Source organism: Erythrolamprus reginae, chromosome 10, assembly GCF_031021105.1.
Source record: "Erythrolamprus reginae isolate rEryReg1 chromosome 10, rEryReg1.hap1, whole genome shotgun sequence".
In the NCBI taxonomy this organism is placed as follows: domain Eukaryota; kingdom Metazoa; phylum Chordata; class Lepidosauria; order Squamata; family Dipsadidae; genus Erythrolamprus; species Erythrolamprus reginae.
In genome coordinates this window covers 36214680-36345509 of record NC_091959.1, presented here as the reverse complement: position 1 = coordinate 36345509, position 130830 = coordinate 36214680, and the positions used below count along the sequence as shown (strand labels likewise).

General features: G+C 46.8%; 5 protein-coding genes across 12 annotated transcripts; 4 read left to right on the top strand and 1 right to left on the bottom strand.

Annotated features, from left to right (window-relative positions):
* Positions 1 to 9493: 9493 nt before the first annotated feature.
* SMARCB1 (SWI/SNF related BAF chromatin remodeling complex subunit B1) lies at positions 9494 to 25691 on the top strand. The gene is made up of 10 exons (XM_070762522.1): positions 9494 to 9947; positions 10069 to 10180; positions 10271 to 10300; positions 13410 to 13539; positions 14131 to 14268; positions 16670 to 16797; positions 17956 to 18122; positions 23221 to 23411; positions 24417 to 24548; positions 25440 to 25691. The coding sequence occupies exons 1-10, from the start codon at positions 9855 to 9857 to the stop codon at positions 25477 to 25479; spliced, it is 1161 nt and encodes a 386-aa protein (XP_070618623.1). The 5' UTR covers positions 9494 to 9854; the 3' UTR covers positions 25480 to 25691.
* A 2166-nt stretch (positions 25692 to 27857) lies between these two features.
* SMPD4 (sphingomyelin phosphodiesterase 4) lies at positions 27858 to 63122 on the top strand. Of its 2 annotated transcripts, XM_070762523.1 has the most exons (19): positions 27891 to 28014; positions 32522 to 32608; positions 35818 to 35960; positions 36727 to 36802; positions 37907 to 38015; positions 39639 to 39691; positions 41069 to 41217; positions 43138 to 43270; positions 44686 to 44757; positions 47055 to 47135; positions 49606 to 49751; positions 50615 to 50705; positions 52796 to 52896; positions 54062 to 54225; positions 54314 to 54519; positions 55192 to 55425; positions 56471 to 56602; positions 58871 to 58999; positions 62648 to 63122. In XM_070762523.1, exons 1-19 carry the CDS (start codon positions 27940 to 27942, stop codon positions 62966 to 62968), a joined length of 2502 nt encoding a protein of 833 aa, XP_070618624.1. In that variant the 5' UTR covers positions 27891 to 27939; the 3' UTR covers positions 62969 to 63122. The 2 variants fall into 2 exon arrangements, with proteins under 2 accessions (XP_070618625.1, XP_070618624.1); XM_070762524.1 differs by lacking the exon at positions 47055 to 47135 and having other exon boundaries at positions 27858 to 28014.
* Positions 63123 to 68556: 5434 nt separating this feature from the next.
* Positions 68557 to 78716, top strand: LOC139173053 (coiled-coil domain-containing protein 74B-like). Its single transcript, XM_070762520.1, is given in 8 exon segments — positions 68557 to 68890; positions 68977 to 69021; positions 69356 to 69522; positions 75309 to 75465; positions 75468 to 75529; positions 75620 to 75702; positions 76646 to 76696; positions 78193 to 78716. Coding segments are annotated over 8 exon segments (945 nt in total). The 5' UTR covers positions 68557 to 68649; the 3' UTR covers positions 78332 to 78716.
* Positions 78652 to 109897, bottom strand: MED15 (mediator complex subunit 15). Of its 6 annotated transcripts, XM_070762515.1 has the most exons (19): positions 109715 to 109832; positions 107237 to 107324; positions 106407 to 106543; positions 105916 to 105967; positions 105169 to 105198; positions 104643 to 104855; positions 98154 to 98392; positions 97771 to 98040; positions 94484 to 94603; positions 90238 to 90357; positions 88212 to 88354; positions 87996 to 88123; positions 86449 to 86583; positions 83777 to 83840; positions 83397 to 83463; positions 82244 to 82404; positions 80845 to 81011; positions 80552 to 80650; positions 78652 to 79380 (listed from the first exon to the last, which is right to left on the bottom strand). In XM_070762515.1, exons 6-19 carry the CDS (start codon positions 104848 to 104850, stop codon positions 79244 to 79246), a joined length of 2058 nt encoding a protein of 685 aa, XP_070618616.1. In that variant the 5' UTR covers positions 104851 to 104855; positions 105169 to 105198; positions 105916 to 105967; positions 106407 to 106543; positions 107237 to 107324; positions 109715 to 109832; the 3' UTR covers positions 78652 to 79243. The 6 variants fall into 6 exon arrangements, with proteins under 6 accessions (XP_070618616.1, XP_070618612.1, XP_070618613.1 ...); XM_070762511.1 differs by lacking the exon at positions 106407 to 106543 and having other exon boundaries at positions 109715 to 109897; XM_070762512.1 differs by lacking the exon at positions 106407 to 106543 and having other exon boundaries at positions 98253 to 98392; positions 109715 to 109864.
* KLHL22 (kelch like family member 22) lies at positions 109823 to 130371 on the top strand. Of its 2 annotated transcripts, none has more exons than XM_070762517.1 (7): positions 109823 to 109973; positions 111792 to 112155; positions 115058 to 115223; positions 118708 to 119426; positions 122182 to 122374; positions 127282 to 127515; positions 129050 to 130371. In XM_070762517.1, exons 2-7 carry the CDS (start codon positions 111929 to 111931, stop codon positions 129425 to 129427), a joined length of 1917 nt encoding a protein of 638 aa, XP_070618618.1. In that variant the 5' UTR covers positions 109823 to 109973; positions 111792 to 111928; the 3' UTR covers positions 129428 to 130371. The 2 variants fall into 2 exon arrangements, with proteins under 2 accessions (XP_070618618.1, XP_070618619.1); XM_070762518.1 differs by having other exon boundaries at positions 109927 to 110340.
* Positions 130372 to 130830: the final 459 nt, after the last annotated feature.

The following is a 130830-nucleotide window of genomic DNA, read 5'->3' as shown; positions in this document are numbered from 1 at the left end:
TTTTAGACATGGAATTCCACCCCAAATCATGTTCTAGCATCTGCTCTTTTTTTTGAAACAAAAATTTTTTTCGGGTTCCAACAACTTTTTTTCTGACCGCAGCATCAAGTGTGTTTAGAATGGTGCTGCCAAAGAAAGTTAGTGAGGGATGCCAGGAGAAGGGCACTAAGAAAGTCGGCTGTGCTTAGAAGGGCGCTGCAAAAGGAAGTTGGTGAAGGATGCCAGGAGAAGGGCATAAAGGAAGTTGGACATGCTTAGAAGGGCGCTGCGAAAGGAAGTTGGTGAGGGATGCCAGGAGAAGGGCACTTCTGCCCCTTCAGTGATAGAATTGAGGCCATCGGAAAGGCCTGATGGCCTCATTGTTAATAGAAAACGGCCATCCTGTGGTCAAAGCCGGCACTGCAGCCACAAAAAGAAATCGATTTTTTAAATTGGATTTTAAGGTTATTATCCTGTATCTTTATTATTAAAACCTTATTAATATTAACAAGGCGACGGGAGGCACATTTGCTGCAACACAGGAACAGAAAAAGAAATCCTGTTTCAAAAGCCTTAAAATTGAGTGAAAGTCTATTATGATCTATTAATAATAACAATATAAGTTATTGGGATATAAGTCCAATAAATAAATAAGATTTTAATAATAATAATAACCTTTGGCTGCCGCTACACTAACCCTAACCCCTAACCCTAACCCAAGAAACTTGGATTGATTAAAAACAAAGTTTTAATTGGAAAGAAATAATAGCTGTTTAAAAAGTGATGGATTTTTTAGCTTGACTTTAAATTCAAATTTGAACCAAAAGCCATTAATGAAAGCCTTGTTCGTCAATATGTTTCCATTATTGCTCATAAAATATTGATCTGGTGTAGTCCTTTCTTATCTCTATTACCTTGCCATTAAGGAATGCCCCTTTTGGTTGGACCCCTTTCTAACTAACAAAATAATCTCTGTCCGGCATGTATTTTCTCCAACCATCTTAAAGTGACTAATGTTTAACGAGTTCAAGCTGCAAGGGACCCTGCGGGTCATCTGGTCCAACACCCTGCCCAACCAGAATTAAATCTTCTACCTTGACATAAATTTCTATATTTTATTTTTTAATTTTCTTATATCCTAAGTGTTGTGGTTAGCTCTGGCCTGGCTCCTGCCCCAAGGAATGTGCAGGTGGATGTGGGGGAAACATCCACATGCTGCAGGCCTGTTTTGCTCCCGATGGAATCTGCCGACGAAGCTCCTCTGACCAAGGAAGCGTGAGTGACAGGGAAGAGGGGAGTTTGGCAGACAGCCCAGGAGGAGATCAATCATCTGTATCATCCCTGGATTCTGAACAAGAATTAATGACACATCCACGCATGCGTAGAGTGATGCATAGGAGACAACAACTGAAGGATTATTACAAGAGAAAATGAGGCCACCTGTGGTTGGGTGGGGCTGCTGCATTTAGTGCTACAGATAAAAGTGCAGCCTGGTGTTTTAGCCTCATGGCAGTTTATCTGATTCATTGTTTCATCAAGATTGTGGTTTTTGTGCTGTTCAAGATTGTGTGTGGACTCTCTGGACTTTAGAATTGGACTCAATTTCCCAGTTATTGGGTGAGCAATTGGATTGCATTTAACCTGTGCCTTGTGTGTACCAGAAAATCCCGTTGACATTTAAAAAGGGAGCTGTTTCTGGTTTTCTGTTTATAAAAACTTTTGGGTTTTCCTTTTATCGTGTGGTGTGTGTCTTCCTGGACTAATTACCCTGTAATTACGGGCGGTTGAAACACGCCGGCAGAACACTAAGTAGCCAAGAAATTCGGGCTGAGCTAAAGGTGTTTGTTGTGGGTGAGTGGAATTTTTATAGTGTAAAGAAACAAATGATACATGCATCAATAAGCAAAGAATCAAACGATATGCTGCGTGAAATTTAACCTACAAATTATTCCTTCTAAATAACATTCCGCAAGTGACAAAGTTATTAAGCTACTCACTGCCGGTTAGGTTTGCGTCTTTCTTGAAAGGTGCAAGGACATTTGTTATATGCTTTCCATAATGTACTTGTATAACAGGAGGATTCTCGACTTATATGGATTTTTTTTTTAAAAGGGGTTTCAATTGGGGTTCAACCGATGTCGGACCCATTGCCTAGGTGTTCTTAAAAAGCCACATTTAAACTATTTTCTCCTTCAACCTGAGTATGACTGGAAGATGCTTATTTCAGCATTGGGATGTACATTGCATTACAATCGCAGGATCTGGATATTAGCGGTGAACGTTAACGCGGGAATTTCAGGAAAACTGAAAGTGGCAGTGACATCATTTCTTCCATATGTGTCTCTCAGGGTTCATTGCTGGGTAGGTGAGGGGGTAAGAAAAACTGCAGAGGCCATTGGCTGCCTTGGTCGATGGGTGAGAAAGCCAGAAGGGAATGATTACTCAGGTCTATTGGCGCATTACGCTGGTGGTGGTGGTGCCGGAAATGAGGCGTGCGGGTGCTGCAAAAATGAGAGAGGATGCTGCAGGTAAAGCTGGAATAAAGGAAAAGCATCAAAGTCAAGGAAGAGAAACAAAAGACAGGCTGCCATTAATGGACGGAGCGGCAAGATCGGTCAATGAGCAGTGGCGGTACAGGCGGAACCTTAAAACTTTATGGTCACTTTCAATGTATGTTAATCGGCACATGTTAAAATATAATTTCATTATGGCTCTCAAAGGGTCATTCCCTCCAATATACACTATATATGCGTGACAAATACAAACGTAACAATACTAAAGTTTCCATACCAAACTTCAAACAAATCCCTGAAAGATCGTGGGTTAGGATCTGGACAAAATAAACAACACAAGATTCAAGGCTGACCTGAATTCACTGAATTTAGCATTTGATTTCTGTTCAGTTGGAAATTCTTTTTTGAAAGAAAAAAAAACCCAACTCACTTGCTCACTGAAAAAAATATTCCAATAAATAATTCCTGCTTTCTATTTTCCTTTCCTGAAGCAGCGTATCATATTTGTGACACTCCAAATATATTTAAAATGGCTTAGAAAAGCATCTCCTTCAGTATCTGAGTAAAATGTCTATGAAAAGGGAGTATTTCTTTAGATGAAAGTGGATGAACAAAATACACTCAAAGGAAGGAGATATTTAGAAGAGTAAGTCTGAATCCGATCGAACACTTGTAAGAGCTCACATTAAGACTTACAAAGTGGCGCTCAAGGCGGCAAGATGCGTGCATCATGCCGCCTTCATTGCATCAGCGGAATCCCGCCCGGCCGCTCTGTTTAGGGTGACCCGCTCCCTTCTTAACCAGGGTGGAGTTGGGGAACCCTTGCAGAGTAGTGCCGAGGGTTTTAACACGTTTTTCGCTGATAAAATCGCTCAGATCCGGGCGGACCTCGACTCCAATTGGGAAACAGAGTCAACTGATAACGATTCAGTCGAGGTGACTGGGGCCCGTACTTGTCCACCTGTCTGGGAAGAGTTTGATCTGGTGACACCTGATGAAGTGGACAAGGCCATTGGAGCTGTGAGTTCTGCCACCTGTTTGCTGGATCCGTGTCCCTCCTGGCTGGTTTCGGCCAGCAGGGAGGTGACACGGAGCTGGGTCCAGGAGATTGTCAACGCTTCTCTGGGGAGGGGGTCCTTTTCTGGATCCCTACAAGGAGGCACTTGTGCGCCCATTCCTCAAGAAGCCTTCCCTGGACCCAGCCATTCTTAACAACTACCGTCCAGTCTCCAACCTTCCCTTTATGGGGAAGGTTGTTGAGAAGGTGGTGGCGCTCCAACTCCAACGGTCCTTGGAAGAAGCTGATTATCTAGGTCCTCAGCAGTCAGGATTCAGGCCCGGCTACAGCACGGAAACTGCTCTGGTCGCTCTGATGGATGATCTCTGGCGGGCCCGGGACAGGGGTTTATCCTCTGTCCTGGTGCTCCTTGACCTCTCAGCGGCTTTCGATACCATCGACCATGTTATTCTTCTGCGCCGGCTGGAGGGGTTGGGGGTGGGAGGCACTGTTCTTCAGTGGTTCTCCTCCTACCTCTCCGGTCGGTCGCAGTCGGTGTTAGTGGGGGGTCAGAGGTCGACCTCTAGGTTACTCCCTTGTGGGGTGCCTCAGGGGTCGGTCCTCTCCCCCCTGCTATTTAATATCTACATGAAACCGCTGGGCGAGATCATCCAAGGGCATGGGGTGAGGTATCATCAATACGCAGATGATACCCAGCTTTACATCTCCACCCCCTGCCCAGTCAGTGAAGCAGTGGAAGTGATGTGCCGGTGCCTGGAGGCTGTTGGGGCCTGGATGGGTGTCAACAGACTCAAACTCAACCCTGATAAGACAGAGTGGCTGTGGGTTTTGCCTCCCAAGGACAATTCCATCTGTCCATCCATTACCCTGGGGGGGGAATTATTAACCCCCTCAGAGAGGGTCCGCAACTTGGGCGTCCTCCTCGATCCACAGCTCACATTAGAGAAACATCTTTCAGCTGTGGCGAGGGGGGTGTTTGCCCAGGTTCGCCTGGTGCACCAGTTGCAGCCCTATTTGGATCGGGAGTCACTGCTCACAGTCACTCATGCCCTCATCACCTCGAGGCTCGACTACTGTAATGCTCTCTACATGGGGCTACCTTTGAAAAGTGTTCGGAAACTTCAGATCGTGCAGAATGCAGCTGCGAGAGCAATCATGGGCTTTCCTAAATATGTCCATGTCACACCAATACTCCGCAGTCTGCATTGGTTGCCGATCAGTTTCCGGTCCCAATTCAAAGTGTTGGTTATGACCTATAAAGCCCTTCATGGCATCGGACCAGGTTATCTCCGGGACCGCCTTCTGCCGCACGAATCCCAGCGACCAATTAGGTCCCACAGAGTTGGCCTTCTCCGGGTCCCGTCAACTAAACAATGTCGTTTGGCGGGACCCAGGGGAAGAGCCTTCTCTGTGGCGGCCCCGGCCCTCTGGAATCAACTCCCCCCAGAGATTAGAATAGCTCCCACCCTTCTTGCCTTTCGCAAGCTTCTTAAAACCCACCTGTGTCGTCAGGCATGGGGGAATTAAGATATTCTTTCCCCCTCGGCTTCCACAATTTATGTATGGTACGTTTGTATGTATGATTGGTTTTAAAATAAGGGTTTTTAGTTTTTAGTATTGGATTGTCGCACGTTGTTTTTATTACTGTTGTTAGCCGCCCCGAGTCTACGGAGAGGGGCGGCATACAAATCCAATAAAATAAATAAATAATAAACAAATATCCAGGTATATTGTAGAACGCAGACAACGTAAGTTAGTTCAGATTTATTTATTTATTTATTATTTGACTTCTATGCTGTCCAATCCCAATGGGATTCAGGGTGGCTTACAGCAATAAAAACAAACAAACAAACCACAGTAAGATAACGAAAAGAAGTTAAATATTAAACATTAAACAATAAAATCTCCCAGGAGAAGGCCGGCATAGAAATTCCAGGCTTTTCTTTCTTTCCTAATGGGTTTGCACGCATTATTTGCTTTTACATTGATTCCTATGGGAAAAATTGATTCTACTTAAGAACTTTTCTACTTAAAAACTTGGTCACGGAACGAAGTAGAGGTACCACTGTATTATGTTTCACCTTTTAAGTTGCATTACTGAAATAAATGAACTTTTGCATGATTTTTAAAGTTTCACTTGTATATTAAAAATGGAATAAAAAAGGTCTCTAATTATAGGTCATTCTCTAAAAGGTATTGTGGCTGAAATATATTACGGTGCTACCTCTACTTAAGAATTCATTCCGTGACCAGGTTCTTAAGTAGAAAAGTTTATAAGTAGAAACAATTTTTTCCCATAGGAATTAATGTAAAAGCAAATAATGCGTGCAAAGCCATTAGGAAACAAATAAAAGCTCAGAATTTAGGTGGAAGGAGGAGGAAGAAGAGGACAGTCAATGCTGAAGGAAGAAGGTGAGGTGAGGAGAATTTTAAAAAATCCAAAACTTTAAGGCTTAAAAAACAACAAAGAGGGACTCTGAGACTGCCCAGCACAAAGGGAGCGTTTCTTTTCTTTGGGTGCTGGAAGAGGTTTATTCCCTCTCAAAGTGCCCAGAGAAAGGAAAATGCTTCATTTGCTTTGGACTGCCAAAGCCTCCTTAAGCGCCACCGAAAGCTCCTCTGGCAGCGCAGAAAAGCCAGCGGTGGCCAGGATTAAAGGGGGAATGGCAGGAAACTGGCCAGGCCTTTGTGCTGCTCTCAAATTTCCTGGGAAATTTTTCAGGGCTCAGGTTCTTAAGTAGAAAATGGTTCTTAAGAAGAGGCAAAAAAATCTTGAACACCCGGTTCTTATCTAGAAAAGTTCTTAAGTAGAGCCTTCTTAGGTAGAAGTACCACTGTACTTGTTCTTAAGTAAACTTGAGGCTGAGTAGAAAAAAAACTGCATCAAAAAGAACAAAAAGGTTTTAAGTAGAGGAAAAAGTCTCATACAGTTGTACAATAATTAATAAATTGATAATCTAATATTGACAACAGATTTGTTTTGAAAGGTCTAATTACATAATGTCAGTTGGATCAGCCACATTTTTTTGGCTGTATAGTTATCAGTGCAGCATTTGACACAGAATGCACAGAAATATGATGGAGAAAATTGATATCTCTTAAAATGGAGCTCAGACTGTTGGCCCTGGTCCAAGCCCTTTCGCCATGCCTTGTTTGAGAGGAAGATTTAGGCTCCGTGGACCCTTGAGAAGAAGGATAGATACTTACCAAGGAGCAACACAGGCTGCATATTTGAATCCTTGTTATTCAGTCTAGATATTGACTTACCTGGACTAAGGAGGGATTCTCATGTTCTCATGCTAAGTTTAGCATACAGCAAATGAATAATTAGCCAGGCGACTACAATGTTAGAACACAGAATTTATTTCACCACCGAAGAGTGTTGGTTTGTGCTCATGAGCTTATCCAGGGTACACCACAGGGTACTAGCTCTGCACCAAAAAGATGAGAGGCATCTTGTGACATCATCCGGGCCTTCTCTCACCACGGATACGGCCTCACTTTAGGTGTTACATTGGAGCAAGTCCAGCACTGGCAAGGGCCAGGCCATCTGCACAAAGCACACATTTCCCACCAAAGTGGTACCTACTAGCATTGTCACGTTTTCAGACTGCTAGGTGGACAGAGGCTGAGGCAAGTGAAAAAAGATCACCCCGCCATACAGTGACAGAACTTGATCCATCATCTTTAAGCCACTGAGCCTTTTATTTATTTATTTATTTATTTATTTATTTATTTATTTATTTACTTACTTACTTACTTACTTACTTACTTACTTACTTACTTATTTATTTATTTATATTTGTATGCCGCCCCTCTCCGCAGACTCGGGGCGGCTCACAACAAGTGAAAAAACAATTTAACAAATCTAAATTTCTACTAAAAACATTTTAAAAAACCCATTTCTAAACACACATACATACACACATACCATTCATAAATTGTATATGCCCGGGGGAGATGTCTCAGTTCCTCCATGCCTGATGACACAGGTGGGTCTTAAGGAGCTTACGAAAGGCAAGGAGAGTAGGGGCAGTTCTAATCTCCGGGGGGAGTTGGTTCCAGAGGGTCGGGGCCGCCACAGAGAAGGCTCTTCCCCTGGGGCCCGCCAACCGACATTGTTTAGTTGACGGGATCCGGAGAAGGCCCATTCTGTGGGACCTAATCGGTCGCTGGGATTCGTGCGGCAGCAGGCGGTCTCGGAGATATTCTGGTCCAGTGCCATGAAGGGCTTTAAAGGTCATAACCAACACTTTGAATTGTGACCGGAAGTTGATCGGCAACCAATGCAGACTGCGGAGTGTTGGTGAAACATGGGCATACCTAGGTAGGCCCATGACTGCTCTCGCAGCTGCATTCTTTTACTTGCTTTAGCATGTTGGTTTAAACTGGTAATTCAGTACTATTATCATATGGGTTAGATTGTATACTCTTTGGGGGGGGGGGGGGAAGGCTCCTAATGACATAATTCTCTGATTATTGATAAATCAAAGTCAAACATTGTGGTCTTTGGAAAACAAACATAGCCAATACAGCAGGTAACACCTTTCCTTATCCAGCATCACTTTTCTCTGAGACTTAATCTTGGATCTGCCATCATCAAAGGAGCCACTTAGAGCAATTGCAGGATTAAATTTACGGCTTAAACTTTTATTTATTACTTAGATTTGTATGCCGCCCCTCTCCGAAGACTTTTAAAAAATCCATAGCTGTCCTGTTTTCTTCCCAGTTATTAGAGTACATGAAGTTAGCCCACGCCCTTGTATTGAACTGATGTTTGAGGCTTAATATATATATATATACCTCTACTGGAACAAACCCAATCAGAGCATCTGAGGAGTATTTTGGAGATGGATAAAAGGACTTCAGCTGCTGACTCAAACCTGAATTAAGAATTTACTCAATGAAGAGATTTTTGCGTAACCTCACATTGGACGTGATTGGTCTTTCTGGGCTGGAGGGCGGGGGGAATTTGAGGTGACCTTCAATGTGTAACTTTCATGAAGATTTCTCCCCAGACCTTTTGCTGCTATCAGCAAAATCATTCTCAGTTAAAAGTGCCTCTTGCTTTTCTTTCTTCTTTCCTCCTCGATCCATAGCTAACTTTAGAACACCATCTTTCGGCTGTGGCGAGGAGGGCATTTGCCCAGGTTCGCCTGGTGCACCAGTTGCAGCCCTATTTGGACAGGGAGTCTCTGCTCAGTCACTCATGCCCTCATCACCTCGAGGTTCGACTACTGCAACACTCTCTACATGGGGCTACCTCTGAAGAGTGTTTGGAAACTCCAGATCGTGCAGAATGCAACCACAATAGCAATCGTGGGCCTTCCCAGATATGCCCATGTTTCGTCAACACTCCGCAGCCTGCACTGGTTGCTCATTAGTTTCCGGACACAATTCAAAGTGTGGTAGTGATCTAAAAAGCCCTACATGGCATCGGACCAGAATACCTATGGGACCACCTTCTGCTGCATGAATCCCACCAGCCGATTAGGCCCCACAGAGTTGGCCTTCTCTGGGTCCTGTCAACTAAACAATGTCATCTGGCAGGACCTAGGGGAAGAGCCTTCTCTGTGGCAGCCCCGGCCCTCTGGAATCAACTCCCCCTGGAGATTCGAACTGCCCCCACCCTCCTCACCTTCCACAAGACTCTGAAGACCTATTTTTGTCACCAGGCATGGGGTAATTAATGTATTCCCTTTTTGGCTAGTAAGATGTATGTGTGGTTATGATTGGGTAGCATTGACTGTTTTTTAATAATGGGTTTTTAGCTATAGTTTTAATTATTGGAGTTATACTACATTGTTTATTGTCGTTGTGAGCCACCCCGAGTCTTTGGAGAGGGGCGGCATACAAATCTAAATTATTATTATTATTATTACTATTATTATTCTTACGAGCAGCTCGGCCAATCAGGAACCTATCCGATTTTGCCCTTGTGGCAGAGCTGGTCTCCCAATTGCATTCCCCCATTACTATTGCGGGGCGCTTTCTTCCCAGTCCCAGCCACAGACAGTCCCTCCCTTTCCTCGGCGCTGCTGGATGCTCTTGCAGGAGACGACGCCATTTCGCTCTCCTTTCCCACTTCTCCAGAGGAGGAGGCTCTTTCGTCTCCTCTTTCCTCGGGCCTACTGTATTTCGCTTTGAGGCGCGCGTCCATCTCTTGTTCGGCCCAACGCGGAGGGGCATCCCAGCCGGCCGCTTAGCTACACCGCCGAAGTGACTCCCAACGCCTCAGCGCGCCCCGCCCCAGCGACCGGCCCGGTCTCCAAGGCGACCGCCTCATCCGGGTCCCGAAGGGCCGCGCGTGCGCACTGGCGTCGTGCGGTAGGCCGTGCCCAGCCATGATGATGATGGCGCTGAGCAAGACCTTCGGGCAGAAGCCCGTCAAGTTCCAGCTGGAGGAGGACGGCGACTTCTACATGATCGGCTCCGAGGTGGGTGGCTCCGCGGCCTTGTGGCGGGCAGGTCCGCCGCCGCCCTCCTCCTCCCTTCCCCTCCGCTCGACACCCTCCCCCGGCCTGACCCCCCGGCGGCGCCCCTTGTGTTGCCCTGCAGGTGGGCAACTACCTGCGGATGTTCCGCGGCTCCCTCTACAAGCGCTACCCGTCGCTCTGGAGGCGCCTGGCGACGGTGGAGGAGCGCAAGAAGATCGTCGCCTCGTCCCACGGTGAGCCCCGAGGGAAGGGGGCGCGGCGCGGGAGGGGGGGGCGGCGGCGGCGGGCCCGGCCTGACGCTCTCTTTGCTCTCCTCCCCGCAGAGTCGCAGCGGAGCCACAGCCCGAGGAGATGTGAGTGTCCCGCGCGGGAGGGGGGCGGGGCTGGGCATCAGGGTCTCGCGTGGGGGGGGGGTATGCCTGGCAGAAAGGAACCCCCACACCCATTGAGGCCCCAAGGGGGAGAAGACGTGGGGGGGGGGGGGCAGTGACCGAGTGCCGGGGTGGTGGTGGGGGAGGCAACAGCTCGTTTTCCGGGACCCGCGCAGCCTGTTTAGTTGAAGAAAAGCCATGAAGGCAGGCGCCCCTTCCCCCTGGCCGTTTTTGGAGGTTGCCCCTCTTCGGCAGGAATAATAATAATAATTATTGTTGTTGTTGTTGTTGTGAGCCGCTCCGAGTCTTCGGAGAGGGGTGGCATACAAATCTAATAAATAATAATAATAATAATTATTATTATTATTATTATTATTATCATTATTATTAATTAGAAGACTCAGAGCGGCTCACAACAATAATAATGACAGTATACAATGTAACAAATCTAATATTAAAAATTATCTAAAAACCCATCATTTAAAAATCATACAACAGTGTTTCCCAACCTGGCGACTTGAAGATGTTTGGACTTCAACTCCCAGAATTCTGGGAGTTGAAGTCCAGATATCTTCAAGTTGCCATGGTTGGGAAACACTGTCATACAACACAAACATACCATACATAAACTATATAAGCCCCGGGAGAGATGTCTCAATTCCCCCATTCCTGGCGCTGATATAGGTGGGTCTTGAGCAATTTACGAAAGACAAGGAGGGTGGGGGCAGTTCTGATCTCTGGGGGGAGTTTGTTCCAGAGGGCCAGGGTCGCCACAGAGAAGGCTCTTCCCCTGGGGCCTGCCAGACGACATTGTTTAGTCGACGGGACCTGGAGAAGGCCAACTCTGTGGGACCTAATAGGGCGCTGGGATAGAACTCGGAAGGTGAGGTAAGGCGGCTCCGCCAGAAGGGAATGCAAAGTAGTAGTAGTAGTAGTAGTAATAATAATAATAATCATAATAATAATAATTTATTAGATTTGTATGCCGCCCCTCTCCGAAGATTCAGGGCAGCGCACAACAATAATAAACAAAATACAAATCCAATATTTAAAAACCCAATTTAAAAAACCCTTATAATAAAATAATCACACAACCCAATCATACAGATAAGACTATACATATTGAGTTCATGAAGTCTTTCCTGATAAGTTTTATGCTTAAGACCTTCCACCATTTTTGTGAGCCGTCTTTGGACCCGTTCAATTTTATCCATACCTTTTCGTAGGTGAGGTCTCCAGAACTGAACACAGTATTCCAAATGTGGTCTTATCAGTGCTCTATAGAGCGGGATCACAATTTCCCTCTTCCTGCTTGTTCTACCTCTAGCTATGCAACCAAGCATCCTACTCGCTTTCCCCACTGCCTGACCAAACTGTCCACCCATTTCGAGACTGCCAGAAATCACTATCCCTAAATCCTTCTCTTCTGAAGTTTTTGCTAACACAGAACTGCCAATGCAATACTCAGATTAAGGATTCCTTTTCCTAAAGTGCATTATTGATATATAAGAATCTTGCACAGTGATGCTATGGCTACAACAGCCCATCCTCCCATCACCTTCCCTGACCAGAAGCACTGTGGGATACAGGCAGTGGTGAAATCCAGTTTGTTTTTTACTAATGGTACTGTGGGTATGGCTTGGTGGGCGTGCAATCCACTGAACTATCCAGGGATTAAGTCCAATCTTCACTAACTTATCTATCAGCTCTTTATGTGGAACCGTATCAAAGGTTTTGCTGAAGTCCAGATAGGCAATATCCACGGCACCATCTTCATCCAACACCTTTGTGACATAGTCAAAAAAATCAATGAAATTAGTCTGACATGATTTGCCTTCAGTAAAGCCATGCTGGCTTGGGTCCAATAAGTCATTGGTTTTTAGGTGCTGATTTATCCTCTTTTTGAGTAGAGTCTCCATCATTTTAACTATAACTGGCCTGTAGTTACCAGCTTCTTCTCTACTGCCCTTCTTGTGGATAGGCACAACACTGGCCATTCTCCAATCATCAGGAACATCTCCTGTTAAAAGGATTGGTTAAACAAATCAGTCAGGGGGGTAGCAATGACAGATCTGAGTTCTTTAAGAACTCTGGGGTGGATGCAATCTGGACCCATTGCCTTATTTATCAAGTTCTTCGAAGAGATCAACCTCTGGGATCACTGGAGCTGAATCCCTAAAGCTGGAAGCAGTGCTATACAGTATCTATCCATAGTATTATATTGTAAGCTGTCTTCTGAGAAAACTGAACAGAAGTAGCTATTCAAATGGTCAGCGACCTCCTTATTCCCATCCATGTATGTATTATCCCCAGTACTAAGCTTTGTGATGCTGTTTGGAAAATCTTATTGTAAAGACTTGGCCATTCTGCAGAGCAGGGGTCCCCAAACTTGGCAAGTTTAAGACTTGTGGACTTCAACTCCCAGAATTCTCTAACCAGCTATACTGGCTGGAGAATTCTGGGAGTTGAAGTCCACAAGTCTTAAAATTGCCAAGTTTGAAGACTTCTGCTGCAGAGTATTGGGGTGCAGGTGGTTTGTGGGCTGCCAGTTAATTACTCCTTGTTAATTATTATTTTTATTATTATTTATTGGATTTGTATGCCGCCCCTCTCCGTAGACTCGGGGCGGCTAACAACAGTGATAAAAAAACAGCATGTAACAACCCAATACTAAAACAACTTAAAAAACCAAAAAAAACCCAAACCCTTATTATGGAATAATTTAATGCTTTTGTTATTGATGGAAATAGGCAATTTATACAACTATCTTAATGAATAATGCTCTTGCTGAAACAGTAGTTTGGCGGAACATCTGTGAAAGTATTCTATTTTGTGAAAGGGGTGAGTTAGAACCTGAGATGATTAGGTTAGATTAGATTAGATTTATTGGATTTATATGCCGCCCCTCTCCGCAGACTCGGGGTGGCTCACAACAATGAGGGAATGGGAGCCCACTTTTGGCTAGCTTTGCTTTCCTGGCCAGTCAGCCCAGGTGCCGGCCTTGATTTTTTTGATCTTTTAGTTGTCTGAGAGGTTGGTGCTTCTCAAAGTCCACAACCCACAGATTCTGGGTCTCCCTTTCCTGTTCCAGATCATGGATATACCACCCTGGCCACCAGCGTGACTCTCTTGAAAGCTTCTGAAGTTGAAGAAATCCTGGATGGAAATGATGAGAAATACAAAGCCGTCTCCATCAGCACCGAACCTCCCACCTATCTTAGGTAACCGGCTGATTTATTTCCCTCTTGCTACATGCAAAGAAGGGCCATGTGCATCTTCTGGGTCTGGTGGTGCAACTGTCTTCCTTGCAAAATTTACTTTGCTGAATATATACAGCGTTCCCTCGCTTTTCGTGGGGGATGCGTTCCGAGACCGCCCGCGAAAGTTGAATTTCTGTGAAGTAGAGATGCGGAAGTAAATACACTATTTTTGGCTATGAACAGTATCACAAGCCTTCCCTTAACACTTTAAACCCCTAAATTGTAAGTTTCCATTGCCTTAGCAACCATTCACCATGTTTATTTATTAAAGTTTATTTTTAAAAAATTATTAAAGGCAGACGAAAGTTTGGCGATGATGTCATCGGGTGGGAAAAACTGTGGTACAGGGAAAAAACCCGCAAAGTATTTTTTAATTAATATTTTTGAAAAACCGTGGTATAGACTTTCCGCTAAGTTCGAACCCGCGAAAATCGAAGGAACACTCTATAGCAAAATCCACATAAAACCTACAGCAGGTGTCAGTGTTGCATGTGAATTCTCATCCAGGAAAGCATAATGTTCGTCTTCTTCATGAGCACTTTTATCTTCAAGGGAACAGAAGGCCAAAAGAAACAGCCAGTGGGTGCCAACTCTTCCCAATAGCTCCCATCATCTGGATGCTGTGCCTTGCTCAACCACCATTAACAGAAACCGCCTGGGCCGAGACAAAAAGAGAACATTCCCACTCTGGTGAGCGTAACAATTTATTTGGGGCAAATTGGTTAGGAGTGGAATTCTGGATTGCAGTAGCCGAGTGCTCCCACAAATGGGTTTTTACCTGAAAAAGAAGTGTAGTTATGTAGAAAAAAGGAGAGATGTTGGTATAGAAACCATATGGTTCCAGATTTCTTGGTGTGCAAAGTTTTTGCATCAACTAGAGACTTAAGCTTTTTAAATGCAAAAATCTTTAGCTTTCTAACTAATAATAACATGTAATAGTCAGATTTCATATACAAATGATTATTTGTCTTTTAAGGGATAGTACGTTTTCCTGAATCACTGATGTTGCTTGCAAAAGTTTTGAAAGAATTAAGACTACATGATCTAAGTCACTTGCTCTTTAGTCTTAGAAAAGACTTAAGAGCAGGTGGCAGTGTGACCACGAAGACCTTTGTGCACCTCTGGGGCTCCAGTTGCTCCCATCCACGGACTGAGAACCAGTGCTCATGGTCACATATGCCTTGGTCATCTCCCATTTGGACTATTGCAACACACTGTACATAGGGTTGGCCTTGAAACTTGTTTGCAACTGCACTGACTCCCAGTTGATGTAGATCCAATTTCAAGTACTGGTAATCATATAATGAAGATCAATGTTGAATTGGGCTGGTTTATTTGCAGGATTGGCCATCTTCCCAGAGATCTAACTGAATAAACATAGTCTAGGTCAATTGTGTGGAGTATATTATGTGATGGGATATGCTTTCTCTGTTGGACTGCCTATTCTTTGGAACAGCATACTATCCGAGAGTATTACGTGGTCACCCATTTTCATGGGGTGCTGAAATCTTGGTTTTTCTCTGGACCAAAGCACTTGATCACTTTTACTTTAATCACACGCCATTTACCTCTATTAGTTTTGGAGGTTTCTAAATGACTTATTTATATAGATAATGGCTTGAGAAAATTGGAATTATTAATACTACCAACAAAGAAAGCTTCCTAAAGGAAAAAAAATCTGCAATATATTTAAATGGGATGAAGCAAAAGCCCATGTGTACCCACAGCAACCTTAGAACTAAGAGGAAGAATATTACTCTTTCTAATTAAGAGAATAACCTGTTACTAATAAAGCGTCTTTCAATCTATAAATGTTGATTTTTAAAACCATCAATACTTGTCAGTAAAGCACAAAATATTATCAGTATATAATAATTTATGGTAATTGACGTTCCATCTTCTTTTCTTAGTCAATAACCATTCAAAGTAAAAAATGAGAGGAAGGGAGACATTTATGACAAATTTCTTATGGCACCATAACAGGAGAAGCACTGTATATAATATCATATTTTAATCCAGTGAACAAGATTGAAAGCATAGCTGGTTAGTGTTGTGTTTGGGCCTGGGCCAGTCGTTGCTCCCACAGATGGGAGAGACGTGGCGCAAAGTGAATGCGAAAGCCTGGCTGATAGCCAGGAAGATGTGGCAAACAGCCAGGAGGACGAGGCCACTGGTACGCAGGATTCAGCAGACAGCCCAGGGGATTTGGCATACAGTCCCTCAGACAGTCTTTCGTCCTTGGATTCTTCTGCAGATCAATATATTGATCTGCGTAGCCAAAGAGCTATGCAAAGAAGGGATCGCTTTAAGGAATATTACAAGTCATCAGAGTAGCACCTGGGCTGGGTGTGGTTCTTATACTGAGGGCTGGGTGTGGTTCCCTTAATGAGGGCTAAAGGGATAAAAGGGAACAAAGGCCAAGGCAAACTGTGGCTGTTTGTGTTATTTTGTGGTTCCTGCTCTGAAGTTTCTGTTCCGTGCCGTTGGAGTTTTCAACCCAGCTTTTTCAGACAAGTGGGAGGAGAAAACTCTGGGACTTGCTGTTTGCTCCAAAGATTCGAAAGGACTCCTGAAACGTCTTTGCTCATTCCAGGTTGTCTTTGTTTGTTTTTTTCTGTGTTTTTGTATGCGGCTGAAGTAAGCCTTGCACTATCATTGTTTTTGGACACTAAGAACTGTTTTTGAGTAACCCTTTTTTGTTTATCTAATACAAGTTTGCTGATTAGCAGAGCACGTGTGTGTTTGATTTCTTTTCCTTGGACTATTACGCATTGCCTGAGCCCAGTCAGGCAGAACAGTTAGTTATTGAAAAAAAATTACCAAATTTTTAAATGGAGTTTAACAGCTTGTTCGGTGAGGGTTTGAATATATCTGATGAAAAATACTCTTAATCATATGTGTTGTAACTGCACTTATGGTGTTTTACCTCCAGTGGTTTCACAAACCAGAAAGGATGAGCGTGCTGTTCCTTCTCCTGCGAGGGTAGAATGTTCCCCAGAGCCCTCCTGATTCCTGTTCCTTGAATCTGCCCTCCCTTGCCCCTGGTGTCTGTTGTGTCTAATTCAGTGGTGGTCCTGTCATTTTTTCTCAGCTTTGATGACCATGACCCAGCAGTGATCCACGAAAATGCCTCACAACCAGAGGTGCTGGTCCCAATCCGGCTGGACATGGAAATTGATGGGCAGAAACTGAGAGACGCTTTTACGTGGAATATGAATGGTTTGTAAAAGAAGACAGGCAAATGATCTAACCATCCTGATTCCAAGCATTGGGAACAAACATGAGCAAATACGGCTTTTCCCTACTCTTCACTTCAGATTGGATAGTGTACACACTTGAGTTTTTTGAACTATAAACAGAAAATGCAGCAGTTTTATAAAGGGTTTTGACGTTTTCAGGAAAATTAGTAAACCAGAAAATATTTTCTTTTTAGCTATGCACCAATATAGTAATTAAAACTAATTTAAAAACCAAAAAAAGCTATGCACCAATCATCACACTCAGAAACGGTTTTGGAGTTAAAACCATTAGCATAAATTGGCCACATCCAAAGCAGCACAAATCTTAGGGCCCTCAATAAGGCAACTGCAGCAGGGGCTTGAACTCACCACACTTAGATGTTGCCTTTTATACTCCTGCGTATAATCTTGATTTTGTTAGTGTCAGAAACGAAAGCTTCATAGAGCTTTGTTTTAAAAGTCTCCTTTTGCCTGTGAATATATTTTGTGTACTGTATTTTAAGTCATTCCGTTAACTGATCACAAAGAACTGATTGGTTTTTGTTGTAACCTGACAAAAGTGCTTTAGAGCAGTGTTTTTCAACCAGTATGACGCAGCACACTAGTGTGTCACGAGACATGGTCAGGTGTGCCGTGAAGCTCAGAGAGAGAAAGAAAGCAAGAGAGAGAGAGAGAAAGAAAGCAAGAGAGAGAAAGAGCAAGAGAGAGAGAAAGAAAGAAAGAGAAAGAGAACAAGAAAAAGAAAGAAAGAGAGAGCAAGAGAGAAAGAAAGAGAGAGCAAGAGGGAGGGAAGGAGAGAGAGAGAAAGAAAGACATGGAGTGAGGGAGAGAAAGAGCAAAAAAGAGGAAGGAAGGAAGAGAAAGAAAGAGGGAGAGAGAGAAAGAAAGATGAAGGGAGAGAAATGGAGGGAGAGAGAAATAGAGCGAAAGGGAGGAAGAGAGAGAGAGAATTTTTTTGTCCAAACTTTTTTTAGCCCCCCCCCCCCCTCTGCTCAATGTGCCGCAGAGTTTCGTAAATGTAAAAAATGTGCCGCGGCTCAAGAAAGGTTGAAAATTACTGCTTTAGAGTATTTGTAGCTCAGAGGCAAATGTTGCTGTGGTGTTTTGCCTAATAACACAGGTCTCTCATTTCTAACAGAAAAACTGATGACTCCAGAAATGTTTTCAGAGATTCTCTGTGATGACTTGGATTTGAATCCCCTCACTTTTGTTCCTGCCATCGCATCTGCAATCCGACAGCAAATTGAGTCCTACCCTACCGACAGCATCCTGGAGGACCAATCAGATCAGCGGGTCATCATTAAGGCAAGGAGAGGGGAGGCAGCTGGTAAAGTCCCACAAAGCTTGTAAAGACAGCTCAGCTTTAACAAAGTTATGCACAGCATAGGAAAAAGCAAAACAAAGGCTGGAAACCAGAGGAGATGTAGCAAGTTGTTTTCCTTACCATTGATTAAATCTTTTTCTGATTTCCTGTCATTGAAAGCCATTCTTGCCTCCAGCATGTTTGCACACCAATTACCGTGTCTTTTTAAAATTATTTTTATTTACAAGGCTAAATACAGTAAATACATTTAAGTACAAATAACAATATAAACATGTAGAGATAAAGAAGAGAAAAAAGGGGGGGAAGAAACAAAAATTGTACAACAAAATACAGTGAACCCTCGATCATCGCGAGGGTTCCGTTCCAGGACCCCAAGCGATGATCGATTTTTCGCGAAGTAGCGGTGCGGAAGTAAAAACACCATCTGCGCGTGCGCAGATGGTGTTTTTACTTCCACTGCCGCCCGCCCTTCGCCCGCCCACCCCGTTGCTCGCGCCTGGGGTGCGCGCGCGCTTGGGGACACCCTAGCTCCGCTTCCCAGCTGGGAAGCGGAGCTAGGCTGCCCAAAGCTCGCGCGCACCGCCCGCCCGCCCACGCTGTTGCCGGCTCCGCTTCCCAGCTGGGAAGCGGAGCTAGGCTGCCCCAAAGCTCGCGCGCGCCGCCCGCCCGCCCACGCTGTTGCCGGCTCCGCTTCCCAGCTGGGAAGCGGAGCTAGGCTGCCCAAAGCTCGCGCGCGCCGCCCGCCCGCCCACGGTGTTGCCGGCTCCGCTTCCCAGCTGGGAGCTAGGCTGCCCCAAAGCTCGCGCGCGCCGCCCGCCCGCCCACGCTGTTGCCGGCTCCGCTTCCCAGCTGGGAGCTAGGCTGCCCCAAAGCTCGCGCGCGCCGCCCGCCCGCCCACGCTGTTGCCGGCTCCGCTTCCCAGCTGGGAGCTAGGCTGCCCAAAGCTCGCGCGCGCCGCCCGCCCGCCCACGCTGTTGCCGGCTCCGCTTCCCAGCTGGGAAGCGGAGCTAGGCTGCCCCAAGCTCGCGCGCGCCGCCCGCCCGCCCACGCTGTTGCCGGCTCCGCTTCCCAGCTGGGAAGCGGAGCTAGGCTGCCCCAAGCTCGCGCGCGCCGCCCGCCCGCCCACCGCCGCTGGGGTCTTACCGGGGCAAGAGGGGGAAGACCCAGGGAAGCCTCTGCCCGGCGGGGAAACTCCACCATCTACGCATGCGTGGAAGGGCACGCATGCGCAGATGGTGGAGTTTACTTCCGGGTTGAAAACTAGCGAAATAGCCCTTTCGCGATGCTCGAGGACGCGAAACTCGAGGGTTCACTGTATAACATAGACAGCTAAAGATATATGTTAAAAATTAAATTGATCTATTCAAAATCTCTTTGCTTTGCTATACTCAACACTTCTCTTATTTATTTATAATTCAGATTATTAGCTATATTGTAATGAGCTACTGAGAATATTTTTAGTTTATATTTTCAGTACAGATTTATCGTACACTCGCCCGCCTTTTTTTTATTGTTTCTTGTTTACTGTTAAATGTATATTGACCAATTACTGTATCTTGTGTTCCTTTTCCTAAACACTTCCCTCCTGAACCTTATTTAACCCTTTAACACAGGGATCCCCAAACTTGGCAATTTTAAGACTTGTGGACTTCAACTCCCAGATTCAGCCAGCTATTCTGTGCTACGCTATTTTATGCTATGCTTGCTGAAGAATTCTGGGAGTTGAAGTCCACAAGTCTTAAAGTTGCCAAGTTTGAAGATCTCTGCTTTAACATATTGAAATGTTTCGATCATGTCCCCCTTTCCCTTCTATCCTCCAGACTATACAGATTGAGTTCATTAAGTCTTTCCTGATACGTTTTATGCTTAAGGCCTTCCACCATTTTTGTAGCCTGTCTTTGCACCTGTTCAATTTTGTCAATATCTTTTTGTAGGTGAGGTCTCCAGAACTAAGCACAGTATTCCAAATGTGGTCTCACCAGTGCTCTATATAGCGGGATCACAATCTCCTTCTTCCTGCTCAGGGAAGCCAAGCATTCTACTTGCTTTCCCTACCACCTGACCGCACTGTTCACCCATTTTGAGACTGTCAGAAATCACTACCTCTAAATCCTTCTCTTCTGAAGTTTTTGCTAACACAGAACTGCCAATGCAATACTCAGATTGAGGATTCCTTTTCCCCAAGTGCATTATTTTACATTAGGAAACATGAAACTGCAGTTTCCATTGCTTTGATCATTTATCTAGTAAAGCTAAATCATTTACAATATTACAGACACCTCCAGGAATATCAACCCTATTGCACACTTTAGAGTCATCGGCAAATAGGCAAACCTTCCCTACCAAACCTTCCCCTATGTCACTCACAAACAGATTAAAAAGAATAGGACCCAGAACAGACCCTTGTGGCACACCGCTTGTAACCAGTCTGCTCAGAATACTCGCCATTAACAACAACTCTCTTAACAACAAATCTTGAGATCTCGTCACCTCGGGGGAAATGGTTTATGGGGAGGGGGGAAATAATAATGATGATGATAATAATAATAATAATAATTTATTAGATTTGTATGCCACCCCTCTCCGAGGACTCAGAGCGGCTCACAACAATAAAACATCATATACAAGTCCAATGTTAAAACAGTCTTTAAAAAACCCCTACAGCCCAAACACGCCATCCATAAAATCAAAGGCAGCTAAGGATATATCAATTCCTCCATGCCTAGCGACATAGATGAGTTTTCAAAAGTTTGCGAAAGGCAAGAAGGGTGGGGGCAGTCCTAATTTCCGGGGGGAGGTGATTCCAGAGGGCCAGGGCTGCCACAGAGAAGGCTCTTCCCCTGGGTCCCGCCAGACAGCATTGTTTTGTAGACGGGACCCGGAGAAGGCCAACTCTGTGGAACTTAATCGGTTGCTGGGATTTGTGCGGCAGCAGGCGGTCTGGTCCAATGCCATGTAGGGCTTTATATGTCATAACTAATACTTTGAATTGTGACCAGAAACTGATCGGCAGCCAGTGCAAGCTGTGGAGTGATGACAAAACATCCAAGGGCATGGGGTGAGGTATCATCAGTATGCGGATGATACCCAGTTGTACATCTCCACCCCATGTCCAGTCAACGAAGCAGTGGAAGTGATGTGCCGGTGTCTGGAGGCTGTTAGGGTCTGGATGGGTGTCAATAGACTCAAACTGAACCCTGATAAGACGGAGTGGGTGTGGGTTTTGCCTCCCAGGGACAATTCTATCTGTCTATCCATCACCCTGGGGGGGAGTCATTGACCCCCTCAGAGAGGGTCCGCAACCTGGGCATCCTCCTGGATCCACAGCTCACATTAGAGAAATATCTTTCAGCTGTGGCGAGGAGGGCGTTTGCCCAGGTTCGCCTGGTGCACCAGTTGTGGCCCTATCTGGACCGGGAGTCACTGCTCACAGTCACTCATGCCCTCATCACTTCGAGGCTCGACTAGTGTAATGCTCTCTACATGGGGCTACCTTTGAAAAGTGTTCGGAAACTTCAGATCGTGCAGAATGCAGCTGCGAGAGCAATCATGGGCTTCCCCAAATATGCCCATGTTATACCAACACTCCGCAGTCTGCATTGGTTGCCAATCAGTTTCCAGTCACAATTCAAAGTGTTGGTTATGACCTATAAAGCCCTTCATAGCACCGGACCAGATTATCTCCGGAACCGCCTTCTGCCGCACGAATCCCAGCGACCAGTTAGGTCTCACAGAGTGGGTCTTCTCCGGGTCCCATCAACTAAACAATGTCGTTTCGCAGGACCCAGGGGAAGAGCCTTCTCTGTGGCGACCCCGGCCCTCTGGAACCAGCTCCCCCCAGAGATTAGAATTGCCCCCCACCCTCCTTGCCTTTCGTAAGCTCCTTAAAACCCACCTCTGCTGTCAGGCGTGGGGGAACTGAGATATTCCTTCCCCCTAGGCCTTTACAATTTATGCATGGTATGTTTGCGTGTATGTTTGTTTTTATAATAAGGTTTTTTTTAGTTGTTTTAGTATTGGATTGTTACATGCTGTTTTTATCATTGTTGTTAGCCGCCCCGTTGCTGTTTTACATTAAGGGTTTAAACTGTTTTTTAATCATTAGATTTGTACTGTTTTGCTGTTGTGAGCCGCTCCGAGTCTACGGAGAGGGGCGGCATACAAATCCAATAAATAATAAAAAAATAATAATGGGCATATCTGTGAATGCCCATGATAGCTCTCACAGCCGCACTCTGCACAATCTGAAGTTTCCAAATACTTTTCAAAGGTAGCCCCAGGTAGAGAGCATTGCAGTAGTCAAACCTCGAGGTGATGAGGGCATGAGTGACTGTGAGCAATGACTCCCAGTCCAAATAGGGCCGCAACCAGTGTTCCCTCTAATTTTTTGGGGGGGTGGGCGGAAAAGTATAGTGTCTGAGCGGCAGTCCCTTTGGGACTGGGCGGCACAGAAATAATAAATAAATAAATAAATAAATAAATAGGGCAACTCTATCAATATCAAAATGCCACTTAAATAGTTGAGCTAGTTTCAAACTAGATTTTTATTTTCTTTCTCTCTTCCTTACTCCCATTCTTTTTCTTTCTCTTTTCCTTCCTCTCTTTTTTCTATCTGTTTCTCTCTCTTCCTCTCTCTCTCCTTCCCTCTCACTCTTTCCCTCTCGGCTTCTGGGCAGGTTTGGAAAACTCTGAATTGATGATGATTTTTAAGTGAGCGATTGCTCACTGCTCAGCTTAGAGGGAACTATGGCTGCAACTGTAGGATATGTAGGATATGTCATATGTTCTTCTAGTTCTCAGGGTTGTGGATTAAAGGGAATTTTTCACACTTGGGTATTGCTGGTTTCTCCATTCTGGCTAATGGAGAGGGGCCTCTACTCCTTTAAATCCACTTGTTTTGCCTAAGGGCATCCAGACCTTGCTTTGAAGGGAATGCTTTCACATCTGCTTAATCAAAGATCCTTTTGAACTACTTGGCTCAGAATTTCTTCCTTTCTTAAGTTAGATTAGAGGCAATCCTTATTCAAGTTTGCTTGACATACACAAAATGAAGACCTCACCTGTGTCTTCTGCTTCTAGCTCAACATTCATGTGGGGAACATCTCCTTGGTGGACCAGTTTGAGTGGGACATGTCTGAGAAGGAGAATTCTCCTGAGAAGTTTGCCCTGAAGCTATGCTCAGAGCTTGGACTGGGTGGTGAGTTCGTCACCACCATCGCTTACAGCATCCGTGGGCAGCTGAGCTGGCATCAGAAGACGTACGCCTTCAGGTATTTATGCTTGGATCCTGCCTTCAAGTGGGATGAGGGAGGGCCACCAGGTATTGCTGAACATTTCCTTTGGCTGTGCTGCTCAGGACGGTTGGTTGGGAATTGACGTTCTGAGAGCCACAACTTTCTCACTCCTACAATGAGGAGGGGCTGCAATGCAGAACCTCTGCTTCCCTGTGCCTGGGAGTACAAGCATCTTCTACAATCTGAAGCCAAAATCTGCTTAACTTAAGATCCAATTCTACTGGACGTGGCAGTCCGTATAGGATGGCACCAATCCCAGCGTGGCACGAATCCCACTGACCAATTAGGTCCCACAGAGTTGGCCTTCTCCAGGTCCCGTCGACTAAACAATGTCAATTGATGGGCCCCAGGGGAGAGCCTTCCCTGTGGCGGCCCCGGCCCTTTGGAATCAACTCCCCCCAGAGATCAGAACTGCCCCTACCCTCCTTGTCTTTCGCAAGCTACTTAAGACCCACCTATATCACTAGGCATGGGGGAATTGAGACACCTCCCCTAGGCTTTTATACTTTTATGTATGGTATGCGTGTATTGCATGGTTTTTAAATGATGGGTTTTTAGATGCTTTTTTAATATTAGATTTGTTTACATTGTCGCACTGTTTTATTATTGTTGTGAGCCGCCCCGAGTCTTCGGAGAGGGGTGGCATATAAATCTAATAAAGACCCACCTATGTTGCCAGGCATGGGGGAACTAAGATACCCCCAGGCATATATAGTTTATGCATGGAATGATTGTGTTGCATGGTTTTAATGTTGGGTTTTAAAATGTTTTTTAATATTAGATTTGTTATACTGTGTTATTTTGTTGTGAGCCTCTCCGAGAGGGGCGGCATACAAATCTAATAAATTATTATTATTATTATTATTATTATTATTATTATTATTAATTATGTGAGTGAGAATAAAATGATGTGACCCTGGACTCCAAGGTTTGGAGCTCAGGACTTTGTTACCTCTGATTCTTTCTCATTTCATCTCTTAGTGAGAACCCCTTGCCAACGGTGGAGATTGCCATTCGTAACACTGGGGATGCTGACCAGTGGTGCCCTCTGCTCGAAACCCTCACCGATGCAGAGATGGAGAAGAAGATCAGAGACCAAGACCGGAACACAAGGTACGGCCTGCCACCTCCCCTTGTGGAATTTTTTTTCTGCGTGATATCAAATGCACAAGCCTACAGTAGCTCCACATCGAGATAGCTGGCAAATAAATTTTATTTATTTTTATCTTATTGTATTTATATGCCTCTCACTCCAAAACGGACTCAGAGCGGCTAACAGCAGTCACAAATACAACAGCGGTAAAAAACGATAAAAATATAACAATAAAATCAATAATATAAAAAAACCATACATACAGCAGTGATAGGCTACCAAAAGTTTTATTGCTGTGCTGTGGGCGTGGCTTATTTTATGAGTATGGCTTGATGGTCATGTGATTGGGTAGGATTGGCTTGCTAGCCATGTCACTGGGGGTGGCTTAAAGTTCATGTGACTGGGTGGGAGGGGCATGTGTTGAATTCCATGTATTGTTCTCCCTGCGAAAGAGTTCCTGCCTTCTATTTCAGCCTGTTTCCCAATTTAATAATAATAATAGTTTATTAGATATGTATGCCGCCCCTCTCCAAAGACTCGGGGCAGCTCACAACATAACAGCAATACAATATAAATACAAATCTAATGTTAAAAACTTTTAAAAACTAATCTAAAATATATTGTTTTAAAAACTTATCTGTTAAGGCAAAGGTGAGTCTTCAACATTTTATGGAAGGCGAGGAGGGTAGGGCTAGTTCGAATCTCCGGGGGAGTTGATTCCAGAGGGCCGGGGCCGCCACAGAGAAGGCTCTTACCCTGGGTCCCGCCAGATGGCATTGTTTTGTTGACGGGACCCGGAGAAGGCCAACTCTGTGGGACCCAATTGGCAGAAGACAGTCTCGTAGGTATTCTGGAGGTAAACTGAAGTTGTGCCCTGAATCTACTGCTAATGAATCTTGTCTTCCCTGCAGGCGCATGAGGCGTTTAGCCAACACAGCTCCAGCCTGGTAACCTCTGCAAAGGACCTTCAGCCACAAGAGCATCTCTCCGAAGTGCTGGCCTCCTGCTTGGGGGCCTGTAGCCCTCCATGGACTAGCTTGGAAAGCCAGCCATCCCTCCTTTCCCCACTCTGGGGGTCCAGTAAAGACAAATTGTGGCAGCTGTCCGAATCTCCTTTTCCCACACCCAAACAATTTTTAAATAAATAACCCATCAAGATGGAAGATGCATTTCCAGATTCCTTTTCTTTGTCCCCAAATGTATACAACTTAGTTCCCCTTTTTTCTCTGTCCATGTGCCTAGTAGTCGTCTTTTCTTTGCAATATTTGGGAGGTGGGGTGTCACTAAACCACTATGGGACACATTTGGTTTTGGTGTAGCTTGTTGCATGAACTCAGCTCATTTCTTTAGTAAATGGTGGTTAAGCAAACTAGTATAATCTAGGAACTCAGTTAATGGCTTATTTTACAAGGATATTTCTTCTATTGTTGCTTGAAACTATGACAGTCATTCTATGACAGTCATTCTGGAGTGCTCGAGTTAACAAAATGAGCCGGCAATGTTTCTATTCTGGCTAAACACGAGTCTCTTCTAAGCTACACCTGTCATTATCTGCTTTGGAATTTTGCCCAGTTCTGCAACTGCCAGAGACAACTCCTGATAATATTTTAATAAATATTTCCAGACTGATATAGGTAACATATATTGAAATACTACGGGGATATTTTAAAAGCTGTATAATGCTAGTTTTATAAAGGTTTATATTTTTATGTTATATTATAAATATAAATATAATACTGTTTCCCTGAAAATATGACCTATTCAAAAAGTAAGGCCTAGCCCAATTTTTTGGAGGGTTATGCCTAATATAAGCCCTACCCCCCAAAATAAGCCCTATTGAAGGGGGTGGGCATGGCTAGCGCAGGAGGCAGCCTTTCCCCGGTCACCTCAGGGCTGCTTGACCTCTTAATCGATACCGGTGGATCAGCTGAGCTGCGCCGGCTGCTGCCTCCTGTAAGCCTGGCTGCTTTCGCAGCCAATTGTAGCTGCAAAAGAAGGGGGAGGCCAAGCGACATACCCCATGTGCCTCGCTCCTTCCTTACCCAACGGTGATAATCAGCAGGCAGTTCCATCCAAGGTACAGCTGCCTGATGGGTCCAGCAAGCCCAGCCGCTTTTGCCATCAATTGCGGCCACAAAATCAATAGCAATGGGCCCCACGCTCCTCACACTAGCCTTCCAAAGGGTCCTGTAGCAGCAGCTCTCCACAATTTTTTTATTGTTATTTCGCCCTGACCCATGTGGCCCAGTACAATGTTAAAAGTTAACATTTCTGAAATTGTGCCAAAGAGTACTGCTGCTATAGTATCCTTCAGAAGGCCAGAGCGATGTGCGCAGGGTTTATTTATTTATTTGCTTATTTATTTATTTATTGGATTTGTATGCCGCCCCTCTCCGGAGACTCGGAGCGGCTCACAACAGGAAAACAGTACAAATTTAATGATTAAAAAACAGTTAAAACCCTTAATGTAAAACAGTCATACATCCCAGACAAACCATACATAAAACAGCAGAGGTGGATTTTAAGCAGCTTGTGAAAGGCAAGGAGGGTGGGGGTAATCCTGATCTCTGGGAGGGGGAGTTGATTTCAGAGGGTTGGGGCCGCCACATAATTGCTCTTGCATCTGCATTCTGCACGATCTGAAATTTCCGAACACTCTTCAAAGGTAACCCCATGTAGAGAGCATTGCTTGGCCTCCTGCTTTGACGGCCCCAATCAATGGCAAAAGCGACGCACTTGCTGGAGGAAGCGGCTGGAGCTGCAGCCATGAGGCAGCTGTTCCATGGACGGAACTGTAACCATTAGGTGAGGGGGGTGTAAGGCATGTGGGGTGCGTCCGGCTTCTTTTGCGGCCACAATTGCCTGCAAAAGTAGACACGCTTGCTGGAATCGGCAGCCTGAGCGCCACACAAATCAGCTGCTTTGTGAAGTGGCCTGCTGTGACCCTTTGGGAAGCTGGCAGGCACGAAGGGCTGCCGCCCCCCCCCCCCCACCTCATACTCCTTGGGAGTCAGCCGGAGATTCAGGAGCGATGGGAAACGGCTCAACCTGCGAAGACTCCAGGCTGTCGCTCCAGATAAAGAAGGCTTCGTGCTACGGGGCCTTCTGTTTCCTGACGACCGTGCCTGGGGTGCTGGGTCAAAGCGGGGAATGCAAGCCAGTGTGGAACGGGACAACTTGGCCTCCTTATCCAGGTAAAGAAGACGGAGATGAACCTGGAAGGAGCAGAAGGCAGAGACGCCCAGGGCTGTACTGGGAGAAAGCGGTGGGCGAAAGCAAAGTGACAGCAAGCGCTGAGGGAACTTTTACATTGCCACACTGGAATCGGCGCGCTCGGGTGACGTTACCGAAGCGCGCGGACAGTGACGTTTCTCCCGCGCGCCGCAGAAGGCTGGGCGCCGCTCCTCCGCCATGAGGATCGCGCCGATCCGCGCCAAGAGCCCCGAAGCGGCCGCGCCGCCTTTCCCTCTGTCAGGTTACCTGCTGGTAAGCCGCGCTCCAAGAACCTCGGGAGCCTCCGGGGAGGCTCGTAGGAACCTCGGCCTCTCTTTGGCCGCGCCGCCGGTCTCCCCCGGCTGGAGCCCCTTCCTCCCTCGTGAGGGGGGTCAGGCCCTCCTGAGCAGGGCGAGTGGTCGAATGGAGGAGGCCGGGAGAGCTCCCCGGGGAAGGAAGCTGTTACAGGCCGCTGCCTTCGGGCCTGCCCTGCTTGGCGTCTTCTCCGCCTTCTCCGGGCCGAAGGGAGCCGGTTCCCTCCGCTGCTCTCCCCCCTCCTCATCCGGCTCGGTTTTGATCCTTTTTCTTCCCCAGGACGGGCTGACTCTCATTCTCGCCAGTAGACACGCAGCCCAGGACCCAGAAAACTATACTTTTAAAAATTCGGACGGAATAAAAAGGAAGTAAACGTGCCTTGCCTTCTCCGTCTTAAAAACACGCACAATAGAATTCATATACATAAAGTACTAGTAAAACATACATGCTAATCGAAATAAAAGTTACCAGCTCATCCATTTCTTCTCTGAAGAGATTTACAGCCTCCTTCGTTTTGTTTCTGATGCACCACCAAAAATACTTTCTCCCAAACTAATACAATCCCTACTGCTTCTGTTACTACCTTGTATTTTTCTTTGGTTGTTCAGGCTGCCTTCTGTTGACATTTTGGTCTAGGATCTTATAAATGAAGTTGTTAGCAAGAGAGTAGAAAAATTTGTCAAACCTCTGATTCTTGGAATCAGAGCTGAAGGGAACCTTTAAGCTTTCTAATCCAACCCCCTGCAGGAGACCACATGCTATTTGGCATAGTTGGATTCCTAGCAGATGGTAGGACTAGTGCACTCTAATAACATTTGGAGAATATTTGTAGCTCAGGATTGAAATTAGGGGTCCTTGGTACTCTCTGAGCTTGGTTGTTTTCTTGTAGATGTTTAATTACTCATCAGTGCTAGTCCCAGTGAGCAAACTATTCCTTTTTACCACTGATGATGTTACCTAATTTGGATAATAAACTTTTGCAGGAGAGCAGTTAAGCTCAGAGACCTCCAAGGACCCCTCATACTGGAATCCCCCACCTGTGTTTCTTTGAAAGGCTGATCATCCAATTTAGAAAGGCCTGGTGTTTTATCTTCTGCCAGCCCAAATGGTGCACAAAAGTATCACTTGTTGCTCTTCTTTTCAAGTGTTACTCAAACACTCTCCATAATCCAGGTTGTTAGTTTCTGTGAGGACAAATGCATTGCAACCATGCCACCTTCCTTTTTTCTGTTGAATTTTGTTTAAAAAAAAATTGCAACATTCCAGTCAAGTGTCCTATCAACAAGATTCAGTTAAGGCCTGCACATTTGTTTCCTATGTCAGGGTTTCCAATTCTCTGTTCTGCCTATTGTCTATATTGCTGAAGAAACCTTCGAAATTGTGAGTCGTAGCCCCCTTGGGTTTCAGTGCCAGTCTCTTACATCTCCTCACACCCTGAGATTCTCCCTTTATCTCCTGTGGTGTAATCTCAGAACACATGTTTAGTACCATGATAAATTAGCTTTGGCAGCAGCTTTCGGTCATCATTCATCAGTCTGGCCCAGTGTTCCCTCTAATTTTTTGGGGGGGGGTGAGCGGAAAAGTATAGTGTCTGAGCGGCAGTCCCTTCGGGACTGGGTGGCACAGAAATAATAAGTAAATAAATAAATAAACAAACAAACAAATAAAAAACCCACCCTGTTTTGCCTCAGAGAATTTCAAAATAAAATACTGTACTGTGTGTCTATAACAGTGAGCTCATAATAAGGCAACTCTATCAATATCAAAATGCCACTTAAATAGTTGAGCTAGTTTCAAACTAGATTTTGATTTTCTTTCTCTCTTCGTTACTCCCATTCTTTTTCTTTCTCTTTTCCTTCCTCTCTTTTTTCTATCTGTTTCTCTCTCTTCCTCTCTCTCTCCTTCCTTCTCACTCTTTCCCTCTCGCCTTCTGGGCAGGTTTGGAAAACTCTTGAGTTGATGATGATTTTTAAGTGAGCGATTGCTCACTGCTCAGCTTAGAGGGAACTATGGTCTGGCCATCATTCTTTTGCTCTGGTTTACTATCTAATGAAATTGGGGAAGCGCCGGCTGATCCAGAACATCTTTCTGGTCTTTGTGAAGTGCAACCTGTCTGCTTCCAGGATCCCTTTGTTTAGCTAACACCATTCTTGGCTGCATTGGCTGCCGATCAGTTTCCAGTCACAATTCAAAGTTGGTCATGACCTTTAAAGCCCTACATGGCAATGGACCAGATTACCTCCGGAACCGCCTGCTACCGCACGAATCCCAGCAACCGATAAGGTCCCACAGAGTTGGCCTTCTCCGGGTCCCGTCGACTAAACAATGTTGTTTGGCGGGCCCCAGGGCAAGAGCCTTCTCTGTGGCGGCTCCGGCCCTTTGGAACCAACTCCCCCCGGAGATTAGAACTGCCCCCACCCTCCCTATCTTTCGTAAACTACTCAAGACTCATTTATACCACCAGGCATGGGGGAGTTGAGATAGCTCTTCCCCCTAAGCCATTACAAGTTATGCATGGTATGTTTGTGTGTATGTTTGGTTTTATAATAGGGGTTTTTAGTTGTTTTTTATTATTGGATTGTACATGTTGTGTTTATTATTGTTGTTAGCCGCCCCGAGTCTACGGAGGGGCGGCATACAAATCCAATAAATTATTATTATTATTAATGCGTCTCTGCAACCAGTTGTTCCCTTTCAAGATCTGGTCCTTCATAAGCTATTATTCACAACTGAAAGGATTGACAAAAACTGTCCCTTGCCCTCTCAGTTCCCCCTCCTTGCACAGGGCCTTGTTGTTTCTGAAGATCTATGTGAGTCACTAGAAAGGTTTGAAGATTTGGGGCAGCCTGTTACATGCTGGATACAGACTTGAAAGACATTGTTTCTCATGCCATGTCATTTCTACAGGGTGTGGCTTCAATTCTTCCCAGTAGGGAAAAATTGCCCACTGCTGCTTCTCTCACATTGCAGTAATACCGGACATTGAATGCAGGAGAGTCGTCACGTTTATGCTTATTGATCATTTTGGGCAGATTTCCCCACTGAATTATATGCAGCTTTTTACTTGGCATTTAGATAAGGTAGCTAATAAGCACTGCTTCTAGCAAGATTTGTCTTGAATCTGTGGCATAATATTAGGTTGTATCTCTTCCTTTACTTTCAGGCAAAGTAAAGCAGCATACTTTTTTCTAATGTTAAATGTTTCTTTTCTACTGTGTAAAAAGTGGAGACAGAAAGTCCATGCATTTGCTGGCTTACAAGGAGCGTGGACATGGGCCTCCATGGGCAGGGAATTTTGAGGTTCATGGTGCCCCCTGCTCCTTTGTCAAGCCCAATACAGCTATAGGTATGACTGCCTTAAACCAGCTCTGATTCTGATATAAGGAACTAGCAATGGAGTTATTGTTTAAGAAAAAAGGCTCAATTGGAAACCTCAATTAAGACTTACGTTGTATTCCAACAGCATATTTACTGTTTATTTACCTTAAGTGGTTTCTTGAAGAAAAGTGGAATTAAAATACAATTCTGTGTAAAATTCTGTTTTAATTAAGAGAAACCAAATTGCTGCTACAGATCCAGATTGCCTAATGTTGAAATCACTATAGTAATTGTGTTAATATAAAGGAAACATTTGCCAAAGATTTAACATGGGGCTACCTTTGAAGAGTGTTCGGAAACTTCAACTCGTCCAAAATGCAGCCGCGCGAGCAGTCTTGGCCTTCCAAGAAATGCCCACATCTCGCCATCACTCCGCGGACTGCATTGGCTACCAATCCATTTCCGGGCACAATTCAAAGTGTTGATTATGACCTATAAAGCCCTTCATGGCATAAGACCAGATTATCTCCAAGACCCGCGTTCTGCTGCACAAATCCCTGTGACCGGTGAGGTCCCACAGAGTTGGCCTCCTTAGGGTCCCGTCGACCAAACAATGTCGGCTGGCGGGACCTAGGGGAAGAGCCTTCTCTGTGGGAGCCCCGCCCCTCTGGAATCAGCTCCCCCCAGAGATTCGCACTGCCCCCACCCTCCTCGCCTTCCGAAAAAGCTTAAAAACTCATCTTTGCCGCCAGGCTTGGGACTTTTAGATCTTTCCCCTGATCAATGAATGTTTTAAGTATGAGTGTTGAATGATTGGTTTGATAGGTTTTACTTTCTTTTAATTGAATTTAGTGGTTGTGTTTAATGTAGTATTAATTGGATTTATATTATTGTTCTGTTTTTGTATATGCTGTGAGCCGCCCCGAGTCCTCGGAGAGGGGCGGCATACAAATCCAATTAAATAAGTAAGTAAGTAAGTAAGTAAGTAAGTAAGTAAGTAAGTAAGTAAGTAAGTAGTTTTATTGTTTTATCTCAGAAAAGTGAATTGATAGGATCTTCTTCTTCAGCAGAGGATTGGACTAGAAGACTTCCAAGGTCCCTTCCAGATCTATTCTGATTGATTGATACCCTTTTCTGTTTGAAATAGGCTAATTTAAAGGCTGACTGCCTGAACAAGCCTTTTGCTCAGAGGTGCCATGATCTCACGACAATCATTGAAGATTTTCCTGCCAAGGTAGGAAGCTTTCCCCCACTCAGGGATAATGCGATAATACAGTTTTTTCTTCTTTCAAGGGAACAGTCCCTACTGATTTCAAGCTAAGGCAAGGGATGAATAGGGAGAGCTAAAGAAACAGTGCCTGGAAAGTCCAGAGAGGGAATTTAAGAGGAGACCATATTTCATCTTAAAATCAAGATTTTTAACCAGGCTAGTGTTCTGTCGGGCTCTCTGGTAGACTCCTCCCAAAAATTCACAGGTACAAATTTCAGACACACACGTTTGAAAATTCAAAACAATGTTCTTTATAATGAAAATTCCCTTAAACTAAGCCCTCTTTTCGTATAGCAAAGAGCACTCATCTCCAAACAAACTGGTAATTTGTACAAGTCCCTTATCAGTTCTGTGATACTTAGCTTGCAGCTGTGAGGCAATTCACAGTCCTTCTTTCACAAAGTGAAACACACTTTGCTCTGGTTTAGTTTCAAAGCTACACAAAAGGTCAAAGTCAGCAAAGCAGTCACGAAACACAAAGATCAGATAATCCTCCACAATGGCCAAACCCACAGGCTGCTATTTATAGCAGCCTCACTAATTACCACAGCCCCACCCAACCACAGGTGGCCTCATTTTCTTTGATAATAATCTCTCAGTTGTTGTTGCCTATGCATCGCTCTCCTCATGCGTGGCTGTATCATTAACTCTTGTTCTGAATCCAAGGAGGAGCTAGATAATTGATCTCCTTCTGAGCTGTCTGCCACACTCTCCTCCTCCCTGTCACTCATGTCTTCTTGGTCAGAGCAGCCTTCATCATCAGATTCCAGGGTGGGGGCAATACAGGCCTGCAGCATGTGGATGTCTCCCCCACATCCACAGTCCTTGGGGCAGGAGCTGGGCCAGAGCTAACCACAACAGCTAGTTACACTGAAAAAGGACTAGAAGGACCAACAAAAACGGCTCTAAATAAAAAAAGTAATGATGAACAGATAGGAATGTCTAATGCTGACCTGCAGTGCTTGTTTCTTTTCCTACTTGAAAACAACCCGCCCGGCATCTTTTTGAAAGATGTGCAAACTTTCAGCAGCTCTGGAAAGAAAAGGGGGTGGCTGTACTTCAGAGAGTGCGAAAGGGCAATTGTTCATGAGGTGTAAAACTATAATTGAAAGGAATTGAGAGGAAGAGCTGCAGACCAGACTGGTCAGGTAAGAGGAAGCTGAGCCTGCAGAAGGGGGGTGGGGGGGACATGACAGACTTCTCAGAAGGGTCCCTTCCTAATTTCTTAGACTATAAAGGCAAGAGGAGAGGGTGCAACTTTCAGACTTGTTTCTGTTAATGTAACCTTGCAGTAAAGTTAGTACAGTGATACCTCGTCTTACGAACTTAATTTGTTCCGTGACCAGGTTCGTAAGTAGAAAAGTTCGTAACACAAAGCAATTTTCCCCGTAGGGATCACTGTAAAACCAAATAATGCGTGCAAACCCCATTCCAAAAGTCACCAGTTTTGCCTTGCGCCGCTGGGAATCCCCGCCTCCAGACTTCCATTGCCAGCCGAAGCGCCCGTTCTTGTATTGCTGGGATTTCCCTGAGCCTCCCTTCGCTGGGATTCAAAACAGCTGGCAAAAATGAAGAGAATCCCAGCGAGGGGAGGCTCAGGGGAATCCCAGCGCTTTGGCTGGCAACGTAAGTCCGGAGGCGGGGTATCCCAGCGGTGGCGGCTCGGCTTCGTAAGGTGAAAATAGTTCGGAAGAAGAGGCAAAAAAATCTTAAACCCCGGGTTCGTATCACGAAAAGTTCGTATGAAGAGGGGTTCGTAAGATGAGGTATCTGTCAGAGAACCAGCTAACATCTGGAAAAATAAATTCAATTCCACTGCTGTGTAAACAGAAAGTTCCATTTATTATCAGAGCCATGTCTGGATTCTGCCCTAATAACATCAGCACTGAATTTCACTTCCGTGATTTAGGTTAAAATTCATTCCCACCCCCACAAGTGCATCACATGTACCAATCCGGGGAAAGGAATGCTAGCTTCCCTTGTACAGTGGATCTACAGCTCTGCACAAAGAATGTGCTGTAGTTCCAACCTCTCTCTATCTCTCTCTCACACTCCTCCCATTCCCTATTACTGTTATTCTGTCAGGAGGCCTGACAGTATCACTGTACTAATTCTTCTTGGGGTGCTTCTTGTCTGGGCTACCTCACAAGGCAGACAAGAACAGAAACTGGTCCTGCAAATAATTGTTTGTGCCCACTGGCCTCTGAAGGTGTTTTCTGCAGGGAAGCAGGATCAGAGACTTGACTGAACAGTTTCTACAGCTTCCCATTGATGCATGCAAAGACGAATCATACTGCGAAGAATCAGAAATAAGCTCAAGAGCCTGTGGTATAATCTGCACTTGCAGGCCATAAAAAAGAACAGGAAAGGGATTTAAACAAACTTACCAGCATAATTCTGTAAATCATGGTCCACTTGAACAGCTGTTGAGAGGGCTTTTCAGAGGGCCAAGGAGGTCGCAAGGATCAAGTGATACTAAGGGGAAAGTTCCAAAGAGTGGGATTTTAGCCAGCTCAGAGCAGTAGGATCCCAGGGGAAAAAGATCCCAGTGTGGGTGGGATTCTCAGAGACGGGGATATGCTCTTGGCACAATTGCAAACAGTTGAGAAGAGGAAAAACGAGGGCAGCAGAAAAACAAAAGAGCTTAGCGAAGCTCTGAAGACAAACACGGACATACACAGGGAGATCTCAAGTTACTATGCTAACTGGGACCAGAATTTCCATCACTAAGCAATGTGGTTATAAAGCGTGACCTGTCGTGGCCCTAGCACAGGTCACAAGATGTCTTAGCTTAGCAACAGCCATCTCAGCTGTTAACTGAATCCTGCTTGTCATTAAGTGAGAACCTTTACGTATGATGTATGTGATTATAATTATAAATAAAAACGAAGCCAGAGTTTGAAGTGACTGTCAGGATTTCTCTGTTTTCTGCAGTCACAAAACACAGTATCATTATTGCTGTGAGCTGCCCCGAGTCTGTGGAGAGGGGCGGCATACAAATCTGATAGATAAGTAAATAAATAAATCGTTGTTCTTCTGTCCACTAGCAAGGAGAGCCCGGCTTGTTCCCGGAGCAGGAAACGGTTCAGGGTGCGAGAGGAGGCTCTGGGGAAGTCATCCTTCTGGTTCCAGCAGTGGCTTTTCTGACAACGGCTTTTTTCTTTTCTGCAAAGGAACTGCACGCCATCTTTCCCTGGCTGGTGGAGAACATTTTTGGCAGTTTAGATGGCGTCATTTCCGGGTGGAACCTCCGCTGCCTGCAAGGCAGAACAAACTACACCGAGTACAACGTGGCCCTTGACTTCCTGTCCCCCGGGTGAGTTGGAGCCCCTCGTGTAGAATTGGGCATTAATTTATGACCAAAGTCATAATCTATAACAAGCAGGAAGAGGGAAATTGTGATCCCACTATACAGAGTGCTCATGAGACCACATTTGGAATACTGTGTTCAGTTCTGTAGACCTCACGTACAAAAAGATATTGACAAAATTGAACAGGTCCAAAGACGGGCGACAGAAATGGTGGAAGGTCTTAAGCATAAAACTGATCAGGAAAGGCTTCATGAACTCCATCTGTATAGTCTGGAGGACAGAAGGGAAAGAGGGGACATGATCGAAACCTTTTAAATATGTCAAAAGGTTAAATAAGGTCCAGGAGGGAAGTGTTTTTAATAGGAAAGTGAACACAAGAACAAGGGAGAGAAATCTGGTTGGGGGAAAGATCAGAAGCAACATGAGAAAATATTATTTTACTGAAAGAGTAGTAGATGCTTGGAACAAACTTCCAGCAGACGTGGTTGGTAAATCCACAGTAACTGAATTTAAACATGCCTGGGATAAACATATATCCATCCTAAGATAAAATACAGGAAATAGTATAAGGGCAGACTAGATGGACCATGAGGTTTTTTCTGCTGTCAATCTTCTATGTTTCTATGTTTCTAACTGATTTGATTCGGTGATAATGCTCTTTGAAGACACACAAATCTCCATGTCAAGCGGTTAAAGGCATAAAAACAAAACGGGTTCTGGGAAGTTCCCAGTGATCCATTTGCCTTTTTTTTTTCTTTCTTTCTTTTGCAGAGGCCCGATGATGAAGCTGGTTTACAAGCTCCAAGCGGAGGAATACCGATACGAGTTCCCTGTCTCCCACCTTCCTGTTAGTGTCTGGAAAGGCGGTGATGTTAGAGGGGTATTGAGCTCAGTACAAGTAGTCCTCGACTTACGACCACCATTGAGCCCAAAGTGTCCATTGCTAAGTAAGACATTTGTTAAGTGCATTTATGACTTTTCCTGCCAAGGATGTTAAGTGAATCACTGCAGTTGTTAAGCGAATCTGGCTTCCCTGTTGACACTGCTTGTCGGAAGGTCGCAAAAGGGGATCACGTGACCCTGCGGCTGTTGTAAATGTGAGTCAGTTGCCGACTATCTCAATTTGGGTCACATGACTATAGGGATGCTGCAAGGCTCATAAGTGAAAAAGGGTCATGTGCCACTTTTTTCAGTAATGTAACTTTGAATAGTCACTGTTGTAAGTCGAGGACTAGCTGTACAGAGGTTTTAGCTTGGCAGTCCTGAGTTCTTAATTCCTGGCATGGGGATTCTATTTGTTGATGACCTTTCTGAACTGTTCTTCAACTCCCACCTCCCCTTTTGGCCTTTCTGGGCAACAGTGGCCACGTATTGGGGCTGTAGCAGCTTGGAGCCTTCAGCAGCCTCGGCCAGCTGCTGCCCCCGGCCTGCTACTCCAGTGCTGGCACAGCCACCGCTGCTGAAAAGAGACCCTGAGGACAGAGAGGAGGCAAGTGGGGGGGATTCAAGAGGGAGCAGCCCCATCCCAGGGCTCAGGGGGACCACACCAGGAATGGTAGGATCAGAGCGGGTCTTCACCTAACAGCCGGTGGGATATGATTAACAGCAGGAAGTGCTGAGATCGTGATGGGGTCACGGGACATTGTGCTTTGTGACTGCTTTGCTTAGTGGGAATATTGGTTCCAATTGCCACTGTTAACTGAGGACTATCAATTCAATGAAACTTCCAGCAGACGTGGTTGGTAAATCCACAGTAACTGAATTTAAACATGCCTGGGATAAACATATATCCATTGTAAGATAAAATACAGGAAATAGCATAAGGGCAGATTAGATGGACCAGGAGGTCTTTTTCTGCCATCAATCTTCTATGTTTCTAATCCTTATCCTATGTTTTATGTGTTTTCGTTATGTTGCCTCTTAGAAGGTGTGTCATTGTTTACACTTTCAGGGCCCAGTGAAAAATTCAATTCAAGAACGGATTTTACCAGAATGTTCATTATATCACAACAAAGTCCAGTTCCCTCCCACTGGGGGCCTGAATTTGAACCTGATTCTTAGTATCCTTTGGCCTTGTGAGTGTGGAGTAGTTTCCCTGCACAACAGTGAGAGAGAGAGAGAGAAAGTAAGTGATGTGATGGGCTGGAGGGGGCAGCGGCTGCTGCCAGTAATAGAGGAGAAGCCCCCTCCCCTGATGCCTAAAACCTTTCTGGCACCTTCAGGTTGTGCCCCATGCTGCTCTCACTGGCACTCTGACCACGGAGCTTAGCAGCCAATTGGCTCTTGCAAGGATGTAACTTGCAAAGAAGGGACTGGTAGGACAATTGGCAGATGCTTTTAACCACAAAGCAAGTTCCCTGGAGGTCTTTAAGGGAAGGGGGGTGTTATCCTACAGCAATCTTGGCAATTTTTAGCGCTTGATTTTTTTTCCTAAGCTTATAAAGTTGGTGCGTTTATAATGGGATGCTTCCTTGAAGTTAACCACCTGCTAATGCATTGAGAGGATGGCATACAAATCTAATTAATAAATAAAATAAATAAATAAATGGCTGCCTGCTTCCCTGATAAAGCAAGAGTGTCCTGTGCTTGCCACAACTGGCAGACACTTGTGCTGTTACCGCTTTAGGGAAGGCCGTTAGAGTTGTGTTACCACTCACTGTCTCTCCCCTCTGAGTAGGTGGGGAGTCTTCCCCCTTCCCTGATTCCATGGGGAGGGAGGTTCTATAGGTGGGTGCAGCTTGCAGGCCGTGGACTTTCCCTCCTGCTACTTAGGTTTGCCTGGAAATCTTTTGCACTACAAATAATAATAATAATTATTATTATTATTATTATTATTATTTATTAGATTTGTATGCCGCCCCTCTCCGTAGACTAGGGGCGGCTCACAACAATAACAAAGACAATGTAAGAACAAATCTAATAATTTAAAAAACACTAAAAAAACCCATTATTAAAAGCAAGCATACACACAAACATACCATGTATAAACTGTATAGGCCCAGGGGAGATGTCTCAGTTCCCCCATGCCTGACGGCAGAGATGGGTCTTAAGAACTTTACGAAAGGCAAGGAGGGTGGGGGCAGTTCTGATCTCCGGGGGGAGCTGGTTCCAGAGGGTCGGGGCCGCCACAGAGAAGGCTCTTCTCCTGGGTCCCGCCAAATGACATTGTTTAGTCGACGGGACCCGGAGAAGGCCAACTCTGTGGGACCTAACCGGTCGCTGGGATTCGTGCGGCAGAAGGCAGTCCCGGAGATATTCTGGTCCGATGCCATGAAGGGCTTTATAGGTCATAACCAACACTTTGAATTCTGACCAGAAATTGATCGGCAACCAATGCAGACTGCGGAGTGTTGGTGTAACATGGGCATATTTAGGAAAGCCCATGATTGCTCCCGCAGCTGCATTCTGCACGATCTGAAGTTTCCGAACACTTTTCAAAGGTAGCCCCATGTAGAGAGCATTACAGTAGTCGAGCCTCAAGGTGATGAGGGCATGAGTGACTGTGAGCAGTGAGTCCCGGTCCAGATAGGGCTGCAACTGGTGCACCAGGCGAACCTGGGCAAACGCCCCCCTCACTGTGACCTAAAGTACTGTGTAAAACGGGCCCATCAAATGAAACAGGAGCCGGCCTGCTTTTTCCTTCTTGCTTGGAGGACGTTGCTCCCTTGACTCTCTCCGGCCAGATCCGTATGAATATTACATGTTCTGCTTTGCCATCAGCCTCCTTACCCAGCGGGTGAGTACACTTTGTTCTTGATAGAGTAAAGGGGGGTGTGTGTGAGAAGTAGGCAGAGCGCCGTTGATTTACCTGGGTTTTTTTAAGCCACTTATTTATTTATTCAACTTCATTATTACATTAGCTCCACTTTCTTGTGGAAAAGCCAGTAAGTCTCTTCTAAAGCAGGGCTCCCTAACGCCAAGTCTGCAGCCAAGTAGCTTGTTGGGAACTGCGTTGCTCATGCGGCATGCGTGCTCACAAAACCATTCCACCTCCTCCTTCCCCCGCTCCCCCCCCCCCGCCCACCACCAGTCTGCGGAGCTGGGAAGTTTGGGGACTACAGTTCTAAAGTGCTGGAAATACTGCATCTGTCTTCTATGCCGCTCAGGTCTCTGATTGATTGATTCAATTTTTATGCCACCCTTCCCCTTAGACTCAGGGCGGCTTACAACATTTATTTATTTATTTATTCATTCATTTATTCATTCATTCATTCATTTATTCATTCATTTATTCATTTATTTATTTATTTATTGGATTTGTATGCCGCCCCTCTCCGTAGACTCGGGGCGGCTAACAACAGTAACAAAAAACAGCATGTAAATCCAATACTAAAACAATTAAAAACTCTTATTGTAAAACCAAACATCCATACATACAAACATACCATACATGAATTGTAAAGGCCTAGGGGGAAAGAATATCTCAGTTCCCCCATGCCTGACGGCAGAGGTTGGTTTTAAGGAGCTTACGAAAGGCAAGGAGGGTGGGGGCAATTCTAATCTCCGGGGGGAGTTGGTTCCACAGGGCCGGGGCCGCCACAGAGAAGGCTTTTCCCCTGGGCCCCGCCAAACGACATTGTTAGCAATAGCATTTTTTAACAGAGCCAGCCTATTGCCCCCACACCTGGGTCCTCATTTGACCCACCTCGGAAGGATGGAAGGCTGAGTCAATCTTGAGCCGGTGATTAGATTTGAACTGCTGACCTACAAATCTACAGTCAGATTCAGTGGCCTGCAGTACTGCTCTCTACCTGCTGCGCCACCCCGGCTAATTGTTTCCTGGTTCACCCAAACCCTCTGTGGTGTTTGCAGTTTGAACAAATTCTTCTGCTCATCAAAGGAAAGTTTGCCTTCTTGTTAATCTGCAGGAGTCAATCACTTTTAGCACTGGCCCGTGGTTTATTGGTTATGAATACTAAGATGGGGTTATAAACCTGTGCGTGCAGTGGGCCTTTCTACATGGAGATGAAACAGTGGCTTGTTGCTCCAGGTGGGAAGTTACCTGCCCGTTCCTAGGTGCAAGGAAGCTTTAAGCGTCTTGAGTTTTGACCCCCTGCAGATTGGACTCCGGAGCCCCTTAAGCCCAAGGCGATTCTTTCTGTTTGTGCTTCAGGGCATCTCCAGCATCTGCCCCATCATGTCGAACAGCGCTTACTTCATCCTGGTGGACCGGTACCTGAAGTGGTTCTTGCCCATAGAAGGGAGTGTCCCTCCCATCCCTTCCTCGGAGCCTGGAGGGGTGGTCCCTTCACCTGCTCCCCGGTGGGTATTTGCTGTCCTGCTGGTTGCAGCTGTACAACAGGCAGTTCTGGGGGTGAAGGTGGGGGGATATGTGGAAGGAGCTTCCAGATTAGGGCTCTGCAAAGAAAAGGCCTCCAGTGGTTTTCAGGATGCTAGTAGGAATTTGCAAGCTGGGATGCTGACAGTTGGCAAATGGCCACAAGTGCACCAAGCATGTTGTGTACGTTTGCCGCCTTAAGTTACCAATAAAGTAATAACGGTGGGATATGCAGGGTGCATTCCAAAAGTAATGTGATTTTTTTTTAAAGTAATTCATTATTATTATTATTATTATTATTATTATTATTATTATTTATTTATTTTTATTAATATTGCTTCCTCATTGCTTATTTTACCCCTATGACAATCATTAAGTGTCGTACCACATGATTCTTGACAAATGTATATTTTATTTTATGTACGCTGAGAGCATATGCACCAAGACAAATTCCTTGTGTGTCCAATCACACTTGGCCAATAAAATTCTATCCTATTCTATTCTATTCTATTTATTAGATTTGTATGCCGCCCCTCTCCGAAGACTCGGGGCAGCTCACAACAGTAATAAAAACAATATAGTAGTGGGACAAATCTAATATTAAAAAACATATAAAACCCTATCATTATTTTTTTTAAAAACAAACCAAACAGCACATTCATACCAAACATAAAACAAAGTATAAAAAAGCCTGGGGGAAAGGTCTCTCAACTCCCCCATGCCTGGCAGTATAAGTGAGTCGTGAGTAGTTTACGAAAGACAAGGAGGGTGGGGGCAGTTCTAATCTCCGGGGGGAGTTGGTTCCAGAGGGCCGGGGCCGCCACAGAGAAGGCTCTTCCCCTAGAGCCCGCCAAACAACATTGTTTAGTCGACGACCCAGAGAAGGCCAATTCTGTGGGACCTTATCGGTCGCTGGGATTCGGGCGGTAGCAGGTGGTTTCGGAGGTACTCTGGTCCAATGCCATGTAGGGCTTTAAAGGTCATGACCAACACTTTGAATTGTGACCGGAAAGTGATCGGCAGTCAATGCAACAGATTTGCACAAACACTTAAAATTATTCAAAGTACTGTCCTTGGGCCTCTACACATTTTTTCCAGCGACTCTGCCATGACCGGTACGCACCCTGGAAGGCGTCTTCAGAGACCTCTCACAAGGTCTTCGTCACAGCTGATTGGATCTCTTCTATGTATGAAAAACAGCTTCCTTTCAGGGCTGGGAGCAAAAAGAAGTCTGCTGGGGTGACGTCAAGACTATAGGGGGGATGGGGCAGCATTGGCACCTGGTGTTTGGCCAGGAACTCGCGGACTCGTAGCGCATTGTGGCAAGGTGCGTTTTTCGTCCATAGAAGACATCCAATCAGCCGTGACGAAGACCTTGCGAGAGGTCCCTGAAGACGCCTTCCCGGGCGCGTACTGGTCATGGCAGAGTCGCTGGAAAAAATGTATAGAGGTCCAAGGACAGTACTTTGAAGAATTTTAAGTGTTTGTGCAAATCTGTTCAATAAATTACTTTTTTTAAAAAAAATTGCATTACTTTTGGAACGCACCCTATAAATCGAATTAAGTGGCAGCAACAGAAACAGTGCTACAAAATGCCATTTCTGAAATCATTCCTGTTATCATTTTCTGGAATAAATTAATTGGACTCAAATGTATTCAAGGAACACTGGAGATTTGGCAGCACGCTGAACACATCTCTTTGGCCTTTTCCAGTAGTGCTGGCTAGAATATTTAGCAAATCATTTCTAAAAATGGGAACGAAAGTGGGTCAACCTGGAGGGAGATCCTGCCGTCCAATTGCATGTCAGAAGAACCGTTCCCAGTTGGGTTTGAGGCTTCCTTTCTCTGACCTTGACTTGTGTGTCTGGATGCTCTCTCTTGACCTGCCCTTCTCCTTTTCAAAGCTCTCCCACAATGCCTTTCACCTCCTACGGGATGTATCCCACCAGTCTTCTGAAAAGGCACGTCGCTCATCAGACTTCGGTGAATGCAGACCCCACTTCCCAGGAGATCTGGAGGTCGGAAACGTTGCTTCAGGTGAGCGGCTGGGCTCCACTGTGGGGACAGCTGCGGGCACTCTTTCCTTGGCCCAGGAGAGCAGGGAGAGGGCGGGTACACCTGGGGCCACGAAGGGCCTTCCCACAGCATTTCCCTTGGAGCTGAGGGCCCCTTTGCGCCTTCATGGGCCGCTGATCTTAATCGCACAGGGCCCACAATTGAAACCGCAGCTATCCCTATACAATGGTACCTCTACTTACAAACTTAATTCGTTCCATGACCAGGTTCCTAAGTAGAAACGTTCGTAAGTAGAAGCCATTTTTCCCATAGGAATCAATGTAAAAGCAAACAATGCGTGCAAACCATAGCTGCCCACTCACTGCTTCTCACTGCCCCTGTCACCTCAGCTTTTGGGGAGTTCTCCTTTGCTCCCCTCCTTCTCTTCGTGCTTGCCAGCACAGCTGGGATGCCCCACCCCCAGACTTCTGGCCAGCAAGAAATGAAGAGAATCCCAGCGGGGGGAAGCAAAGGAGTATCCCAACAGCCAGTTGGCAAGCACGAAATGAAGAGAATCCCAGTGGGGGGAAGCAAAGGGGTATCCCAACAGCCGGCTGGCAAGCACGAAATGAAGAGAATCCCAGCGGGGGGAAGCAAAGGGGTATCCCAACAGCCGGCTGGCAAGCACGAAATGAAGAGAATCCCAGTGGGGGGAAGCAAAGGGGTATCCCAACAGCCAGCTGGCAAGCACGAAATGAAGAGAATCCCAGCGGGGGGAAGCAAAGGGGTATCCCAACAGCCGGCTGGCAAGCACGAAATGAAGAGAATCCCAGCGGGGGGAAGCAAAGGGGTATCCCAACAGCCGGCTGGCAAGCACGAAATGAAGAGAATCCCAGTGGGGGGAAGCAAAGGGGTATCCCAACAGCCGGCTGGCAAGCACGAAATGAAGAGAATCCCAGCGGGGGGAAGCAAAGTATTCCAGTGGCCATCCCAAGCACGAAATGAAGAAAATCACAGCGGGGGGGAAGCAAAGGGGTATCCCAGCGAGGTAATGACAGGCGTTTCAGCCGGCAACAGAAGTCTGGAGGCGGGGCATCCCAGCGGCGCCGGCTCGGGTTTGTAAGTAGAAAATGGTTCGTGAGTAGAGGCAAAAAAATCTTAAACCTGCAGTTCGTATCTCGAAAAGTTCGTAAGTAGAGGCGTTCATAAGTAAAGGTACCACTGTATTGTAAGCAGGCAAGAGTCGGCTTATTCGGGCTGATAATTAGGGCAAACAATACTTTTGTAATAGCACCAGGGGTTGCTTACCTGCATAAGAGCTGAAGCGTGCCTTGAATTGTATGATTAATAAGGAATGGAATAAACAATTATAGTCTTGGAAAGATGGGGAGTGATCTGGCAGGACAGTGTCTCGCTTTGGGGTTCCCTTCGGCCCCTGACTGTCCCTTCTTCCTCAGGTCTTCGTGGAGATGTGGCTCCACCACTATTCCCTGGACATGTATCAGAAGTTGCAGTCTCCCCACATCAAGGTAAGCAGAGGGACAGTGGGGGTGGGGAAGGGGTGGGGAGGAGTTGCCAGAGGATGGAGAGAGCTCTTCTCTGCATTGGAGTGAGAAGCAGCGGCCGCCTTCAATGAGGCAGAGATTTTCCAGGAGTGAGAAAATGATTTGGTAAGGCGGGGTGGCACGGATTGCGCAAAGGAAGGGATTCGGCTGCTACAGTCACCGGAGTTCGGTGCCGGACTCACTGGAAGGGCTTCAAAGGGCGCCCTACAAAGTCTTGGGGAAGGAGACCTTTCTGACTGGCAGCAGCCATCCCAGGGACAAGAGGTAACTGCAGTTTAATGTTTCCAAATGTAAAATAATGCATTTGTGGAAAAGGAATCCTCAATCTGAGTATTGCATTGGCAGTTCTGTGTTAGCAAAAACTTCAGAAGAGAAGGATTTAGGGGTAGTGATTTCTGACAGTCTCAAAATGGGTGAGCAGTGCAGTCAGGCAGTAGGGGAAAGCAAGTAGGATGCTTGGCTGCATAGCTAGAGGTATAACAAGCAGGAAGAGGGAGATTATGATCCCGCTATATAGAGTGCTGGTGAGACCACATTTGGGATACTGTGTCCAGTTCTGGAGACCTCACTTACAAAAAGATATTGACAAAATTGAACGGGTCCAAAGACGGGCTACAAGAATGGTGGAAGGTCTTAAGCATAAAACGTATCAGGAAAGACTTCATGAACTCAATCTGTATAGTCTGGAGGACAGAAGGAAAAGGAGGACATGATCGAAACATTTAAATATGTTAAAGAGTTAAATAAGGTTCAGGACGGAAGTGTTTTTAATAGGAAAGTGAACACAAGAACAAGGGGACACAATCTGAAGTTAGTTGGGGGAAAGATCAAAAGAAACGTGAGGAAATATTATTTCACTGAAAGAGTAGTAGATCCTTGGAACAAACTTCCAGCAGACGTGGTTGGTAAATCCACAGTAACTGAATTTAAACATGCCTGGTATAAACATATATCCATCCTAAGATAAAACACAGGAAATAGTATAAGGGCAGACTAGATGGACCATGAGGTCTTTTTCTGCCGTCAGTCTTCTATGTTTCTATTTTTCTAGGTAGTCTGTACAATTAACCTTAAGCAGCCATTAAGTACTTAGCTAGCAGCTGTGAAGAAACTTCACACCCCTTCTTCTTCCAACGAAGTGAGACACAAACACACACACACACACAGGTGGCTCTGCTTTGTTTTCAAAGGCGTGAAAAATCAACAAAGTCCAGAAACCAGCAACACAGGATTCCTGACGATCTGCGATCAGATACTCTTTCACAATGGCCAAACCCACACGCTGCTATTTATATCAGCAGCCCTAATTACAGCAGCCCCACCCAACCACAGGTGGCCTCATTTTGCCTTGTAATAATCCTTCAGTTGTTGTCTCCTATGCATCACTCTACTCATGCGTGGATGTGTCATTAATTCTTGTTCAGAATCCAAAGATGATACAGATGATTGATCTCCTCCCAGGCTGTCTGCCAAACTCCCCTCTTCCCTGTCACTCATGCTGCCTTGGTCAGAGGAGGCTTCATCGGCAGATTCCATCGGGAGTAAAACAGGCCTGCGGCATGTGGATGTCTCCCCCACATCCACCTGCACATTCCTTGGGGCAGGAGCTGGGCCAGAGCTAACCACAACAGACACCAGCTGCAGCATCCTGAACCAACACGGACTTTTTGTTGGGGTCAAATTTGAAACAACCGCAACAGCAATCCTTCGTATGAATAGAACCAAGTTAAGCTGACAGATTCTGATTTGTCGTTAAGGAAGACTTCAGATTTAGTCACAGTTAACTGAAGTGAGGTTCCACATTATTGTAGATGTATTTTCTCCTGCAAGAAGTCCTTGGAGGGATCCAGTGATTTTCTCCAATCCCACCAAGAAACCCACCCTCATGTGTGACCTCCACAGATCTCCTTCCTTCCTGCTTCCTAATAGTTCTGCTTCCTACCTGGTTTGAATATTTGGAGGTAGGAAGCAAGCTAGGATTAATTTCTAAGCCAGGACATAGCAAATTGAACAGGTGGGCAGAACTTGGCTAAGGCTGGTTATGACAGAAATGGGGTGTTGCCAGAGGGGGTTACTTTGCAGGCACAGCTGCCACTGTGTTCTGGCTTTGTGATGGTTGACTCCATGGGACTCATCCTTTGTCTTTCATCCCCATCTGAGTCCATTCTGAGTCCATTCTCACTGGGTTGTGTTTTTTTTTTGTTTCTTTCCTTTTTCATCTCTCTCCCCCTTTTCCCACCCCTTCTTCTGTTGTCTCTCAGCTGGAGGTTCTCCAATACCGATTCTCTTTATCCAGCATCCATCATGTCCAATCCAGCCACCAGGCCCTCCATACATACCAAGTATTTCTACCTTTTCATTTCATTTCATTTTCTTTGTATTTTAAATGAAACACCTGCTGAAACGGAGACACCTAAAACACACACGGCAGAAGGGAGGCAAATCGCTCTCCCCTTTCCCCACGGCCTCAGCAATAACTGGGGATAGCACTCCAGGAAGATGGGATGGTGGCCAGGGTCTTCAGCCCCCACTGAGCTGACCACACAGCACGATTAAAGGCCGGGAGAATTAGGGCGATATGGAGGCAGCAGTCCATCCCTAGCAAGAAGTCTCTGGAATCACCACAGCCGAGGAGGCGCCCAGACCAGGAAACAGACCCGGCTGGTCTTTGCTAAAGGCTCCACCTGCCTACATCCCTTGATGCTCCTGGGAAGAGAGGCCTCTGGGTTCGCGAGATGCATCCACGGGAGGGGTACCAATTCACTTCTAGCCAAAGCCAGCTGCTCAAAATGGGTGAACAGTGCAGTCAGGCGATAGGAAAAGCAAGTAGAATGCTTGGCTGCATAGCTAGAGGTATAACAAGCAGGAAGAGGGAGTTTGTGATCCCGCTATACAGAGCGCTGGTGAGACCCCATTTGGAATACTGTCTTCAGTTCTGGAGACCTCACCTACAAAAAGATATTGACAAAATTGAACGGGTCCAAAGACGGGCTACAAGAATGGTGGAAGGTCTTAAGCATAAAACCTATCAGGAAAGACTTCATGAACTCAATCTGTATAGTCTGGAGGACAGAAGGGAAAGGGGGGACATGATCGAAACATTTAAATATGTTAAAGGGTTAAATAAGGTTCAGGAGGGAAGTGTTTTTAACAGGAAAGTGAACACAAGAACAAGGGGACACAATCTGAGGTTAGTTGGAAAGATCAGAAGCAATATGAGAAAATATTATTTTACTGAAAGAGTAGTAGATGCTTGGAACAAACTTCCAGCAGACGTGGTTGGTAAATCCACAGTAACTGAATTGAAACATGCCTGGGATAAACATATATCCATCCTAAGATAAAATACAGGAAATAATATAAGGGCAGACTAGATGGACCAGGTGGTCTTTTTCTGCCGTCAATCTATGCTCACAGCTAGAAAATCCTATCCCATCCTAATTTGTGTGACTCTCAGGAGGAAGCCCTGCGAATGAGCTCTGCACAGCTGGCCCTGCTGCAATCAGATTCTCTGCATCCTTTAGTTCTTCCCTTGTAACATCTGGGGTTCTCTCGAGAAAGAGCATTTTACCCAGTGATGGGCTACCAAAATTTTTACTGCCACACTGTGGGTGTGGCTCATGCATTTCCTTTCAACATCTTTCAGTGCAAATTGAGTGCTCTGGGGTGGAGCTCCATTTTCGCTACCCCACTGTGTCCCCACCGCCCCCCAGTCCGGGCAGTAGCCCATCCTGATTTTTTACTATATAAAATGTATGTACACACACACACACACACACACACAGCTCTTCAAAAATTATACACATTCAATCTCATTTACTGTGATAGGAAAAACATGCCCAGAAGGGAAAAAAGAAACAAAATCAAAATTTTGCTACCGGTACTGCGTACCTGACCGTACCCGTAGAAGCCCATCACTGATTTTACCTATCACTCGATGCTACGAGCTCTGATTTGTGGCTTGTACTAGAGTGGCCTCTGTCCTGTCACCTGCCAGTTTTCAAGCCACACAGCTATTTCACACTAAGCTAAAACCAAACTAAGTTCATTTTGCCCCAGCCTGGTAGTCAGCCCAGCAGTTCTGGGTGCTGGGGGCCTTTTATTCTTTATGCTGAATCTGTATAGTCTGGAGGACAGAAGGAAAAGGGGGGGGGACATGATCGAAACATTTAAATATGTTAAAGGGTTAAATAAGGTTCAGGAGGGAAGTGTTTTAATGGGAAAGTGAACACAAGAACAAGGGGACACAACCTGAAGTTAGTTGGGGGAAAGATTAAAAGCAACGTGAGAAAATATTATTTTACAGAAAGAGTAGTAGATGCTTGGAACAAACTTCCAGCAGACGTGGTTGGTAAATCCACAGTAACTGAATTTAAACATGCCTGGGATAAACATATCCATTGTAAGATAAAATACAGGAAATAGTATAAGGGCAGACTAGATGGACCAGGAGGTCTTTTTCTGCCGTCAGTCTTCTATGTTTCTATGCCAGAGTCCCTGTGGCTCAGCCCTCTTTGCGATATGCCCCAATTGAGCATAGCAAGCTAGCAGTGATGGCAATGGCATGTAGACTTATTGCTTCACAGTTTTTTACAGCCCTCTCTAAGCGGCTTACAGAGTCAGCATATTTCCCCCAATAACCCACATTTTTCTAAACTCTGAAGGATGGAAGGCTGATCAGTACCATTTGCATGTTCTCAGTTTGGGTGCATTTTCTGTGCTTCTTCTAGACTTCCTTGGTGGTGGGGACCTAACTTTATTTCTCTCCTTCACCTTCTTTGCCTTTGTCTTCTGCTGTGGCTTTCAATTTAGGAGTCTTTCAAGCCCACTGAGGAACACGTCTTGGTTATCCGGCTGCTCCTGAAGCACCTACACGCCTTCAGCAACAGCGTAAAATCAGAACCGATTTCTCCTTCAGGGCATTCACACACTGCGAGTCCACTAGAGGAATTCAAAAGGTCTGTACTTGTATATACTCCTGGTCAGTTGGAGGATGGCGAAGAGTTTGCAGACTCTGACACAGATAGTGTTTATGAATTAGTGGCAGGTCCTGGGTTACAGGTGTCAGAACAGGTGGGAGGCCAGCCACAGGACGTTGCTATGAGTCCAGACTCCAGTGAAGAAGAGACAGATAATAGATGGTTAAATCCGCATTTCAGGAGGGTGCAGAGGCGCAGGGAACAAGTGTTAGGGAAGAAGTATTAAGGGGAGGAACGGGTTAATTACCGAAGTGATTTATTCGTCACGTCCGGGTGCCAGTGGGGAAGAAGGGCGGAGTTTTCAGTGTTGTAAATCCATCATGGACGTGTGCCGACATGGCTACAAAGTAAGCTAGTTTATTCTCTGCTATTTAACAGCTGTTTTTATTGCTTTGAACTACAGCTGCCTAGACATAAATCTTAAGATAAGGGAGGAGGTCTGGAGGAATGCTTTTGTGTGCTCTAATCGTTAAGATATGAGAGGAGAGAATTGGACTGCCTGAAATGCATTTTGAATACGGAGGGGAGGAGAAATAAAAATTGAGGTTTTGTTTACAAAACCCTGCACTCAGTAAGCGTTATTTCCAATTTAACCAAAGTTCTAACCAGAATCCAGAACAGGACTTAACAGGGAAAACGAAACCTGGTATTGTTGGGAGCTTGAATGAGCTCACCCAGGCAGGGACCAAGATTTCTCCACGGACCACCAAAATTTTCTCGCGGACCATCAGTGGTCTGTCAGTTGAAATGTAGCTGTCTCTGCCGCATCCCCTTTCATTGGGGCAAAGTGCTTTTTTTCCTTGTAGGGACCAGTTGGCTAACTTTGTGGGGTGTCTTTGCAGGATTGTGATCCCTCGGTTTGTTCAGCAGAAACTCTACATATTTCTTCAGCACTGCTTTGGTCACTGGCCTCTGGATGCGTCTTTCAGAGCTGTAGGTATCGTTTGGGTGTTGATTGTGCTTGTATTTGTCCTTTCAGAGCATTGATATAATTACCCTGTTTCCCCAAAAATAAGACGTACCCCGAAAGTAAGGCATGTCAGAGGTTTTGCAGAATTTGCTAATACAAGGCACCCCCCGAAAATAAGGCGTAGTCAAGTTTACATACGGTACGGTGGAAAAACATACGGTACCATTCAAAGCTGTTCATAGCAGTTCCGTAATAATGTGGCGTCCCCTGCTGGCCCCTTCCATCGCTTTGTACCGTCCAGTACAGCAGACACAGTCTGCTGCTGTCTCACTGCCATTACAGTCTCCACTACAGTGCATAGACTATAGTTCCTCTGATGCAATAGTGGGAGTATACTGTTGTACCATATAAGTTCCGTCATTTGTGTGTGTGGATGCCATACTGACAGGTACCGTACCGTAATCAGTGTACCGTACGGTACACTTTCTTTGGGGGTGTCAGCTTTTCTGCCTGTGAATTTGTCTTATTTGAGAAATATAAGGCACCCCCCCGAAAATAAGACGTAGCACAACTTTTGGAGCAAAAATTAATATAAGACAGTGTCTTATTTTTGGGGAAACACAGTAGTACTGCTAATTTCTGGGAAGTCTTGGAAGTTCCTTCCATGCAGAACTTTGTGAAGCAGGATCAGGTTGCACAGCTTCAGTCAGTAAAATAATAGTGATGTTTTTTTTAAAAAAAACCAAGATTATTAAAAATATCACTCTTAGCTTCTACAGTAAATTATCCTATATTATATTAATAATAATTAGTAGTATATTTCTCTTTATGTGATATTTTTCACATAAAGAAAAAATATTAAATTACATGTCAGCTTCATTAAAGTAATAATATGTGGTCTATATACCATAAATTTAATTGAAAGAGCCACAAGTGGGGAAACTAGCAAGTTTTGTATTGGAAGTTAAGATGAGGGAATGAGAGAAATGAGTCTTGAAAATGTAGCTAACAACTGGGAACAAAACAAAGAAGAGACCCGAGGCAATGCAATAACTATCATGGCATTTAATATTTGCAGCCCAGATTGAAACCGTTCATTAAATCTTGGCCCTATAAAAGGGGAGTGTGGAGTCTTTCCTTCACTTTAGTAGCATGTCCTTAAAAGGCAAAGAGTTGGCACTGTTCATTTTCATGGGGTGCCCCAGTGTTTCCAGGGAGACTTGACAACCCTTTTAGCAATTCTGTAGGTTGTATGGTAAGTCCAAATTTATTAACAGATAAATAAATTCCAATGTTGGCAATACAATTGAACAAGATATTGACCTATTCAAATGGTTTTCAAGAGCTGAGATAACACGAGGCAGTAAAAAAAAAAAAATTATACCTGGAAATAAAAAAGTAGTTTCAGTATTTGTAAGAAACATATAGGGCCTAGACATAAAATTACTCTTCTAACGTAGTGAACTTCCGAACCTTGGTTTGAGGAATAGCAGGCCTTGCCAGGAAGGGATTGTAAAACAGGAGGAAAACATGTCTATGTTTGGATATGAAATTCGTAGGAACGATGTCCATGATGCATTAAGGACGAGGTGACCCATATTCCAAGCCAAGCAACAATCAAGGATAACATGATAAAGTGAGTTAGTCAGTTCCTAAGAACTATGATGGAATATGGTGGAATAACAGAAAAACAACCCCAAATATGGACAGACTATGGACAAAAGGAAGGGGTGTAGACAAGGTGTTAAGAAACCTATATAAGATGATCCTTGTAGTTAAGTAATTTACCTTCAGAGGAACACGGGTACCCTTCCCATGACCTCTTCAGGTCCCTGTATGATCATACCGGTCAAATGTGTTCTATGTTTTCTATATCTTTCTATATTTTCTATATTACCGTATGTTGTTAATAAAGACTTTTTCTTTTATTCTCTTGGTCTGGGGAATTTTTCTAACAGTATTCATAACTTTTGGTGTCCACATCTGGTCTATCTTGTAGCCCCCTTCCAATGTGGAATGGATGTTGGTCTTCCTAACCATAACTTCACAACATGATGGATGAAGAAAGCTTTAAGTGCAGATATACATTTAAAACCCCCATTTGTTCCTGCAGGTTCTGGAGATGTGGTTAAGCTACTTACAGCCTTGGAGATACGCACCGGAGAAGCAGCTGCCAAGCACAGAAGTTCCACCTCGCAGCGTATCAGAGAAATGGTGCGTCCTGGGTTGGAGCCCTTGGAGCTCCTGCACATCTGGCCAGCGGGCTTTGCTCCCAGCCTAGGGCCGATTGGGTGGAAGGGGGCGTGCAAGGGGGCAGGCCCTCAAGCGGCTGCCTGGGCAAGCTCATTCAAGGGCGCTGGAGGCAGCAACGGGTGTGGCTGCAGCAGGGGCATACGGGGGAGGCTGGGGTGCTTTTATGCCCCCCTCCCCTTTTTCTCCAGCTCTGACCATTGCTGCTTACCTTTGAAAAGTGTTCGGAAACTTCAGATCGTGCATAATGTAGCCGCGAGAGCAATCATGGGCTTTCCTAGATATGCCCATGTCTCATCAACACTCCGCGGCCTGCACTGGCTGCCGATCAGTTTCCGGTCACAATTCAAAGTGTTGGTTATGACCTATAAAGCCCTACATGGCATTGGACCAGAATATCTCCAGGACCGCCTTCTGCCACACGAATCCCAGCGTCCGATTAGATCCCACAGAGTTGGCCTTCTCCGGATCCTGTCGACCAAGCAATACCGTCTGGCGGGACCCAGGGGAAGATCCTTCTCTGTGGCAGCCCCGACCCTCTGGAATCAACTCCCCCCGGAGATTAGGACTGCCCCCACCCTCCTTGCCTTTCATAAGCTCCTGAAAACCCACCTATGTCGCCAGGCATGGGGAAATTGATATACCCCTACCTGTTCCAATTTATGTATGGTTTGTCTGGTTGTATAATTGTTTTTATAAGGGTTTTTTAATTGTTTTTAATATTGGATTTGTATATTATGTATACAGTCTTCGGAGAGGGGCAGTATACAAATCTAATAAATTATTATTAATTATTATTATTGTTGTTGTGAGCCACCCCGAGTCCTCAGAGAGGGGCGGCATACAAATCTAATAAATAATAATAATAATAATAATAATAATAATAATAATAATAATAATAATATGATGATGATGATGATGATGATGATGATGTAGATGTAGGGTCATTGGGCCCATGGAAATGTCCCTGCACTCTAATGGTCTTTCCGCTCAGCTTTTGCTCAGCTTTTCAGTGCCAGGAAGGGCCACACCTCTGTGACCCAGATTTGCCAGAACCGGTTGTCCTGGGTGCCTCTGAGCTGGTCAGAAAAGCGACTGACCAGGCTCTCTGCTGGCTGTTTTCTTAAAGGGAGCCTTTTGTCCAGGAGAACCTACTGCTCTACACAAAGCTCTTGTTCAGCTTTCTCAACCGAGCTCTCCGCACAGACCTGGTCAGCCCCAAGAATGCCCTGATGGTGTTCAGGGTGGCCAAGGTGTTTGCTCAGCCCCACCTGCCTGAAATGATCCAGAGAGGTAAGAAATGGCCCCGCCCCACCTTCTTTGTGGCTTTCCCTGGCCTGAGGCTGGTCGGCCACTCCCGTCTCTCTCTCTCTCTCTGCAGCAGAGCAGCTGTTCCTGGAAGCCGATCTGAGCCTTCCCCACCGCCAGCACCGCCTCTTCCTCAGTCCCTCGCTGGGGGGCAGCTTCCTGTCAGGCCGGGCCCCCACCGTCATGGACGCCTCCTTCAAAGTGAAGAGCCACGTCTACAGCCTCGAAGGGCAGGACGTCCAGTACAGGCAGATGTTTGGCACCGAAGTCAGAAACCTGGTAGGTTGGTTGGCACAGGGAAGCCCCTCTGTCCATAGAACCCTGGCCCTGCAGCACCAAAGACCCCCACCCCCAGGGCACGGGGCCAAGTGAACCAAGACGAGCCCACCCGGGACCCCGTCAATCAAGGGACTCCGATTGACAGGATCCAAGGGAAGAGCCCTCTGGGATGCTGGGATGCCCTGCCCTCTCCAGGTGAGGTTTGCTTCTTCCCTCACAGCCCAAAGGCCTGACTCTGCTCGTTGGGTTTGGGAAGCAGCAGACCGGGAATCTCTCCCTGGAGGAGGCTGACCTCCCCCCCATCCGCCTGTCGTCTTTAATATAATATTATTGCACTTCCAAGTGTTCATTTCTATTGTTTTTATTCCTGTGCTATTCTTGTTTTGGCATTTCCCCCTTTTCATTGTTGTAAGCTGCCCAGAGTAGCCCCCTGGAGAGATGGGCGGCAAATGAATTTAACAAATAATAAGTAATAATTTATTAGATTTGTATGCCGCCCCTCTCCGAAGACTCGGAGCGGCATAATTATAGTAATAAGAGATGCAGAAATTTGGGGAGGGGAGCCGCCGCCTGGTTTTCTCTCCATCCGAAGGGTGTCCCTTGCTCTTGGCTTGTCCTGAGTCTGTTTGTCTTCGGAGCTGCCCTGACTCGGAACTTCTTCTCCCCGTCCAGGTGCTGCGATTGGCCCAACTGATTGGCCAGGCCCAGCAGTCGGCCAGGTCCCTCTCGGACCACTCGGCGGAGGCCGGCTCCGGCCACTCCTTCCTCTCTTGGTTCTGGTTTGGCTCGAGCGACCTGAACGGCTCCTACCTAGGGAACGACATGGATGAAATGGGGCAGGAGAGTATACGAAAAACAGATGAATACTTGGAGAAAGCTCTGGAATATTTATGTCAGATATTTCGGGTAGGAATCGGACTTCTTTAGGCTCTTTGTAGACCCCCCGGTCAGTGCTGCGAATCCAGCTCAGCTCCTGGCCGCCGGTTAACCAAAGCTTGCCGGTTGCAGCCCTCGGTTTGTGGGCATCCCTGGACAGGTCAGGGCTGGAGAGGTCAGGGCTGAAGAAGAGGCCTCTGAGGCTTCCACACTGCTTAGACTCACGGAGCTTGTGGGGACTTTTCTGGTCTGTCCTGGGATGGGGAGAACTGCCCCTTTTCTGCAGGTGAGTGGCTGCTGAAGCCTTCCAGCAGATTGAAGTCTCCTTTGGCTCCACTTTGGCAGCTTTTTCGATTTAATTAACAGGAAGAATTTTGAGAAAGAACGCTATTAAAGTTGCCAACATATATTTTCTAAAGCAGGGGTGGCCAATTAATTTTGCCATGGGGCCGCATGAGAAATTGGGATGGTTTTAGAGGGCCAAAACTAATATAATTAACTCAGTTCTACCCAATACTGTAGAGACCCAGACCCTGGCCTGACCTAAACACCCAGACCCCTAATTGTTTGCTTTACGGCAACACGGTGCATCACAGTCACTGCACTGGAGTGTTTGTGTGGTTTCTGGGCTCAGCCACTCTCGGTAGGAGGTCGGGATCCGCTCCAGTGCGAGAATGAAAGAACTCACCGCGTCTGCCCGGGACTCCTCTGGTTCCCGTTTTCCTCATGATTCACCAGGAAAGCAGGAACCGGAGGAGTCCCGGCAGATGCGGTGAGTTCTTTCATTCTCGCACTGGAGCGGACCCCAATCTACGTGGACCGGTCACAGATAGCGGGCGGGCCGGATGCGCCCTGCGGGCCACCCCTTGCCCAGGTTTGTTCTAGAGGGAAATAATGGTTTGTGGTAACCTTTCCATTGAGTCAGGGTCCCAATTCCCCGAATTCTGAGATAATTGTTGGTTTTACAATACAAGGAGGACTGATGTGAGAACCGTGACATCCTGCATTTAGAGGCTCATGCAACAGTGAAATCGACGTATAATAGATGGGGGTGTCCTGTTTTGATTCTTGCCAGTTGAACGAAGCCCAGCTGAGCCAGCTGATCCTGAACAGGGCAGGGGCTCTGGAGGAGAATGGGAAGAAGTTGCTGCCAGACTGCATTGAGGATCAAGATGGGCTAATGCTGACACCTCTCGGGAGATACCAGGTAGGCCAGTGACCTGCTGAGGAACGTGTGCACATAAGAATGTAAAGCAGGGCCCTGGTCGATTGACCCTGGCCCACTCAGTCCAGCGAGCTGTTGTTACTGATACCCTCAGAGACCCATAGTTGCTTAGTTAGACAGTGAAGTTATTCTTGAGCAAGGTCCAGAGGTGGAATGGAGCCAGAGTGGTCCTAGGCTGCATTAACAGGGATAGAATCAAGACCACATGAAATGTTAGTATCAGTACTAACACTTGATAAGTACAGTACTTGGTAAGGCATCCAGGTTTGGTCACTAGGATATTGAATGAATTGGCTGATTGATTTTACTGTATTGGGTTTTTAGTTTGTAATTTTAATTGATTAGATTTGTTGCTGTATTGTTTACATTGTATCCCATGAGCCACCCCGAGTCTTCAGAGAAGGCCGGCATACAAATCTAATTAATAATAATAATAATAATAATAATAATAATAATAATAATAATAATAATTTCATGCAGAGAAGAGCAACAAAGATGATTATGGGACTGAAGGCTAAACCAGGGGTCTCCAACATTTTGGGCCTTAGGTGCCATTAAATTCGTAATTTTGTATCTACGAGACCGCCTTCTGCCGTACGAATCCCAGTGACCAGTTAGGTCCCCACAGAGTGGGCCTTCTCCGGGTCCCGTCAACAAAACAATGTCGTTTGGCGGGACCCAGGGGAAGAACCTTCTCTGTGGCGGCTCCAGCCCTCTGGAACCAACTCCCCCCAGAGATTAGAATTGCCCCCACCCTCCTCGCCTTTCGTAAGCTCCTTAAAATCCACCTCTGCCGTCAGACATGGGGGAACTGAGATATTCTTTCCCTATTTCAACACCTAGTCTTACTGTTATTAATAAGTCTGCTTCTTTCTTTTCTCCCCTCTCTCTATCTCTTCTCTCCCTACCTTGTTACTCCTCTCCCCCTGTTTACCTCCCTGACCTCCTTCCCTTCTCTCCTTCCTTTCTACTTCCTCTTTCTTCTTCTAAACCCTTCCCTGGGTGGTTTTAATTCTAATATACGGTTATCTCTGCACACTGTTTGAAGGATGAAGAAAGCAGGGAATTGTGGGGTGGGGGGAAACAGGGGGGGGGGGGGGAAACCCCACTGAATTACTGAGAAGTTAGACTTTTGCTGGAAGAGATGTTCAGATCTGCCCTGCTGGAGGGCTGGGTGGGCCCCAAGGCTGGGCTGTCTTACCCACAGTCAGGAGGCAGGGGATCAGCCACCTAGGATGCCATTTGGTGTAGGGCTGTTTTGTAGATGTGAGGTTGCTTTATAGCAGGGGTGGGCAAAGATGGCTCTTCTATGACATGTGGACTTCAACTCCCAGAATTCCTGAGCTAGCATGATTGGCTCAGGAATTCTGGGAGTTGAAGTCCACAAGTCATAGAAGGGCCCACTTTGCCCATCCCTGCTTTATAGGAAGCTTTGTCTGAAAGCCATTTTTTAAAAATACTTTTGCTGAAAAAACTATGGGAAAACTTGCATGAGGAGGATGTGCTTAATTCACAGGGTTGTCAAGCTCAGCTGGGAGGCTGAGTGGCAGCATCGCTCCCACAGGTTCCCTCTGGGACGGGGGAGGTCTTTTTGTGGCTTGGTCTCAAGATCGTGCATAATGCAGCTGCGAGAGCTATCATGGGCCTTCCTAAATATGCCCATGTCACACCAACACTCCACAGTCTGCATTGGTTGCCGATCGGTTTCCAGTCACAATTCAAAGTGTTGGTTATGACCTATAAAGCCCTTCATGGCATCGGACCAGAATATCTCCAAGACCGTCTTCTGCCGCACGAATCCCAGCGACCAGTTAGGTCCCAAAGAGTTGGCCTTCTCTGGGTCCCGTCGACTAAACAATGTCGTTTGGTGGGACCCAGGGGAAGAGCCTTCTCTGTGGTGGCCCCGACCCTCTTGAACCAGCTCCCCCCAGAGATCAGAGTTGCCCCCACCCTCCTTGCCTTTCATAAGCTCCTTAAAACCCACCTCTGTCGTCAGGCATGGGGGAATTGAGATATTCCCTTCCCCCTAGGCTTATAAAATTTATGCATGGTATGTCTGTATGTATGATTGATTTCTTAAATTGGGATTTTTTACATTACTTTTAATATTAGATTTGTTCATATTGTCTCTTTGCTGTTGTTAGTCACCCCGAGTCTACCGAGAGGGGCGGCATACAAATCTAATGAATGAATGAATGAATGAATGAATGAATGAATGAATGAGATCCAGGATTTTCCTTCTCGCCCTAGATCATCAACGGCCTGCGCAAGTTCCAGATAGAGTACCAGGGTGACCCGGAGCTTCAGCCCATCCGAAGTTACGAAAGCACCAGCCTGGTCCGTCTGCTTTTCCGGCTGTCGTTGGCTATTAACGGACGTGTAAGTAGGGGCTTTGGGCTCCCAGGCCATTGGGCGGCCCTTCTGCCCTTCGCCTCCACATTCCACACACCTCCAGACTGGCCTCTTCCCAACCACCAGGGTCTGGATCACAGGTCACCAACGGTGGTCCGCAGACCCTTGGTGGTCCGCGAGAAAATTTGGGTGGTCCGTGGTGCACCAGGGTGGAGGAGGAGGTGCTCCAGGTTGACTAATGGTCAGTCCTGTGACTGGAGCTCTGGAATAAGGGAATAAGGGCCAGGCAGCTCAGGGTGGGGTGGGAAATTTCCGCCGTAGAGTTACATGAAACTTGCAACAAAGTCGTGGCGCAGGAGAGAGGGGGGCGCAGGCGGGCTGAAGCAACGGGTGTTGGCAACCTGCGCCTCGTTCTTCCCCCTGCTGTGGCTTCCTATGAGCCGAATCCACCAATGGCTGGCCCGTCTCTCCTCCCAGCCACTCCTTGCCTGGCCTAGGAAGGGAAGGGCAGGGGCAGGGGAGGATGGAGGTTTGCTCCATATTTCCAGAGTGGGGGCAAAGCATTCAGCGCCAACCAAAGGCAGAGGATCCAGGGAGTGCCAGAGGATCAGAACCAGACAGGCAGAAAAAGAGAGGGGAGGAGAGAGATGAGAGGGAGAGACCTCAGAGAGAAAGAGATGGGAGAGAGAAAGGGGGGGGAGAGAAAAATATAGAGGGGGGGAGAGAGTTGGGAAGGGAGAGGTGAGAGAAAGAGATGATAATAATAATAATAATAATAATAATAATAATAATAATAATAATAATAATAATAATAGTAATAGTAATAATAATAATAATAATTTATTAGATTTGTATGCTGCCCCTCTCCGAAGACTCGGGGCGGCTCACAACCGTAATATAAACAGTATAACAATAGGACAAATCTAATAATAAAAATATATAAAACCCCCAATAATTAAAAACCATACAGCACATACACACCAAACATGAAATATAAAAAGCCTGGGGGAGAAAGGAAGAAGGGGGGGGGAAGAGATGAGAGAGCTAGGAAGGAGAAAGGGGGGGCTATGGGTGTGTGTAGAGCAGAGGTCCCCAACCTTTTTTGCACCAGGGACCGGCTTTAAGCTAGACCAGTTTTTCCATGGCCCGGTTGGGGGGGGGGGGGGGGGGGGGGGGGGGGGGGGGGGGGGGGGGGGGGAAGAGCTAGCTGTCAGCGGCGCCGTAAAAGGGGCGATCAAGAGAGGAATGGGTGAATGAATGGACGGAGGGTGGGAAGGAAGGAAGGAAAGAGGGAAGGGACAGGAACAAAAGAAGGGTGCAAAGGAAGCAAGGAAAGGTGTGAAAGGGGAGAGTAAGAGAGGAAGGAGTGAAAGAAGGGAATGAGGGAGGAAGGAAGGGAGGAAGGAAAAGGAAAGCAAGAAATGGAGGGAGGAAAGGAAGGAAAGAAAGAAAGAAAGAAAGAAAGGGGGAAGGGACAGGAACAGAGGAAGGAAGGAAGCAAGGAAACTTATGAAAGGGGAGAGTAAGGGAAGAAGGTAGGAAGGAGAAAGAAAAGAAGAAATAGAGGAAGGGAAGGTAAAAGAGAGAAAGAAAAAGAGCAAGAAAGAAAGCAAGAAAGAGAAAGAAAGAAAGGCAACTTCAAAGAAAGGCTCACTGAGCATCTCTCACTCTCTCTCTCTTTCTATCCCTCTTTCTTTCTTTCTCTTCTTTCTCTCTCTCCTCTTCCTTTATCTCCTCTCTCTCTCCCTCTCTCTTTCTCTCCCCCTCTCTCCCCCCTTTCCCTCTCTCCCTCTCTTGCTATCTCTCCCCCCTCTCCCTCTCTCTCTTTCTCCCTCTCCCTCTCTTTCTCTCTCTCCCCCTCTCTCTTTCTCCTCTCTCTCCCCCTCTTTCTCTCTCTTCTTCTCACTTTCTCTCTCTTGTTTTCTTTCTGTCTCTTTTGCTTTCTCTCTCTCTCACTCTTTCTTGTTTTCTTTCTCACCGCTCTTTCTCTCTCTTGTTCCTCTCTCTTGCTATCTCTTTCTCTCCCCCCCCCCTTTCTCACTCTCTCTTTCTCACTTTCTCTCTATCTTGCTGTCTGTTGCTCTCACTCACTCTCGTTCTCTCTCCATTCTTCTCAGCGATGACGCGCGCGCACGCCCTGCCCCGCCTCACCTTTGCGAGAGCACTTTCGCCCCGGGCTCTCAGCAAGGGGGTTTGGAGGAGAGGCGGGGCCGGCGAAGGTGATATTGAATGTCGGGGGAGAACGGGCGGCTGCAAGCGCTCCCTATCCCCCTGCTAGCCCACTCGGAATATTCAAAATAAGAAAAGCCTTCGCCGGCAAAGGTTTTTCTTATTTTGAATATTCCGAGTGGGCTAGCAGGGAGATAGGGAGCGCGTGCAAATACCCGTTCTCCCCCGACATTCAATATCACCTTCGCCGGCCTCCGCTGAGGAAAGCCTTTGCCGGCATTTCCTCTCGTTGTCAAGGAGGCGCAGCGGCGGGCGGAGAGAGGGAAGGAGGGGGGGGGGGGGCAGCGGCGTCCCCTCCTGGCCTTGGCGGGCCGCCCAACCCTCCCCACCTCCTGCAAACGCGGCGGGCGGCGGGGGGGAGAGCGAGGAGCCGGTTCCGGCGGGCGCGGGGCTTGGCTGGCTGGCGGGGGGAGCGCCGCTGGTGATGCGGAAAGGCCGAGGGGGCCCTGGCGCCGCGGACCGGCTGAAAAGCTCCAACGGCCCCGGTCCCGGTCCGCGGACCGGCGGTTGGGGACCTCTGGTGTAGAGAATGCCCGAAAGTCCCCATCCCGACACTGGGAGTCCAGGCGTTTCAGCAAGCAGCACGCTGGATTTGCATTAGGGATCCGTGGGATTTTAAATGATGAACGTAGTAGTCCCTGAGGCTGAAAAGGTTGGGGGGGCCCCTGGCCTAGACACTGGAGTCGATCTACCTGAGACTGGCCCCTCCTTGGACCAGAAGCCCTTGGCACATTGGGCAAGGCCACCACGGGGGTGGGGGGAGCTCCTTTGGGCTAGGCAGATTACTGTGGCAGCACATTCTGTAGTCAGCCATCCCTGAGCGAGAGGGCTTGTCTGCCCATTTGGCACTTGTCTGCCCTTCATGGCACCGGACCAGAGTGGGCCTTCTCCGGGTCCCGTCAACTAAACAATGTCGTTTGGCGGGACCCAGGTGAAGAGCCTTCTCTGTGGCGGCCCCGGCCCTCTGGAACCAACTCCCCCCAAAGATTAGAATTGCCCCCACCTTCCTTGCCTTTGGTAAACTCCTTAAAACCCACTTCTGCCGCCAGGCATTGGGGAACTGAGATATTCTTTCCCCCTAGGCCTTTACAATTTATGCATGTATGATTGTATGTATGATTGGTTTTATAATAAGGGTTTTTTTAGTTTTTTAGTATTGGATTGTTATATGCTGTTTTTATTATTGTTGTTAGCCGCCCCGAGTCTGCGGAGAGGGGCGGCATACAAATCCAATAAATAGGTAGGTAGGTAGGTAGGTAGGTAGGTAGGTAGGTAGATAGATAGATAGATAGATAGATAGATAGATAGATAGATAGATAGATAGATAGATAGATAGATAGATAGATAGATAGATAGATAGATAGATAGATAGATAGATAGATAGATAGATAGATTTGGCTTCCTCACTTCGCCCGCCTTGATTGGATTTCCTCTTGGTCCTTTCAGTTTGGAAGTCAGATGGAGAGGCTCTGCGCCAGGGAAGATCTCCTGGGCAGTTTCTGCCGCTATCACCTTCTCAACCCGTCTCTGGCGGCCCATTCCCAGCGGAGTCCATGTACCAAGTGGCCCTCGGGGCGGATCCAGCAGCCGAGAGTCAGCTTGAGATTCCTAGCCAGCTACAGGACTCTCTTCTCCATCCTGATCCTTTACTTCGTGGCCTCCTGGTTCTGCCTGGGGCCAGTGGCCTGCACCTTCCTCCTCCTCTTGGCGTACCTCCTCTTCGCTTGCGGGATGGCGGTCTGGACTGAGAAGAGGCAGTTTCGTTGACCGCAGAAGCCCTGCCTTCAGCTGGGGGCACAGCAGCCTCTCCTGGGTGCTGAGCCAAATCCTTTTAACCGCCCGTTCACAGACTCCGTGCTGGTCAGACTTTTGGTGTGTGTACATTCTTTTGATAAAGGTTTTTTTTTTAAAATCACCATGATCTTGGGAGACTTGGTGGCAAGAGGCCAAAATTAACCGCAGCCCTGAGCCGCTTTGGTGTCCCAGCGGCTTGGGCTGGTCCATCCTGTCTCTCTCCTCGCAAACTTCAGCAGGCTTCGTTTTGCCCTTTGAGGACCCGTTCGCTTGCACAAGTGGTGGTATGGCTTGCAAGAGAAGCGTGGGGGGTCCTTTGTTGGAGGGTGGGTTCAGCTGTCAGCTGTCCTAACTTGGCCAGTTAGAAAAGGAAAAACCCCTGGCCCATAAGAAGCAGAGCTGGAGTTGAGGTTTCCTGCCCAGCGTCGGTGGTTGCCCTCCGCCTTCACCCTCATCAAGAAGCGTCTAATTAGGGACTAGCACAGGGGTCCTCAAACTTGGCAACTTTAAGACTTATGGACTTCAACTCCCAGAATTCTCCAGCCAACTATGATGGCTGGAGAATTCTGGGAGTTGAAGTCCACAAGTCTTAAAGTTGCCAAGTTTGAGGACCCCTGGACTAACGAATTGTTTGGGGAAACAGTTCCTGTCTCTGCAGCGGCAGGGGTTTCCCATTGGGCAGTCTGCGGCTTGGTTTCGTTTCCTCGTGGTTTCCCCTGGCAAGCCTCGCTCTCCCGCACCCAGGGCCCTCCACCCCCTTTCAGTGGCAGGTTCCCAGCAGCAAACAAGGTGCAGTGTAGCATGACACCCGCCCTCGTTTGTCATAAGGGGAGGGGACTGAATGAACAGAAAATAATGATTCACTGAAAAAGTGGCAGCCATGGTTCTGAGCACAAGGTGGATACACAATAGTCATCATGAAGGATGTTTTATTACCTGAATTCTAGGCTTCTGTTTGTAGAACAAGGTTCTCTTCTTTACACCGGTAAGGAAGATGCAATGACATCTTTTTCATGAGAAATACAGTGGTACCTCATCATACGAACTTAATTGGATCCAGGAGGAGGTTCGTAAGGTGAAAAGTTCGTAAGATGAAATCCCAAACTTTAGAAGGGAGGCGAACAGAGGGCAGGGAGGAGCAGCTAAAGGGGGCGGGTGGAAGAAGCAAGGCTAGGCTAAAGGGTGAGTGGGAAGGAAGAAAGGCAAGGGGGCGCCCCTCCCTTTTCTTCAAAAGACACCCTTTCAGTTCCTTTGCAAGCACCTTGTTCTCTGCAAAAAATTTCCTCCCCCAAGCTGCCCCTCCCTCCCTTTTCTTTCTTCAAAAGACACCCTTTCAGTTCCTTTGCAAGCACGTTGTTCTCTGCAAAATGTTTCCTACTCCAAGCAGCCCCTCCCTTTTCTTTCTTCAAAAAAGGGGGGGGGAAGAAACCCCTTCATCCCAGCAGCAGCTGCTTGGGTTCGTAAGGTGAAAATAGTTCGGAAGAAGAGGCAAAAAAATCTTAAAACACCGGGTTCGTATCTTGAAAAGTTCGTTAGAAGAGGCGTTCGTAAGATGAGGTACCACTGTACTTTAAAAACACACACCTAATTTTCCTAACTATTTCGCCTATTCTATTATGCTTCCTAGGCATGCTTTTCATATCCATGTATTGCAAAACACTTTTATTCCATAGAAATGCTTGTAGTTTCCTCCCCTGCGTAGATGGAAATGCTCTTAGTGTGTCCAGATAGTAGACAAAAATGACTAGTTTTTAAAAGGCCAGCGGGCAAAGTGGGGCAACAACATTCACACACACACAGAAAGAGAAATGAAGGTTTGATTGCCTGATGGGAAAGTATTGTTCTCTCCAGTTAAGAGGGAAAGTTTCCTGCCCTGTTATTTCAATGGAAGTTACACAATTTATTCGAATTATAGGCCACCCAACTTCTGATGTACTCTGGGCAGCATACAGCAATAAAACTATACAATAATTAAAACCCCAACATTAAAAAGCATGAAGCTGAGTGCTATTGTTCAATGGCCCCTGGCCTGCCGGCAGAGCCGTGATTCTAAGGCTTTTTGGAAAGCCAGGAGGGTGGGATGGTGCAAATCTCCAGGGGGAGTTGGTGCCAGAGAGCTGCCACAGAGGGCCCTCCCCTACGGTCCTGGTCCCCTGGTCAGCATTGCTTGGCTGATAGGACCCAGAGAAGGCCAACTCTGGGCTCTGATCGGTCATTGGGAAGTGTGAGGCAGAAGACAGTCCCATAAATACAGTGGTATCTCTATTTAACGCCTCTACTTAAGAACTTTTCTAGATAAGAACCGGGTGTTCAAGATTTTTTTGCCTCTACTTAAGAACCCGAGCTGTGAAAAATCTCCCGGGAAATTTGAGAGCAGCACGAAGGCCCGGCCTGTTTCCTGCCATTCCCCCTTTCATCCCTGCCATCTGGGCTGCCAGAGGAGCCTTTTGGTGGCGCTTAAGGAGGCTTTGACAGTCCAGAGCAAACGAAGCATTTTCCTTTCTCTGGGTGCTTGGAGAGGGAATAAACCTCTGCCAGTGCCCAGAGAAAAGAAACGCTGCCTTCGCTCTGGGCAGCCAAGGAGTCACCACATTGAAGGAAAGGCGCCAGCTACAAAGCGAGAGAGCGAGAGGAGAGGGGAGCCCTTCAGCATGGGAAGGAAGAGGAAGCAGGTAGCAGCAGCAGCAGCCAATGTATGGGACGCAGTGTATGGAAGGGAGCCTCATGCCGGGTGTATGGGAGGCGCATGCTCCTCTTCACCGCCACAGAGTCCCTCTTTTTTTTTTTTTTGAGCCTTAAAGTTTTGGATTTTTTAAAATTTCCCTCACCTTCCTTCAGCAGCAACTGTCCTCCTCTTCTTCCTCCTCCTCCCACCCAAATTCCAAGCTTTTATTTCTTTCCTAATGGGTTAGCACGCATTATTTGCTTTTACATGGATTCCTATGGGAACAATTGCTTCTACTTAAGAACGTTTCTACTTAAGAACCTGGTCACGGAACAAATTAAGTTCTTTTCTTTTCTTTTTAAATAATTTTTATTAAATTTACAGGAAATATATACAAAGGAAGGAAGAGTAACTACATCTTGTTTTACATCATTATATCGACATATAATCACATGCTCTACTTAAGTTCTTAAGTAGAGGTACCACTGTACTCTGATCCTAAGATAGGTGACAACCAACACCTTAAATTGCGTTCGGAGACCGATTGGAAATCAGTGCAGCTCACAGAGTGTTGTGGTTGTGCCTGAGTGCAGCCACAACAGGTTGTGCGGCTGCATTCTAGACTAATTGTAGCCTCTGAAAGTTCTTTAAGGGTAGCCCCATGTAGAGCGACTGTAGTAATCCAGCCCCGAGGTGACAAGGACATGAGTGACTGTGAGAAGAGACTCCCACTCCGGATAGGGCCGCAACAGGCGCAACAGGCTGCGAAGGTCCCCCTAGCCACAGGTGAGAGATGATGGATCTCGGCTGTGGATCTAGGAGGACTCCCAGATTGTAGACCTGTTCCAAGGGGGGTTAAGATTCCCACCCTCCAAGTTAAGGATGGACAGATGGAAGTGTCCTTGGGAGGCAAAACCCACAGCCACTCCGTCTTGTCAGGGTTGAGCCTGTTAACTCCCATCCAGACCCCAACAGCCTCCAGGCACCGGCACATCACTTCCACTGCGTCGCTGAGTGGACACGGGGTGGAGATGTTCAGTTGAGCAGCATCGGTACTGCTGGAACCTCACCCTGTGCCATCAGGTGATCTCGCCCAGCGGTTTCATGTCTAGAAGCACCAAGGTAGGACTGTCCCCTATATCAGGCCTGCTGAAGATCATCCATCAGCACGAACCAAAGCAGTTTCAGTAGCCGGGTCTGAAACCAGATTGATAGAGAGTCTAGATAACAAGGTGCCTTTACAGGTCTAAAGTGAGGGTCAGGTAATTCTATCTGGAGCAGGTCATAATAATAATTTAAATAATAATAATTTATTCGACTTGTATGCCACCCCTCTCTGAAGACTTGGAGCGGCTCACAACAACAATACATAATAATACAAATCCAATATTAAAAACAATTTTAAAACCCTTATAAAAACAATCATACAACCGGACAAACAATTCATAAATTAAAACAGGTAGGGGCATATCAATTTCCCCATGCCTGGCGACATAGGTGGGTTTTCAGGAGTTTGCAAAAGGCAAGGAAGGTAGGGGCAGTCCTAATCTCTGAGGGCAGTTGATTCCACAGGGCTGGGGCCACCACAGAGAAGGCTCTTCCCCTGGGTCCTGCCAGACGACATTGTTTTGTCGACGGGACCCGGAGAAGGCCAACTCTGCGGGACCTAATCGGCCGCTGGGATTCGTGCAGCAGAGCTAAAGATCCGAAAGAGCTAAGCAGAGGGGGGGGCAGGCACGAAGGGTCCGCAGAAGCAACACATTGCAAGCCTTGAAGAGGTGCAACTGCAGAGTTGGCCTTCACCTGTTGGCACCTGGCCACAGACCTGTATTAAAGTGGGCTTCTAAAGGAGCTGCTCAGAGTAAAGTCTAGCACATTCGTCCAGCCACGAAACGAAGCTGCGTTTGCAGTTGAACATCCATCTGAAAAAGGCCAAGGAGGAGCAGCGTCAGGCCGTGTTTCTGGACCAGTGGTTCTCAACCTGGGGGTAGGGACCCCTCTGGGGGGGGGTGTGTCGAAGGACCGTTTCCCAGGGGTCGCATAACACTACATGGGAAAAGACAAATTTCCCACGGTGTTAGAAACTAAAGCTATTCTGGCACCTTGGAACCTATTTTGACAATCCAACCAATCAGCTTAACAGAAACATAGAAGATTGAGGGCAGAAAAAGACCTCCTGGTCCATCTTGTCTGCTCTTATACTATTCCCTGTATTTTATCTTAGGATGGATCTGTGTTTATCCCAGGCATGTTTACACTCAGTTCCTGTAGATTTACCAACCACATCTGCTGGGAGTTTGTTCCAAGCATCTACTACTCTTTCAGTCAAATATTTTCTCACATTGCTTCTGATCTGTTCCCCAACCAACCTCAGATTGTGTCCCCTTGCTTAAAGCTCTGTTGGGAGAATTGGCACTAGACTTATGGTTGGGGGTAACCCCAACCTGAGGAACAGTATTAAGGGGTCGCGACTCGAGGCAATTAGAAAGGTTGAGAACGGCTGCTCTGGAGGGGGGGGGGGTTCCTGAGCCGCCCCTTTTGGCTTCCTAGGGCTCAGCCGCTCTGCCAGGAGTCTCCAGAGCAGGGAGAGCCGAGCCGACGGCCAGGAAGGTGGGTCCCAGTTGGCAGACGGCAAGAGGGTCGTACGTGGGGCGAAGGAGGGAGGCGGGCGGTTCTCTTCCCAGGCCCCAACATCCCCGGGCTCTGGACAGGCGTCTGAAAACCCCGGGGCCGCCCCTCCGTAGCCGCCGCCTCCCCTTCCAGCGCGCAACCACCACCCCCCTCCCGTCCCCGCTTGGCCGAGGCGGTGGCGGGCCCGCGGAGAGTGCGCGCGCAGGCGGCCCCCTCCCCCGCCCCGCCGAGCCCGCCCGCGCACGCCCCCCCCCCCACGGTCTCCATGGCGACGGGGACGCGGCTAAGGCCGAGCGAGCGAGCCTCGAGCGCGCCTGCTGGGCTTCCCGCGATGAGCCCCGGGCGGTGGTGGTAGCGCATGCAGGGCTCGGGCTTCCCGCCGCTCGGCTACCTGCCGCACTGGCCGCGCGCGGGACAGCCGGAGCGGCCCGTCCGGCCCTTCCCGCCCGGCCCGTCCGATGCCCCCACGCCGCCCACGCCGCCCTCGAGGCGGGCGGCACCTGAGCTGGAGCGCAGCCTGCAGTTCCTGCAGCAGCAACATGCCGAGACGCTCCGGCAGCTGCACCAGGAGGTCGACCGGCTGAAGCGGCGCAACCAGGGTGCGGGCGGGGGGGGGCGGGGAGGGGAACAGGGGGGAGAGGGGAGGGGCTGCCCTGACCCCGCCCCCCGCCTCCTCTCCCCTCAGATCTGCAGTATCGCCTCATCATGCAGCCGCTGTTCCAGCAGGCAGGTGGGTGGCGGGGCGGCTGAGGGGGCGGTCGCGGGGGGCGGCCGGGGCCTTGCGGAGCCCCCCCCTCGGCCTCTCCTGCTCTCCAGTCCGGCAGGCGAGCCGGAAAAGTCGCCCCTTCCCTCGGGGCCTCCTCAGGTGGCGGCGCCCGCGGCTCCCTGACGGGGCTGCAAGGGGGCTCCGGCCTCTGAGGGGGGCTGGCGGAGGGGCCTTCCCTCAGCCGGGCCGGTCGGAGTCGTCGGCGAGAGGAAGGGCCGCTCCTTGGCCGGGGAGCGGCCTCGGTTGGCGGCCGTGCCCGCTTTGCCAGCGGCCGCCACGGCGTCTCTTCCTTTTGCAGATGCGGAGCGTGCGGCCGCCGAGGACGAGGCCCTGGCCGAAGAGGAGGAGGAGGAGGAGGCGGCGACTCCGGCGGGGAGCCCCGAATGGCAGAGGGACGCCTCACACTTCACTCCCGAGCCCCAGCAGGCGGCGGGCGGCAGTAGCAGCAGCAGCAGCCCCGGCCAGGTGGGAGAGTCGGACCGGCCGCTCGGCGTCTGCCCCGGTGCCAAACCCGCCGCGTCTCTCCGTGTCTCGCGGCTTCGCCCTGAGCCGCCTGGGCTCCGAGAGTTCCTCACCAGGGGGCCTTGTGGCTTCTTTAGCCGGTGGGAGCCTCACCTGGGCTGCTGGCTTCCCGCTTCCTCTCGGCCGGCAGAAAATTTGCCCCGGCGGCTTTCGGCTTTTCGGGGCTGCCCGGGAGAGAGGGGGGTGAGGCAGTGGCCGGTTGGGAATTCCAGGAGGGCGTTTTTCTTTATTAGTATTTATTAGATTTATATGCCTTTTATGCCTTTTTCGATTATGAAAAACAAAGAGACATAGGCGCAAAGTTATAAAGAAGAAACAAAGTGAAAAGCATCTATATTCACATACAGGGGTGGACAAAAAAATGGAAACACTTGACTTTTTGGCATAATGTTTGAACATGTTCAAATCAATCAAAACTTGACATATTTTAATGGTTTTTTAAAAATTGTTATTTGATATGTATTTTTTAAATACCTTTTTTTTACAGAGATTTAAGGAAATTGGTTATAACCTTCTAGAAATGGCAGACCTCTCAGACTTTCAAAGAGGCCAAATTGTTGGTGCACGACTGGTAGGCGCTAGTGTAACAGAAAGTGCCCGAATGGCAGGTGTTTCAAGAGGTCATGTCTCAAAAGCAATGACTGCTTTTGAAAGAGAAGGGAAAACGTCCTCAGCCAAGCACAGGTCTGATCGAAAGTCAAAGTTGTCTGAGAGAGACCGTCGGACTCTAAAGCGAATTGTTAGAGCAGATCGCAAGACCGCAGCTCCTAAAATCACTGCAGACCTCAATAGACACGTGCAGAACCCAGTTTTCACAAAAACGGTTCGAAGGGAGCTTCACAAATCTGGATATTTTGATGATTTTTCAAGGTGTTTCCATTCTTTTGTCCACCCCCCTATCTTATCTATTCAATGAATGGAAGTCATAGTTCATCATAATCGTCCATAGCTGATCCAACTGAGATGCAAATTTGTCTCTTGAGGGGCTCACCAAGTATCGGGTCTGGCATTGTGTGGCAGCAAAATTAACTTTCCTTTGCAAATGCCACTTAATCATTATTTCAAAGTTTTGAGCCCTAGATCATAAAACTCTGAGCTGTCAGAATCAGGGAATTTATATGAGGAACACCATCTGCCTTCTCAAAAAGGGACCTTTTCATCAAGCTTTGTAATGAAATTCCATGGACTAGCATTTTGTTTGTGGATCCTAATAATGATCCCTTGTTGGCTATTATGTTGCTGTGAAGGAATTCCTCACCTTTCTATTTATATTGTGACAGTTGCTCACTTCAAGGTTTCATTTCTGTCATCTACAGCAGTGTTTCCCAACCTTGGCAACTTGAAGATACCTGGACTTCAACTCTCAGAATTCCCCAGCCAGCAAATGCTGGCTGGGGGATTCTGGAAGTTGAAGTCTAGATATCTTCTAGTTGCCAAGATTGGGAAACACTGATCTACAGGATGCGTTCCAAAAGTAATGCAATTTTTAAAAAAAAGTAATTTATTGAACAGATTTGCACAAACACAATAAATTCTTCAAAGTACTGTCCTTGGGCCTCTACACATTTTTTCCAGCGACTCTGCCATGACCGGTACACGCACCCTGGAGGGTGTCTTCCGGGACCTCTCGCAAGGTCTTCGTCACGGTTGATTGGATCTCTTCTATGGACGAAAAACGGGTTCCTTTCAGGGCTGGGAACAAAAAGAGGTCTGCTGGGGTGACATCAGGACTATAGGGGGGTGGGGCAGCATTGGCACCTGGTGTTTGGCCAAGAACTCACGGACTTGTAGTGCATTGTGGCAAGGTGCGTTGTCGTGATGGAGTTGCCAGGTAGCAGAGATGTCTTTTCTCATCCTGATGACCCTTTTTTGGAGTCTTTCCAGCACATCCATGTAGTAGGCAGTGTTAACTGTCTTTCCTTGAGAAACAAACTCCTTATGGACTACTCCTTTAGTGTCGAAAAAGACAATGAGCATTGTTTTCACTTTCGATGTGCTTATTCTTGCCTTTTTGGGCTTGGGGGACTGGTCATTGTGCCACTCAGAGCTTTGACATTTGTTTCTGTGTCGTATTCAAAAACCAAGGTTTCACCACCAGTGATGCCATTGTCCAAATAATCAGGTTCAATTTCTATACGTTGCAAAAGTTCACTTGAAATTTCCGCTCGGTTGGTCTTTTTGTGACACTGTCGGCGCGTAGAGGTTTATAATAACTGACGTCCTGCCACTTCCACAGCTTGGAGAGCACTGAGACTGGTTTTGCAGCAAAGCTTAGTGTCCCCCCCACCTATTCCAAGTTCTTTGGTCCCACTCCGACCAATAGGAGTGGCACGGGAAATTCAATTGCATTACTTTTGGAATGCACCCTTTACCTGTGAGCAATTCAAATGCACAAACCTCCCAATACTGAAGAACGTTAAAACTTGGATTCTAAATTCCCATGGAACCCTAAGCAAGAGCAGGTGAATGGTTTTCTGAATCAGTTCATTACCTTTTCTCATTTGGAAGTGATAAGTTGCTGTCAGAGGTTATGTACTTCATTCTTTTTCAAACCCAGACATTCCTCTCTACTGTTTTGGATCAGAGGGAAGAGGAATTCATGCCCTCACCATGTGCAACCTGCATTCGAGTCTGTGGCGACTTGCCACTGTCCTCTCACCACAGGACAACTTGCTGCGGGACCACTTACACTAATATCAAAGAATTGGTGGAATAGAATCCTTAAAGAAAAGATGCAAAAGAAGGGACACAATAAAACGTGAAAGGCAATTTTTTTAAAAAAATATATTTTATATAATTAAATAGAATTGTTAAAGTTTTCCCACAGCAAGTTGGTCATGGTGAGTTGGCCACAGCAAATTGTCCCATCCCTCCTTCATTCAGTGGTGAGTTTTAGCTGGAGGAGCTCAGGTACCCAAGACTTATGTGTCCTCCGATATGGCTCCGCGTGCTGCCTGTGCCATAGGTTTGCCATCACGGGGGTAGGGTATAAAGCCCTACGTGGCTTAGAACCAGGCTATCTTCGGGACCGACTCCGGCTGCAACCTCCCAGAGACCAATAAGATCTCACAGGGTTGGTCTTCTCCAGGTCCCGTCGGCTAAACAATGCAGGTTGGCGGGACCACAGGGGAGGGCCTTTTCTGTGGCTGCCCCAGCCTTATGGAACTGATGTCTGTACTGGTCCCACCCTACTGGCCTTCTGAAAAGCTGTGAAGACCTGGCTTTGCCACGAATACTACCATCTGTCATGTTGTGATTCCGTCTGAGGCTCCTCAGGGAACGGCTGAACCTCTGCCGGCTCCATGCTCAGAGGGGGAGGATGAGGAACAGGAGGAGGAGGAGGAGGCCCAGGCAGACGGGGAGGAGGAATATCAGGCCGAGGGAGAGGGAGAACAGCCTGAGTCCCCCGGGGTGGAGCTCTCCCCAGCAAGCAGCCTGGAGTCCTTGGATGAAAATGCACAAGCCATCATCGATCTCAGGCAGAGAAGAGCAGCACAACGAAGGGGACAATTAGCCAGGTATTTCCAGCCCTAAATAGGCAACAGCTGGGTTTGGGTGTGGTTCTCCCCAGAAAGGCTGAAAAGGCAGACCCACCCTTCCTGTATTGTGGAGTATTATCTTTGGGAGTCCTGGGACCTGGCTGTGATCTTTGGTGTTTCTGACTCTGGCTTGTGGCCCTGAAGGCTGAAACCTTGGGGGGAAAGACGTGGGTCTTATTCTCTACAGTGGTGTGTGCGCCAGCAAGAAGTCTGCTGTATTGTCTGGCCGTCATGACTCTGCTGTGAAGCCTCATAGCCTGTTGGGAAGAACAGGTTTTTCTCTGTGTTTGTTTTTTCCAACTATAAAGTGCCTTTGCTTTTACCAGCGTGTCTGGCTGCTTTTTTCAGTTGGTGTTGAAGTCTGGGGGCACCCAGACAGAACATGTCATGGCCGAATTGTGTTGATAGGATAGGTATGTACGTTTCAGTTGACTGTATTGTCTTGTGAATTTATAATGGGATTTTATTGTTTTTATTATTTTAGTGTGTTTAGTATTAATATTGGCTTCTTTTTACTATTGTGTTTTTATATTGTTGTAAGCTGCCCTGGGTCCCATGGGATTGGGTGGCATAGAACTCAAATAAATAATATAATACAATAATATAATATAATACTTTGCATTCCAAGAGTCTCCTTAACATGGAACATCTGAGTTGGGCCAGAAGTTTGTCCCAAATTTAGTCCTAGCCAACAGATGTGACTGACAAATATATAAAATGATATACAGCAAGACTGGAGAAAATCCGACAAGATTTGGAAACATCTAATAGGTTCATCTAAAATATGTATTTGGAATTGAAGTTCTTCACTGAAATTTATGAAACACATTAAATATCTGAATTTAAATTTGAAACTATTTTGTGTACACACACAAACAGGATTTGCATGCCAGGCATATAATATTCTATCTAGGAAATACTTTCATTCTACTGAACTTGCCTCAATGTTTAAAGACTGACATGTCTTTGATCTAGAAATCTCTTTACATAATACATTCATATTTTAAAGTATGAAATGATTTTTGTCTGTTGGAGGATTAGTTCCATTCTATTTAGATCATTCATTGGTTATCTAAATTTAATTAGATTTAATTTTAAATTTGAGCCCTCTTTTTTTTTAAAAAATATTATTATTATTATTATTATTATTATTATTATTATTATTATTATTTATTAGATTTGTATGCCGCCCCTCTCCGTAGACTCGGGGCGGCTCACAGCAATGATAAAAACAATATATAATGCCAAATCTAATAGTTAAACTCTAAAATAACAATAATACATTTAAAAAGTCTAAAAAACAAGAAACCCCAATACTGTATATAAAAAACATACATACAGTCATATCATACACAGAAAACTACATAGGCAGGGGAAGATGTTTCAGTTCCCCCACGCTTGACAACAGAGGTGGGTTTTGAGGAGTTTATGAAAGGCAAGGAGGGTGGGGGCAGTTCTAATCTCTGGAGGGAGCTGATTCCAGAGGGTCGGAGCCGCCACAGAGAAGGCTCTTCCTCTGGGTCCCGCCAAGTGACATTGTTTAGTTGATGGGACCCGGAGGAGACCAAATCTGTGGGACCTAACCGGTCGCTGGGATTCGTGCAGCAGAAGGCGGTCTCGTAGATACCCTGGTCCGGTGCCATGAAGGGCTTTATAGGTGATGACCAACACTTTGAATTGTGACCGGAAACTGATTGGCAACCAATGCAGACTGCGGAGTGTTGGTGAAACATGGGCATACCTAGGTAAGCCCATGATTGCTCTCGCAGCTGCATTCTGCACGATCTGAAGTTTCCGAACACTCTTCAAAGGTAGCCCCATGTAGAGAGCGTTACAGTAGTCGAGCCTCGAGGTGATGAGGGCATGAGTGACTGTTAATTATTTATTATTATTTATTTATTATTATTATTTATTCTGCTAATAAAAGAAAATTGAAATAATTGTATTCAATTTAAGCCGGGTTTTTTTTGTAGTGTGGGAATGTTATTAACATTTTGTTTCCATAGTTTAACACACGTTGTTCTGTTGTCCAAATTTGTAATGAGCTATTGAGCTATTGAGCTTTTTGTGACAAAGGAGAGAGAGTGATGGTGACCAGCATGCCTTTTAGACAGTCTATGTTTTGGAATCCTGAGCCTCCTGGAGGCTGTGATTGACACCTGCTAATCCTGCCCCCACCTGACGTTGCAGAGACGCTGCTGTCAGAGACGACTGGAGGGCGTCGCCAATGTCTGTGCTTCACCCACCAGTGACCCAGAGCCGGGCTGGAGATGTGAAAATCCCCTCGGCCTCTTCCAATCCCTTCCTGGTGAACGTGTTGCCTTCCTACATGCGGAAGCCCCCCAAGCCTGGAGGAGTGTGAGGTGGTCATTCGCCAGTTGTGGAACATTAACCACATGCAGATGCAAGAGGTGAGGCCTTTGCTCACTGACCGGGGCAAAGATACCCTGGCTGGGGGTGGGTGGGGGCAACAAGAGCCATTTTCCCCTCTCTTGCTGCAGCTCATGTACTTGAGATCGTGCCTGGATGATATACACAAGACCAAAAGAATTCCTGAAGATTACATGTTAGCGGGTCAACTTGGGTAAGGTGGCTTCGGAGATGAAGGTTGGAGGGCCGGGCACATACCTTTTCCTGGTACCGAGGGGGGAGTCTGAAGCCAGCCTTGTACAGTTCCTCCCCCACCCCACCCACCCCATTGAGGAATCTGATTAGTGAATGTCAATTGCCTTCTCAACTTTTAGAAAATACTCCTCGCCCAAGTGTCGGAACCTAAGAAGATGACCCCTGTGGTCTGTGAATCTCCAGATTTTTCCCCCCCAGGGTCCTGAACGCGCAACTGAAGAAAACGGGATCTTCTCAAGCAAGAAAAGTCAGAGGCCAGATCTACTTGCCCTGTCACTGATTCTGCTCTGCTTCAGAGTCCCAGAGAACCAACCGATGGAGTGAAGCCTTAGCTGACGTTCGGGGCCAGTTCAGCTCTCCCTGGTCCTAGTCCAGACTCTCGTTCTTGGACTGAGGGGGGAGAGGCTGGCCGGTCCCCCCTCTCCAGGGAAATCCATGGCCAAATAGAGGCTGGAACTGGATCTCTCCTCCCCCCTTCATCGCTGCCCATCCTGCCTGGTTCTTGTATTGGAAGCCGAGCAGCCTAGAGACCTCTTGTGAGCTCCAATGGTTATTAGGGATGCCCTTGGACCACATTGATTTCCATTGGACCTTGGAAAAATAGGGTCACTGAATTCTCTTCCTTGGTGGTTGAAACCAGGATGAAAAGGCAAAGATTGGGTTCTGCCCACTTTGATGCCAGGTTCAGGGTCAGAGTCAAGCACAGACACACGAAGTATGGGTGACTTTGTGACGGACACTCTGTCAGCTTGTCTTGATTGTTGACAGTCTGGTCCCTGGCGTTATATGCTGGCTATCTGAGGCTGACACCACATCCTGTTCAGCCAGCTGGAGGGAACTCTCTGCCAAGGGGCCGGGCGAGAGGTCTCCCTTTGGGAACTAATCCGAACCCTTTCATTTAGGACCCAGGAGAGCACCAAGTTGCCCAGAGTGAGGAATGCCCCTAAGAAATGGTAAGCAGCCCCCCTTTAATACCCCCTCCTTTATTAGGGTTATGAAGTTAAAATTCCCCACTGCATGCTGAAATATCTCAATTCATCAACAGAAATACTTCCAATTCTGGTTGTTACTTGTAGAAAAATACCAAATGTAGGCAATTAAGATCATAGAAAAACACCCAAATCTGTTTTGACTACATCTGGGCAAGATTAGACACTCTATTTTACGTTCTCTCTCAAATATTAATTTGGCACTTTAAAAAAAAACTTCAGACCTTAAAATAATGGAAAAAATTTGAAAAGTTACTTGTTTGGAAGTGCGTACCTGAAAGCAGCTTCTGACCAAGTCTTTCTCTGCTGGTCCTATCCACATGTTCCAAAACATGTTAATGCTGACATCAACCCAGTACAGTGGTACCTCTACTTAAAAACGCCTCTACTTAAGACCTTTTCTAGATAAGAACTGGGTGTTCAAGATTTTTTTGCCTCTTCTCAAGAACCATTTTCTACTTAAGAACCCGAGCCCGGAAAAATTTCCCAGGAAATTTGAGAGCGGCACAAAGGCCTGGCCAGTTTCCTGCCATTCCCCCTTTAATCCCAGCCATCTTGGGCTTTTCTGGGCTGCCAGAGGAGCCTCTTGGTGGTGCTTAAGGAGGCTTTGGCAGCCCAGAGCGAACGGAGCGTTTTCCTTTCTCTGGGCACTTGGAGAGGGAGTAAACCACTTCACTGTGGTGACTCCCTCGCGCTGCCTCCCATACACCCGGCGCGAGGTTGTCTCCCGGAGCATCTGGGCGCGGAAAGGCAAAAGAGGGCGCTTCACTCTGGCCAGATCAACTCAGCTTCAGCCAAACCAAGGAGTCACCACAGTGAAGGAAAGGCGCCAGCTACAAAGTGAGCGAGCGGAGAGGGGAGCCCTTCAGCATGGGAAGGAAGGGGAAGCAGGTAGCAGCAGCAGCCACCTTTCGGTCAAAGGAGTAGGAGGTTCCCCCCTCTCACTCGCCTGGCTTTTTCTCTCTGGCGTAGTGCATGGGAGGCAGCCTTGCGCCAGGTGTATGGGAGGCGTGTGCTCCTCGTCGCCCCCCTCAGTCTCCCCCCCCTTTTTTTAGCCTTAAAGCTTTGGATTGTTTTGATTCCCCTCGCCTTACCTTCTTCCTTCAGCAGCGACTGTCCTCCTCCTCTTATTCCACCTCCTCCTCCCACCCAAATTCCGAGCTTTTATTTCTTTCCTAATGGGTTTGCACACATTATTTGCTTTTACATTGATTCCTATGGGAAAAATTGCTTCTACTTACAAACCTTTCTACTTAAGAACCTGGTCACTGAACAAATTAAATTCTTAAGCAGAGGTACCACTGTGCTCTTGATGTTGCCCCAATAAAAATGCATTTTTGAGCATTTTCCCTTTGTTGCCAAGAGAGGCCAAGTGGCTTTTGCTTGAAAACACGTCCTTTACAAGCCCTTCAAGAAAGGCGGCTCCCCTCGGCCATCCACCGGCCTGCTTTGTTTTCCAGCCGGATCCTGACCCCGCTGCCTGCGGCCGAGAGAGCTGTGCTGCCCGCCCTGAAGCAGACGCTGGGGAACGCCTTCGCCGAGAGGCAGAAGCGAGCACAAGCCGTTCAGAGAAACCGGCTGCACCGGACCGCCCTGTAGCCAGGAGACCCTCCACGGCCGGCCGGCTGCCTCTCTGGGACCCCCGATTCGGAGCCCCTCCCAGGGCTGCTTCCCAAGAGGCCCCCTGCCCTCGCCTGGCTCTTGTTAGACTTTGTACGTATGCCGACTTCCATGCTCGCTGCACTGCGGCCAGCCAGAATTATAGTTGCTAAGACTGCTCTGCCTTCCCAGGCAGCCCCCTCCTCTGCCTTCAGTAACGCAGCTGGAGGCCCAACCCAGGCAGGCCTGCTATAGATCGAAGGGATTTGTCAAAAATGTAAACGTGGGTTGGCAAAAAAAAAAAAAAAAAAGGCTGGGTGTTAAATACTGTAACAATAGATTTATTACAATAAAGCAAATGCAATGATTCGTGTCTGAAAGGTCACACCTGTCGTACTGCAATTAATCAGCATCTGGCAAAGTAATTACTTGAAAATCTTCAAAATGCTCAGAGATTGACAGAAGGGGCAGCAACCGAGATGCTGCCTTAATAATGCCAACATCCGGAAAGGTGGAGAAGCGTGTCCAAACAGTGTCCAGTTCCTGAAGCTGAAAAGTCAGAGATGTCCGCTGGAGTGCTGAAAGCAAGAGGTTCTGCCTGAATCCGCGGTTCCGAGCCATAGCAGACCCGCCAGCCCCCAGTTCATGCCTTGCGAGAAGCAGGGCACAGTGGATCCTGCCGGCCACGGGCAGAGCAGACGCTGGACCAGCTGTCCGTCTCTCCAGGAGGGACCCAGTTCGCTTTCCCAAGCTCCTCTTTACACAGGCATTTCTAACCCTCCCCTGAAAACTGGCAGTTCCCGCGGGTGTCAAGAGCCTGGTCGGCCGCCAAAGGCACAAGCCGCAGAAGCCAGGCGGGAGCCCGCGAAGGCTCCTGCTTCCTTCCGGGGCCCAGCTGGCGAGACTGGCTGGTCAAGCGGCAGACAAGCAGGCCTGCCGGATGCTCTGGGCCCAGGTGTTGAGAAGGGCGGTGACCGAGTGCTTGTCCGGCAGCTGCAGCAATTTGGACATCATGTAGCAATACACTGACTTCAGGAAAGGGTTTGCTTCTGCAAAGGGGAGACCAAGTTACAAGAATTAGTAGAATAGTTCTCCTGCCTGAGTAGGACCCGGACTCGAAGACCTCCAAGGTCCCGGCTGTCTTTTTTCTTTCCTTTTCCATTCCGTCCTATATCCCCGTTCCATCCCCTCCCCTTCTATTCTACCCCCATTCTTTCTCTCTTCCACTCCATTCCCATCCAATCCCTATTCCTACCAAGAGGCACAACGGCCGACTGTGTGTGTCACAGGGCCCTGAATACTCAGGAGTAGAAATTTAGAAAGGCAGTTCTTCCTTTTGTTTCTTCCTTATTTAACAATGAAGCCTTGATCTGTTGGAAGCCATTTCTTTGCCCTCTGCCCCACTCGGCTCCATACGGATTCTGAAAGGTCTTTGGCTCAGCAATAGGATCCCAGGATTTTCCAAACCAGCTTAGGGGGTGTTGTGGTTGGCTCTGGGCCAGCTCCTGCAGCGGGGAATGTGGGTGCTGATTTAGGGGAATCCTCAGGTTATCAGAGACCTGGTTTCTTGCCAGCAGAATCACGACAGTGAAGTTGATTCACAGCAAGGGACAGACAGTGGGGGAGAGGAGTCAGACGGAGAGATGGGTGCAGCCAGCCCACCAGTCAGTGCTCCAATTAGTGAGTCATCTGAATCAGAGGAGGACCCACTTGTGGATGCCCGTGTGCGCAGGCTTATGACAAGAAGGGACCAGCTGCACAGGCATCTCAGAAGATAAGTGAGCACACCAGTTCAAGGGGCAATTATGTTAATGTGTTTTGTGATAAATTACAGGCGTTGGGGAGTGTGCATGTGGGCGTTTATCCGTTGGAGAAAGACCATTGCTACTGTTTGTATTAATTCCAGGACTTCTACTGAACTTTGGACACTTCATAGTTAAATAACACTTGAAGACTCGTGTTGGCGTGTGTGGCTGTGGAGATTTACAGCTGCCTTATATGCTCTCTTGTTTTGTCTTTTGCCGCATTCAAGGATTTTTTCCGGGTGAGAGAAATTTGGCTCTTTTTAGAGTGTGTGCGCACAAAACTGTTTGATAAACTTGCTTTCATTTCCTCTGTGCCTGTGTGTTTGAATTTCATTCTAAACTCACTGGGGGCTAATTGCTAAAGGCCCAGCATAATAGGGTGAAGTGCAGACAGAAGGGAACCAAACAGCCCTACCGTACTGCTGAGGGTTGTCAATCCAGAGGGGGCTCTGGTCCGGATAGTCGGCTGGGATGCTGAGCTGCAGGGGAGGCACACTCGGGAGGTTCTTGTCATCTGGAACCAGAGGCAAAACCAGTTGGGGTTGGGGGGGTTGGGAGGAGGGGGGTCTTGCAAAACCCAAACTCTGAAAACTCTTCTGTACATCAACCCTTCTTTCTCACACACCCCTCCCCAGCCATCTCAGCCGCCACCACTCGGAGGGTCAGGCCCTGCAATGGGCCCGCCCCACGGCTGCATCCACCACTCACCTATCTTGCATATGAGGTGGACTGTGCCATTGTTGCTGCAGTGCGCAGGGTCAAGGTTCACAAGGAACTTGGGGTTCAGCCTCGCCACCTCCCCTTGCAGGACGTTTGGGATGGTCTGCCTTTCGTCCTCTTCGTACTTCCGCTTCCGAGGGGAAGGCACCGGAGTCCTGAGCAAAGAGAGGCCCATCTGGACATTTAGGGCTGCATCCCAATATACAGCGAGTCCTCGACTTACAACAGTTCACGAGGACCCAGATTATGGGGACAGTACGTTGAGTCGGTAAACCGCTCAGACTTCTATATCCACTCTGAAGTCTAAGTTAATTACTGCTGCTGAAAGAGCACTGAGAAAAAAGGGGTCTGTGCCCATTTTTCACACTTACAGCCATTGTAACATCCCCTCGGAGTTGTGATCAAAATTTGGGCGCTTGGTGACTGCCTTGGATTTAGAACAGTCGTATCTAAGGGTCGTGTGATTTTTGCGACCTTCTGGCAAGTAAAGCTAGATTCACTCGACGGCTGTGTTAGCAACTTAGCTACTGCAGTGATTCACTCTACAATTGGGGCTAGAAAGGTGTGAGAATTATCTATAGAATCTAGGCATTTAAGGCCTAGATACAAAAAAATCTTATTAGAGTACTACACTTCCGACCTTTTGGACAGCAGACCTTGCCAGAAAATGCAAAAAGTACAAAAACATGTTTACATCCTGTATCAGAGATGAAGAAATCCTATTTTTTAGGCCAAGAAACATTCATAAAGGCAGAACAACAACTTGATGGATTAATCTAGAGAGTTCCGAGGAACTATGATGAAATTGGATGCAAGACAATCCCATATATGGACAAATAAGTGAATAGGAAGAAGTAGATGTAAACAAGACATAAAAATTCTATATATGATTCTTGTAGTTAGGTACTTTACCTTCTGAGGTTCACGGGTATTCTTCCCGTGACTTCTCTTGGTCCCTGTATGATACTGTATGATCATGCTGGAATCTTTGAAATCTTTATGTTATGTTTGATATATGTTTCTATGATATATATATATCATGTTGTTAATAAAGCTTTTTAGCTTTTATTCTCTTGGTCTGGGGAATTTTTCTTACAAAAGGTCATAAAAATGGGACAAGACTCACTTCACGGCCGTCTTACCGAGTAACAGAAATTTTGGGCTCAAAAGTCTGTAAAGGTAATTAAGCAAACTAGATTTTTATTTTTCTTATTTTTAATTCAGACAAGGTCTGCCAAACCCCGGGAGCTGGACAGGGCATTATTTTTTAGGCCAAATTTATGCAAAAACGTGGCAGACACTTCAGCCTGGCTGCATTTCCCAAAACCTCCCCAGTGCTGGAAAATTTGCTCACTTTGCCCCAAATAGTCGAAAAAGGACCACGTACATGATTGGGGGACCATGGATGGCGGTCACAGCTGGCATGAAAGTTCGATACAGGGAATGATTGAAGACAGGTGAGCGGAGATTGGCAAGGACAGCATCCAGCAACGGTTGGCACAAATACTGCTGCTTTGTGGGAGGCACTGCAGGGGGAGGAGGGGTGGGCTGGCATACAACAGAGACACCAATTACCTGCATATAAAACAGCACTTTTGTTGCTCCCTCTACTTGTTCAAATCCTAATGGCACCTCAATAATCAAGTACGTTTCTTGACCCTCTTTTCTAGTGATTAAAGTTCAGATACTCTCTGGAGACCCGTCTTTCCCACCCACGCCAACACATTAACAGAGTTATAAGGGACCTTGTAGGTCATCAAGCTCACTGGGCTGACAAATGGCAGTCCGATCTTTTCTTGAAAGTCTCAAGTGATGAAGGTCCCACAACCTCTGAGGTCAGAAAGTTCCTCATTTCTAGGCTGAATCTCTCCTTGATCAGTTCCCACCCACTATTGCTTGTCTGGCCTTTAGAGAATAGCTTGACTCCCCTCCTCTCTGTTGTCTACTTTGTCAAATGCCTTGGCTCAAGTCTAGGTGTATTATGACCACAGTATTCCGTTGGCCTACGAATTTAGTCATGGTGTTGAAGAATGAAATGAGATTGGTTTGGCATGATCTGTTTTTAACAAACCCATGTTGGCTACTAGCTATTACTTCATTTGTTTCTAGGTGTTGACAGATCTGTTTTTATTACATGTATTATTTACTTATTATAATACAGAAGAAAGTAACTGGGATCAGAATTGGAATGCGAGTCTTCGGAGAGGGGCGGCATACAAATCTTTAATAATAATAATAATAATAATAATAATAATAATAATAATAATAATAATAATAATAATAATAATTTTTCCAATCAAGTGGTTTTCTACCGTCTGCCTGAGCCCCAAGTCCTCCTTCCTCTGCTTGACTCCGGGCTGACCGATCTCTGCCTGCGTGGCACCCCTCACTCACAAACTCCTGCACAATTCCTTTGGACTCTGCACAGCCACTTTGTTTTCACCTGCAACTTCAGGACCTCACCAAGGCTCTGAGGAATGGATAGGCTGCCATATTATGGGATATTAGAAAGATCAGAAAATCCTCGTCCCTTCACTTACCACGGCCATGTCGTTCTTGAGCTTCTCCAGAGCAATTTCACATTTCTGCAAAGTTTTCAGAGGACAGCTAAGAAGGAAAGAAGGGACCCTCAGACTTCCCTCTTGTGGAACACAGGACCACACAAGACATTCCTCGGATCAGAATGTTTGGCTGGCTGGGGAAGTGACTGCGGCCCCCATTTCTTGTAGGGCTGAGAAGAGCAAAAGCTGTAATGGGGCTTCTAGCCACTGCAAATGCCTGTGCGATGCTGGGGCCCATAGCCATGAGGAGCGGGTGGAAAGCCTGGCAGAAGAGCAGAGCCCCCCTCGTGGGCTTCCTTTTGCAAGGGGGGGTTCCCACGGCAGCAGAGATTCACGGAGGGAAATTTGCCAGGATTTACCGCTTCTTAGGATCCGTCAGAATGTCCAGCAGGCTCTTCATCTTGCTCAGGTCCTTCTTCCTGTCTGAATGGGAAAAAGCAGGGATGCCCAAACCGTCAGAAGAAAGCATGACTATAGGGTAGCCTTGCCATCCTTTTCCTTCACTCAGAAAGAAAATGTGAGATTGCACCAACCACAACAGAGTCAGAAGAAACATCAGCCAAAACCTTAATCTGACAACACGCAATATTCACAGACCCTATTATTTTGTATTACATTAAGCTACAATGTTAATCTAACTAATTCTGAATATTTTTTTCTTAAATAAAAACATCTATACAACAAAGCATTTTGACAGTTAAACAAAGCATTTTGACAGTTAAACAAAGGAAAATTTAATTTTTACCAGAATTGAGAGCCCTGTTAATTAAGTAGATTCACTCAATCAAATTCTTCAGCTGCCTACAAATTAATCCATTTTTGCCTTCTTAAAGTGCCAGCACTGCTATATCCAGTTATACATTATTGCATGGGATTTGTTTGTTTTTGGTTTAGTTTGTTGTATGAATTCACCTATTCTGATATGAAACCATGGCTTAAAGTATTGTATCTTTCCCCCTAGGCCTTTACAATTCATGTATGGTATGTTTGTATGGATGGATGTTTGGTTTTACAATAAGGGTTTTTTAGTTGTTTTAGTATTGGATTTACATGCTGTTTTTTGTTACTGTTGTTAGCCGCCCCGAGTCTAAGTCTACGGAGAGGGGTGGCATACAAATGCAATAAATAAAATAAATAAATAAAATAATGATCCTGCCACTGTGGTATATTCAACAAACCATGGATTAAATATGTCATAGTTTAAAAAAAAACTAATCTCAAAATCGAGGGGCTGGCTTCAAAGAGAAAACCCACCACGAAAGATCAGCTCTTCATTGGGACTGAGGAGGTCTCCCTTGCAGCCAGCCAAGAGGGTGAAGAGGCCAAATTTAGTATCCAAGTTTGCAAGGGCACAACTGCAAGAGTGCCTTTATAATAAAATTGTAAAAGACTGGGATATAGAAACAGGGACAAGGTGGTCGCTTACATAAACCAGTTTCCAGGTCAGAAAAAGCAAGCTGGGGAGCTGCCTTATTTATTACTTTTTCAGCAATAGTTGGCAGAAAAGACAGCCCCCTCTTCCCTGGGGCCAAGATGGGTGCAAGAGATTGATGGCTCCTTCATGGGACCTGGTGCAGGTTCTTCTCTGCAGCTCTCCAAGTAACTATTGTCCAGCTTCTTCCTCTTAACCTCACAAGCTGAACAATGAAACAGGACACAGCTGAATGCGGGCTGGATTCTGCAAGATCCCCGAGTAAGAATCTGTGATCCAAGATCACTGATAGATGCTCTCAAGGGACCCAGGGACCTTTTTAACTGCTGTTGAGCAGCAGCCACCCATCCTGCCCAGAGACTCCTTTGACCGCTGTTTGAGTCCCACATTGGAGATGCTGCCCCTGAGTGGCAGAGGCAGCGTTTCCAACGTATTTGGAGCTGTGCATGGCCAGATTAAATGGGACCCCAGAGCCTTGTTCCCCATTTCTAAAGGACTTTTGGCAGTTTATCACCTTTTAGCAGAAGATAAAACTTTCTTCAGATACAGTTAAATATTTCTGCTCTGACTTTTCCAGTATTTCTCTGGCTATGATATAAAAACTGGACAGGGATTTTGTGATTTGCACATTTAGCAAACAAGAAAAATAAAATGGATTACTGCCTTTGTTAAGAAACAATATTTATTTTTTTAAATGGATGGAGCTTCCCTAGGGTATGTAAGGTAATTCTGGGCTCCAATTCCACGACAGATTTGCCACAGATGAAACTGGGGCCTGGAACACCTGATAGTGGCCTTGTAGGAATGTCCGTCCGTCCCCCTCCATCTCCTCTGTGGTGATTGGTCTGGATTAATAATATAAAAGTAACTAGAAGTTTCCTATTACCTCCTTTCCCCCCTCTTTGCTTCTAGTGGCATTGTCAGATGCAATTTATGTTTCGGGTACTGGAGGGCGGCCTCACTGTCCTTGCCTGTCATGGATTTATAAGCAAAGGGTGCGCTACTGACCACAGGAGCATCAAATCACAGCATCAAGGATTGGATAAAATTGCATGTTTTGATTCAGGTTTGACAAAGTTACATTTAAAGTGACAATATTTCTGAAGTCTAAATTTGAGACTCTGGCAAAGCAAAATGACTAAGTAAATAAAATTATTGATGATGCTAAGCCGAGGGAATAACAGGGTGAACTTAGTGGAAACTACTTTTGCACTTTTTGCTTGAAACTGAAATAAATGAAACTTTAATTTTGCGATTTGATTATTAAAACCGTTTACAGTTTGTAATGCTGTGTACTATTAACTTTTAAAGCGAAAGGTTTAAAAGGTTTTAAATTTTAACTGCATTGAAGAAAGTCAGAAATTATTCTACTTTCTTTTCTTTATTCCTGGCACTCTCCTCCATTTCTCTCCTTTTAATTTCTCCCCTCTTTTGTGGAAATTCAATAAAGTGTGTATATAAATCTAATAAATAATAAAATAATAATAATGTTGGGGGGGGAGGAAGGGAGAGAGAGAAGGTTCCTCCCCCACTCGTTATTAAAAGGACAGTGCGAGTGCACACACACACACACAAACCCCAACAAAAAAGGACCCGGACCTTCATTTTTGTCAATCTTGTTGATCATTCTGCGCAGAGGCTCGATGTATTTGGACAACTGCTTGAGCTTCTCCAAGTACTGCTGCTCCTCAGACTGGCCGGAGCTGGCCGGGCTCATGACAGAGCTGGGGTTGCCTTGGGGGACAAAAAGCAGCATGTTCAAGGGGGGGGGGGTGTTTGGCCTAGCAAAGCTCCTCCCCCCCTTAGCTTCAGGTCTTGAGGATTCAGGAAGCAGGAGGAAGGTACTGACGTCATCCTGAAATGGCTCCGTTTGCCCTACTCAGTACAGGCCAGAGCTGCCTGTCACACAAAGCCAGGGGCACATGGAGAGATACCAGGTACAAGACTGAAGCGAGTTGCATTCAGTCAAAGTGAGGTATTCAATAAGATTAGTCTCCTGTCATTAGGTAATACGTAATTCTCCCTATCATGTTAAAAGACAGTTTTAACTTCGAGAAGCTTGCAGGGGCTGGAAACTAACCAGGGAGAGAAGCAACCTGGAACCTGTTCTGCTCTGGACCTACTCAGATGGGAACAAAGGAGAATCCACGTGCAGATATTTCAAATCAAACACATTTATATTTTTAAAAAGATTTGTACAAGCAAGGTCAGACTTTTTAGTCCATGTCGGCAGCTTTCCCAGTTAAATTGGCTAAAAGATAAGGAGTGGACTGCAGCTGGGAGTCAAAGCTAATTTATACACACTCACGGATCTCCAGGTTTCCCTCAGAGAGCTGCATCCCTGCTCGATGGATTTAAAAGAACAATAGCAGTTTTCCAGGGAAGCATTTCTAGAACCCCGAATCTAAGACCTCCACATTATAAACATTGGAATTCCACACCTCTTTTACCGATAAATCCTCACTTATATACTGCCTGGGTGTGGTCGACTGTTTCCTAGAGATATTCACTGTCTAGACTTTCTTTCATAGAGATATTACCTTCCAAAACTTTTCCCATAAAGATATTCCTGCCTGCTTTGTGACCTTCTGACCCTCGCATCTAATAGTGGCTCCTGCTCCCCAATGTCCCCCTCCTCTTCTGAGCCATAGCTGGGGTTTCTACAGTCTCTGGAGGTTCCCCAGGTTCCAACTCTCACTCTCACTCTCTGAGCTGTCAAGATCACTGGCCGAGGGTACCAAGACGGACCCGGTTCATCCTCTTCAGAATCTGGGACTAACTGAGCTAGTGGTGGACCACTCACAACAGAACTAAGGCTAAATTTCCATACCAGTGAGAACAGTTAATCAGGTAGAGGGCAGTGATGGCTAACCTTACATGTGCGCACCAAGAAAAAGGCAGCTGACCGTGTGCGTGGCGGAATCCGGAACAGCAGCTGGTGATGGCGCACGTGCCCAGAGAGAGGGTACTGTGTGCCACCTCTGCCACATGTTCGTCATCACGGATATTGGGTGTCCTGCCTGAACGGAGTTTGGACTAGGAAACCTTCTCCGAGTTGGCCAGGTTAAGACAAAAACAAGACCCCACTGCCTGCTGAAGGAATCCGCCGTGGAGACGCTTGTTTCGGAAGAAGCCATGCAAGTTACCTGGTGTGTTGAGTGGCCCTGGAGACGGGACGCTGAAGTTCTGCGGGGTGCGGGCAGCTGCCGGGCTCTGCGAAGGCTGTGGAGACGGACTGGGAAGGAAGCTGCTGGGAGACGGGGCTGGGCCAGAACTGGAAGAGGAGGAGGAGGGAGAGGAAAGTTCACGCCTGGAGCAGAGACAGTCCAGCGGTGGCTGCTTTCCTCAAGACCCGCCCTCACCTGACATTGGAGTTGGGCTGGGAGTTGGGTTGCCCGGACTGGGGAGAAGGCTGGGGCTGCGGTGGGGGAGGCATCGGCTGTGGGGTCTGGGCTTGCTGGACAGGAGACGGAGAAGACATCATGGTGATGCTGGCTTGGCTGACCTGGAAGAGAAAGTCCATCTTTGGCCAGAGAGCCTTTGTGCCCCACACTCAGGCCAGCAGGGAAAGGGGCCCAGGAGCCTCTCTCCTTCGCGGCACAGGCCGGCAGCATCTCAGCTGGACGCCGACACTTCTAGGGGACCGTGAACTATTTCCTCCGCTGCGCAAAGCAAGTCCATGAAATGAAAACTGGACCTCCGTGTAGAGTGAGGAGGTTGGCTCACTGATGTCTGCTACGACTCTGCCACACTTGCCGGGCCTGAGTGGGTCTCAAGAAACCGAGAGGGACGAGGATAAACTGGCATCAGAAAATGGACAGCTTTCAGTTAGCTGACTGGTACGGCTGCCCAATTCACAAACCACAATTCACCGAGTGCAGAATTAGCTCGCCTTAGCCAAAGGTTCCCAAATCCTATTCCCTTTTTAAAGGCCGCTTCCTTGGTTCCTTCATAATCCACAATTGGAAAAAGTGACACTCTAGCACCACCACCGAGGTTCACTGACAACTGAAGGGGCAGAGAAAGCTCAGCAGGCATCTGCCAGGACCCACCAACCCCTATTTCTTCCATAGCAACTTCCCACCAACTAGGAGCCTCCACCCTGGACTTATAAACTCTCTGCTCTCAGGAATGTGACCCACTACTTGGCGGCAGATTGTTTTGAGTATGAAGTACGTTCAGATTAAAAGTGTCCTGCCATTAGAGGAAGCAACTTTCATGGCCGAAAACCAAGGAGCCACTCCTGAACGGATCTGCCCTCCATGCTCACCACGCAACAACGCTATTAAGTCTGCTCTGGGAAGGGAAACTCACAACGAGGCGACAGTGGGATTCATCGCAGCTTCTTCTCAGCCCAGAAGGACAGGAGGGACTTTCCAAAAACCGCACTTGGCAGAGATGCTACAGCACTGATGAGGCCTGGAGGGCCGGCCAGGCAGAGCATTTTGCAAGTAGAGCCACCGGGAGGCGAGAGAGAGTACCGAGAGAGCCAGAGGGATAGACAGGCCATGGAGGTACTGCCATCAACTCATCTTGCTACACGGAGTCCTGGGCTGACCCTCGGGGGCTACATGAACTGAGTCCATCCGTTTCAGGTGGATCCACTGCCAGGTAAGTCCAACGCAAGCTTCGCTGCAGACCACAAAACGGCTCCCTCCATCTTGCCAGCAAAAAGTGATTAAACCTGAAGGTGATCTCCCCTCTCCCTAGACTTGTACCGTCTTAGGGCCCCTTTCGCCACCCATCACTTAATCTCCAGGGGAACAGCAGAGGAAGGGAGAAGGGCGGGTGCTGTGATGAGGGCAGACGTAGCCAATGAGGCAAACGGCCGCAACCGGAGGAGGACAGAGGAACGGACAAGGGTCTCAGCCCTGGCATGACAAAAAGGCAGGGAAAGCAGAAGGGGGGATGTGGGGCACACCGGGAAAGGAGGGTGTAGGGGTCAGTCAAGGCAGCTGACTGACCCCCAGCCACACCAGGGACTCTGTGGAGAAACGGGCCCAGAAACAGCCCAGTGAACAAGACCCACTCTGGCTTTTCCATGACCTCATTCCCAGGATGCCAAAAGTAAAGAGAGGAGGGGAAGCAAAGCCACCAACTTCGGTCCCACCCCTCAAGGAAAATCCCCCCCCCCCCCAAAAAACCCTGGCCGTGCCTGCTTTGAGGATGCCAGTGTCATCGTCTCACGTGGGAGCAGGGGTGGCTCCTCGCCTCACCTGCATTCCCGCGTCGGCTCCTGGGCGCCACCTGTCTGATGTGCTCCCCTCCCCCCCCCCCGGTTGCAGCTGCTCCGAGTGCAGGCCAAGGGTGGGGGGGGGGGTGACTGGCAGCAGCCATCCGCCCCGGCACGAACCCCCAGCCACAACCCACTCCACTCCACGGAAGTACCTGAGGCATTTGTGGTCCACCCAAGGGCATGGTGCTGGGAGGCGTGGCAGAGACAGCGGTGGTGGGCGGGAACCGTGGTCTTATTGGCATCCCACCTCGGGCCATACTTGCGGTGATCATCTTGGGAGGACAGAGGGACAGACAAAAGTAATCGCAACACGAGAAATGCAGCACATGGGCAGGATGAGAAGCGCATGCAGCCTCTGGGGAGACGGGAGCCAAGCGCACTCGTCCCAGGAAGGATCCGGGCAGCAGCCGCTGCTGTGCGGATGGGAGCAGCTTCCTCTGGCGAGGGCGAACGCAGGGGGAGGGGGCAGCTGCAGTCCTGTCGCGGGAGAGGGGTGCACCGTTGCCCAGGTAGGATGGGGGTGGGGGGTGTCCCACCTAGGGGAAGCCATGCAGCCTGCCTCCATTTAGAAAGGGGTCACAGGCCTGGACATGCCACCCGCGACTCAACTAAGAAAGTCCAAAGACACCGGGGTATTTCGGCACCAATTGGCCGGCCTCTTTGGGGATCGCCCCCCTCCCACTAAGTCAAAGGCTGCAGCGGCCGCAGTGCACGTTTCAGGGGGGCAACAGAACAGGCGCATGCAGGCGTCACAGCCCAAAAAAGGAATGAGCGTCCCACAAGAGCGTCATGGCAGCACGGAAGCTCCACGGCCAGCGGGAGGGGGGGAAGGGGGGGAGACACGGGCCGCATGCACACGTACAGGGTGGGGGTTGCGGGGGAGGGAAGGGAGGCCAGAAGGAGGGGGGGAAGGGCGACCACAACCAACAGGCAACAGTGCAGCACTGGCTTTCAAGCGAAGGCAGAGGGAGAGGGTGGGGGGCAAGCCAAGGGCAGGGGGCAGCGGCAGACGGACTCCCTCCAGGCATTCCTCCACATTCTGAGCCGCCACACGGAAGGAGGCCTCGCAATGCTGAGAACTCCACGGAGGCTCAACCACCCGGACTGCCTCGGCCTTGCCTCCTGCCACACCGCCAAAGGGGAGCCGGCGGACAGCCCACAGCACCACCACCACCACCAGCACTACCAGCTTCCCCCGCAGGCCCAGCAGCCTCCCCCAGGCTGGAGCCCCACAGCCGCCACAGGAGGCTTGGGGGGGGGCTGCACGGTGCCAGGAGAGGCAGCCTGGGGGGGTTGTGTGAAGGGGAGGCCTGCTTTCCTCTCTTGCGGAGGCCCAGAGGAACCAGGGGGCAAAGATGCTGCGTCTGGGCCAAGGGACAGAGGCCCCAGGAGGACCAGCCTAACCCTGCCCCCCCCCCCCCCCCAAAGGGACTCAGGACCGGCCAACCTGACTGAAAGACCCCCTCCATCTCTTCCCTGATCCAGGCAGGCCGTTCAAGGCTGGTGCTGCCAGGTGCCCCTTCCTGCTTCAGCTGAACTGCAGGGCAAGGCCTCAAGCGACTCTTCTCTGCCCCTCGTCCACCCCCCACCCACCCCCAGATCCCATGGCACATAATAACAACCTCTGGGGAGACATGGATCTATCAAAAAGGGAGGCAAAGTTGCAAAGACCTGCCCAGCCCAGCCCAGCAGCGCATCACCCCCTGGAAAGGACACTGACGCTCAGTCCCCCCCCGGTGGCCTTGGGAGAAGATGTTTAGGTCCCCCAGGTCTGGCCAGGCAGTCACTGAGGGGCAATAAAGGGGAGAAGCCCCCAATAATGTCATCGCAGGCAAAGTTGAAGAACCCCCCCCTCTTTTCACTACTTTGAAAGACGCACCCAACTGGCTGCCCCAGGCTGGAGCCCCACAGCCGCAGTGGAGCCCCCCCATCGCAGTGGAGGCCCCCCCATCGCAGTGGAGCCCCTCTTGGAGCCAGCAGGGCACACTGCAGGTTTGGAGCTGCCTCCCAAGAGTGGGTCACTCGGGGTAGCTTTCTACCCATCCACTCCTGTCCTTTTTCCCTCCCGAGATGTACCTAAGGGCTTGAGGGGGGGGGGGCGTACTGCCCCCCTTTCCTTCCCTAAGCATGTCAAAGAGGCTTTCTTTAAAAAAAGCAATGCCAAGCAGAGGGGCTACACTTGCTCCACACCGTGCCAGCCTGCCTCCTGCTCATTTCAGGAAAGCAGGGGGGTGGAAAGAAAAGGTGGCAGTGGGGCGGCCACCAAGCGCAGCAGCCCGTAGCCACCCTTCCACCGCCTCCCTCCTGGGCGGCCTGGGGAGCCCCTCCTTATGGCCATCAGCTATGGTTCCTGGAGCTGCAGTGATTGGCACCAGCTGGGGCCCTTCGACTCCCAGCCTTCCACCGCCAAGGTGCTTACGACTCACTGGGCACAGCCATGGCTGCTTCTCACCAAACAGGCTTCCTTGGAAAGGGGAAAGGGCATGGAATAAAGCCCAGGGGGAGCCACAGCTCCATGGCACAACCCACGTTTCCAGGAGGGACCACAGAACATGAAAAGCCACGCAAAGATGGCAGTGGGGGAGAACGGGGCCGCTTGCAAAAAAAAGGTTACCAAAGAACACAAGCCGGATGTGGGAGCGGAGCCAGCCGTTCAGCTCCCGGAAACCTCTCCTTTTATTCCGTAAGGATTTTGTTTATTATCCTCCATCCCATCCACAAAGCTTGAGACACAGGCAGCCCCTGGGCTTCTGCCAAGCACCCTGCCTCACTGCAAAAGGTGGAGCGACCAGTCCGCCAAAGATGCGAGCGCCTCGTTTTCTTCGAGATTCTCTGCCGCCTGCAACCCAGAAGGGGGCCTGGCATCGTCCTCTGAACTCTCCCCGATCGCAACAGACAGGCATCCCAAGAGCAGCAATTGGCCTCTTGTTCTCCCTCCCATGACGGTATTTATTTAAGTGGTGCCGTATTTCTCAACCTCATTCTGGGACTTCAACTCCCAGAATTCCGTAGCCAGCATGGCTTCAAAGTACACTGAATCCGGGATTTTAGATTCAATTTCCAATGTAAGTGTTGTGAGTTGACCACTCCCCATAGGTATTTAAGGGTGGCTGATGGGAAATTCAGGGTGGAGTTTCAACGTTTTGTAATGGAGTCAGTTAATGTTTGGGGTTCCAGCCATGTTACGCTAGACAACTGTTATTTCTCTGCTAAAATCCTTGGAGTAAATGTGCCCTGTCTGCGAAGAATCTGGAAAGCTGTAACTGTGAGTCAGTGAATCTGAAGAATCCTTATCTCATAAAGGAATGTGCAATTAGCTTTGGTCTTTAGCAGCAGCCTAGCTGCTGGACTGTTACCTTTTAGCTCCTCTCACTGAGAAGCTGCCAAGATGAACTCACATGCATGAATTTGGCTTGTATAAATGATGCTTTCTATATAAAAAGGTTGATTTAAAATATCAGCGAGTGGATTCCTCTTCTGTTTTCAATCTGCGTAGGCCCAGGATAGAACAGGAAGCCACTCGACTTCTCTCTTTTAAGTGAGGGGTTTCTGCAAAGCTCTGAAAATCCCAACCCATCCATCCTTCCCTGCCCTTCACTTTGCGCAAGAGAGCTCCAGCCCTCCCCAATGCCCTTCACTGCTTGGCCCCATCCCCAAACTGCCCCCCCCCCACAACTTCCTGACAAAAGCAGAGCGGCTCTCCCTTGAACAGACTTCCGAGGGGCAGAGGGAGGTCACAGACTTTGCCCGGTGCCAGCAAGACTGAACCCTTCTGTTGAGGGCGCATGGCCAGGATGCTGGGAAGGAAAGGGAGCCTCCCGAGGGAAGACCCCGCGGAGGATGAACCTCTCGGGTCAAACTCTGCCTTACAGAACGATTTGGCTCCCTTGCTGGCCACGGGGCCACCCCTGCCAGAAGCTTCAGGAGCTCCTCCAGGAACGGCTCTAAGTGAGCCAGAAAGGGATCCGTTCCAGGAATCTCTTCCTGCATCCAGCCAGATTCTCTGATCTCTTCCCCCGGAAGAACAGCAGGGAATCAGGCAGCCTGCTGGAAATGAACTGCCAGCCCAGCATGACAAGTCCTGCCCCGAGTCTTCGGAGAGGGGCGGCATACAAATCTAATAAATAATAAGAAGTCCACCATCCGTGCCAGGCACAGCTGCCTCTTTGAAAGGAGGCGGCACCTCAATTTCAGGTTCCCCAGAAGAGAGAAGGGGGAAGGGCCTCTGACCAAAGCTCCTGAGCACACTCACTCAGGAAAAGGGAGGGAGGGACCGCCACCAAGAAGCCCCTTTCAGAAAAACCCAGGAACCCCTTCCAAAGCGGCCTGGGAGCCTTGGCAAGCAAGACTCTCCCCAGGGCTAGGAAAGAGGCCCCACCCAGGGAGGGAGCAGCTTACCTGGCTGGATGCTCCCATCTGGGCAGCCTGGACTTGGGAAGCCACCTGTTGTTGTTGTTGCTGCTGCTGCTGCTGCTGTTGTTGTTGTTGTGGCTGCTGCTGGTGGTTGAAAGTTCTGACCTTAAGGAACAGAACCAAGAGTGGGGTCCCCAGTGCCCAATCTCGTGGCCATCTCTCCAACATGCAGGGACTCCTGCCTGCCTCTTCCTCATCTGTGCCCACGGCCCGAGGCATGGCCCACTTCCTGGGGAGCTTGGCAACTGCTTCCAAGGCCCAGCGGAAGGGTTTCTCCAGGCCTGCTACAAATGTGGGGATCCCTGCGAGGGAGCAGGCTGCTCCTTGTGCAGGAATGCCAATGCTGTCAGGAAAAGCCTAGTGGGGCCTCCTCTGCTCTGCTAGGCTTCAAAACACGGAGAAATGTCCGAGTTTGTAAACTGCCCCAGACACTGTTGCCCACAAACACGAATCTGATATTAAAGCGCAGGCCTATCATTTCACACCAATGACCTTTCAGGTTAAGAAGCAATATACAAAGAGTATAGAAAGAAGAAAAATTAAAAGGCAGGAGATAGACAAAAGAGAAAATTCAGCTACCTCAGCACTAGTTACTAAATTCAATACCGCTCCATCTTGCAAAGCAATCTTGCCTTTAATATATGTTGCCTGATAATGTTATTGTTCAAATGTCTCATCTCTCCAGCAAACCACTTTTCTTGGTCTTCACTTTGTTCCTCATTATTTCTCTCTCTCTATAATCAAACTATCATAACATGCTTACTTCATATGGTCACTTGCTCTTATTCTCTTAGCTCTCACATTCCTGATCTTAGCTTTCTTTTCTGTGATATGCAACGATCATTTTCCATTTAATAAAACAGGCAGAAGTATAGTCTTATACCTAGCTACTTTATAGGTTGTTTAAAAAACAGACTATATAGGGAAGCGAAGGGGTCAATGGCTGCGGCAGCACGGAGCCCCCCTTCATAGGTGAGGTACTCCGAATCCCCGTTGTCCGGGGATTCTGGTTCTTCTGAACCAGACAGGATCCAACCTGAAGGGGAGGTGATGCAGGGGACGCTGCCGGGGGTCTGGTTTGGGGTCAGCATACTCCTCCAGATGAACTGGCTTGGTCTCGCACTGGCAGTGGTGCGAAATCGGCTGGGCTGCCATGCCTAGGCCGACAGTAGCCGCAGAGACAATGCAACGCAGGGATTGAAGAAGAGCGGTAAAGAGAAAGATTCAAAGCGTTAGTGGGATAAAGGAAAAAATAAGCAGTGTGCTGGTGAGTGATGATTGCCGAAAAGGGACTGGAAACTTGTTTTTGCTGATTTTTTTTACTTTTAGCGGCAACTAAAACTGCCAGAAATTGGAGAGGAAAGGGCTGTAGCGAAATGTTTCACGCTACAGCAAATTGCCCAAGATTGGATTTTCTTTTAAAAGGTTTAATGACTTTGAACTTGGAATATTAAATTGGTTTATTAAAGTAACTTTTTCATCTTGAAGGAGCCATTTTTTGTGTTAAATGAAGAAAATCATTTGTGGATTTAAAAGTAAAATTAATGCAAGATAAAAGTCTGCCATCCTCTAGTCAGAGGAGTCATTGCAAGGGAAATTTTGGTTTATGTTTTCAACAGATGTTGGCCTTATCTGTTTTGGCTATGAAGATGGAATGTGCTTGTTATGCATTTACCTCTGAGAAGAAAGGATGCCATTAACTTTTGTTTGGGAGAGAAGAGTATATGTATTGACTGATGGAGACATGGTTATACAATTGATAAAATAAAATTAAACATCCGAAGAGCTTGAGGATTATCGTATAATTATTTATTATTATTATTTATTAGATTTGTATCTCGCCCTTCTGCGAGGACTCGGGGCGGCTCACAAGATACTATGGATATTATTACCCGAAAGAGATTAAAGATACAGCTTGGCAATATGGAACAAGGAATATGGAAATGAAAAAATACGGATGGCAGCACTACATTTAAAGAAGACTGACATTATGATAAAGTTATAAATTTATTTTTTTTAAAATCTTTTGTAAAATGATGAATTGGTTGAGTTAAATGATGAATTTTAATTTTAATTGGATTTTATTCTAGGGAATCATACTGGGAAAGAGAATGAATTCAGATTGTGGGATAGAAATGGGAAAGATAGAGGGGGGACTAACTAACAAGATGGAAAAGTATTAACTGAGCTATATATGTAACAATATTTAATTAATTAAGATATGTTAAGATTCACATTTGCTGCCCCAAATCGTTTCCAGAATCACCCCTCCAAATGCTTCCTTCACTGCCCCCAATCACTTCAAAATTCACCCCTCCAGATGCTTCCTTCGCTGCCCCAAATCGCTTCAAAATTCACCCCTCCAGACACTTCCTTCGCTGCCCCAAATCACTTCAAAATTCACCCCTCCAGACACTTCCTTCGCTGCCCCAAATCGCTTTAAAATTCACCCCTCCAGACACTTCCTTCGCTGCCTCAAATCGCTTCAAAATTCACCCCTCCAGACGCTTCCTTCGCTGCCCCAAATCGCTTCAAAATTCACCCCTCCACTGTTCCTTTGCTGCCCCAAATCGCTTCAAAATTCACCCCTCCAGACGCTTCCTTCGCTGCCCCAAATCGCTTCAAAATTCACCTCTCCAGACACTTCCTTCACTGCCCCAAATCGCTTCAAAATCCACCCCTCCAGACACTTCCTTCGCTGCCCCAAATCGCTTCAAAATTCACTCCTCCAGACACTTCCTTCGCTGCCCCAAATCGCTTCAAAATTCACTCCTCCAGACGCTTCCTTCACTGCCCCAAATCGCTTCAAAATTCACCCTTCCAGACACTTCCTTCACTGCCCCAAATCGCTTCAAAATTCACCCCTCCAGACGCTTCCTTCGCTGCCCCAAATCGCTTCAAAATTCACTCCTCCAGACGCTTCCTTCACTGCCCCAAACCGCTTCAAAATTCACCCCCCCAAACGCTTCCTTCGCTGCCCCAAATTCTTTTTTTGGGTTATATTAATTAATAATATTATTATCTAATTAATAAAATAATACATTAATAAATTTCATAAGTTTCAGGTTCATGCTCCCTGTTGAAGACTTCTTGCTTAGCCCTCTTCTTAGTTTTACAATTAATCTTTATTTCCATTAAAACTGTCCTGCATTTTCGCTACCTCTGTTAAGCTTAACCATTTCCGTTTTCTTTGACCATTCTACATTACTGGCTTTTGAGGCAACAGGGAAAACGGACGCGGGCCATCGGAGCCAGCCACCCTGGGCTCTTACCTGTTGAGAGACCTGCATGGTTTTCATGTGCTGGGGCAGGATGGCCATGGACATGACCTGGCCAGCGAGCTGTCCTGGAACCGTCTGGGCCTGGGAGACCAGGGGCTGCGGAGGAAGCGCCTGGGAGGATGCCTGGACCACCTGCTGCTGCTGCATGGGTTGCTGGGGGGGCGGCTGCTGAGGTGGCGGTTGTGGCTGTGGCTGCTGCTGGGCCTGAGCAGCCTGCTGATGCATATGCATCTGAGCAAGTCGCATTTGCTGCTGCTGCATCTAAAGTCAGAAGTTCAAGAGAAGGAAGTGTTATCAGGAAAACGGCAAAAGCGGCAAGAATGTGCCGAGGAGACCAAAGTCCAAAGGGATCATGTTAAATCTTTCGCGTTCACCTGCTGCTGGCTTTGTTGATGCATCTGCAACTTGAGCATTTGCTGCTGCTGCACCTGCTGCATTTGCTGCTGCGCAACGGCTGCTGCTTGCTGCTGCACCTGGAACTGCTGCTGCTGCATTGCTGACTGCTGGGCCTGGAACTGTTGCTGCTGCAGGGCGGCCTGCTGCTGCTGCTGTTGCTGGAATTGTTGCTGCTGCTGCTGCTGCTGTGCCGCCATCTGCTGCAGCTGGAGCTGGGCTGAGGAGACAGTCGCCAGGGGTCACATGCTGAAAGCACCCCAAGAGACACTTTGGGGAGGGGGAGAGAAATCTCTGACATTTCTCTCCCCATATAAGGCTTACCATATAGTTAGATGTAATCCTAGTGAAGTAGAAAAAAGGCAAATATTGCTTCTGTGTTATGCTACTTCCACTCAAAAGTGATAAGGGGAAAAAAAGTCTTGCAGCTCTAAATTCCTTGGCAACGTCTATCTTCCAGGATGGGACAGTTCGTCTCGCCCCCTTGGCCTCCCCTCCTTCTCCATGGGCATCCCTCCACCCTCACTCTGGGTGATTCTCTGCTGACTGTTCTCCTCGGCTGGCATGCCCCTGCCCGTTCGCCCTGAGCAATGGGTCACATCCCTTCAGTCGCATGGCCCATTCTCAGAAGGATGGTTCCCACCTGGGTTTTCACCACCCAGAAAAGTTAGGTAGCCTCCCCCCCTTTGGAGTATGGATAAAGAGGAATTCTATACATGTAAAGCATGGAATTCTGTGATTCGATTCCTGATCATCAGGAATCTGATGATGGGCGAAAACTTTTAGAAACCCACTCTCTCTGTGTTTGTGTGTGCAAATGCTTATGCCTGTGCTGCGTGGGGGGGGGGGGGTTGGGGGGGTTAGGACTGATTGCTTGCAAGTGAGAAAGGCAATGTAGGAAGCATCCTGCTAGCAGCAGGGACCAAAAAAAATAAATAACAGTGGAACAATTAATGCAACATGGAAGGGGGGGGAGGCCAGGAAGGAGAAAGAGGAGAGGAAAAAAACAGATGCACACCTGTGAGCCTGCCTTTGGGGGGGATGGCAGGTGGGGGGGGGGTGTCTGGCTTCTATCAGGTGCAGCTTTTGACGAAAGCAGACATGAACAGGTAAAAAAAGAGTGGGTTTCGAGGATCAATGAGAGAATCCAGGCAATGCTCATCCCCACGCCTGTCACTCCGATGCTGGTGAGGCGAAGAAAGATCAAGCGATGTGCTGGTGAGTGAGGATTGCTGAAAAGGGACTTAAAACTTATTTTTTTTCTGGTTTTTTTAACCAACGGAAACTTAAATTGCAGGAAATGGGAACAGAAGCGGCTGTTCAGTGATGGGACGAATAGCAAAAGCTTCAGGTTACAGCAAATTGCCCAAGATTTAAAGATTTCGAGTTTGGACTTTTAATTGGATGATTAAAGTATTTTTTTTTCAATGAAGTTATTTTTCTTTGCATTAAATGAAGAGATTTATCAACTGAGTTAACTGAGTTTTAAGAACAGTCAATGTAATTATAGATATAAAAGACTGCCATCTTCTGGATGGAAGAGTTATTGCAAGGAGACCTATGATTTATATTTTTAACCAATGTTACCTTATCTGTTTTGGCTAGAAGGATGGAATGTGTTTGTTATGTGTTTACTCTTGTGAAGAAAGGATGTTATCAGCTTTGGTTTGAAACTCTGAGAGAAGAGACATGTGAACTGACTGGTTGAGATATGGTTATATAATTGGCAAAAGAACAAATCTACCATCTGAAAAGCCTGAGGATGCATCGGATACCTTTACCAGAAACAGATTAGAGATATAGTACATCTTGGCAATATGGATTAAGGAATATGGAAATGGAAAATATGGATGGCAGCAGTACCTTTAAAGAAGAAGACTGAAACTATGATAAAGTTATACATTTATAAGAATAACCTTATGTAAAATGATGTATTGGTGTAGGCGCAGGGGTAGGGAACGTTGGCTCTTCTATGACTTATGGACTTCAACTCCCAGAATTCCTGAGCCAATCATGCTAGCTCAGGACTTCTGGGAGTTGAAGTCCTCATGTCATAGAAGAGCCAACGTTGTAGGGGAATTAAATGAAGAATTTTAATTTTAATTGGAATTTATTATAAGGAAGCTATATTGGGAAAGAGAATGAATTTGACAGGAATCACTAGATGGAAAGATAATTAATTAATTTGAAAGATAGAAAAGTATTGAATTGTATATGTAATAATGTTTAATCAAGATATTTTAAGATTTCTAAAATTATTTTTATGGGTAAATATTGGAACAATGAAATAGTAGAACATTGAAAATAGAAAATAGTTATGCTTATTTTGGATGATTAATACAGTGGTACCTCGAGATACGAGTTTAATTCGTTCCGGACCTGCGCTCTTAAGTCGAGCAGCTCTTATCTCGAACGACTTTTCCCCATAGGAATTAATGTAAATAATTTTAATTGGTTCCAGCCCTCAAAAAACTCACAAAGTTAGTCTAAATTATGCAAAAAGACATTGCAAGAATAAATGTAACTTTACTTATTAATAAGATGATAAGCTGAGAGCTTTCCTTCCCTTCCTCTTTTTACCCAAAACAATCAACATGGCAAACTTTTATTTTTATTCATTAAACTGTAGTTATTTATTCAACTTCACTGCCACCCAATCCTGTAGAGGGAGGAAAGAAGGGAGGAAGGAAAAGGAAAGCAAGAAATGGAGGGAGGAAAGGAAGGAAGGAAAGAAAGGAAGGAAGAAAGAAAGGAAGAAAGGGTGAAGGGACAGGAACAGAGGAAGGAAGCAAGGAAACTTATGAAAGGGGAGAGTAACTTCACTGCCACCCAATCCTGTAGAGGGAGGAAAGAAGGGAGGAAGGAAAAGGAAAGCAAGAAATAGAGGAAGGGAAGGTAAAAGAGAGAAAGAAAAAGAGCAAGAAAGAAAGCAAGCAAGAGAGAAAGAAAGAAAATGAAAGAGAAATAAAAATAGAGAGGGAGAATGAAAGAAATGGAAGGAGGGAAGGAAGGAGAGAAAGAAAGAGAAAGAAAGAAAGCAAGAGAAAGAAAGAAAGAGAAAGAAAGAGAAAGAAAAAAGAATGAAAGAGCAAGAGAGCAAGAGAGAAAAAGAAAGAGAGAGAGAAAGAAAGAAAGAAAGAAAGAAAGGCAACTTCAAAGAAAGGCTCACTGAGCATCTCTCACTCTCTCTCTCTTTCTATCCCTCTCTCTTTCTCTCCCCCCTCTCCCCCCCTTTCCCTCTCTTTCTCTCTCTCCCTCTCTCTTTCTCTCCCCCCTCTCCCTCTCCCCCCCAGGCCGGCAGCGATGTTTTAAAACAGCCGCGCCGTTTGCGAGCTAACTCCTGAGGTGCGGAAGTTCGCCTTTGGCGTTTGGGCCACTCGGAATGTGAAATTCAAAACAGCGTTCGGATCCCCCCACCCCCAGCAGAAGCCAAGGACCCCCAGAGTGGGGCGGCAGGGGAGGCGACCGCCTCTCCACTCACCAAGTGCCGGGATACGAGCCGAGAAGAGCCGGGCTGGCTTACTTTCCTTCCTTCCCGCGCTGATGCAGAGCCACTCGAACAAAGCGTCACGCCCCCCTGACGCTTTTGGCGGCAAAAGAGCCCAGCGTCGCTTCGGAAGCCGCCGAAAGCATCAGAGGGGCGCGACACTTTGTTCGAGTGGCTCTGCATCAGCGCGGGAAGGAAGGAAAGTAAGCCAGCCCGGCTCTTCTCGGCTCGTATCGCGGAGAGGGGCGGCATACAAATCCAAGTAATAAATAAAATAAAATAAAAAAATGTCTCTCCTCTCCCAGCTCTTATCTCGAGTAGCTCTTAAGTCGAGCAGCTCTTATGTCGGGGTTCCACTGTATCTCTATTATCTTAAATATTTGTAGAAGGGTGGAAGGAAAAAATGAGAATGAATTTTATAGCTAAGAGGGTTTAATTAAGGGTAAGCAAAGATTATAGAAATTACACATGTTGATAAATTATGAAATAGAATTATGGAAATAGAAAACAACGATAATCACATTGGATTATTTTTATTTTTTAAAGAAAAGGAAATAATTATAGTGTGAAATATGGATTATAGAATTTACAGAAGTACGGAATTTAAGTAAGATTTGTGGATTACAAAATATTACTTATAACTTTATAAATTTATAAAAGATTGTAAATTATTTTGATATAGAGAAGGTACAATGTTTTTATAGGGATTACAGTGGTTTAAATTAGATTAAGGTATGAGGTTTTTAATGGGTTTATTGTCCTATAAAAGGACTAGGCAGGAGGATCCCATTAAGTTTACAATATTTTTTATAGAATAGGGCATGATGATTCCACTGGGTTTCCAGTGATATAATTAGAATAGGGTATGACGATTCCACTGGGTTTCCAGTGATTTTTTTAGATTAGGGCATGGATACAATTAGAGTAGGGTACGATGATTCCACTGGGTTTATAGTGATATAAATGGAGTAGGAAATGATGATTTTATCATTTCTCTGGGTTTACAGTGATATGAACTAGAATGGGTTGGAGGATTTTATTGGTTTATTTTTGAACCGTAAATCCCATAGGGCACAATGACTACTCTATTTTGGAGTATAAGATGCACCTTTTTCCTCCCTAAAACAGGCTGAAAATTCAGGTGCATCTTATACTCTGAATGCGGCTTTTTTAGAAACATTTTTCTCCCAGCCCTAACTAGGTGCTAATGATCTTCCCAGCTCTAATCTTGCAGGTTCTTTCATTGTTTCTGTCTGCTAAGAATGTTTTCCAAGCCATGTCTTTGCAGGGGGTTTTTCATTGTTCTAACTTGCTCCAAACGTTTCTTTCTACCCTAACCAGGTACTAATGATGTTCCCAGTTCTTACTTGCTTGCAAAGCTCTTTCACTCTCTTTTACTCTCTGTGAATAAAGCTTTCCAAACCCTGTCTTTGTAGGTTTTTTATTGTTCTACTTGCTCCAAATATTTCTTTCCAGCCCTAACAAGGTACTAACAATTTTCCCAGCTCTTACAGGCTTGCAAGATCTCTTTTATGAGATGATATGCACCAAGAAAAAATCCTTGTGTGTCCAATCACGCTTGGCCAATAAAGAATTCTATTCTATTGTTACTCTCTGCTAAGAATGTTTTCCAAGCCCTAAGTCTTTGCAGGTTTTTTCCATTGCTCTAAATTGCTCCAAATGTTTATTTCCAGCCCTAACCAGGTGCTAACAATGTTCTCAGCTCTTACCGGCTTGCAAGGTCTTTCATTGTTATTCTCTGCGAATAATGTTTTCCAGGCTCTAAGTCTTTGCAGTTTTTTTTCATTAACTTACTTCAAGTAAGTTTCTTTCCAGCCATAACCAGGTTCTAACAATGTTCCCAGCTCTTACTAGCTTGCAAGCTCTTTCATTGTTACTCTCTCTCCAAATAAGTTTTTTTTTTAAAAAAAAAAGTCCTAACCAGAGGATAAAATAATGTGCTGAAATTGACCAGGCTAAGGATGTTAGCCAGATGAATATCTGGTAAGCAGATTCTTTTCCCTATTTTCCTCCCAAAAAACTTATACTCAGGTGCATCTTATACTCCAAAAATATGGTACATTAAGTTCCACAAGGAACGTATGAAAGAAAAAGGAGAAATGTTTTTTCTTTTTCTTTTCTCTTCTTTTCCTTTTCTTTCTCTTTCTTCCCTTTTAATTTTTTTTCTATTTTTTAATTTATCTATTAAAAGGAACTATTATTAATTGGGTTTGCTAATTTGATTCATGGCGACATATGTGACACATTGTTTAGATTTTTTCCCCTTGAACTGATATAATCTTGATCCGTTAAGGTTAGATAAAAATTAAGAATTAGTGGATGTGATTGGAAATTTTTGCTCTTTCTTCTTATTTTATTTTCTATTAAAGGGCATTTATTGTAAAAGTAGGGTTAAGAAATATACATGAAAATTGATATTAAGGATATATGGAGAAGACTGAAGCACTATGGCCTAATTAATTAGATGTGATTAGAATAGAAACAGCCTAAAAAGTGTACTAGTTAAGAGCTTTTTAATTTTATATAAGAAATTTGAGTAATTATTTTTGTCCAGATGTCAAATGTAAAGGAGGCAGCATTGGCTGGATTATGAATACCGAAATTTAAAAATGATTCATTGTAATATAATTCAAGATTGATGGGATTTTATTTTGTACATGTGATTGGAGTGGGAATTTCCAAAAAAAAAATGTTGTAATAAAGCTATCCTAATTTCTCTTTTGAAATTTTATTTGAATTCAGTTCTTTTTCAGATGAAGCAATAACATGACATCCTATCAATGCTTTTGGAACCCTATAATGAAGAGAGGGATTTAACCTTTGTTTAAAAAGACCCTCCTGCATTTCTGCACAGAAGTGGCGTGCTCCTAGTTCTGGAGAAGGCCCACCACCATCACCACCAACCCCAACCCCATGAGAGGGAGCCTCCTCCCAAGGCCAGGAGTCTGCCTCAAACACTTACTCTGCTGGCCGGCGGCAGGGATGCTGGGGATGCCGTGAGGGGCCATCCCGGCAGGTCCAGGAGGCTGCTGCCCCGGGAGAGTCATCGGCTGTCCTATGGAGGCCCCAAGCCCACTCATCCCGGCCAGGGAGGCCCCCTGAGGACGGGAAGCCAGCCCCATGGCCCCTGGTCCTGCTGGAGGGCCCGTCAGGTTCTGCAGCGCATTCATTGGGTCTGGGGAGAAACAGACAGGTGCATCTGCTCTGCTCTGTCCACTCAGCTAAAGATGCAACAACCCACCCCCAGTTCCAGACCCCAACCGGTCTTCCCTGAACAGAGTTCTGATTCTGGTAACCTTGGAAAAGCCTGAAGGGGTGTTGGGATGCGTTTTTTCAGAGCCTGTTTCCTCTTTCCATCCAGCAGCCTCAGGCACCCCAGGGGACCTAACCCTCCCAGGCTGGCCTTCGCTTTCTGGACAGGGCACAGTGGGAAAGGCCCTGGAAGTCTCACTACAAAGGGAAGGGATAAAGAAAAGGGGGCTCCTTACCGCTGACGGAGGCCAGAGACTTCTTGTTGTCTAGGAAACAAAAAGGGTAACAGTTGTACGCACACACACAAATTTAGGGGACGACCCGACTGGGGAAACTGGGTCTTTCCTTGAAGGCAGGAGCCCTTTTAAATCTGAAGTTGGAAATGCAGCAATGGGGAGAGGGGGCAGGAGGTCCTAAAATCTTGGGCTCTTCCTCCAGTGGCCTTCTAGGCCCCAAACATTTTGTGAGGATCTTTGGGGGCTCAGAATTAAGGCCAATATCCCTCATTCCCTGGATTCATTTTCCAGGGGGAAAAAATTAGGCCAAAGAAGTAATTACATGACCATTATTATTATTATTATTATTATTATTATTATTATTATTATTATTATTATTATTATTATTACATAGGAACCTCAAAGGTAAAGGAGAGAGTACAACTTTTCCTTGAAGCCACGGAAGTCCCCTTCAAAGGGAGGACTTGGGGGACACTGGGCCTGGCTCTCCCCTCCCTCATTTTCAGCTCCTTCCTTCCCCTTCCCCAGAACTCAGCATTACACATTTGGGTTCCCAGGGACTGAGGCCAGGCCCGGTTACAGCGCTTTCTCAGCTATTGGGGACTTGGGGAAGGGCTGGGTGGGGCTTCAGGCTTGAAGTGAGCTCCTTCCCACCCAGGACAAACGTCTTTAAGCCGACCCACAGAAAAACTCCGGGTCTCCGAAGAGGGGCGGCATACAAGTCTAATAAATAATAATAATACTTACGAATATCCCGGAAATGGATGATGAGTCTTGCCACGAGAGAGAGATATTCGTCCTGGAATCAGAAAAGAGAAATATGGAAGGCAGCAGGGAGGGCTCAGGGGACGCCTTTGTGGGGCAGGGGGGAAAGGGTGGCCCAAGCAGAAGTTGATCCCGCCGGGGCCAAAAGGCCTGGTGGGTTCCGTGGACGCAGGGGAGCCTGGCTGTTGCTCCCCTGCCTCCTCTCTCCACGGGGCAAGAAACTCAGAGTCAGGCCTTCACAAGACTGCGTGCCGTGTAGTCTGTGAAGTCCCTGGCCACCGAGCCAGGAGGAGGAGCGGGTCATCAGTTCGCTTTAGGTTACTGCGCCGGAGGGAGGGGAAGCCAGCTGAGCCCTGCCATGACCCTTTGGCTCCCCAGCCGCTTGCAGTCTCCCTGCTCCTCGTCCGGCACCTTCCCCACTAGGCCACGCTCCCTTTTGGCCTTTTGCGGGTGGGGAGGAGTGTTGTACATACTCCTGGTCAGTTGGAGGATGATGAAGAGCTTGAGGACTCTGATACAGATAGTGTTTATGAATTAGTGGTAGGCCCTGGGTTACAGGTATTAGAACAGGTGGGAGGCCAGCCACAGGATGTTGCTATAAGTCCAGAATCTAGTGAGGAAGAAACAGATGTTCGCTGGGTTAATCCTCAATTCAGAAGGGTCCAAAAATGCAAGGAACAGGTGTTAGGAAAAAGATATTAAGGGGAGGAATGGGTTAAATACTGGAGTGATGTATTTGGTACGTCAGGGGGCTAGTGGGGAAGAAGGGTGGAGTTTCAATGTTGTAGTTTTAAAATGAAATGTGTTTCCATTTCGCTCCGGAGCGAGTAAGTTCATTCTGTGTTACTGTATTTTGCAGTCATTCCTGCTGTTTTTGAAGCATGCTGTAAGTACATAAATCTTGGGAGACGGAGGAGGCTGGGAGGAATGTATGTGGGATATAATTAAGAGATAACGGGAGAAAAGGAATGTACCAGTCTGTATTGCATTTTGAATACGGAAGTGAAGAGAATAAAAATGGAGTTTCTTTGGTTATGAAATAGTGCATTCAGTTAAGAGTTATTTTTAATAACTAAAGTTCTACCAGAAACCAGAACAAGGAGGAGTTTCCAACATACAGGAAGAGGCTCCTCTCCTGCCCGGAGACTCTTCCTCCCCCTCTGTGGCCCAAGGCCGAGTGCAGGAGCCTCAGCAGGAAGGGGAGAGCTGCCCCCCCGCCCTGCATAGAGGAAACCCGTGCAGGGCCACCAGCCAGTCAGCTCCCTCCCACCTGCCCCCTGCAACAAGGGAAGGACCTCCTTACCCGCGTTTTGGCTTTCATGAAAACATGGTTTTCCATTTCTTTGCTGGTCTTACTGTGAGCCACACCAGCCTTTCTCATGGCATCTTCACTGCAAGAAACAAGAAACTGGTCAGGCTTGTGGGGGCAACCTGGGACATGGGCATGGCTGGCAAATGTGCCTGGCGCTTCCCCTGCCTTCTCCCCATTTTCTTCTATGAAGGAAACACCCTGAAAACAGCTGCTATGGATTTTGTTCAGCTGCTTCAACCCTTGCGCTGGGGTGTCAGCATCATGGCTTTTGCTTTTGTTATAGGAGTCAAATAAGCAATGAAGAAACAATCAATATTTAATAAAGATCTTAGGATACAAGCAACATGTTACAGTCATACAGTCCTAAGTGGGAGGAAATGGGTGAGCCTGTCCATGTTGTTGAAATCTTATGGAGCCATGGCTGACATGGACAAATAGGTCATGGCCAGGAGGATCTTTGGAAACTCCAGTTGCAGCCTGACTTGGAGCGAGTGAGGGCTGCAATAGGAACTCACATTTTTAATAGTGCGGAGTTAGTCCAATGCTCTCTGAATGGAAACTGGACCTGGTGCAAGACACATGCTTTTGGCACTGGGCTCCTCAAGCACTGTGCTACAAGGCCTACATCAGTTGCTAACAGGTTTGCAGGTGTGGTTTTACCTATGCTCCAACTTGGCTGAGATACCTTCAGGACTGCCTACTTGAAGAACAATCAATCTACTTGATAAGACCTTCTAATTTGTGATGGTGGTATCAGTAGTTGTCTTTGCCCCCCCAAAAAAATTTCTCCTTAAAATCACATGAAATTGTGCATTGAAGGGAAATTTCATTAATCTGTGTAATTAAAGGTCTTTCCACTGTAAAGTTGTTGCTGCAACTGAGAATATCAGCCAGAGCCAAGAAATATGCTTCACCCCCCATGATTCATAAACAGGAAATGAATGGGGGCTGATTTACTAAAAACCATGCCATGCCAACTAAAGACTTTGAAAGCCAATCCAGTAATCCATCTCCAGGTATTAAGTACAAAGAAAGTTGGAGGATCCATTATAAACCCAGAAAATATTTTCTAATGACAAAGTCTTGAATAACTGTCCTAGCTTTCTAAGATCCCAAATAAACAGAGAGCATCTGTGTGTCACTGGTATTGAAGCTATTCCTGCTCTTTGGGGATAAAAAATCAGGGATTTTAGCGATCTCTTTACATTGCTAGTTGATTTAATTGAAATTGAGCACATTAACAGAATGCCCTGACATAAATATTGATATCTGCTTTGGTGTCATTGTGAAGGCATCAGACTAGAAACAGAGAGATGGTGAGCTCTGCCAGTCATCTCCTCTCAGTTCTACAAAGGAGGCAACAGCAAACCGCTTCTGAAAAAACTTGCCAAGAAGACTGCAAGGATTAATCCAAGCAATCTCAGAGAATCAGGCATGGTTCGGAAGGGTGGGGGGAAGCATAAACATCCAAGGCTGGGATCACTTTCATTACTGCCACCGCTGGGTAGAATCTGACAAGATTCAGTGATCTCTTAGTTAGAATGGAGTCCCAGCAACTGAAGCATAAAATTCCCACATCTACCTCGCAACCAAAGATGTAGCACAAATGTGCTTTTCTTTTATGTGCTGTATCAGCTTCCAAGAGGATTTTAAAAAACAACAACATTTTTTTTGTTTTATTGTTGCAAGTCACCCAAAGTAGTCCTTTTTGTTTTTTGAGAATGTGAAAAATACCAGATGTGATTTATAAAAATTTCGATTCCTGACACATCTAACTCCTTCTTAGGATAGCCAACTAGATTAAATAATCAAGGCGATAAAAGAGTCATCTGATTGGTGTCCCTTAAAATAGTAAAAGGACATGAATCATAGCTGCTTAATCATATCTGAGTTTGGCCTATAAATATCTTCAATTGTCTTAAGGAAACCGGTCCCAGAATTACATGTAATATTAGTTTGACCAACAGTATTCCCAGGGAATCAAGAGCTTTAGCGATATCTAAGGGACAAGTGGCCAGGGAAGTTTAATTTGTCTAAATGGTAAACTAATAATTTCTTGGCGAAGATGCCCCGGGGTTTGTACGGAAGCAGGAGGAAATTTTCGGGTTATGTTACCCAGCAAGAATTCGCAACAGGCCTTGACCTGAATCTGAGGGAGGGGCGGGGCCCCCTTTCTAGGTATCCTGACAGGAATCCTGCCTGCCAGGCGGGCCAAACCTCCCCGGCCGCCATTTTCCTCCCTGCAGGGGAGGCGCAGGGGTCGGGGGGGGAGGGCGGGGGGCCCCTCTGCGCCGCCTCCCTCCTTCCCAATGGGGCCCAGCGGAGGTGGGGCCGGCCACCCGCGGGGCTCTTAGCCAACTTCGGCCTCAGGCAGCCGTCTCCTGCGCGCCCCCCTCGGCCCAGAGCTCGGGACACGCGCCCCCCCCTCCGAGCAACCCCTCTCCCCCCCCCGCGGGCCCCGCCACTCACATCTGGCTGACTAGCTTCTGCCGGAAGTTGGGGCTGCGCCACTCGTTCTCCTCCATCCCGCCGCCGCCGCCACGGGCGCCCGAGCCAGAGCGTCTCCGCAGGGCCGCCGGAAGTGGGCGGGGGGTCGCGCGGCACGCCGGGAAGTGGAGTTGCGCAGTCGCGCCTCCTGCTTCCGTCCGGGCCGACTGGGCGAGTGGCGGGCGGAGCCTGTGTGGGCGGCGCTGGGCGGGCTCGCAGAGCCCCATCGGTCTGCGGCCAGGTAGGGGCGGTGGGGCCGATGGGCTGTGGCAGGAGAGAGGCGGCGGGAGGCTGGGAGGAGCCCCTTGCAGGGAGCGCCGAGCGCAGGTCCCAAGTGCCTGGGAAGCCCCGCCGAGAGGCCCAGAGTCTTGGGGGGGGGGGGCTCCGTTGGGCGACACCCTCCCCCATTACCATAACCCCCTCGGGGGCAGAGACCCCCCTCGCCCCTTGGACTGAGATCCGGGGGGGGGCTTCCCCGCCCATTCGAGCTGGGGGGCAAAATCCAAGTCCAGCCACAGAAAAGGTTCCTGTATGGTCTTCCGGCAGAAGTAGCCGGGAAGAAACGGCGCTCGAAGCTTTTGGCTAAGGCGGGAGGAGCTGCTCAGAAGGTCATAAAACCGTGTTTGTTTCTTACATTTCCTTATTGCTCATCTCCCTCCAAGAGGGACTTTGGGCAGCCTGCAATAAAACGAAGCGTCGACTCTTCTCCAGGTCTCGTGGACTAAACAATGTCGTCTGGCGGGGCCTAGGGGAAGAACCTTCTCTGTGGCGGCCCCGGCCCTCTGGAATCAGCTGCCCCCAGAGATCCGAATTGCCCCCACCCTCTCCTTGCTTTCGGCAAGATGCTTAAGACCCATTTGTGCCGCCAAGCATGGGGGGATTAACTCCCTGCTTCCTATCTTCTGATTCAAGCATTTGTGAATGGTGTGATTGTGCTGACCTGTCTGTTTTTTTAGTAATTATGGGTTTTAATTTAGTTTCTTATCATTGGATTTGCATTTTATTGTATTGCTTCTGCTGTTGTCAGCCGCTCTGAGTCCTTGGGGAGGGGCGTCATACAAATCTAATAAATTATTATTATTATTATTAATTATATCACAGCTGAAAGAAATTAAGGAGAGACGAGAGACTAAAATGAGTTGGGAGGTGAAGGCTGTTACAGGATGCTGACCAGGTCTCCACCTTCTCCTTTGACCAGGCCAAAATGGCTGGAGGCAGGTGGCAGAGTCCACTGACTGAAGATGAAAGCAGCCTAATGTCATCTCTGGACTCCATCATCAGTGGGGATGTCCTTGGTGGTACAACAGGGCTTGTGTCAGCGGAAGGGGGGAAATAACACCAGAACAGCTAAAGATAAGCATAGGCTGCCTACACTGAGGCACGATGGAGGGAGCCAAAGACTATACAAGTGGTAGACAAACCATCTTCTCTGCGATGGCCCTCCCGCCTTCCAAAGCCACAGAGTCCATTGGTTGGTCCATTGGAGGGTGGCGTTGGGCTGCCTTTTTGTGCCAAAATGGTTGAATTCCATTCATCTTCCATTGGTAATGACCTTTAAAGCCCTACATGGCAGTGGACCAGAATACCTCCGGAACCGCCTTCTACGGCACGAATCCCAGCAGCCGATTAGGTCCCACAGAGTTAGCCTTCTCCGGGTCCCGTCGACAAAACTGTCGTTTTGCGGGCCCCAGGGGAAGAGCCTTCTCTGTGGTGGCCCCGGCCTTCTGGAATCAACTCCCCCTGGAGATTAGAATGGCCCCCACCCTCCTTGTCTTTTGTAAATTACTCAAGACCCACCTTTATTGCCAGGCATGGGGGAACTGAGACACCTCCCCCAGGCTTTTATATTTTATGTTTGGTATGCATGTGTTGTATGGTTTTAATTGTTGGGGTTTTATATATACTTTTTTAAATACTGTATTAGATTTGTATTGCTATTATATTGTTTTGGTTATTGTTGTGAGCCGCCCCGAGTCTTCGGAGAGGGGCGGCATACAAATGTAATAAATTATTATTATTATTATTATTATTATTATTATTATTATCTCTTTCTTTGCAGATAAGAACCTGCAATTTGTGTTCATGGCAACGGGCAACCAAGGTTTTGAATGAGGAAATCAGCCTAAGAGAAACCAGTGGCTCCTCGGGGAACCCCAGTTGCTGTGCCCTCTGATTCCCAAGGAGGTTCTGCCCAGGATGGCGGGTCAGCAGGAGGAGAGGGAGCCCCTCAAGATCCCCCTGCAGCCTTTCACCAAGAAGTGCTCCAGCAAGACCTACCACAGCGCTGGGCACTCCCAGACCCTGCTGAGTGGGCTGGGGGCTCTCCGGGACCGCGGCATCCTCTTTGATGTGGTCCTGCATGTCGAGGGGAAGACCATTGATGCGCATCGCATCCTCTTGGCTGCATCCTGTGATTACTTCAGGTCTGTGCCTGTAGCAAAACTAAAATCTGGAAATTGCTGGAAATGAGCAATGGCAAACTATGACTTTTATATGCTTGGTGGTTAAGCAAAGCTGCATCTGATTTAATCATTGGATTTAATCAAACTAAATTTAGCATTTGTCTTCCTACTTCTTACCTGTAATGCTTTTTCTGCCTGTTTAAAGAGTACAGTGATACCTTGTCTTACGAACGCCTCTTCATATGAACCTTTCGTGATACGAACCAGGTGTTTAATATTTTTTTGCCTCTTGTTCCGAACTATTTTCACCTTACAAACCCAAGCCGCCGCCGCCGCCGCTGGGATGCCCCGCCTCCGGACTTCTGTTGCCAGCCTAAGCGCCCATTCTTGGGTTGCTGTTATTCCCCTGAGGCTCTCCTCTCTGGGATTCCCTTCATTTTTGCCAGTGCTGCTTTGAATCCCAGCGAGGGGAGACTCAGGGAAATCCCAGCAACACAAGAATGGGTGCTTTGGCTGGAGACGGAAGTTCAGAGGTGGGGATTCCCAGCGAGGGGAGGCTCAGGGAAATCCCAGCAACACAAGAACAGGCACTTCGGCTGGCAGTGGAAGTCCGGAGGTGGGGATTCCCAGCGACGCAAAGCAAAAGGGTTGACTTTTGGGATGGGATTGCACACATTATTTGCTTTTACATTGATTCCTATGGGGGAAATCGCTTTGTCTTACGAACTTTTCTACTTACGAACCTGGTCACAGAACTAATTAAGTATCACTGTATTTGCAAAACACGGATATTGCTTGGTCCAGTGCTTTGGCAAGGTTGTGTCACAAAATTCTGCAATGGAATCAGTCAAAGGGAGCAGGATGCTAACGCAGCTGCTCAGCCCATAATTAGAAGCTTTACCTGGAAAGAACTTCAAGTAACTAAATCAGTGTTTTCTCTTACATAAAAAACTGTCACAAAGGGCATCTGAAATTGCTGTCCACTTTCCTGAAGTTAGTGGTAATATATTCCCTGGAGCAAACAGAGCATGTGTTCCTTCCCAACTCCAATTGCGCAGGCTGCAATTGTGCCTCCCTTTAATCTCTACCTTGGGAAGCCTGGGGGCTTAAGTGATCAAAATACTGAGCTTGTCAGTTGAAAAGCTGGCAGCCCAAGTTTGAGACCCGAGACAGTTCCTGCCCATCTCGCAGTTCAAAAGCATGCCAGTGCAAGTAGATAGATAGGTATCGTTTTACTGGGAAAGTAGTAGCATCCCATGTGCCTTGCTGGTCACATGAGCATGGAAATTATTATTATTATTATTATTATTATTATTATTTATTGGATTTGTATGCTGCCCCTCTCTGGAGACTCGGGGCGGCTAACAGCAATAACAAGACAGTATATAATAATCCAATACTAAAAACAATTAAAAACCCATTATTATAAAAAACAAACATACATACAGACATACCATGCATAAAATTGTAATGGCCTAGGGGGAAAGAGTATCTCCGTTCCCCCACGCCTGGCAGCAGAGGTGGGTTTTAAGTAGCTTACGAAAGGCAAGGAGGGTGAGGGCAATTCTAATCTCTGGGGGGAGTTGGTTCCAGAGGGCCAGGGCCGCCACAGAGAAGGCTCTTCCCCTGGGTCCCGCCAAGTGGCATTGTTTAGTTGACGGGACCCGGAGAAGGCTGGCTGGCTCCCTCGGGCAAGAAGTGGAGATGAGCACCATTCTCCACACACCCCTTCAGAGTTGAACATGACTGGATAGGGGAAACTTTTACCTTTTAATCTGTAGACTAAATAGGCTCCTTTCCTCTCATGGCTTAGTCTTTAGCTCTTCTCTCCCCTCCATCATCTGTTAATGCCACCTGGCTTTGAATGGAGTTCCTGGTTCAGGTTCTCTTTGTCACGTACAAAGGCCACAGATCCCGTTCCTTTGTGCTGTGCCTCTGCCATCCCAATCTCGCTCGGGTGCTCTGCTCTCCCTTAGCAAAGAAGACGGCTCGGAGAGAAGGTCCCAGATGTGGCAAGCTGGTTGTGTGCAGAGGAGGTGGTGTTGTGGAAACCAGCCGGACATATCGTCCCCTGCACGGCTGAGCAGACCAGAGTTGGTTCCTCCTTGCCAGCTCTGTAGGAAATAGGGCAACACAAGGAGGGGTTTAAAATCCGCATGGTGGATGCTCATTATACTTTTCACTGGGAGAAGTAACTGAAAGAAGATCTTTCCCTCATCACCTCGAGGTTCGACTACTGCAACGCTCTCTACATGGGGCTACCTCTGAAAAGTGTTTGGAAACTTCAGATTGTGCAGAATGCGGCTGCGAGAGCAATCATGGGCTTTCCTAAATATGCCCATGTCACACCAACACTCTGCGGCCTGCACTGGTTGCCGATTAGTTTCCGGTCACAATTCAAAGTGTTGGTAATGACCTATAAAGCCCTACATGGCATCGGTCCAGAATACCTTCAGGACCGTCTTCTGCCACATGAATCCCAGCATCCAATTAGGTCCCACAGAGTTGGCCTTCCGTAAACTCTGTGTCCTGTCAACTAAACAATGTCGTCTGGCGGGCCCAAGGGGAAAAGCCTTCTCTGTGGCGGCCCCGGCCCTCTGGAATCAACTCCCTCCCCCCCCGGAGATTAGACCCGCCCCCACCCTCCTTGCCTTTCGTAAGTTGCTGAAAACCCACCTATGTTGCCAGGCATGGGGTAGTTGAGGTATCCCCTGCTAATATGATTTATGTGTGGTATGATTGAGTTGTATGGTTATTTTAATGATATGGGTTTTTAGATATCTTTTTAAGTATTTGATTTGTTTACATTGTCCACTATTGTGAGCCGCTCCGAGTCTTTGGAGAGGAGCGGCATCCAAATCTAATAAATTATTATTATTATTATTATTATTATTATTATTATTATTATTATTTCCTTTTTTAGGGGAATGTTTGCTGGGGGACTGAGAGAAATGGAACAAGAAGAAATTCATATTCAGGACATATCTTATAATGCCATGTGTACAATCCTGAACTTCATATATACTTCAGACCTGGAACTTGGCCTAAACAACGTGCAGGAAATCCTAGCTGCTTCCTGTCAGCTACAGGTGAGCTTTGGAAGCTCTGAAATATGTGAGATGTGTTGGGGAATACGGGCAGCTTCTGCATTTATTAAGAGAGATCAGGTAGTTTCGTTGGCCTGCAATGCAGCACACTTCTCAAAGAACAGCACAGTGAGCCATAGATAGTTGAGACGTACAGGGGGGTGGACAAAAAAATGGAAACCCCTTGCAGCTCTTCTGTGGAATCCAGATTTGTGAAGCTCCCTTTGAACAGTTTTTGTGGAAACTGGGTTCTGTACGTGTCTCTTGAACTCTGCAGTGATTTTAGGAGCTGCGGTGTTGCGATCTGCTCTAACAATTCGCTTTAGAGCCCGACGGTCTCTCTCAAACAACTTCGACTTTCGACCAGACCTGTGCTTGGCTGAGGACATTTTCCCTTCCCTTTCAAAAGCAGTCATTACTTTTGAGACATGACCTCTTGAAACAACAAACATTCGGGCACTTTCTGTTACACTAGCGCCTGCCATTCGAGCACCAACAATTTGGCCTCTTTGAAAGTCTGAGAGGTCTGCCATTTCTAGAAGGTTATAACCAATTTCCTTAAATTTCTGTAAAAAAAAAAGGTAGTTTTAAAAAAATCAAATAACAGATTTTTTTTTAAAAAAAACATTAAAATATGTCAAATTTTGATTGATTTGAACATGTCCAAACATCATGATGCCAATTTTTCCATTTTTTTGTCCATCCCCTGTATGAGCTCATGGTGTGATAAAAAATGCTTTAAATTTTTTGGAACTCAGTCGCCCCCTGAAATGAGAACGGGACCCCTCTGGACCTCTCTCTGTTTAGGGGTCTCATAGAGTTTGCGGGTTTTCAAGGGAACTTTAGGAAATGGCCCCTGGAGCACCACTGGAGAGAGAGGAAGGAATCTGGCCTATAATAATAATAATTGGATTATTATTATTATTATTATTATTATTATTATTATTATTATTTATTAGATTTGTATGCCGCCCCTCTCCGAAAACTCGGACCGGCTCACAACTATAAGAAACTGTACAAATCCAATATTTAAAAACACAATTTAAAAACCCTTATTAATAAAGTAATCACACAACCCAATCAAATCATACGTAAAGCAGTAGTTAGGGGAGGTGTCAATTTCCCCATGCCTGGCGGCAAAGGTGAGCCAGGAAGGGAGATGAGCCTGCTGGGCAAAGCCAGCTGGGGGTCTCAGGGCTGCTCAGACCCTCCTCAGCCATTGAGGAAGCTGGGCCAAGAGCACAGCCAGGAAGGGAGATGAGCCTGCTAGGTAAAGCTTGCTGGCTTCTTTTCCTTTATTATATTGTACAGTGATACCTCGTCTTACGAACTTAATTGGTTCTGGGACGGTGAAAAGTTTGTAAGACGAAACAATGTTTCCCATAGGAATCAATGAAAAAGCAATTAATGCGTGCAAGCCCAAAACTCACCCCTTTTGCCAGCCGAAGTGCCCGTTTTTGTGCTGCTGGGATTCTCCTGAGGCTCCCCTCCATGGGAAACCCCGCCTCCGGAATTCCGTTGCCAGCGAAGCACCCGTTTTTGCGCTGCTGGGATTCCCCTGCAGCATTGCAAAAACACAGAAGTCCGGAGGTGGGGTTTCCCACGGAGGGGAGCCTCAGGGGAATCCCAGCAGCGCAAAAATGGGCACTTTGCTGGCAACAGAAGTCTGGAGGCAGGGCATACCAGTGGTGGCGGCTTGGGTTTGTAAGGTGAAAATAGTTTGGAAGAAGAGGCAAAAAAATCTTAAACCCCGGATTTGTATCTCGAAAAGTTTGTATGATGAAGGGTTTGTAAGACGAGGTATCACTGTATTAACATTTTCTTTACACTGGATAAACTTAATCCCTGTTACCGACTCAGAGTTGTCTGGCAACTGATAACACAAAAGTGTTAGTTTCAAAAGCAAGAAATGCCCTCCAAGGTAATTGCAATCTAATTAATAAATAAATAACTTATTTACCCAATTTCAGACTACACTAGTTGACTTCCCAGCATTATTCAGAATCTGGGTTACATTTGCATTTGTTTTCTCATAAATTTAGTGTTAGGTATTTGGCATGTTTATTACCTAAGCTACTTGCAATGTGTTTAGGGTTAATATAGACGTCAGAGAATTGGCCCCATGGAAACCTGCTCTAGGATTGGATCCAAGATGCTGTCTTCTCCTGTCCCCCCCCCCCCCTTGCATGGCCCCGATGCTTGAAATACCCACATTTTGGGGAAAGGATTAATTGTCCTTTTCTTGCATGAATGTTCCATAGCTAATAAAGTTTTGTCATTACTCTGATCTCAACCCATCAAACATGATTTTTGCAATAGTGAGACTCACAGATGAAGTTTATTTTGATCCAATCTATGAATTGGCCCAGGGGAGGAGCCTTCTCTGTGGTGGCCCCGGCCCTCTGGAACCAACTCCCCCCGGAGATCAGAACTGCCCCCACCCTTCTCGCCTTTCACAGGTTGTTGAAATCTCACCTTTGCCGCCAGGCATGGGGAAATTGACATACCCCCTAACTATTTTGGTTTATGTATGGTTTGATTGGGTTGTGTGATTATTTTATTATAAGGGTTTTTTAAATTGTTTTTAAATATTGGATTTGTACTTGTTGTGAGCCGCCCCCAGTCTTCGAAGAGGGGTGGGATACAAATGTAATAATATAATATAATAATAATAATAATAATAATAATTCGGCAAATATAATTCGCCGCTATATCACGCAGTCCTAGGTGCTTGGGAAACACCCGACTGGTGATGAAATGCAAAATATATTTTTATATATATATATATATATATATATATATATATATATATATATATATATATATATATATATATATATATACACTGTATATATATATATATATATATTTGTCACATGTTTTTTTGCTGAATTTGAAAATTAAGGGACACTAGGATAGATCTATTTCTGCCTTATTTTGGCCTCATCAGCTAGGACTTGAACCTGCAACCTTTGCCTTGTAAGACAGAGAATTATCCTCTAGGCTACAGTATCCAATCCCTTCAGCTCTGCACCAGGGAAGGGTTACATATTTTTGTGTCAAATCATCCTGGTGTATTGAAGGAACATCACAAGCTCCTTATTTGCCTCTCAGCCCAACCCTGGGCCATTTCCAAGGCAGTTAATTTTATTGATAGCCAACAATTCTATCTATATGTCTCACATGTTTTTTTGCTGAATTTTAAAATTAATTATATATTATATATTTATTGGATTTGTATGCCGCCCCTCTCCGCAAAATCCAGCATAGTGATCTCGTTTGCTGTGTTGTATTGACATAATAATAATACAGTAATAGTTGGTTGGTTGTTGTTTTTATATTATTATTATTATTATTATTATTATTATTATTATTATTATTATTATTATTATTATTAGAAATGTGCAATTATAAAGATCAGGTATATTATTCTGAAGGCCCCGAATGGCTCTTTCTCATATCACTGTTGTACCTTTTTCCTTTGTAGATCTCTGAAATCATCAAGTTCTGTTGTGATTTCCTCATGCTTTGGGTGGATGATGAGAACTTTGTGGACATGTACAGACTGGCTGACCTCTTTGATTTGTGTTATCTGACAGAGAAGCTGGATTCCTACTTTCTGAAAAACTTCGTTACCCTCTCAAAGACAGAGACGTACCGCCAACTCCCCCTGGAGAAGGTCTTCGCCCTCCTCAACAGCAACCTCTTGGAGGTGGACTCTGAGAACGAGGTCTACGAAGGGGCCCTCCTCTACCATTACACGCCAGAACAACTGGAGACAGATCAGGTCTCACTGATGGAGCCTCCTAAGCTGCTGGAGGTGGTCCGTTTTCCTCTGATGGAGTTCCAGATTCTGCAGAGGCTTCACAACAAGTTAAGCTCCTGTCCACTAAAGGAGACGGTAGCGAACGCCCTAATGTACCATAAGAACGAGTGCCTCCAGCCAGTGCTTCAGAACACGCATACGCAACTGAGGTCCGAATTCCATTGTGTGGTGGGCTTTGGGGGGATGCATTCCACCCCGTCTACGGCCCTCAGCAACCAAGCCCGGTTCTTGAACCCACTTTTGGGAGAATGGAGGCATTTCACAACAGCCTTGTCTCCAAGGATGTCCAACCAGGGAATAGCTGTGCTCCACAATTTTGTGTATCTGATTGGCGGAGATAACAACGTTCGGGGTTTTCGAGCAGAATCCAGATGTTGGAGGTAAGGGAATCCCTTTCAGCAACAAATAGATGATGATGATGATGATGATGATGATGATGATGATTAATTATTGTTGTTGTTGTTTGTTGTTATTGTTATTGTTTTTTAATTTGTTATTATTGTTATTATTGTTATTATTATTATGGATGGGTGTCAACAGGCTCAAACTCAACCCCAACAAGACAGAGTGACTGTGGGTTTTGCTTCCCAAGGACAATTCCATCTGTCCATACATTACCCTGGGGGAGGAACTATTGACCCCCTCGGAGAGGGTCCGCAACTTGGGCGTCCTCCTCGATCCACAGCTGACATTAGAACACCATCTTTCAGCTGTGGCGAGGGGGACGTTTGCCCAGGTTCGCCTGGTGCACCAGTTATGGCCCTATCTGGACCGGGAGTCACTACTCACAGTCACTCATGCCCTTATCACCTCGAGGTTCGATTACTGTAGTGCTCTCTACATGGGGCTACCTTTGAAAAGTGTTTGGAAACTACAGATCGTGCAGAACGCGGCTGTGAGAGCAATCATGGGCTTCCCTCGATCTGCCCATGTTACTCCAACGCTACACAGCCTGCATTGGTTGCCAATCAGTTTCCGGTCACAATTCAAAGTGTTGGTTATGACCTATAAAGCCCTACATGGCATCGGACCAGAATATCTCCGAGACTACCTTCTGCTGCACGAATCCCAGCGACCGGTTAGGTCCCACAGAGTGGGCCTTCTCCGGGTCCCCTCAAATAGACAATGTCGGGACCCAGGGGAAGAGCCTTCTCTCTGGCGGCCCCGTCCCTCTTGAATCAACTCCCCCCGGAGATTAGGATTGCCCCCATCCTCCTTGCCTTTCGCAAACTCCTTAAAACCCACCTCTGCCGTCAGGCATGCGGAAATTGATCCTTCGCTTTGACGGCGCTGGTCCGAAGTGAGCGGAGCGGGCGGCGGCTTGCAGTGAAGGCGCTCGTCCCAGCAACCGAGTCCTGCCGAGGCTCGGCTGCAAGCGGCCGGCGAGGCCGACCGGCTCCGAGGCGAGCGGCTGGAGCTGCGCCCTCCTTCGCCCGCCTTCTTTCCGGCAGGCAGGTGGGGCTGCCAAACTGCGCAGAGCGGCTCCTCCCCTCCAGACACACGCTTCCCCGACACGCGTCTGCGGCTCCACGCGTGCACCGAGGGAAATCCTTTGTGCCTTGCCGCCGAGCTCTCCCACCTGCTCGGCGGCCGCAAGCCTCTCCCTGCCACCGCGCTGCCGAGGGAACCGCCGCCAGGGCTGCTGCCGCGCTGCCGCGCTGCCGAGCAGATCAGCTGCTGGGCGGCCGAAGAAACCTTCCCTGGGTCTTCCCCGCTGCCCATGCAAAGGGGAAACCCCAATCTTCGCCTCCTCGCTGCTGCGCCACTGAAAGGACCCTTTCAATTTTTTTCCAATGTAAGACATACCCCGAAAGTAAGACGTAGTGGGGCTTTTGGGGGTAAAAAGAAAGTAAGACACTGTCTTACTTTCAGGGAAACACGGTATGACTGTTTTTCTATTAAGGGTTTTAAATTGCTTTTTAACTATTGGATTTGTACTGTGTTTTTTGTTGTGAGCCGCTCCGAGGCTCTGGAGAGGGGCGGCATACAAATCTAATTAATAATAATAATAATAATAATAATAATAATAATAATAATAATAATAATAATAATAATAATAATAATAATAATAAAAAAAAACAGCAAATACTAAAATACAAATACTAAATCTAGAAAATTTACAACTATGTCGTCTCCGAACTGATTTAACTATTGTTCATATAATCATACATCATAATGTACTCCCTGTCAGTGACTACTTCACCTTTAACAACAACAACACAAGAGCACGTAATAGATACAAACAGAATGTAAATCGCTCCAAACTTGACTGCAGAAAATACGATTTCAGCAATAGTGTGGTCACCGCCTGGAACTCATTACCTGACTCTGTTGTTGCTTCCTCCAATCCCAAAACTTCAACCTTACATTATCTACAATTGACCTCTCCCCTTTTCTAGGAGGTCTGTAAGGGGCATGTCATAAGTGCACTTTTGTGCCTAATATCCCTGTCCTACTGTCTTATTATCCTTTCTATTACTACGTTCTACTTATGTTATGTTATGTTAATATGTACTATAATACTATACTAGTTTGACAAATAAATAAAATAAAATAAATATAAATACAAATCTAATGTTAAAAAAAATAAAAAACGAATTTAAAATACATTGTTATAAAAAACGAATTTAAAATACATTGTTATAAAAAACGAATTTAAAATACATTGTTATAAAAAACGAATTTAAAATACATTGTTATAAAAAAAGGATATTCCCAGTGCTTGTGGGGTCCTTCCCAGCGATCCCACCCCTGAAGGCACGGCTCAGGTCCTTGATCGGGCTTCTTCAACAGATCTTCTTCTCGGGTGGGAAAGAGGAGCAGATCCATTTTGGGAATGGAAAGAAGGAAATCACAACTGGTGTTAATACTGTGCTGTGTGAACAGAAGAAAAAATAAGGCAGCGGCCGTAGAAGAGAAACGATTCGGAAGGAGCCAGTGATGGTGTCTATTCAGACTAGCGTGGCAGCAGTACACACAGACAGTGTGCGATTTGCACAGGCAGAGTCCAAGAAACGCTGGTGGCCCCCATAAGTCTCCTAGTGGGAAATGGGTGGGCGGGGGGAGCGCAGAGATGTGCTCGAGACCCCACTCCTGTAACCGCTTGGAGGGCTGCCCGCCCTGTTTCTCTGCCAGGTATGACCCACGACACAACAAGTGGCTCCAGATCCAGCCCTTACAGCAAGAGCACGCAGATCTCTGTGTCTGCGTGGTGGGCGGAGCGATCTATGCGGTGGCTGGACGCAACTACCGGCAGGACCTTCGGGAGGTGGAAAAATATGATCCAGAGACCAACAGCTGGGAGTACGTGGCGCCTCTCCAGAGGGAGGTAAGGAGGAAGCGGCAGACGAGGGGTGGCAGCAGTAATAGGCAGCCAAAATGTTTACTGCCACACTGTGGGTGTGGATTAATTTGTGGGTGTGGCTTAATGGTCACGTGACCGGGTGGGAGTGGCTTGCTGGGCATGTGACCGGGTGGGAGTGGCTTGAACAATCATCGTTCAAGTGAACTGTTAAGTCCTCAACTTACAATCTTATCTCATTTCCCTCGATTGTAATGTGTGATTTGTTTATTATTTATTAATTGGATTTCTATGCCGCCCCTCTCCAAAGACTCAGGGAGGCTTACAACACATAAAAATAACATTAACCCAATTAAATTAAAAATTAAATAGCTATCTAAAATCCCAAATATTAAAATCAATCATACCCATTCGTACAACGATCATATAAACAGTCGTTGGCCAGGGACTAAGATCTAACCAGCCCAAGCCTGACAACATAAATGAGTCTTCAGACTCTTATGAAAGGCCAAGGAGGGTGGGGGCAGTAAGAATCTCCAGGGGCAACTGATTCCAGAGGGCCGGGGCCCCCACAGAGAAGGCTCTTCCCCTAGGCCCCACTAAACAACATTGTCTATTTGATGGGAAGGCCGACTGTGGGACCGAACTGGTCACTGGGATTCATGTGTCTATTGATTGATTGATTGATTGATTCATTCATTCATTCATTCATTCATTTACTTTGACTTCTCTGCCACCCAATCCCGAAGGACTTAAGGTGGCTTACAACAATATAAATTATTATTATTATTATTATTATTATTATTATTATTATTATTATTATTATTTATTAGATTTGTATGCCACCCCTCTCTGTAGACTTGGGGTGGCTAACAACAATAATAAAACAGCATATGACAAATCTAATATTTAGTGATGTCTGGCTCTTCCAGTAAGCAGATGACAAACAAGTCAACCTGGGCCGGTAAGCGAGAAGGCCACCTAGACGCAATGGGCAACCGCCAGCCAGCTTCCATGTTGACTTTGTCTGCTGGGCTCCAGCAAAAAGGTTGCAAATGGGAATCAAAGGCACGGCGGCGGCTTTGGGACAGCAAAAATGGCTGTATTCATTGTATAGCATGCACCAATATTTCCACTCTCTTGGGGGGGCGGGGAGGAAGGTGTGTCTTATACTCTGAAAAAATGCAGTACTCGGTTTCTTCTTGATAAATTTCCTGTGAAGTGGCCAGGAAGTGAGCCTCTTTGTGGATAAGCCAGGCTTAGGTGGCAGCCACTCCTCTCACAATGACAATGTGCTCCTCTTCTCTCTGTCTATTGCCATCAGGCTGGTTTCACAGGGGCCCTGCTTGCTTCTATGAGCAGTATTAAGTGAAAGTGATCAGGGTCACCCTTGAGTTATATCAGGGACCTGCGTTTAGGAATGTGGGATTGCAGTAGATATCCAGTAAATGATGAGCAGTGATCCAGTCACAAACAGATTCGTTCAAGTATATAAAATACAGTGGTACCTTTACTTAAGAACTTAATTCCATGCTTGGCTTGATTAGGAAGGGAATCGAAAATAAGTCGGTAAGTGTTTTGTTGCCTCTGTACAAATTGATGGTGAGACCACACTTGGAGAACTGTGTACAGTTCTGGTCACCGCATCTCAAGAAGGATATAATATAACATAACATAACAATATAATATAATATAATATAATGCTCTCTACATGGGGCTACCTTTGAAAAGTGCTTGGAAACTTCAGATCGTGCAGAATGCAGCTGCGAGAGCAATCATGGGCTTTCTCAAAAATGCCCATGTAACACCAACACTCCGCAGTCTGCATTGGTTGCCGATCAGTTTCCGGTCACAATTCAAAGTGTTGGTCATCACCTATAAAGCCCTTCATGGCACCGGACCAGGGTATCTACTAGACCGCCTTCTGCCGCACGAATCCCAGCGACCGGTTAGGTCCCACAGAGTGGGCCTTCTCCGGGTCCCATCAACAAAACAATGTCGTTTGGCGGGGCCCAGGGGAAGAGCCTTCTCTGTGGCGGCCCCGGCCCTCTGGAACAAACTCCCCCCGGAGATTAGAATTGCCCCCACCCTCCTTGCCTTTCATAAGCTCCTTAAAACCCACCTCTGCCATCAGGCATGGGGGAACTGAGATATTTCCCCCCCACCCAGGCCTTTACAATTTATGCATGATATGTTTGTTTGTTTGTATGTATGTTTGGTTTTACAATAAGGGTTTTTTAGTTGTTTTAGTATTGGATTTACATGCTGTTTTTTATTACTGTTGTTAGCCGCCCCGAGTCTACGGAGAGGGGCGGCATACAAATCCAATAAATAAATAAATAAATAAAATAAATAAATAAATAGTATCTAAAGGTCCTGTCAGCATTCCAATGAACATCCAAGAAATAAATCAGAGTCTAAACCTTGGCCTTCTTCCAAATTTCAGTTTATTAACCACGTTAATTATGAACTGCAGCCAACCCGATAGTAAATTTTCCTACAGTTCCCCAACCAGATTAAGGTTCATCCCTCGTCCCCACATCCACAAGTTCATCGCGTGGACCAGTTCTCTCAGTGTCCACGATTCTCCCCTGCCCTTCTGGCTGGTGCTGAACAAAGGATGACCTTGAATCTTCCTGAAGAAATTTGTTGTGGCTAGTATTATTCCTCTCTTGCAACCATATCAGATCGTGCAGAATGCAGCTGCGAGAGCAATCATGGGCTTCCCCAGGTATGCCCATGTCACACCAACACTCCGCAGTCTGCATTGGTTGCCGATCAGTTTCCGGTCACAATTCAAAATGTTGGTTATGACCTATAAAGCCCTTCATGGCATAGGACTAGAATATCTCCAGGATCGCCTTCTGCCACACGAATCCTAGCGACCGGTTAGGTCCCACACAGTCGGCTTTCTCCAGGTCCCGTCGACGAAACAATGTCGTCTGGCGGGACCCAGGGGAAGAGCCTTCTCTGTGGCGGCCCCAACCTTCTGGAATCAACTCCCCCCAGAGATCAGGATTTCCCCCACCCTCCTTGTCTTTCGCAAACTCCTTAAAACCCACCTCTGCCATCAGGCATGGGGAAATTGACTCCCCTGGGCCGTTTCCGTTTGTCTGAGATGTATGACTGTTTTTATATTAAGGGTTTTAAATTGTTTTTTATTTTTTTTTAAAAAATAGAATTTATTGAATTATATACATAAATAAAAGACACACATTAATAGATTATTGAGTTCATAGATTGTGAGTACAGTTGTAATTTTTCTGTTAAAGGACAATACAACAAATAATCCCATCCCATCCCTACCCCTGCTGCCTCGTTGCAGCAGCTCTTGTTATATTTTTACGGAAGTTCATATCAGCGAAGTCATATATATATATATATATACCCACTGGGACTTGAACCTGCAACCTTTCCCTTGTAAGGCAGAGAATTATCCTCTAGGCTACAGTATCCAATCCCTTCAGCTTTGCACCAGGGAAGGGTTACATATTTTTGTGTCGAATCACCCTGTTGTATTGAAGGAACATCACAAGCTCCTTATTTGCCTCTCGGCCCAACCCAGGGCCATTTCCAAGGCAGTTAATTTTATTGATAGCCGACAATTCTATCTATATGTGTCACATGTATTTTTGCTGAATATGAAAATTAAGGGAGACTAGGATAGATCTATTTCGGCCTTATTTTGGCCTCATCAGCTAGCCATACCCACTGGGACTTGAACCTGCAACCTTTCCCTTGTAAGGCAGAGAATTATCCTCTAGGCTGCAGTATCCAATCCCTTCAGCTTTGCACCAGGGAAGGGTTACATATTTTTGTGTCGAATCACCCTGGTGTATTGAAGGAACATCACAAGCTCCTTATTTGCCTCTCGGCCCAACCCAGGGCCATTTTTATATATATATATATATATATATATATATTTTGATATAAGAATAGAGATGTTATATGTACAATATATATATCTCTATTCTTATATCAAAATAACAGTAATATTTCAGTTAAAAGGAATTGTCAACAAATAAATAAAGTGATATTTATCTATATTTGGGTTGTTATTGTATTTTCATTCTTATTTATTTATTTATTTTTATCCCCCCGATCATTGACCCAATTACTGTATAACAGTTTTTCCATGTGTCTGTATCTTGTGAGTTTTTATCATTTTTTAATTTTTGTGTTAATATATCGTATTCAGCACAGTCTAGGAGTTTTTTGATCAAATCTCTCTCTGTTGGTTCTTCTTTCTTCCAGTTTTGTGCTATAGTAATCCTGCTTGCCATTATTATGTATTGTAATAGATGGTATTCTTTTTTCTTAACTTTTAAATCTATTATACCTAGTAGAAAAATCTCTGGTTTAAATTGTAATTTAATTTTAGTAATTTCATATATCCAATTTCTAATTTTAATCCATATTGTTTTGATTTTTGGACAGGTCCACCACATGTGGAAGAATGTTCCATTTGTATTTGTACATCTCCAACAATTTGGCTTTAATTTGGGATAAATTTGGGCTAGTCTTGATGGTGATATATGCCACCTATAAAACATTTTTATAATATTTTCTTTGTATTCTACAGATTTGGTTATTTTATAGGTTTTTTTCCATACTGTCTCCCATTGTTTTTTAATCATTGGATTTGTACTGTTTTGTTGTTGTGAGCCGCTCCGAGTCTTCGGAGAGGAGCGGCATACAAATCTAATAAATAATAATAATAAAATAACCAGCCCTCCCCAATTCCCAAAGTACTCTTCTGCTTGTGTCAGGCCAAAGTCTCCAACTCAAAACGAGGGTTTTGGCCTGACGGTCCCATTGAGGGCATTTCTGCTGAAAAACGTGGAGGCTTGCAGGGTCCCGGCGGGGGAGAGAAGAAGGGCGGAGAGTGCAGCCTCCCCCTCTGCGACTTCTGGCTTTCTGTCCCATTGATACAGGTCTATGCCCACGCAGGAGCAGAGCTGGACGGCAAGATCTACATCACTTGCGGGAGGCGAGGGGAAGAGTACCTGAAAGAGCTGCAGTGCTACGATCCGGCCACCAACCGCTGGGAGGCCTTGAGTGACAGTCCCATCCGGAGAGCCTGGCACGGGATGGCGGCGGTGCTGGGGAGGCTCTATGTGATTGGGGGCAGCAACAACGACTCCGGCTACAGGAGAGATGTTCACGAGGTGGGGCAGCCTTGGGCCTGGCTGATGGCGTCTTTATTGCGTGCTGCTGATATTTAGAAGACTTGGGCATCTTAACGACAGAAAGTAGAAACAATGCAGGGTGCGTTCCAAAAGTAATGCAATTATTTTTTAAAGGAATTTATTGAACAGATTTGCACAAACACTTAGCATTCTTCAAAGTACTGTCCTTGGGCCTCTACACTTTTTTTCCAGTGACTCTGCCATGACCTCTCGCAAGGTCTTTGTCACAGCTGATTGGATCTCTTGTATGGATGAAAAACGGGTTCCTTTCAGGGCTGGGAACAAAAAGAAGTCTGCTGGGGCGATTTCAGGACTTTAGGGGGTGTGGGGCAGCATTGGCACCTGGTGTTTGGCCAGGAACTCGTGGACTTGTAGCGTGTTGTGGCAAGGCGCGTTTTTCATCCATAGAAGAGATCCAATCAGCCGTGACAAAGAACTTGCGAGAGGTCCCCGAAGATTTATTTATTTATTTATTCGATTTGTATGCCGCCCCTCTCCGAAGACTCGGGGCCTTCCAGGGCGCGTACTGGTTGTGGCAGAGTTGCTGGAAAAAAATGTGTAGAGGCCCAAGGACAGTACATTGAAGAATTTTAAATGTTTGTGCAAATCTGTTCAATAAATTACTTTTTTTAAAAAATTTGCATTACTTTTGGAACGCACCCTGTCTATGCCAAAACACTTGCATACGTTACTTAAAACTGTTAACCAAATAATAATCCCAATAAATTATAATCCAGTCCCCATGGCACCCAGTCATTCCCCAAATACCCTTTAAGAAATTCTGGAAGATCAGCCAGGGAAGAAATATGAAGAGAGAAAAGGATGGGGAAACACACACACAGGCTCACAAATTGGGAGTTAGGCAGTCAGGCAGAAGACACTCCTCCCTCCTCCAAATGCTCCAGAGCAAACACGATCATCATTCACATATGCTGGGTCAAACATTTGGGACAAGCCTGCAGTCACCGCAGAGGCCAAGCATTCTGTAGCTTTCCCAACCAAGCCCAGTGTATGGGAATTGGTCATCTGGCATCAAAACCTCCTGCACCAGACCTGAGAATACAATACAAGAGAATAGAATACAATAGAATACAAATCCAATATAGACTATATTAAAAACCACATTATTATAAAAAACTAGCAATTCTAAAACAATCACACCAATCTCATATGTTGAGTCAGGAAAGGTAAGGGGAGAAATTAATCCCCCCATGCTTGTTGGTGTAGATAGGTCTTCAACATCTTATGGAAGGCAAGGAGGGTGGGGGCAATTTGAATCTCGGGGGAGTTGATTCCAGAGGGCCGGGGCTGCAGAGAGGGCTGGGGCCGCCACAGAGAAGGCTCTTCCCTTAGGTCCCGCCAGACGACATTGTTTAGTCGGCGGGACCCAGAGAAGGCCAACTCTGTGGGACCTGAACTTTGTGGGGGGTTTCCAGTAACCCTGACCTCCAAGAGAGCTATTCCCAAATGCTCTCCTTAAAATAATGGTCACTCTTTCCATGTTTCCTGCCAGGTTGCCTGTTACACCCCCAGCAGTTCTCAGTGGACCACTGTCCGTCCTCTTCATGCCGGGCACGGCGAACCTGGCATTGCTGTCCTAGGCCACAGCATCTACGTCTTGGGAGGGAGGTCTCACAACCGTGGGATCTGCATGGATTATGTCCACATCTACGACGCTGAGCGAGACTGCTGGGAAGAGGGCCCCCAGTTGGAAGAGGACATTTCCGGGATGGCGGCCTGCATCCTCACTTTGCCAAGGGCGATTCTCACAGAGGGCGAGATGGGTGTACCTGACGGACCACGCAAGAGACTCCAGGATTACTCAGGTGTGTCTGCCGAGGTCCTGAGAATATTAGACTGGGAGGAATTTGAGAGCATGAATGACAATTAGATTTTTTTGGGGGGAGGGGGATGTTGTTTTTTCTTATTTGGGCTACCATCAGGGCTCCACCAACCTGGAGGAAGCCTGATGCCATTGAGTAGTAATTGAGGAGAGTGAAAGCCATCACAAGGAGCATTTTAAGCGACGTTTCATTACGATGTTGAAGGTTCTTTGATGAGAAACAAAACATCAACTTCCTTAAGGGAAAAGCATTGTCCAGTTGCCTTTCGCAAAAGCACTTTTGAGACAACCATGACCTGGACGACTGAGAATATCTACATAGAAGTATAGCTCAGTCTTTGGCCAGTGGAAAACCTCCAGAAAAGATAGTCTTCAAATTATTTGCTGACGAGAACAAACCTCCGAAGTTTAACAGTAAAACAGATGCATCGAATTAACTAGGTTCTTTGCTGCTTAATTCATCACAGAATCTGTGTTAAAGTTTGTTTGGCATAATATTTTGGCTTCGTTGCACACAACCATGACTCCTCCACCTCTTCATTATCTCTGAACCACTCGTGATAGTCACTGCATTTCATACAGATGGGAAGAAAAACGCAAGCCTGTATTTTTTTCCCCATATTTATTTTATTTGCTTAAAAATCGTTGCATCGGGTTTCCAGTGTACCAAAGCAGTCTTTCCTCCGGACTAACTAGAGGAGGAAGCTGCCAGGATCCTGAAAAGTCGATTCTGGCACCTTGGAAGAGAAATGCCCTTTACAATCTCATCAGGAGGATGGCGCTTCCGGTCTAGCCTTCTCAACCGTTTCCTTTGCCTCTCTGTGAAAACCGCCTCTTTGTAAAGAATTTTCCCTTGTTTTCCATCGTTTCTCCATCAGAATCTGCTCGAGGGGTTCCAGGAACGAGCAGTTCCCTCTCGTGCCACCTTCCTTCCTTTCTGGGGAAACTTTAAAGCTCCTCTTAATAAACAGTTACTGGTTGATTATTACAAAGGCACCTTTTTTGTGAATTTTTTGGTGTTTACGTTCTCCTCCAGCGCCAGACAATAAAGCCACCTGGGCAAAAGGAAAACACCCTGCACGGCGGCCGCAGCCTTGCTGGGGCCACCGCAGAGGAGCCCCTGAGCGTTGCAATCACCTTCCCGGCTGGGAGCTGTTTCGGAGATCTCCCTTCCCTGGCTTGAGCCACCTTCGAGCCGGGCCTGGAATGCAACAATATCCTTTTTCTTCACATCCACACAATTCATGGCCCCACACACATATTGGCACGGATAGGTCCAGATTTGATTAATAATATTGAAAACATAGAAATATTACCAAAAATCATTAGCGCTTGGTTAGGGCTGGAAAGAAACATTTGGAGCAAGTTAGAGGTATAAAAAAAACCTGCAGAGACTTAGGACTTGGAAAACATTATTTGCAGAGAGAAACAAGGAAAGAGCCTGCAAGGTA

Excerpts from the sequence above, each read along its gene's own strand:
- SMARCB1 (XM_070762522.1), top strand. The coding sequence starts at position 9,855 with ATGATGATGATGGCGCTGAGCAAGACCTTCGGGCAGAAGCCCGTCAAG. Across the intron at positions 10,181-10,270 it reads GATCGTCGCCTCGTCCCACG|AGTCGCAGCGGAGCCACAGC; the intron begins GTGAGCCCCGAG and ends TCCTCCCCGCAG. Across the intron at positions 24,549-25,439 it reads GACCAAGACCGGAACACAAG|GCGCATGAGGCGTTTAGCCA; the intron begins GTACGGCCTGCC and ends TCTTCCCTGCAG.
- SMPD4 (XM_070762523.1), top strand. The coding sequence starts at position 27,940 with ATGAGGATCGCGCCGATCCGCGCCAAGAGCCCCGAAGCGGCCGCGCCG. Across the intron at positions 44,758-47,054 it reads TGCAGTCTCCCCACATCAAG|CTGGAGGTTCTCCAATACCG; the intron begins GTAAGCAGAGGG and ends GTTGTCTCTCAG. Across the intron at positions 54,226-54,313 it reads GCCTGAAATGATCCAGAGAG|CAGAGCAGCTGTTCCTGGAA; the intron begins GTAAGAAATGGC and ends CTCTCTCTGCAG.
- MED15 (XM_070762511.1), bottom strand. The coding sequence starts at position 109,770 with ATGGAGGAGAACGAGTGGCGCAGCCCCAACTTCCGGCAGAAGCTAGTC. Across the intron at positions 105,199-105,915 it reads CATCCATTTCCGGGATATTC|ACAACAAGAAGTCTCTGGCC; the intron begins GTAAGTATTATT and ends TTTGTTTCCTAG. Across the intron at positions 94,604-97,770 it reads CCATGCAGGTCTCTCAACAG|GTCAGAACTTTCAACCACCA; the intron begins GTAAGAGCCCAG and ends CTGTTCCTTAAG.
- KLHL22 (XM_070762517.1), top strand. The coding sequence starts at position 111,929 with ATGGCGGGTCAGCAGGAGGAGAGGGAGCCCCTCAAGATCCCCCTGCAG. Across the intron at positions 112,156-115,057 it reads GCATCCTGTGATTACTTCAG|GGGAATGTTTGCTGGGGGAC; the intron begins GTCTGTGCCTGT and ends TTCCTTTTTTAG. Across the intron at positions 119,427-122,181 it reads GCAGAATCCAGATGTTGGAG|GTATGACCCACGACACAACA; the intron begins GTAAGGGAATCC and ends TTTCTCTGCCAG.